Source organism: Staurois parvus, unplaced genomic scaffold (assembly GCF_062004578.1).
Source record: "Staurois parvus isolate SC_StPar_1 unplaced genomic scaffold, SC_StPar_1.0 ptg000853l, whole genome shotgun sequence".
In the NCBI taxonomy this organism is placed as follows: domain Eukaryota; kingdom Metazoa; phylum Chordata; class Amphibia; order Anura; family Ranidae; genus Staurois; species Staurois parvus.
The window spans coordinates 74,093-218,271 of record NW_028318649.1 but is presented as its reverse complement, the minus strand read 5'-3'; the positions used below and the strand labels follow the sequence as shown (position 1 = coordinate 218,271).

The 144,179-nt window shown below is 42.2% G+C and overlaps 1 protein-coding gene across 1 annotated transcript; it reads right to left on the bottom strand.

The window, feature by feature from the left end:
- Positions 1–24,978: 24,978 nt before the first annotated feature.
- On the bottom strand, positions 24,979–133,251 carry GCN1 (GCN1 activator of EIF2AK4). Its single transcript, XM_089655594.1, has 57 exons — positions 133,202–133,251; positions 110,271–110,373; positions 104,990–105,053; positions 104,784–104,915; positions 104,588–104,696; positions 102,903–103,001; positions 102,691–102,825; positions 102,449–102,517; positions 102,219–102,327; positions 97,490–97,564; positions 97,109–97,237; positions 96,980–97,030; positions 95,253–95,351; positions 91,763–91,936; positions 90,772–90,924; positions 90,091–90,183; positions 89,176–89,251; positions 88,934–89,093; positions 88,656–88,845; positions 88,450–88,574; positions 85,801–85,979; positions 83,972–84,065; positions 80,235–80,348; positions 78,879–79,077; positions 78,617–78,766; positions 77,972–78,150; positions 77,798–77,878; positions 76,624–76,767; positions 76,370–76,497; positions 64,842–65,031; positions 46,227–46,297; positions 43,580–43,745; positions 43,255–43,449; positions 42,923–43,169; positions 42,719–42,840; positions 42,517–42,631; positions 42,182–42,361; positions 41,771–41,991; positions 41,563–41,631; positions 41,326–41,464; positions 41,047–41,243; positions 40,586–40,846; positions 40,037–40,252; positions 39,790–39,954; positions 39,491–39,652; positions 38,783–38,875; positions 38,547–38,690; positions 36,102–36,371; positions 33,903–34,016; positions 33,583–33,813; positions 33,295–33,488; positions 33,033–33,147; positions 31,638–31,734; positions 31,222–31,370; positions 30,948–31,055; positions 27,789–28,007; positions 24,979–25,587 (listed from the first exon to the last, which is right to left on the bottom strand). Exons 1-57 carry the CDS (start codon positions 133,217–133,219, stop codon positions 25,462–25,464), a joined length of 8,007 nt encoding a protein of 2,668 aa, XP_089511720.1. The 5' UTR covers positions 133,220–133,251; the 3' UTR covers positions 24,979–25,461.
- Positions 133,252–144,179: the final 10,928 nt, after the last annotated feature.

Here is a 144,179-nt window from a genome sequence, read left to right as displayed (position 1 = left end):
ATTTAGGGGTACTGCATATATGGGTATGCTCATAGTTTCAGGGTGGAGCATGCTAAAAACCCAACAACTTTTAAACCCTGAGAATTTAGCATACTTATATTTAAATGTCAGTAATGACATATTTTCAGTTGTAGACCTCTTCTGTCTTTTTACAGGTACGGTACACCCAAAATTAGCAACCACTTTGCTTCCCTTCTGAACATGTAACAGAAAACCTTCATTCCATTTACAAGTTAGTGCCTGACTACACTCATCCATAATACAACATGTAAAGTTGTGTGTAGTATTAATGTCTATTTGACATTGACCTTTAAAAGGTATCAGATTGGTATATGTTTGGTTAGCTCCTTTTACCAGAAGTGATTCAGATGGGCTATTCCATGTTAATGTAGTACATGACTTATTCTCATCCGGTTGTGATGAGGTACAACCCCCCACCCATCCTGAACTCCCAGAGGGTTTCTGAACCACTGGCCCCTTTCTATCATATGAAATCTCCAATAGAAACCAGAGTGGGACAATGATAATAGTCACTATTGCTAAGATAATAATCAGGTTCATCCAGTCCTCATGGGGATCCAATAGGTTGGGTAGCAGAGTTCTTGGCTCCTTCTTCTGTAGGTTGATCAGCTTGATTGTGTCTCTCATCTTGGGAAATCCTTTTGACTCTTGATGCATGGATCCAGGTGCCTGATCCTTCAGTAAGAACAGCTGTACGTGTAATGGCCACGATCACTGTAGGTTCTCCAAACCGGGGTCTCACTCTTGGATCCAGTCTTCGGATCACCACTTGATCACCTACCTCGAAGGGGTGGGTTGGTTGATCTGCGGGTAAAGGAAAAGAGGCGGCAACATCACCATATTCCCAATTCAACTTTTCACACAATGCGTTTACATATTCTGCCTGTATCACCTCTAAATCTCCTTTCTGCCACAGAGGGGGTTGCTGTCTAGTCCAAGGGGTGGGGAATGGTCTGCCCATTAGTATCTCAAAGGGAGACAACTTACTCCGTTTATGAGGTGTCATCCTTATTTCAGCTAGTATAGCAGGTAACACAGCTGGCCAATTCTTCAGAGTCCCTCCCGTGGCTTTCACTAATTTATCCTTAATTGTCCTATTCATTCTTTCCACTACTCCAGAACTCTGAGGGTGGTAAGGAATATGGAGCTTCCATTGAATACTCAAAGCCTTTGAGACTCCCTGAGTCACTGCTGCAGTAAAAGCTGGTCCCTGATCACTTTCTATGAACAAAGGACAACCCCATCTAGGGATGATTTCCTTACACAAAACCTTGACCGCTGTCTCTGCTGTTTCATTCCTACATGGGAAAGCTTCCGGCCAACCTGAAAATCTGTCTTCTACCACCAACAGCTTATCTCCTTCTTTTGATTTAGGGAGATGTGTAAAATCTATCTGTAGATGTGTGAATGGTGCCTCAGGGGGTGTTAAATGTTCATGTTTCCCATGCTGGCCATGCCCAGGGTTGTTTTGTAAACAAGTAAGGCACCTTCCCAATGTTTCCTTCACTAGATCATGGAGAAACCATACACAAAATCGTTTGCGCATTTCTTTTTCCACTAACTGTTTTCCCTTATGCCCCACACCATGAAAATTTTGAATGAATAATACGGCAGCTGCCTGTGGAAGTCCTACAAACCCCTCTTTTGACATAAGACCATGTTTGTCTTGTGTCAAACCTCTGCTAGCCCAAAAATTTATTTCACTCAGAGGCTTGTGCCTGCAGTGTACCTAAAAGCTCATTTGACAGTAGGGATGGAGTAGACAACATTACCACAGATAGATCTGCTCGATTATGCAGTTGCCCTGCAGTTTTTGCAGCTGCATATACCATAGCATTGCCTTTTGTGACTGGGTCTTTGGCGTTAGTATGTGCCCGAACTTTAATGACCGCTATCCTTCTTGGAAGTTGGAGTGCAGCAAGCAAATCCTGGATCAAAGAATGATGGGATATTGACTTGCCATCGGCTGTAGTGAAACCACGGCATTGCCAAATACGGCCAAAATCATGCACAACCCCAAAGACATATTTAGAATCTGTGTATATGTTAACATCTCGATCTTGATAAAGAGTGCAAGCTCGTGTTAGGGCCACTAATGCAGCTGCTTGTGCACTGGGGTAGGGGATGGAACCTGTTTCAATAATAAGAGGTTGTTCTACTACTGCGTAGCCTGTGATGTGTGATGTATGTAGCATCACTAGGGCGTGTGTAGGATCCATCGACAAACACATCAGGGGCTCCAGGAATTGGAGTCTCCAACATATCTAGTCGCGGAGAAGTGTCAGCTTGGATAACATCCAGGCAATTGTGCTCCTCCTGCAATTCTGGTGACCTTGTGTTGTGAAGATTAAGCAGGGAGGACAATAAAAGAGATGGTCCCGATGTAGATGGGCTATATTTAACTGTGAGGTTAGTGGTGGATGTCAAAATTACTTCACATCCCGCCAGGTGTTGTGCTGACATGTGTTGAGTGTTAATGTTTTTCAGTACATGTAGGACATGATGAGATGTGTGTAATATCAATGGGTTCCCCAAAACTATGATAGATGCCATTTCCACAGCCAACGCACACACAGATAAAGCTTGGAGACACCCCGGCATGCCCTGGACCAGGATGGGCATTGTTTTGATAAATATGCTACCGGCCTCATGGCACCTCCGTGCTCTTGAGCTAGTACTGCAGCCATGGTTTTACATGCAGATTGACAATACAAATGAAAAGATTTAGTATAATCCGGTAACCCTAATTCGGGAGATGAGACCAGTACTGTCTTCAAATATTCAAATGCCTGCACCAATGGCGGCGTCCATTCAATACGGTCTGGCTGATCTTTCAGTGTCACTTGGCGTAATACATTGTCATAATAAGAACAGTCAGGAAGCCACTGTCTACAATAGTTTACCATACCTAGGAAGGATTGCATCTGAACCTTGATTTCTGGTTTTGGTTGTTGACATATTGCTGCCACTCTCCTTGGGCTCAGCCCCCTCTGGCCCTCAGACAATACAAATCCTAGGTACTCAACTTGTGGTTCCACAAACTGCATCTTTTTGCGAGAGACTTTCTGTCCCTGATCAGCCAGAAACCGTAACAATGACAATGAATCAGCCTGACACGCCTTCTCGCTCACAGAACTAAGCAGTAAGTCATCCACGTATTGGATAAGTACTGAACCATGGGTGGGTACCCAGTCATTGAGCATGGATCTACTGGCCATGGTATATGCTGCAGACAAGTCTACATAACCCTGAGGGAGATGGGTCCAGGTTAGCCTCTCCCCTTGAAAACAAAAAGCAAACAATACCTGTGTCCCCGGGTCAACTGGGACACTAAAAAATGCATTTGACAGATCAATTACTGTAAAATGTGTGGCGTTGGCAGGTATAGCATTTACCAAGGTTGGTATATCTGGGACTACAGGAATGACCAGATCGTTAATCGCCCTGAGATCTTGTTCTAATTTCCACTCACCATTGGGCTTTTTTACCGGATTAATGGGAGTATTATAGGGGGATACTACCGGCTTCAGTATTTCCCTCTTTTTAAAATCCTCCGCAATAGCTTTAAGTCCGTCTATTTTATCTTTGGACAGTGGATATTGTTTATGATAAACAGGGTTCCTGGTTTTAAGGGTGGCTTTATACAGTGTGCAGTCAATGAGGCCTGCATCCGTTGTGTTCTTAGTCCATAGGTTTTCAGGGAGCTTGTTTAAATCATGATCCATAGCTGGACAGATTAGGAAAGGTGTGTCCAATTGCATACCTTCCTCCGTGATAGACATCACGACTTTAAGGTCAGCTAACAAATCTCGGCCCAATAGGGACACAGGACAATGCGGGAGCACATGAAATTTATGATACCAGACCTGTCCATCTTTTGCTTGTAGCGGGAGGGGAGGTGTAATGCAAGTGGGGGTTTCCTTTCCCTCGATGCCTATTGATCGAGTGTTACTCGAGTAAATATCCAGGGGGATCCCATACTTACAATGCCATTGTTTTAAAAATTCCTTATTTAATGTTGAGGCAGTGGCCCCTGTATCTACTAAAAAAGTGCAGAAGACTTCCCCCACTGTAAGTGTAATCATGGGATTTTCCGAAAATGAATCAGAACAACTAAAAGATGGAAACAAAGGCACTGTTGAGGAAGCATGCTCAAGCGGACCCTGACCTCCCTATTTATTTTTATTAGTCCAGTCCACATTGTACCTGGGGCGTTGTCCCTCACTGTTGCTGACCTGTTGCTGACCTCATCAAACTGTCTCTCCTCATCCGTGGGCTCCCTCCTCTGAAACTGTACTCCTGGAGCAGTACACTCCTGACGGAAATGTCCCTCCTCCCCACAATTGTAACATCGTAGGACTCGTTTAAGGGCCGGCGCTGGTACTGACGCCGCTCCCTGGGTCTGTCCTCCCAGTCATCCCTATGTGCCAGTTCCTGTACTTGGGGCTTCTTTGTTCAATTCCTGCTGCATCTTTACTAAGAATCCATTTTTCAAAATCTAGTGCAGATTTATCTTCCCAACCATCATACAATTGTCTAATTGCTAAACTAACATATGGTAGTGCCCCATTCATCCAAGATTAGATAAAAAGTGATCCACACTCTCTACCAATCAGATCCATTCCCTCTTCCTCCAACCAGACTTTCTTAAACCTTTTAATAAAGTCAGTAGCAGTCTCTGTGACATTTTGCCGACATGCTACTATTGGAGCAAATGATTTCCTTTGTTTGTACAGCCTTAACAATTCACGTCACCTCCTCCCATGCAGCGTCCCATTGTGCTCTAGTATGTAAAGGATACTGATCTACTCCCTGTGATGGGTCCCACTTTTTGTAACCAGCTCCATCTTCATTATTAAAAATCTTACAATTTTCCCATTCAAATTCTCCTGTAATATCTCCCAATACTTTCTCAATTATCAACCTGCAATCTTCCATCGTATAGTTCCTTCCTACACATGTCCTCTTTAGCCAGGATACCGGTCCACTCGGAGAATTTCTTGGATTAGGGCATCCCTGTACTAAAACATCCAGCTCCTTGGGATCTATTGCCTTTAAAATCAGCTGCTCCCCAATCATCATGAATGGAAAGGCTGAATACATCATATCTAGCTCAGCTGTCTCATCTTTAACTTCCCCCTTGTTACTTTCTGCTGACCTAAGAATTCTATCACTCTTTTCTACATTCTTTATCTTCCCCTTTACTTTCCTTTTACCCCTCTCAGTATCCCTTTGACTAACACTCCCAGTTTCCCCATCTGCGCTAGATTCTTCTGACTCCCCTGTATTTATCTGGGAAGCAGCAATAGGAACCTCTTCATCTTCGTCTACTTGTTTTACCTGTGGGAGTGCTGGGTATAATGTGGCTGCATGTGGAGCTGTAGGGGCAGGACATGTCTCGCTGTGTTTGTATGGCGGTGAAGGTGTGAATTAATTTGCTACAATTAGAGTCTTATAGCCTGGTGCATACTTCAACCAATTCTTACCCCCTTCATACATATCATTCTTGTCCCAATCTGGATTTCCAGTCCCCCTGAGGCTGTTCATGCAAACACATTCCTCTAATCATATCCATACACATAGTGTCATTTCCCCCTTCACAAGGAAAACTAGCTCCACCCAGTCTTTTTGACCATCCCACTAAATTATCCACCCAGGGATTAACATAATAAATATCATAAGGGGATACCCTTGCTACATATTCTTTACAAGTTTCATGTGAGGTAGATGTGTTCTTTCCCCTCAGCTTTCTAGTTTTTCTTAATAGCTTAATCAACTTCTGTGGCGGCACGTGACGGGGTCCTTCCTCCTTACTTGAGGAATTACCCATAGCAGTAAATTAGTAAACTAACAAACAAGACAAAAAACAATAAACTTTTTACAAATTATACAAAGTGCTGTGCCAGGTGTGTCCTGGTATTATTCCCCGAGCAGAGAATCCCTAATGCAGGCCATAGACGGGTCGAAAATCAGCCGATTTTTCTTTTAAAAAAATGAAAAATCGGTCGTTGAAGTGGCCGACGTTACCAGCAACGGTAAAAAAAAATGGCCGATTTTCATCCCGTCTACTGCTGGCAAAAAGTGTCCCTGCAGAGAGCTCCGCTATTTCTTTGACAGTTCCTTAACATTTATAGCGGTTGCAACAATGTATTTGTATCCATTTAGGATACAGATGTTTTTATTCGAAAACAAATAGATACATTGTTTCAACCGCTATAAATGTCAAGGAACTGTCAAAGAAATAGCGGAGCTCTCTGCAGGGACATTTTTTGCCGGACTGGAATTCCTCTTCTTCTTCATCCTCTTCTTCTTCCTCTTCTTCTTCATCCTCTTCTTCATCTTCCTCTTCTTCTTCATCCTCTTCTTCTTCTTCATCCTCTTCTTCATCCTCCTCTTCTTCATCATCCTCTTCTTCTTCCTCTTCTTCATCTTCATCCTCTTCTTCTTCATCCTCTTATTCTTCCTCTTCTTCATCCTCTTCTTCTTCATCCTCTTCTTCCTCATCCTCTTCTTCATCATCCTCCTCTTCTTTCTCTTCTTCATCCTCTTCTTCTTCATTCTCTTCTTCTTCCTATTCTTCTTCTTCCTCCTCTTCTTCTTCTTCCTCCTCTTCTTCATCCTTTTCTTCTTCATCTTCTTCTTCCTCTTCTTCTTCATCCTCTTCTTCTCTTCCCCTTCTTCTTCATCCTCTTCTTCTTTTTGTCTTCTTCTTGCAGGTCACTGCTCATGCGCAGATTTTTTATCGGTAAAAGATCGGCCGATTTGCCCATTATTGCCGTGAAAATCGGCCGATCGGCAAAATCCGACGATTTTTTTCCAACTTTACCGATAAAAAAAATCTGCCAAAATACCGAAAAATGGCCAAATATGTAGCCCACTAACAATCAGAAAATCGGCCGATTTTATTTTCGGCCGAAAAAATCGGCCGATTTTCGACCTATCTATGGCCTGCATTAGTCTCGCTCCTAAAACTCCACCCACCAAATTTCCCTTAAGTTCAGAATAATTACCTCGGTAAAGAAAGCAATTAAAAAATAAAACTCACTTACCTTGGCAATTATCCCACTTCTGACACCACTGCTAGTAGTTAGGTGGTCTTTTTCCTGTTCCTTGGGGACCCCCTCAAGATACCAACGGTCACACCTGGACACAGCTACGAGATCTCGGAAAGTGAATGCACTCAGGTCACCTCAGTTTCGATTGCAAACACTTCAGTTTTATTGGCATAACATCAGGGTTATTATACTGTAGTCTTTGGGCAAACACACCCTCAGACCATCCAATCAAATACATGTACATTTTTTTACCTTAACTCCACAATTATTTGTATGAGGTTTGCATTTTCACTCTTCTGCTTTATCTGTCACGCCATATCTGGTCTAACGCCAAGACCATGGCTGTAATCTGACCCAATGCCCAAGTTGTGGTTACAACTTTTCAGAAATGAGAGTAAACATCTGCTTTTTTGTAAAGTTTGCAAAAACACTTATTTCTACATGAAGCTGGCATAGACAGTTTTGTTTAGTGTGTACAAATTTCATATATATGTTAAACTAGCATCTTGTATTAGTGTATACAAAATGGATTCAGTTATATTCCATTTAATCCTTTTAATATGCATGCTTATACTTTTCAGAGGTCCGATATTGTTCTATGTACAATCCTTGTTTTATTGATTGCATGTAATATTGTCATTTTCTGAGATTGTGGATTTGGGGTTTTCATGAGCTGTAAGCCATAATCATCACAATTATGACAAATCATGGCTTGAACTATCTTGCTTTGTATGTAACGAGTCTATCTCATATATTAGTTTCACCTTTTAAGTTGCATTACTGAAATAAATGAACTTCTGCACGATATTCTAGTTTTTCGAGTTTCACCTGTATATATACCATGTTTGTAGACGCCATAACTTTTACACAAACCTATTAATATACATGTATTGGGATTTTTTTTTTTACCAAAGACATAGCAGAATACATTTTGGCCTAAATTTATGACTAACTGAGTTTATTGGATATTTTTTATAACCAAAAGTGAAAAATAGTGGGTTTTTCTCAACATTTTTTTGTTTATAGCGCAAAAAATAAAAATCGTAGAGGTGATCAAATAACACCAAAAGAAAGCTCTATTTGTGTAAACAAAAAGCACATAATTTTTTTTGGGGTACAGCATTGCACAACTGTGCAATTAACAGTTGAAATAGCGCAGTGCTCAACAGCAAAAAATGGCCTGGTCATGAAGGGAGGTAAATCTTCTAGAGGGCAAGTGGTTAATGAAATGGACTAAAGTCCATGAACACTTAATGATGGATAAGGCTGTAGGGAATTCTGCCCATGTCATAAAGTCAGTACTATGCTGTCCAGGAATATATGTGCTAAGCCGGTAGTCCTACTTCCAGATGTGGGCATGTACATGGGTCTGATAAGGAAAAGTTCAAATAATCAGTTGATTATACAGGTAGACTAGCATATGTCATACACCTAGGCTCACCCATCCCGCTCCATCGCACCAGTGAAGGCCATTGGCCCGTTGGAGACATTAGGCATTTTCTCCTCTCCACGTGATGGCAGCTGCAAGAGCATCTTGCCCTTAGAGGGGCCTCTGGGATGCGTGCAGATGTGTAGCCCTCAGTGGCTATGAATAGTAGAAGCTGGTCACACTGCAGTGCAAGGTATGCTGGCTAACACCGCAGTCTCCGTGATCATGGAACAGAGGAGAAGACGCCTAATGTCTCGAACGGGCCGATGGCCTTCACGGATGCCCTGAATATGCCAGTATATAATCACACTGTAGGCTGTTAAAGACTTCCTGTGTCACTCAATTTTTAACAAAAATATGAAAACCAAGCAAAGAAGACTTAAGAAGTAGGCTTAAAAAAGTGAAGTGGCATTAGGTTGTTAGGACCGTGGCCCTTACAAAGCAGGGCATTGTCCACATATACAGCTTTCTCCTGTAGATGCAGACAAAGCCTCACCATGCACCTCCATGCCATCTGCCCATATCACGTCCATGTCACACGTTACTTTTCCATGTCAGACTTCCACCCAAAAAGGGCAGAAGTGAGCGACAGGATCAAAACTGCCAAGGATTCAGCTATACAAGATGAAACTGGAAGTAACAAAAGCCATCACTCCAGAGCTCCAGGAGGAAAGAACAGAACTGAAAAAGGTCTGAGACCTTTTGAGTAAGCATTGGTCATGTACAATGTGTCAAGGTTCCTTTCTGGTATTGTCTGTATATTGTGCTCCTTGCATTAATAAATGCTTACTCAAACTGTAAGTTTCAGAAAGGATGAATTGTGTTTGTTTGCATTGTGCGATCCTATAGGGTATATCCACAGTTCAGTAAAAGGACAGAAAAAAAATGTACCTGCTGAAGGTTAATCACTTTATTGGCTAGGTAAAGGGATGGGGCTGTGCTTATACAGTAAAGACAACAGGAAAAAAGCATTAGGATTGCACAAGCTCCACCCTACGGTGAACTTTTTCTCAGCAATGGCAGCTCATATATACTGCTCACAAAAATTAAAGGAACACTTTTTAATCAGAGTATAGCATCAAGTCAAGTAAACTCCTGGGATATTGATCTGGTCAATTAAGTTGCAGAGGGGGTTGTTATTCAGTTTCAGCTGCTTTGGTGTTAATGAATTTACCAACAGGTGCACTAGATAGGCAACAATGAGACGACCCCCAAAACAGGAATAGTTTTACAGGTGGAGGCCACTGACATTTTTTCCCTACTCCTCTTATCTGACTGTTTTTCACTAGTTTTGCATTTGGCTAGGGTCAGTGTCACTACTGGTAGTATGAGGCGACACCTGGACCCTACAGAGGTTGCACAGCCAATATTTTTCCCCATTGAGATATGATATGTTTTCAAAGTGTTCCTTTAATTTTTTTGAGCAGTGTATTTCCATCTTTACCACTTTCCCTGAACTCATTAGATCAGTAGTAAAGGCAGAAAAAGTTTCAGATGAAATCAGCAATGGTAGCCTCCATATTTTTGTAGAGGCCATTTCTCAAGCTGGTTTGGCTTAGGCATAAACCTTTCGATTCACCAAAAAGTATGCGTTGAGTACTGAACAAAATATAGAGTGTTCATGACAAAATAATATTTTTGTTGTATCAGCAACTCATGACACTTCCATCCAGGGGCGTATCCGCCATGAGGTAAACAAGGCATCTGCCTTGGGCAGCATGTTTCAGGCAGGCGGCGTCGCCCCCAGTTCTATCTACAAAGGGCTGTGCTCGGGTGGGGGGCGGCACTCCGCGCAGCTGCCGTGTTGTCACTGTCAGAGTGTCAAGGTCCTACCTTTTCCCTGAGGTTATGTTACTCCATGTGCTGGCGTCCATCTTGGATTCTGCTTTGCATGATGGGAACCCTTTTATGCCTTCAGGTTTCTGTGGTCCATCCCCAGAGGGGTGTGGCTGATGACATATAAGCCTGTGGCCCGCACATGCTCTTTGCACTTGTGTCTTTGTGTTGCTATTACGCTGTTCTGACTCTTGTGACTCTCCTGGTATTCTGATTCGGCTTGTGACTTGACTATTCTTTGTATTCTCCTTTGATCTGACCCTCTGTTGCTGAACCCGGCTTGTGACCTGTGATTCTCGTCTGCTGTCCTGTACCGTTTTGTCCTGTTGTTGTTGACCCCGGCTTGTCTGACTACTCTTTTGTCTCTTCCACCAGTTACACGCCATTGGCGGCGCCCATTACCGCAGCTGAGGTGTCTCGGGGGCCGCGACCTGGTTCCTGGCTGCGTCAAGTCCATCCCCACCATCAGGGGCCCTGGTGAAGGGCAGCCTGGGACTTAGACTCCGCGCCCTGAAGGACTTCGGTCTGTGGGTGGTGGTTGTCGTCAGCCAGTGCGTTACATTGTTAGGCCTGCCTGTCCGTTCCTCAGCTCCTGCCCTGACATTACACAAGTGCCATGAACCCTGACGGTGCAGGCACGCCTTCGCTCCCAACGCTAGTCGCCAGACTCGATCAACAGGATCATCTGTTGGATCAGTTCGCTCAGGCGTTGCGAAATCTGCTTGCACGCACTGCACACCTTGCTCCTGGTGCTATTAGGCCGGTAGTCGCTCCGGTGGTCTCTCCCACTGCTTCTCCGCCTATTGCGTCCACCACCTCGACGGCTGCATCAGCGGCGCCCAGAGGTATGACTGGTTCTGCCCCTCTTCCACAGCGCTTTGGGGGTGAGCCGAGTCAGTGTCGTGGGTTCCTCAACCAGGTGGGTATTTATTTTGAATTAATACCTCACGCCTTTCCGTCTGAGAGGTCAAAGGTTGGGTTCCTAATTTCACTACTCTCAGACAAGGCCTTGGCCTGGGCAAATCCCTTATGGGAGAGGAACGACCCGGTGATTCAAGATTTTTCCGGTTTTGTCGATGCCTTCCGTAGGGTATTCGACGTACCGGCTCGTTCCGCCTCGGCGGCCAAGCTGCTCATGACCATGCATCAGGGTTCACGGACCGTGGCCGAGTACGCTATAGAGTTTCGTACCCTGGCGGCAGAGGTCGGTTGGAACAATGAGGCTCTGGTGGCTGCGTTTTCCCATGGTCTTTCTGACACATTGAAGGACGAGATTGCAGCTATGGAACTGCCTGTGGTGCTGGAGGAGCTCATCTCTTTCCTGATCCTGATTGACACCAGGCTCAGGGAGAGGCCTTCACTCAAGGAACGCCTGCGGAGGCCTTCCAATCGACTGGCACCTGCGTTTTCGGTCCCACCCGTTCCTCCCTCTCCTCCCACGCCTCCTGGGGATAGCTTGTCTGGTGGGGAACCCATGCAGCTGGGGTTTGCTCGCCTTACCGAGGGGGAGCGGGCCGCTCGGCGTCGGGAGGGTCGCTGCCTGTACTGTGGCCTCGGTGGTCACTTTCGGCAGTCTTGTCCGGTCCGTCCGGGAAACGCTCGCACCTGAGATCATGTCGGGGACAGATCTTGGGTGGAGTTTCCTCGTCCCCGGCGTTCCGCAAGGATAAGCCACTGATCACCGTGGTCCTTTCTTGGACGGGGTGCTCGGTGACGGCCCAGGCGTTGGTAGACTCTGGGGCCGGTGGGTTGTTCTTGGACAGCTCGTTTGCTGCACAGCACTCCATTCCCCTGCAGGCTCGTGCTGCCCCATTGGTTCTCGAAGCAATAGATGGCAGGCCCCTGCAACCACCGCAGGTTACCCATGAGACTCTGCCAATAGAGGTAGCCATTGGGGCTGTTCACAGGGAGTTGGCCTGTTTTCAGGTGATTTCTTCCCCACACTATTCGGTGGTTTTGGGGTATCCCTGGCTCCAGAGGCACAATCCAACCTTCAATTGGCAAACAGCCGAGATTCTCTCATGGTCTCCACAGTGTGGGGCCGGGTGCATCCGGGGGCCGGTTAAGGTATTGTGTGCCTCCTCGGACTCTGCGTTGCCCACCGACTATGGGGAGTACCGGGACGTGTTTGATAAGGTACGCGCTGGTACCTTACCACCGCATCGTCCTTACGACTGCGCCATATCCTTGCAACCCGGGGCCACTCCTCCACGTGGCAGGGTGTACCCTCTCTCGGTTGCGGAGAATAAGGCCATGGAGGAGTACGTTGTGGATGCGCTTTCCCGGGGGCACATTCGTAAGTCTACTTCCCCAGCAGGAGCGGGTTTTTTTTTCGTAAAGAAGAAAGGTGGGGAATTGAGGCCCTGCATCGATTATAGGGGTCTCAATCGGATTACCATTAAAAATGCATATCCAATTCCTTTGATTTCTGAGTTGTTCGACCGCCTTAAGGGAGCAACAGTCTTTACCAAACTCGACCTTAGGGCGGCGTACAACCTCGTACGGATCAGACAGGGGGATGAGTGGAAGACCGCGTTTAACACCAGAACTGGGCACTACGAATACCTGGTGATGCCCTTCGGATTGTGTAACGCGCCCGCGGTTTTTCAGGAATTCATAAACGATGTCCTTCGTGATTTGTTGCAGCAGTGCGTTGTGGTTTACCTGGATGACATCTTGGTTTACTCTGCCTCCATGGAATCCCATGTCCAGGATGTCAAGCAGGTGCTGCAACGATTGCGTGAGAACGGACTCTTTTGTAAACTGGAGAAGTGCGAGTTCCATCGATCCCAGGTTGCCTTTTTGGGCTACATAATTTCCGCGGAGTGATTTTCCATGGACCCTCAGAAGGTTGCTGCAGTTCTGCAGTGGCCTCGTCCCAATGGTCTTCGGCCCATTCAGCGCTTTCTGGGTTTTGCCAACTACTATCGGAAGTTCATCAGGAACTTCTCCACATTGGCAAAGCCTCTCTCTGACCTAACCAAGAAGGGGAGTAACCCTCACGAGTGGCAATCCGAGGCCATCATAGCTTTCGAGGCTCTCAAAGCTGCCTTTGCTTCGGCTCCGATTCTTTCGCATCCCAATCCTAGGTTGCCCTTCGTCCTCAAAGTTGATGCTTCCGAGACGGGAGTAGGGGCTCTCCTGTCTCAGCGTCGGTCGCCCGATGGACCCCTACTTCCCTGCGGGTTCTACTCCAGGAAGCTTTCCTCGGCTGAGTGCAACTACCAGATTGGAGATAGGGAGTTGTTGGCAATCATTCTGGCTCTCAAGGAATGGAGGCACCTGCTCGAGGGTTCCGCGGTTCCGGTCCTCATTCTTACCGATCACAAGAACCTGACCTATCTTTCGGAGGCCAAGAGATTGACACCCCGCCAGGCCAGATGGGTTCTGTTCTTGTCACGATTCAACTATGTGGTTTCATATTTGCCTGGTTCCAAGAATGTCAGGGCTGATGCGTTATCACGCCAATACTCTGAGTTGTCCAGGGAGGACTCTGAGCCAATCTCACTTATACCTCCAGATCAGATCCTGGCTGCCATTCGCACCAGTCTGACCTCTCCCCTTGGGGAACAGATTTTGGCGGCTCAAACTGATGCTCCTCCCGGGAAGCCGGAGGGTAGATGTTTCGTACCCGAGGGATTGCGCACCCGCCTGCTGCGTACCTACCATAACGCCAAAACTGCCGGGCATCCGGGGAAGAACCAGCTGTGTTGGGTCGTCTCTCGCTTATTCTGGTGGCCAACCCTCCGTGCCGACATTGCCTCTTATGTAGCGGCATGTTCGATCTGTGCCCAGAATAAGTCTCCACGGCATCTCCCTTTGGGTCTTCTGCAACCCATTCCCAATGGGGAGCGTCCTTGGTCACATCTAGGGATGGACTTTATTGTAGACCTCCCGGTGTCTCGGGGTCATACGGTCATCCTCATGATCGTCGACCGGTTTTCCAAGATGTGCCATTGCATTTCACTCAAGAAATTACCCACAGCGCAAGAACTGGCCACGGTCTTTTCCAGGGAGGTTTTTCGCCTGCATGGGTTACCTAAGGTGATTGTCTCAGACCGCGGGAGTCAGTTCGTGTCCAGATTCTGGCGCGCCTTCTGCTCCCAGTTGGGTATTAGTCTCTCCGTTTCTTCAGCCTACCACCCGCAGTCCAATGGGGCTGCGGAGCTTTCCAATCAGGCCTTAGAACAATTCCTTCGGTGTTATATTTCAGACCATCAGGATGATTGGGCCGATCTCCTGCCGTGGGCAGAGTTTGCCAGGAACTCGGCGGTCAACTCCTCCTCCGGGATGTCTCCCTTCATGGCCAACTATGGGTTCCAACCCGCGGTATTACCTGAGAGGTTCTCACCACAGGACATTCCGGCTGTGGAGAACCATCTTGCTGCCCTGCGTTCTTCATGGGGGCAGATCCAGAGGGCCTTGAGGGACTCAGCTCAGCGCCAGAAGTTCCAGGCTGATCGCAGATGGTTGCCCGCTCCTTCTTACCAGGTCGGCGATCGGGTGTGGTTGTCTACTCGCAACCTCAATCTTCGGGTGCCCACACCCAAACTAGCTCCCCGTTTTGTCGGTCCTTTCCGCATTCTCCGCAAAGTGAATCCGGTGGCCTATGCCCTTGCCCTTCCGTCTGGGATGCGGATCTCCAATATCTTTCATGTTTCCCTGTTGAAACCTCTGATCTGCAATCGTTTCACTACCTCTCTGCCTCGGCCCCGTCCTGTCCGGGTTGACGGTCATGAGGAGTATGAGGTGAGCCGGATCCTGGACTCTCGATTGGTACGCGGTCGATTACAGTTCCTGGTTCATTGGCGCGGTTATGGTCCCGAGGAGCGTTCCTGGGTTCCTTCCGCGGATGTCCATGCTCCTGCCCTCCTCCGCGCTTTTCATACCCGCTTTCCTCAGAAACCTTTTGTTGAGCCGCGGAGGGGGAGGGGCCCTTGAGGAGGAGGTACTGTCAAGGTCCTACCTTTTCCCTGAGGTTATGTTACTCCATGTGCTGGCGTCCATCTTGGATTCTGCTGTGCATGATGGGAACCCTTTTATGCCTTCAGGTTTCTGTGGTCCATCCCCCAGAGGGGTGTGGCTGATGACATATAAGCCTGTGGCCCGCACATGCTCTTTGCACTTGTGTCTTGTGTCTTTGTGTTGCTATTACGCTGTTCTGACTCTTGTGACTCTCCTGGTATTCTGATTCGGCTTGTGACTTGACTATTCTTTGTATTCTCCTTTGATCTGACCCTCTGTTGCTGAACCCGGCTCGTGACCTGTGATTCTCGTCTGCTGTCCTGTACCGTTTTGTCCTGTTGTTGTTGACCCCGGCTTGTCTGACTACTCTTTTGTCTCTTCCACCAGTTACACGCCATTGGCGGCGGCCATTACCGCAGCTGAGGTGTCTCGGGGGCCGCGACCTGGTTCCTGGCTGCGTCAAGTCCATCCTCACCATCAGGGGCCCTGGTGAAGGGCAGCCTGGGACTTAGACTCCGCGCCCTGAAGGACTTCGGTCTGTGGGTGGTGGTTGTCGTCAGCCAGTGCGTTACATTGTTAGGCCTGCCTGTCCGTTCCTCAGCTCCTGCCCTGACACAGAGCTAGTGGGGGGCGAGGAAAGCATAAGATTGGTTCCCAGGACATCGACGGTCCTAACAACCAATCAGGTGCTTGCCCTGCCCCCAGGCCGCAACATTCAGAGAAGGAGTAGGGTGGCAAGGACAGGACTTCTTCCAGCTCGTGTAGCTGCCTGATGGAGTGAATAGAATGGACCCTGAGGTAAGGGGGGTTGGGGGGATCCTGATGTAAGGGCAGGGAGAACTTTGGGGACCAAATTAAAGAGAATGGGCTCTAGGAACCCTAATGTAAGGTGGGGGACTCTGAAGACCATGATGTATTAAAGGGGATCCTGATGTAAGGGAAGGGGGGAACTCTGGGGACCCTTATTTAAGGAGGGGGATCTGGGTCTCTGGGGGACCCTGATGTATGGGCAGATTCTGTAGACCATGATGTAAAGGTGGGCCCTGATGTATTGGGGGGGACTCTTGGGACCCTGATGTAAGTGGTAGGGCCTATGGGGACCCAGAATTAAGGAGGGGGGCTCTGGGGGACCATGATATAAAGGGAGGGCCTATGGTGATCCTGATGTAAGGTGGGAGGGACTCTGGAGACCATGATGTAAAGGACTGATCCTGATGTAAGGAGGGAGGACACTGGGAAACCTAATTTGAGGGGGCTCTGGGGAACCCTGATATAAGGGGATGGGCTATGGGGACCTTAATACACATATGGTGGGGGGACTCTGGAGACCATGATTTAAAGGGGATCCTGATTTATTGGGGGGGCTTTTTGAACCCTAATGTTGAGGGGAGACTCTGGGGACCCTGATTTAAAGGAGGGGTTGTGCAGACCCTCTCCTGTATCCTGTCTGCAGTCTCCCTGGGTGGAGCTCTAATGGGCAGAGGTGCCTTCTCCAGACTGTTGACAATTTCAACCCATTTCATAGTGCTTCATTAGGAAAACAATAGTTCCCTTTAGAAAAGTTGCCAGAACTGGTCTCTTCTCACTTCCTCTCAGATTTCTGCTTTTTTTGCAGTTGTTGCCTTACCTTATAAAGGTCCCCTTCACAGTGTGAATGAAATAACTGGAGTCAAACAGTTGGGTTCATCAAAAGTATAAAAATTACTGAGAATATAGTAAATGTATGTAAAGCCCATTTTTTTTCAATTTTAGAAAGACGGCTAGAACCTCTGTCAGGTTTTTACTCCTTTTTGTGGGGGAGAGGGGATATCCACCTTTATTGCTCCTGGAAACAATTATCTCCAGTATGAAAAAAAATTTGGGAAATCCCAAATTTTGTTGAGTTGTCATGGGAAAAGGTAGCAAAAAAATCAGCTCTGGTGGCAACAGAGGGGATATCCCCTTATTTTCCTGTTGGTTCTCTGGTATAGAAAGTGAAGAGAAATCTCCTGAATGAGACAGGGACAGCAAAAAAAAAACAAATCTGATTGTATAAAAAATGTTTTGGCTTTACGTACACTTTACATAGTAGACTATTATAGAGGCAACCAAGAGTGACTTTGAAAGTAGATCTAAAACTAGAAACCAAAATGCAGTTTAATACAGCCTACCCTCAATGCAAACGTACTTTTTTTTGGAGTCTTGCTTTTGCTGAAATTGCACCAGGTCACTTTAGGGGTTAGGTTATATGTTAGGGAACATGTTTTGGGTTAAGTGCTGGGAGGTTTAAGGGCTTGTTTTATGGATGGGGAAGTTTTGTAGCATACAGCAATTTTGCTACATTTTAGTTTTGGGTCTGTGAAGCTGAAGACAGATCATTTTCATAGCAGCAAAGCAACTGACAGTTTTAGTGTGAGATCACTTATTTGATCCCCTGCAGATTTTGTAAGTTTGCCCACTTACAAAGAAATGAAGGGCCTATCTTTTTTATCATAGGTGTATTTTAAATGATAGAGACAGAATATCAACCAGAAATCCATGTTATACATTGAGTTGCAGATCAGTGAGTAAAATAAGTTTTTGATCTCCTACCAACCAACAATAATTCTGGCTCCCACAGACTCGCTATGTGCTCATGTGGTACACAGATTAGTCCTGTCAATTTAATTTTAACAACTCGTTATGTGTATAAAAGACACCTGTCCACAGAATCTTTCATCTATTCAAACCTCACCACAATGAGAAAGACCAAAAAGCTGCCAAAGGACATCAGGGACAAAATTGTAAAGCTGGAATGGGCTAAAAGGCCATCAGGAAGAAGCTTGGTGAGAAGGAGACAACTGTTGGAGCGATTATTTGCAAATGGAAGAAATACAAAATAACCATCAATGGCCCTCAGTCTGGTGCTCCATGCAAGATTTCTCCTCACGGGGTAAGGATAATCATGAGAAAAAAGAGGGATCAGCCCAGAACTACATGGGAGGAGCTTGTGAATGATCTCAAGGCAGTGGGGACCACAGTCAACAAACCATTGGTAACACAATACGCTACTATTGAAATCCTGCAGTGCCCACAAGGTCCCCCTTCTCAAGAAGGCACATGTACAGACCTGTCTGAAGTTTGGCAATGAATATCTAAATTATTCAGAGGATTGGGAGAAAGTGCTGTGGTCACATGAGACCAAAATTGAGCTCTTTGGCATTAACTCGACTTGCCGTGTTTGGAGGAAAAAATGCTGACTATGACCCTAAGAACAACATCTCTACGTTCAAGCACGGAGGAGGAAACATTATGCTTTGGGGCTGCTTCTCTGCTAAAGGTACAGGCCAACTTTGCCACATTGAGGGGCCAATGGAAGGGACCATGTATTGTAAAATCTTAGATGAGAACCTTATTCACTCAATCAGAACACTGAAGATGGGTCATGGATGGGTCTTCCTGCATGACAATGACCTAAAACATACCACCAAGGCACCAAAGGAGTGGCTCAAGAAGCACATTAGGTTCATGGAGTGGCCTAGCCAGTCTCTAGCCCTTAATCCTATAGAAAATTTATGGAGGGAGCTGAAACTTAGAGTTTGCAAGCGTCAGCCAAGAAACCTTAAGGCTTTAGAGAAGATCTGTAAAGAAGAGTGGACCAATATCCCTCCTGAGATGTGTGAAAACCTGGTAACCAACAAGAAACATCTTACCTCTGTGCTTGCCAACAAGGTTTTCTCCATCAAGTACCAAGTCATGTTTTGTTTGGGGATCAAGTACTTATTTTACTAACTGAACTGCAACTCAATTTAAAACATTTGTATCATGTTTTTTTCTGGATTTTTGGTTGATATTCTGTCTCTATCATTTAACCACTTCAATACTGGGCACTTTTATTCCCTTCCTACCCAGGCCAATTTTCAGCTATCAGTGTTGTCACACTTTGAATAACAATTGCACGGTCATGCAACACTGTACCCATAAAAAATGTTTATAATTTTTTTTCCACACAAATAGAGCTTTCTTTTGGTGGTATTTAATCACCACTGAGTTTTTTCATATTTTGCTAAACAAAAAAAACCCTGAAACATTTGAAAAAAAAACCCTCACTTTTCTTTGTTTTTGTTATAAAATTTTGCAAATAAATAAAATTTCTTCATAAATTTAGATCAAAATGTATTCTGCTACATTTCTTTGGTGAAAATACCCCAAATTAGTGTATATTATTTAGTCTGTAGGAAAGCAATAGAGTCCACAAACCATGGTATATAGATCTCATTTCTTGAGACCCGAAAATGCCAGCATAGTACAAATCCCCCTCCCCAAATTACCCATTTTTGGAAAATAGACAGTCCAAGGTATTTAGTAAGGGGCATGGTGATTTTTTTGGAGGTTGTAATCTTTTGTTACAATTTTCTGGAGAATGTAGAAATTAAAAAAAAAACAAACAAAATCACTATTTTTTTTTCTTTACATATCGTCACCAGTCCAGTACAGCGTGATTATATAGCAGGTGTGGCGGTGATCAGGGACACTGACTGGTGACACAGCTGTGACCAAACCAATACAATGTTACCATAGTAACATTGAACTACTCTGAGCAAGTAATCAGGATTTTTTTAACACATTATGATTGCTAATACTAGTGTATTTAATTGATATTAGCAATCATTGTTCCTGAATGAAGCAGATTCATTCAGTCTTTTGTTGTGATTAGCTGTAATTGGGCAAATCTCATCACATGATACAGATGGGCTATGAACGGGCTTGTCTGTACCATGTGACTCCTTTAATCAATCACAGCTAACAACACAATTGTATACAATGAATGGCATGACAGGAAGCCATCCATTGTATACAATTGATATGTGATCTGCTGTGATTGGTCACAGCAGTCACATGACACTGGCAACGGGCCGGTGTAGTGATATGTCAGCGGCTGTGTCCAGTTGCTCTTGAAAGGACGTCATATGACGCCCTGTTACAATGGCGAGTGTCCCGCCTGCCTACAGCAGATTGAAGGTGTTAAAATACACCTATGATAAAAATGATAGACCCTTCATTTCTTTGTATATGTTATGGTGGTGGAAATTTGTGGCTGCCATCATCCCTCAAATTTGTGCATAAAAGAAACTCCTATTCCTCTGAAACAATGGGACTCTGGGGCAGCAGTGATCAATGACCCAAGATATCAGAGACAAAACATTTTTTAAAAACTGCAAGTAGTTTATTTTTACATCAGTCTTAAAAACAGTTCTGCATAGTGGTAATAGCTACATGGGATTACATTGGTAGTATTTTATATAATCAGTTAATAGTCAAGCATCAGACGCGTTTCGAGATTGAAGCTTTTCTTCTTCAGGGAGCAGCTGATGACTATAAATATATTCTGTATAATCAAACAGAATAATATGCCCAAATAGGTACTTTAAAATCAAATAAAGTGAAAATGCTGAAAGCTGCTGTTGTCTGGGCACTCTTGCATCCACCAATGCCACTGGGGTTACCCCATACAGCTGGGAACGAAGTCCACATCCAAAATAAAAGACCTAGAATTTTCTATGAATGTAACTATGACTGCCAACATGTTTTCAGAACTGTTTTTAAGATTCATGTAAATATAAACTATTCGCAATTTTTAAAATGTTTTGCCTCTAATATATTGGCTCATTGATCAGTGCTACCCATAATCCCATTGTTTCATGGGATATATAATTTTTTTTTTATGCATTAATTTTTTTGTAAGTTTGCAAACAAAATCAGCAGAGGATCAAACTTATTCTCCCCCCCCCCCCCCCCCCCGCAGATATGCTCTGTGTTAGCCTAAGGGTGTTTTTTTTGGGGGGGGGGGGATTTCCTACTTGGTGAAATCATACACCCCTGCTATTACCTCTCTTTTCCTATATCTTCCTTTCCATACATGTGGGTCTTCAAAATCCTAAATTGTATGGGCAAAGCAACTCAGACAGGATCTCTTGTCTGGGACTGTCATCAAGGTTCTGCTTGGTCCAGATGACAAACTAATATAGATTACAATTACCCTTGTGAAGCCTTTCCAGGAGCAGCCTAAACTGGATCAAGAACTGGTCATTTTATACTGAGTTTAAAGAATCGCTCATCAGCCTTTAGGTTGGTGCCTCTCTGGAGGCTACCTCAGTGACCCGAGCAAGCAAGCCAGTAAAAGAAAACCTTTTCTTCTTCCTAAAACCTGCTCCATACGCCTCACATGTATATCAGTTTTTCTTCATGTAAAAGTCCTCTTGCCAACAAGAGGACAATAAAAATGAAGAATGCTAAAATGTTAAAGTTTTGTAATGCTTAATTTAATGTAAACTAATCCCTTCTATTAGAACTCAAAATATGTGCTTACTAGCAATATACTAAATTTTCCCTTTGATACAAATTTTTGCTTAGGACACACATTCTTGTTTTTTTATTTTAAAGCCAAACTGCTAAATATACAGTTGAAATTCCTATATCAAAGCTCTCTTATCTGCCAAATGTTTTCATTTCTAGTCCCGAGGTGTACACATCCCTGCCAGACCTGATGACCTCCCTTTTTTCTGCTGCAATCAAACACAGCTCATTCATCTCTCTGCCTCCGTCCTGAGAGTGGAACGTGAAAGAGCTGCCTGGAGTTCAGCTTTAAAGCAGCCCATTACTTGACAATTGTCAAGATTGGTGTTACAAGGTGTGCCACACCATAAACATTGGTAGTAGAAACAAAAACATCTGGACTTGCTGTGTTTTACCACTCATTCAAATGCCTTCTGTAGACTATTGGACAGCAACAGTCTTCAGACATATGATTCCTAAGAGATGTGAAAGAGGCCATTTACATGCAATTGTAACATCCTCCTCCAAACAGATGAGTGTAGAAGCTTATCAGCAACGTACAATTCCACCCCAGTATCTCTAACTTTGCATTTTACACTATAACCAGTTGCTGCTCTATAGCAGTATATTTGTAATTTTGCACTTTCGGGCAGGGGACACGTACACAACGCCTCTGCTGTGATTTGTCAAAGCAGAAGCCGATCAGCGGGTGTCAAGCAATGGACGACCGCTGGCACCTGCTGATCGGCGAACAGACACACTAGAAGGAACTCTGCATATGTAAACAATGCAGAGCTCCGTCCTGTCAGCGGGGATGTACTGGATTTTGTTTCCCTGCAAAGCAGGGAATAAAATCCAGCACATCCCTTTGTAAATGCACCTTAAAGTAAACACAAACACACATGTTAGGCACACAGTTAACCCTTTGATCGCCTTAGATGTTTAACCCCTTCCCAGCCAGTGTCAGTGTATATTTTTAGTACCGATCATTGTATTAGTGCCACTGGTTCCCACAAAGTATCAGTTAGGTCAGCTTGTCCGCCGTAATATCGCAGTCCCGCTATAAGTTGCTACTTGCCACCACTACTAGTATAAAAAAAAAAAAATTACAGTATATCCCATAGTTTGTAGACACTAACTTTTGTGCAAACCAATCAATATATGCTTATTTGGATTTTTGGGATCAAATACCACCAAAAGAAAGCAATTTGTGGGAAAAAAAATGACAAATTTCATTTACGTACAGCAATTGTCAGTTAGTCATACAGTGCCGTATAGCAAAAAATGGTTTGGTCATGAATAGATGTAAATCTTCTGGAGGTTAAGTGGTTAACCACTTGCCGCCCTGCCACTGTAGAAATACGGCGGCAAGGCGGCACTGGCAGGCAAAACCACGTTTTAAAACGTGTGTTTTGTAAACAGATAGAGGGCGCGCGCGAGGCGCGCTGCCGCCCTAACTATCCCGCCGATCACCGCCGCGGATGTCAGTCGCCGGGTCACAGCCGATCCTTAGCGTCTGTTTCCCGGCGATCGGCGGTAAACAGTGACAGAGAGCACAGCTGCAGTAGCTGTGCTGTCTGTCACTTCCTTGTCAGCTCGAGGACGAGCTGGTCGAGACAGAAGAGTTTCTCTCTCTCTCGATCAGCGGTGTCCCGTGCAGCACACACCCCCGCCCCCTAGTAAAACACTCCCCTCTCTCAGATAACCCTTCCCTGCAAAATAAAGTTAACCCTTTCCTCCCCATTGCCATTAGTACAGTGTCAGTGTTTTTCTTTTTGCACTGATCACTGTATTAGTGTTTTTGGGGATGTCAGTGACCGCAAGTCAGTACCCCCCAATGTCAGAATGTCCGCCGCAGTCCCGCCATAAGTCGCTGCCATAAGTCCCTGATCGCCGCCATAATTCACTGATCGCCACCATTATTAGTGTAAAAAAAAACCTAAAAATCCCAGTATCTTTCCCGCCATTTGTAAACGCTATAACTTTCACGTAAACCAATTAATTTACACCTATTGGGTTTTTTTTTTTTTTAGCAAAGACATGTCGCAGAATGCATTTTGGCAGAAATTTATGACTAAATTTGATTTTTGCATTTTTTTTTTACTGGACATGTTTTATAGCAAAAAGTCCAAAATATTGTTTTTTTTTCCTCAAAATTGTCAGCCTTTTTTTTATAGCTCAAAAAATAAAAACCGCACAGGCGATCAAATACCACCAAAAGAAAGCTCAATTTGTGGGGAAAAAAAGGATGTAAATTTCATTTATGTACCGTATTGCATGACCGCGCAATTGTCCATTAAACTAGCGCAGCGCTGTATAGCAGAAAAATGGCGTAAGTTGCAGTATTTATACCATAGTATATAGTATATATATGCAGTATTTATACATAGTATAGACGCTATAACTTCCACACAAAGCAATCAATATACACTCATTGGGATTTTTTTTTACCAAAACCATGTAGCAGAATACATTTTGACCTAAATTTATAACTAACTTTGAGTTTACTATATATTTTTTATAGCTGAAAGTAAAAATTTTTGGCCTTTTTTTGTTTATAGCGTGAAAAATAAAAACAGATGATCAAATACCACAGAAAAAAAGCTCTATTTGTGTGAAAAAAAGGACGTAAATTTTGTTTGGGTGCAGCATTGCATGACCGCGCAATTATCAGTTGAATTAGTGCAGCGCCGAGTAGCAAAAAGAGGCCTGGCCATTAAGGGGGGTAAATCTTCTGGAGCTCAAGTGGTTAAACTATACATTCCTGGGAAAGTCTACCACATATGTATAAAATGACTTAAAAACAGTTTAAATCCCACAGAATTCGATGGACAGTTGGATGAATTGTGAAACTTTTTCAAGACTAAATTTGTACATTCTGATTTAACGCCAGTAGATATCCTATGATCTAGATCAGTGGTTCTAAAACTGCAGTCGCTGGGCTGGATGCACCCTTGGCTTGCCTTTTTCTAGCCCCTGGGGCACTGTTACCCCACTGACACCAACGATGAGGCACAATTCCTCGCATCAACAATTGGCCTTAATTCCACCCACTGATATTAACAATGAAGCCATATTCTTCCAACTTATACCAATGACAAGACACTATTCCTTCCTTATACTGACCACAGGTGTTATGTCATTTTTTTTTTTTTTTCTTACTCCAACTGACCACAAGGCTTGAGACATTGCCTGCTCCCACTGATACCAGGGCATTTCTACTCCCACTGGCCACAGTCCACCCCTTCTATAGTCTGCAGGACAGTAGCCTGACCCTTTTCTTTATAAAATTTGGAGACCCTGATCTAGATGACAAAAAACATTCAGAAATATGACCAACAGTTCCATTTTATCCAAAACCAATGGTAAGTGTGACAATTTCATTTCAACAAATTATTTTAATCCATATTTGTTGTACATGTATTTTTTAGCAACTCTTGGAAATGCTGCATGGATAAAGAAACTTAAGTTTTCATTAAACATTTAGAAAGCCAAAAGTTTTAATTGTCTCCATGCACTACACAATAAGTGCATATTCAGAAACAAAACATTTCAAGGAAACCTGTCTAAGAAGAAATATGTAGGCATTACTGGTCTTCTGAAAATGCCAGCTGCTTGGCTGTCATGCTGACCCAATGCCTTCATTACGGAGCTGGAACAAGTAGAGAGAGATAAACAAGTCAGAATTGTTGAAAAGTTGCTTAACTTGCAGCATGCTTATTCCAGATCTGTGACTCCAAAGTAGGCCTAAGCCAGCCAGGCAACTAGCATCCTCAGATAGCAGCCCTCAAATTTTTATTCTGACAGGCATATTTAATAGATATTGAGGAGAAATGTTGATACAACAGTTAAGATTCCTAATCACGTCAAAATAGTTTCATCAATCTGTTCATCGGAGTCGGGCTGAGCCGCAAGCTTCTTCAGGGACCTGCGTTGACATTCATTTAGCATATCTAGGCTGGCTGTGTCCAGTATCTTAGTCATATCCTGTTGAAAATGAAAAAATATAAATTGGATGATGGTGAATATTTTAAGGAATGTATCATTATAACAGTAAGGGAAAATTACTATATAGCAACACGATTACGTTGGTCAACAAACAAGTTCCTGAAATACACAAATTGCCACCAGAAAGCCATTTCTATACCTTATATTGGGACACCTGCCTTTATACCCACATGCACTTTAATGGCGTCCCAGTCTTGGTCCGTAGGGTTCAATATTGAGTTGGCCCACCCTTTGCAGCTATAACAGCTTCAACTCATCTGGGAAGGCTGTCCACAAGGTTTAAGAGTGTGTCTATGGGAATGTTTGACCATTCTTCCAGAAGCGCATTTGTGAGGTCAGGCACTGATGTCAGACAAAAAAGGTCTGGCTCACAGTCTCCTCTATAATTCATCCCAAAGGTGTTCTATTGGGTTGGGATCAAGACTCTGTGCAGGCCAGTCAAGTTCCTCCACCCCAAACTTGCTCATCCATGTCTTTATGGACCTTGCTTTGTACATTGGTGTGCAGTCATGTTGGAACAGGAAGGGGCCATTCTCAAACTGTTCCCACAAAGTTGGCAGCATGAAATTGTCCAAAATATCTTGGTATGCTGACGCCTTAGAAATTCCCATTACTGGAACTAAGGGGTCAAGCCCAACCCCTGAAAAACAACCCCACACCATAATCCCCCCTCCACCAAACTTTACACTTGGCACAATTCAGTCAGGCAAGTACTGTTCTCCTGGCAACTGCCAAACCAAGACATGTCCATCGGATTGTCAGACAGAGAAGCGTGATTCATCACTCCAGAGAACACGTCTCCACTGCTCCAGAGTCCAGTGGTGGCGTGCTTTACACCACTGCATCCAACGCTTTGCATTACACTTGGTGATGTAAGGCTTGGATGCAGCTGCTCGGCTATGGAAACTTATTCTATGATGCTCTCTACGCACTGTTGTGCTAATCTAAAGGTGACACAAAGTTTGGGGGTCTTTAGCTATTGACTCTGCAGACAGTTGGCTTCAGCATGCGCTGACCCCGCTCTGTCATTTTACGTGGCCTACCACTTCGTGGCTGTGTTGCTGTTGTTCCCAGTTGCTTCCACTTTGTTATAATAGCACTAACAGTTGACTGTGGAATATTTAATAGTAAGGAAATGTCAAGGATAGACTTGCACAGGTGGCAACCTATCACGGTACCACACTTGAATTCACTGAGCTCCTGAGAGCGGCCCATTCTTTCACAAATGTTTGTAGAAGCAGTCTGCATGCCTAGGTGCTTGATTTTATACACCTGTGGCTATGGAGGTGACTGGAACACACAAATCCAATGATATGGAGGGGTGTCCCAATACTTAGACCAATATAGTGTAGCTCCAGATGTCTACTACCAGAAATTACTGGAATAATTTAAGCCATATATGACTGGATATACTAGTTTAACATGTATGTTTCTGGACCAAGCCTTATTCCAGGACTATGCACCCAAATAATGTTACCGAAATGTGATAGCTTATGTAAAATTGCAAGCAGAGTTTTACATTAGGACTATTTTTATTGTCATATTTAAAGCAAACCTGCCTGGCCATTCAGAGCAAACTAACTGGTTTAGGGTACACTAGGCACGTTCCCTTAATTGCACTGACATAAAAAAAGTCTCACAAAAATCACTGTATACATTTTAGGTTATCTCTGCATCAAATACCGAAAACTAAAGCTCCCCTCTCTCATTCTGTTGTCGAAGCTCATAGAGACTCATTCAGACACCCAGTACTGCACTGTGAGGGGCAAAGGAGCAAGTCCCTTGCTCCTCCAAATTCAGAAATGCCAGGTTTTTTGTAAATCTCCCACAACCAAACTGAGCAATTGGGTACCAAGTGGAAATAAGTATAAGCAGTGTAAAATGCCTGCTATTCAGCAAACCTGTTTCTCAACTACGGTAAAGTAAAATATAGAATCACTCTAAGTAACTTGACATATTCAACACCTGAAAAGTAAGACTTTGTATGAAGTAGACAACCATTTAAACACGGATTATTTCCACATACACAACTAGATCTCTTTGACAGAGGATTTCCATAAACACCATGTTTTTAGGTATTCGGGCATTTTGCAGCCCATTGTTTTAATGGACCTAGGAATATCTGATGTTCATCCATCAGTATCATGTGCAAGCACCCTTGAACACTTCAATTGCCTTACCTGAAATAGGTTAGTGCCCAGTCTCAATTTTAAAAGGTTCACTATAGCCTGGTCACTGTGTGCTCGAACACTCGTGTTTTTGTCCTTAGTGTTGTCTAGCAGCACCTTGAGTATTGGCTTGCTGGTCTGAGGATCTAATGGAGGCATATGATCTTTATTGGACCACCAGATCATCTTTTCAGAAATGAGTTTAATATCACTGTAAGGGTTCTGAAGACACTGTAGGAAAACACAAAATATTGATATTAATATGCAATCAGGAGAAAATGTTAGTAAATGTACACAAATGTTTTCTAAGTGCACAAGATTACAGAGCATGAAGCAAATGATTAACATGGTGCTAATCTATAGTTAAGACTTAATTCCTGGTATGGATTTTATTGCATGGATAGATTGGTCTAATTTGGACAAATATAAGTATGCATAGGTCATACTTGTGGGAACCTTGTGGAAACTGGAAATCACTGTAGCAGTCACCACTACTACAGTGATCACTGCTGTCTTCCGAGGCCAGTGCCGAGTGGCTGCCGTGCTGCATAGTAATCACAAACACTTGCTGGCTTGCCACAGGTGCCATTCACTGAACACCTTGCATTTATCTCAATTAATTCAGGGCATTCTCTGACTGGATGAGGTGGAGAGGCGAGTGGTTACATCATAAGTGCACAGGGAGGAAGATGATGTGGCAGAGGAAGATGCATCTTGGTGACTGCTGGTAGGATTAGAGTTTGGACGGCACAAAGGGTAGATACGAAACAGCTGCTTTATATTGCATATATTTCTTAAGTGCAAGTACCTGAAGTGGTGCTATACAGAGATACACCAGCTTCCTAGCAATGATATAAAGATCATAAGAACCAAGGGATTCCTGTGTTTTTGAGCAATGTTACCCTGTGCTGTTTGCCCATTTCGTAACAAGTGGTCAACCAAATTTGGTGAGTTCTACCACTGGTGTGCCACATGAAGGGTGTGAAGCACAGGCAATTTATCACATTGAAGATTTGCTTTCTCACCTTGTGGAGATGATTTTTAACCAATTCAATACCGGGCAATTTTACACCTTCCTGCCCAGGCCATTTTTCCGGTTTCAGCGCTCTCACACTTTGAATGACAATTGCAGTCATACAACACTGTACCCAAACTAAAATGTTATCATTTTCTTCACACAACTAGAGCTTTCTTTTGGTGGTATTTAATCACCGCTGGGGTTTTTATTTTTTGCTAAATTAACAAAAAAAGACCAAAAAGTTTGAAAAAAAAAAAAAGTTTTTCTTTGTTTCTGTTATAAAAGTTTGCAAATAAATAATTGTTCTTCATAAAATTTAGGCCAAGATGTATTCTGCTACATGTCTTTGGTGAAAATAACCCAAATTAGGATGTATTTTTTAGTTTGTAGGAAAGTTATAGAGTTCACAAACTATGGTATAGATCTGAATATTGATCAATCCTGAAGTACTGACAGCCAATCTAATTTCTTGAGGTCCAAGAATGTCAGAACAGTACAGATATCCCCAAATGACCCCTTTTTGCAAAGTAGACAGTCCGACGTACTTCATAAGAGGCAAGGCGAGTTTTTTGAAGTTTTATTTTTTTTGTCATAATTTTTCGAAAAATGAAAAAATTAAAAAAATTTGTTTCACTATTTTTTTTTTTACATATTGTCACCATTGCAGTACAGCATCATCATATACCTGGCATGGCGGTTATCAGGGACACTGACTGGTGACAGTATGCAACAAAAAAATTATATATTTTTTTAATTATTTTTTATTAAATTTTTTTACTTTTTTTTAAGATTTTTTTTTCATATTTCACTATGACCAAAGTAGTACAATGTTACCATAGTAACATTGTACTACTTTGGGGAAGTGATCAGTATTTTTTTTACACAATTTGCTTATAGCAAAGAATTACTTTGCTATAAGCAAGCATTTGCCTGAATGACATCGATTTATTCAGGGTTTTTTTTTTTTTTTTTGTGCTTAGCTGTGATTTGGCCACAGCTAATCACATGACATGTGCATGTGATTAGCTGTGACCATTCACAGCTAGGCAGTAGTATACAATGGATGGCATGAATGAAGCCATCCATTGTATACAACTGTCATGTGACCTGCTGTGATTAGTCACAGCAGGTCACAGGGTACCAGCAACGGGCCGATACTCAGATCTGTCATCGGCCGTGTCCGAGGTACACTCCGTGAGGACGTCAGAGTGACGAAAAGTGTAGGACGGAGCCTATTGGATGACGTCGGGACGTTCCCTGTGGCTGTCGGCAAGGTGTCCGCGGTGAGCGGGGCTCGTCCATCTCTCTTGTCCTTCCTTGTTTTTACACCAGTGTTGGGTGGACACTTGACTTGTGAGTGGAATGAAATTTTAATAAATGTAAACGGTTTTAACTTGCTGCACCATCATGCCTTTCTTTTATTTCTGAATGGTATTGCCATACACTTGGAGGATGATCGATATATAAAGGGTCCTGGCCATACTACAGAGTATTGCTCCTGGTATCTGGATGATTTCAAACCACAGAGTTTTGCTTCATGATCTGGATTCATTCATCGCTCCCAGAGCAAATATGCTTGTGCTGATTTATAATTTGATCAGCATTGAGCTCTGGTGAGTTTATCCCATTTATCTGGTGGTGGATTAAGCATGGTGTTATAAACGATTAAGAAGATTACTTGGGGTTTTGAATTTTTCGCATTAATATTTACGGACTGTTTCACTGTGGAATTTTTGTATATGTTGGATTTATGGTGTTTGGACTTTTTCTGCACAGTATATGGACTTTCTTATATATATTTAGCGCATTCCGATTTTGATTTATGTTTTACACCAAATTTGGGTTAGAGGTTTGCTGCTTTATAATATTGGTATTATTGATTGGCGCTTTCTTTTTTTGGTGACAGTCTACAGTGAGCTGACGCCTGCCCACTACAAAGTGTGGGAGAGGGAGGAATCCTTGGGGTAATGGTTATATCACAGACTATCCTATTTGAAATTTGCACTCACTTCCTGCTCTGGTGACAATGCTATTGCTGGGGACAGGATTGTTTCACAATGCTCTGGGTATCATTTTTTAAATTATAGTTTTCTCCAACATGCTTTTTATCATAATTACTTCATGTAACAAAGAAGTGAATTTTGCAGACCCACCTTTACAAACAGGGACACAAGCTTGGGTGGAATATTTCCATTTTCAACTTCAATGTAATATTTCATGAGGTATCCCAATCCTCGGATGCCACTTACTGCAATAGGAATCTATAAAACATTGCATAATCAACTGTCATTCAGTCAGTATCATAAACACTACAAATGTTATGGGTTTCATACAACTGAGGTGTAATGGGGCTGGGATAATTTTATTCCCAAATAAAATATAACAATATATCCTAAAGGCAACATTTAAAACGCGGTTTGTCCTTACCCTATCTGCTGTGGCATTATTTAACACCATAGATTCAACGTTACTGGAGAATTTTGGTGTGCACAACTTGCTGGAAGCTACATTAATCGCCACAGAAAGAGCCATGCTTCGCCCATGCCTAACCATCCAGTCAATTCCAGTAGCATCAGCTGTATATAGGAAAAAGATCAAAAGATTACATTTTTCTTGATTCAAAAGGACCAGATTATCATGTTATGTTCCATGACATAATGATGGCACATAACTGTCTGAAACTTTATATTATGCAAAGACAAATAATGAAATTCTAAAACTGCCCAAATCTTATATTTGGTTATGGGGGAACTGGATTGCCACCTTTGTTGAATTGATTAGTCTAAAACCTAAAATGACAAACAAGTGAACTCTTAGGCAACTGTAAAACCTGGTCTACTAACCCAAGAGATGCTGTTGTAGAACTACAGAAAGTTCTTCGTCAGGAAGAAAGGCACAGAGCTCTCCAAGGCAGCCAGCAGATGCCATACGTGTAGCATCCTGAAATTGAAACAAACAGCAGTTAAATTTTAAAGCAGTGAATGTAAAAAATAAAACACAAAGTACAGCATTAAACATGTCCAAGGGCTGGTTCACACTGGGATCACACAAAAATGTGTGTCTCGTTCCCATGAGGCGAGATTTTGCAGCCTATTCATTTGAATAAGCTGAAAACACACCAGAACATGGAGAAAGTAGTGCAGGCACTACTTTTAAAAATGTTCTGCACCAATTCTCATGGTACAGCGGTACCATGTTAATTGCTGCTCGCAAGCGCACGGAGTGCCGTTAACAATGCACTGGCACCTCCTACAGATTACAACGGCACATGCCTTTCCAGCACCGCGTTCTGTTGTGAACCAGCCCTGCAGAAGTAACAGTTCTTATTGCCACAAAGGCATTAGGGGAAAATAAAAGGGATCCATCTGGTTGACTTCTATGGACTACAAGAACGTTTCTATTCTTTCAAAGACACCAAATTAATTTTTGCTATCAAAGAAGACACAGTACAGATTAAGAAGATTACAGCTGATAGAAGGGCTCATTTAAACTAGTCGTTGAGATGCGGTAAAACCAAATGGATGAGTCACATTTCTACCACCCTCAATATATCCCTCTTTAGCTGGAATGGCAGTGGCTGTACAGCAGGAATATTACCCCTGTTCATGTCTGGTGGGCAATACCGCCCGCAGAACACAATAAATTCAAGTGAATGTGGTTGTGCTACAACTGCCCAACAAAATGCATGCAGTGCATGTGGTTGTGGTTCGGTGGTCTGACATTAAGGGGGTAAAAACAGGCAGTGAGGAGGCGATACAAAGCCTCCGCACCTTCTGTCAAATGGTGATGCAAGTGTAAACAAGGTTTTACAAAAATAACCGCAGTGACATTTAAATATATATAGATGAAAGAGTAGTTGATGCTTGGAATAAACTTCCAGCCTAGGTAGTGAGCCAGTCAACAGTAAACAGCTTCAAACATGCTTGGGACAAACATAGATCTATACTCAGACCAAACCCCCCCCAAAAAAGAAAAAAGAAAATGGGCAGACTCGATGGACCACTCTATAATTCGATCATAATCATACAGTATGTCGGTACACATATTAAACACACTTTTAACCAACAACCAATATAATATTAACTGGTAAAGTAATGTTTCAGCTTGCTCCACATTATAAACATAATAGGAATCATAAAGGTAAGTTGCAAATTTGGCAATAACCTTTGAAGGCCTCTATGTATCGATCCTAAAGAATCCTTAAAGTAAAATCTAGTAGATTGTAAAGATAAAATTACCTCATCATGTCCCAAATTCCCAATCAACATGCTGACATAGTTCTTCCTTATTGTTGCATCTATTTTTCCTCCACCACCTTGAATAATGAATCGCACAGCTTGGAGCATCGTCTCCCTAAAAAATTTTCAGACATCGAATACTTAAAACATGACAGAGTATTACCTTTTTTTCTGTGCAGTGTGGTGGCAAGCGGTACACATACGCAAAATACACATCAATCACAAGCTATACTTTATATTTCGTCCTTAGACAGGGCATTACCTCACACCAGAATCCTCACTTTGGCGAATTATGTTCAAAAGTTCAGTAAAGAGTGGATCCACTTTTGTGTGGATAACAATCAGTTTCCCCAGGGCATCAGCTGCCTTCAGACGCACAGCACGATTGGAGTCTTGCAAAGCTTTAGTAAATGTGGTTTGAAGTTGTGGAAGAAAGGGTTTTAATGCAATGCCAACCTACAAAGATAAAAAAAATCCGTAATGCAGTTTTTTTTGTTAAATACCCATTTACTTCTCACAAACTAGCCTGCAATTATGTAGCAAGTTTTACCTTAGCAAGAAGAAGACTCAGTGTTTCTAGAAGGGCAACCTTCACACTCCAGCTGAACCTATCACCCAGAATGCGGATTAGTGGTCCAGTGATGCCAATCACAGAAGGCTGCAAGGCTTGTGCAGAAGTCAGCTTAATAACTAGGCCAAGTGCCTTGGTAGCCTCTTCTTTTTGTTCAGGATTCCCTGTAAGAACACCTTCCCTTAGCACTGGCAAAATTGAGGTCACCCCCTGAAAACCAATTTAAAAAGGTTACAATACAATCAACCAGCAATAAAACAGCTGAAGGTATCTGTATAATTGAATGGGCTTTGTAATACCTTCTTTGGAATACAAAATCCTGGTACATTTTCTCCTTTGGCATCATTTCCCACCATGCGAATATCTCTATGCAGGTCATCAATCAGTGTCAACTGGCTTGCAGCATCTAATTTCTGCAGATTGCATTATAGTTAAAAGTGTGCACATTTAAAGAAAATCCTTACTTTTGCTCATACATTCTTTTTATTTAACCCCTTTCCGCCAACCATATGTATATATGCGACCTTACAGCAGTGAGCCTTTACTCGTGGGGCATCATCTATGCTCACCTCTCTGTGTGCTGGGAGCACGCCGCACAGAGACCGAGCTCTCACAAAGAGCAATGGATCCCATACTATCGATCGGGACCCAGGACTCCGGGTTACCTGATCGCTCTGATAGCCTCTAAATAGCTATCACAGTGGTCTGTCGCTGTACAGCTCACCCATGTGTTTACATCCTTTTCTGAATGAAGAGAAAAATACATTGTATCTATCTTTCCTTGAAGGAGAGGAAGATACAAACAAAAGTGTGTAAAAAAAAAAAAAATTAAAGATAAGGAAAAAAAATAACTAGATCAAGTTTTGATCTAGGTCAGTGCCAGGGTTAGCATTAGGGACAAAGGTTAAGGTAGGGGTCAAAAGGTCAGGGTCAGTATATTTTGGGTATTTAAAAAAAAATAATTTTTTTCCCCAAATGGTAGTGTCAGTGTGTTTTAGGTAGGCTAAATAGAGAAAAAAAAAAGAAAAAGGCAAAATGTCCTATTACGGGTACAAATAACATACACAAATGTGGTAATGCCATGATCGTCAGGAGCAGGAGATTATATTTTGCATTGTTTTTTGGTGGTAAATTATGGTAATAGCAAGAAATATACAGCTAAATTTAAAAAAATATATATTGTTTTTTATTAACCAGTTGCCCATCAGAGGATTTACCCCCCTTCCTGACCAGGCCATTTTTTGCGATATGGCGCTGCGTTACTTTAACTGACAACTGCATGGTCATGAAACGCTGCCCCAAAATGAAATTTACGTCCTTTTTTCTCACAAATAGAGATTTCTTTCGTTCATATTTGATTGCCTGTGCATTTTTAAATTTTTTGCGCTATAAATAAAAAAAGACTGACAATTTTGAGAAAAAAAAAACACATTTATGAGTTTTTGCTATTAAACATATCCAGTTAAAAATATTTTTAAAAAAAATCAAATTTCATCATAAAATTTAGGCCAAAATGTATTATGCTATGTCTTTGCTAAAAAAAAAAAAATCCCAATACATGTAAATGAATTGGTATACGTGAAAGTTATAGCGTGTACAAATGGTGGTACATATACTGGAATTTTTTTTTTTTTTTTACTAGTAACGGTGGCGATCAGTGACTTATAGCAGGACTGCGGTGGTCATTCTGACACTGGGGGGAACTGACTTGGTGTCACTGACATCCCCAGTGACACCAATACAGTGATCAGTGCTAATAAAAAGCACTGACACTGTACTAATGGCACTGGGCATGAAGGGGTTAACATCTGGGGCAATCAAAGGGTTAACTGTATGCCGTTTCACTATAGGGGCTGTGTGTGCGCTTCACTGTAAGCACACTGCTTTGTATGGCTCTGCTATACAGAGCCATACAAAGCAGGGTGCAGGAGCTGACAGGAGAGAGATCTGTATTGTTTACATACAGGTCTCTTCCCCTTTGGAGATACACGGCGATCACCGGGTGCTGGCAAGTAATCACCAGCTGGGATCCGGTGATGAACAGCCGAGGCCACGAATGGCGGCACGGGTAGGGAGCACACGCCCCTACCCAGAACTGCAAAATCACACACACACACACACACACACACACACACACACACACATATATATATATATATATATATATATATATATATATATATATATATATATATGTGATTTTGCGCACCCGTGCCGCCCTGTAGCAGTATTTCTGCTTTAGGGCGGCTCAAAACTGATTAACTTGGGCCAGTTTTCCTTTAATAATAATAATAAAAAAAAAACAAATCAGGAGATATCTGTTTACATTCACCTCCAAAAGAAAGCCCAATTTGTCGTGAAAAAACAAGGCATAATCCACCTGAATACACAAAGTAGTTGTGATATGTACAGTTCTACTAACACACGTCAAAGTTGCAAAATTGAGTTCAGGGATTAACGTTTTACCCTCAGTCACTAAGGGGTTAAAATGCACTTACTTTAGTGATAGCATTAAGGGCATCCCAGCTTTCATTCAAAACCAAACTGTTTGTATCATTGAACAAGCGAAGCAGTCCCGACATCAAGCCGCGAAGATGTGCTGAGTAATCAGCTTTGGTCTTTGCACAGTACATGTTTAGGATAATGGCAGCTGCCTGCCGCATTCCAACATCAGAGCTGCGAGTTGCTTCCAACAAATCTTCAATTACAATTCTCTGTCCAACATCATCTTCCACAGACAAAATAACAGCTTGACAATTTGCAAGTTCCTGAAGGGTGAAAACAAAAGCTTAAAGTAACTTAAATGGAATATTCACTATATAAATTTTGGCACCCAAGCCAAGATGACCGATTAAAAAAAATGTTTTAGAATAGTGCAATTACCGGCAAGAACTGTTAGATACCACACACACCTATTCAAACACATCTAAACAATTCCACAATTTTGTTAATCATCAATTAAACAAATGTCTAAATTGACTATCCTACAGAAGTCAGCCCCGGTTCCCAGTGGTGCAACTTGTCATGCAATTTGACAGTTCCAAAACGCATGCCAAGTCGCACCCTTTTGTTTGCAACAGAACCATTCAAAATGGTGCGATTCCACCAGAGTCACGATGATTTTGAAATTAGTTCCTGCTACTATTTTCGTCGATATAAGGTGCGACTTGCAATGACATCTGTACATGAAGTTGCACATACACTATATTGCCAAAAGTATTGGGACACCCCTGTAAATCATTGGATTCAGGTGTTCCAATACCCTCAATGACCACAGATGTATAAAATCAAGGACCTAGGCATGCAGACTGCTTCTGCAAACATTTGTGAACAACTGGATCGCTCTCAGGAGCTCAGTGAATTCAAGCGTGGTACTGTGATAGGTTGCCACCTGTGCAATAAGTCCATCCATGAAGTCTCCTTGCTACTAAATATTCCACAGTCAACTGTTGGTGGTATTATAACAAAGTGGAAGCAACTGGGAACAACAGCAACTCAGTAAAATGACAGAGCGGGGTCAGCGCATGTTGAAGAGCACAGTGAGCAGAAGTCCCCAACTATCTGCAGAGTCAATAGCTAAAGACCTCCAAACTTTGTGTGGCCTTCAGATTAGCACAACACCAGTGCATAGAGAGCTTCATGGAATGGGTTTCCATGGCCGATCAGCTGGCAATTGCATTTAAAATGACATTTAGCGGCTGCAAGTGAGGGAGCCTGTCTGTATACATTGCTCCCTCACTGTATACACTGCTTGCCTCCTCTCCTGCCTTTCTCTGACCCCGCTCTTTTGTTTCCTTTAGTCCTTCGAGAATGACAACTCCTTCTCTGAGCTATAGTAAAGGAAAAAAAAAAGCCGGTAATCACATTTAAAAGACGGCATTGTTTTTAAATGCAATTGCCGGCTTTTTTTGCTCAGAGAAGGAACTGTCATTCTAGGAGGGCTAAAACAAAGGGGCAGGGTGACATTACCCAGTGACTCCCCCCCTTAGATTCCTTTAGCTCCGGGAAAAGTGACAGCTCATTCTCTGAGCTGTAGTGAAGAAAAAAAAAAGGCAGTAATTACATTTAAAAACCAGCACTGATATTTAGGCAGCCAGTCACTGCATACACTGCTCCTCTCCTACCTTTCTCCGCCGCTATTTTCAGCGGCCGGAATTTCGGTGCATCCTTAATATGCTGGCTCATTTACTTACGTTTATGAGTATTCAAATCAAATATTTATGTTTGACTTTTAATAAATGGTAAAATATACTTTACAAGGCCAGTGTGTTCTGTTTCTTCTATTTGGTTTACTATACATGATCTGTCCAAAATCTGCCAGCCACAGTGATATTTAGAATTCAAAGAATACTGACGAACTGAGAGACAGATACAGTTCTCTTGGACTTGCCTGACGTGCAAAGGCATTACTACTTAATAAGGACTAGTCATTTGCTTTAAGGGAATTATTATAGGGGCATATTAACAGTGTTTCCTTTAAGAAGCTCAAGGCCTCCTGTCTTTGCAAACATAGCAATACATAGCTGCATTTCTCAGATGCCAAGTTTCTTCCTGTATAACTTGATCCTAGGCTGGGAATGTCTAAATATGACTCTTGTAGATGATGTCCACAATAACAATCATGTAACTTTCAGAATCTAGTCAAATCAAGATCTCCAGGAAATGCTCCTCTAATGACATGAACCATATAAATCCATATGTTATGTGGACAGGACATAAACCTCTTCATGATAGGATTAATAGCACATAAATGCTGTCTGTATGGGTTCCTTAACCAAGCCACTTTTTTCAGTTCATCTGAAGAACGACATATAAATGCTATTTTACTTGGCTACATATATGTTTAGGAACTGCAATGCATTTACCATTCATCTCAAATGAAACCAATGTGGGTTAGTACTTAGAGGTATATCTAGTTTCATTTTTATTGACAGTTTTATTACCAGCTGTTCGTTCTCTGTTCCCAGCTGTGCCTTTAGTGCAGTCATTACAGCAGGTAGGATGACATTCAGATGTCTTGTTAATGCATCACCCGCCACTGAAGAAAGGAAGGCCAGGACACGAGTGTTCACAGGAGGACTTGTAAGCTACAGAAACAACAAAAGCTTAAATCTAATTATAAAAGTCAAAGGCAAACTGAGTTAGTTTCCTATTACAGCAATGGTATCAATTAACGCACCTTTGGAACAAGGTAAGGAAGCACAACACGACTCTTCACTGCCATAACCTGTTTAAGTCCGTCCAAGGCAAATTCTGAAAGCTCTTCATCATCCTATGGGAGGACATCATATAATAAGGAGACTGGGATAATATATGCAGACATTAGCAGATCGTAATAAGAAGCTTTTTTCCTCAAACATCCATTCATGGGTACAGGAAAATCTATCTACAGGAGTAAAATTCCTGAAGACCAAAAAAAAAAAAAAAAAGTCCTTCCTCCTGAGAAGGTAGGCAAACACTGATCTGTGTGATGCAGATCAGAGATTTGGCCACCAGCAGGGGGCTTCCCCTTGGGTGTACCTAGCATTCCTGCAGTGGCAACATAAAACTCATGTTATGAAGATCTGCGGTGTCCTCGAATTTCCAATTAACAGAAAATAAATATTTCCCTTAAAACCCAATACCAACATTTTTTCTTTGAAAAGTCACCCACAGCTTAAAAAAAACATAATCTTTTTCTGCACTATTTACCTCCACTTCAGTGCTATTTAACCTGGAAGAATGAGGATATACTGCAATGCAGGGCATCATGCGGCACTGACATTAACACATCAGTGCCGATGTTTACATCATCAATGACTGTTAGAAAAAGATCTAAAAATGAGGAAGGGTGAGCCTGGAGTTCAGATTTATAGTTTGATCTTTGTCTTGCTATAAATGTAATTACCAATTGTCCCAGTAAATAGGGCAGAATGTCTTCCAGTGCTTGATGACCAATGGTGGAGTGCAGCTGCTCAAAGGTTTTGGCGGCTGCCTCTCTAACCTCCTCAAGGGGATCACACAAAGCTTTCCTCACTGTAGGTACAAGGGATTCAGAAAAGAACAGTACCTGAAATGGAAAAACAATGCAAATAGTTGAGAATTAATGGGGGGGTAAAAATGCATGCTTCTGTCATATTTTAAACAATACCCACAGTTAGCAATAAAAATGTTTGATCAGATACGTTACTGTCTTTTATCACTTACAGCATCTTTACTTGTCGATTTCATGATCTCACTCAAACCAATACACACACCCTGTCTTTGGTCACTCTTGTCAGACCTCAAGCCATCCTCCAGAATTGGAATGATCTCAGGAAGAATTTTCTCCCCAAGTTTCCGGACTAGGTCCCCAAGTGTTCTGGCTGCAATCTAAAAAAAAACAAAGTCCCCATTTAGCTTGTTATAGGGATGTCATTTTACAGCTAAGAGGAATACATGCGGTTTTGCTCACCGTTCTCTTGTCAGCACAGGTGCTAGCAAGGAATCCCAGCAATAAGTTAAAAAGAGTAGGTAAAATTTCTCTAAGTGTGCGAGGAGTGTTTGAAACAACTATTTTCCACACATGAAGTGAAGCTTGGCGCACCACCAGCTGTGTATCAGAGCGTCCCATGTACAATCCAGCTAGCACACGGTTTCTCCTTTCAGCTCCAAGTGCAGAAATGATGGCCTAAAAAAAAATTACAAGGTAACTTTAAAAGGAGTTCAATGTTTCCAGAATATTATTTGTTAAATATTATGTTAATGCTTCACATTGCAGTATGCAGAAAAAATGCAAAAGGACTGACATTTTCAGGAGTTGAGTTGTGTCACAGCCCATGCATTTTAAATGGCCTGCCTAGCTTGATGCATACACCTCAATGCAAGAAAGCACACTGCTATTGTGCAGCCCTCTGGAGGTGTAGGGGGCCACATTGGTGGCCCTCTAATAATTTTAAGTTGACCATCACTGACTTAGAGTGCATGTCTACTATGCTATGTATAATAATGTCTGGTAGTTTACCTTGGTGGATTGTGCAGTCCCAAAGTTGTCATCTTCAGAGGCGGTCTCCGTGGTCATCTTTCCAGTCACTCCAGATATATGGAACAGCAAGTCTCCTAGAAGTTGAACAGAGCTGAACCTTATTCTCCAAAGGTCATCAAACAGACCCTGTTCCAGTTGTGGCAAGAGGAGTGCAATGGCTGTCTCTGCATACATGGTGATGACTCTTTGGCCTGCACGTAGTGCGGTATCACGTACAAACTCATTTTCATCTGCTAGGGCCTGCAATAAAATACAGCAATAGCAAACATCTTCAGCATGATTAACATACAAGGTTGGCAATACATAAACAAAGCTGAAAGCTAACGATGAAACTATCAAAAAGACAATGCAAGAGAAGAGTCCTATAAAATTTGTACAAAAGACAATGAAATGATAAAGTGATCCTATGTTATAATATAGTACTACAATAGGTAAGTTACCTTTAGAATGCAGGGTATAATAGGACCAACATAAGGTGTAAATTTGTCCCCGAAAGTGATTGGCAAATAAATGAACATCATAATGTAACCATCACGGACATGAGGCGCAATGTCTGGTTTGCTGGCAGTAGCTACAATTTCTGGCATTAGCTTTTCTAGTTTCTCAACTCCTAAACCAGCCATTACTTCTGCAAGACCTGTGGGAAGAGTAAAGGGGAATATGTTAATTTTTCTTACATAACACTCAATATAAAACTATTTCTATACCACAGCTGTTACCTTGTGCAGCACCAGAGCGATCCACCGAGCTGAAGTCGGATGCTAGAGTATCCATCAGCCATGGCAGCAAATCTTGGAAACAAGACTCCCCTGTCCCTTTCACCATAGCACCCAAGGCCTTAGCAGACACAGTACGAACCTAGAAAGAACAGTTGATAAAGAAAAGAACCAAAGATGTTATCAGCAAGTAATTTCCATGGAGGGCAGAAAATTTGGTCAATGCCCTAAGAAACGTACTTCAGGAACAGGGTCTATAAGGGATGCCTTGAGTCCTGGTATGATACTTGGGAGGTAAGGAGCCAGGTCCTGAAAACAAAGAATGAAATATATGAATTCTAATTTCTCTTCCATGGACTAACCAACAAAATAAACAAAAGTCACTCTCCATTGTTAATGCATAATACTACTTCAAAGCCACAATCCAGGACAACTAGAAAAATAATACCTTCTGGTCAGTTAGAGAGTACATGTTTCCAATAATCTGTGCTGCCATTTTCCTAGTGTCCGTAGATCTATCTTGGAATGCCCGCTGTACTATAGGCATAATTAAGGCAAGAGAAGGAGCATCAATGAAATGAACAAACTTGGTGTCCAATAATGTTTGTAGGCACTTCTGTGTCATTCTTGAGGGGTCCGTAAGTGCATCAAGTAACACAGGACAGATAGCTTTAAAACGAGAAACAAAAACCAACATTAGCCTTATAAAGAATTGCAGTAAATCCAACGTATAAAGAAATGTTCATAACACTTTTAAAGTAAAAATAACATACAGATATTAAACCTTTTAATATTAAGCAACTTTACAGTTACTACATCAAACAATATATTACTTTAGTGCAATACAACTTGAACTCACCCAAGATCTCTGGATTCCGAATTACAGAGCCAATCTGACGAAGGGCCTGCTGCCCAGCTTTTTGAACTTTTACGTGGGAGTCTGTAAGCACTTCAGTGAGCTTGGGCACAATACTAGGGAGACAAGAGGATAGCTGTTTTGGAGCACAGTAAGCCATAGCTCCTAAAAGCTCCACAGATCCTATAAAAAGACAGAATCATCAGGACATCTTTATTCAGTATCTCAGTGACTCATAGTCTGACATATATAAAATATTCTAATTAATGTTGGCAGATGGCTGATGAAATCCCACTACGTCTGACAAAGCCAACAATAAAATACATATAAAGAATTACCCGCTTTAGTTCTCCAGGATTCCTCCTCAAGAGCCACCAGAAGGGATGGCAATACAAGCTTTACACCGTGAGCACTGAGATTACTCATTACTGCCTTGGCACATTCATCTGCTGCCTGAATTAGAGAGAAATGGCATTCAAGGATTTCAACCACTATCTGCTTTTTTTTAAAGTATACAAATCCTGTAAGATCAAGACTTACCTCTCGCACATATTGGTTTCCATCACCAAAGCACAGCAAAAGATGAGGTAATACATGAACCACATATGGCTCAAATAACTTTCCTAACATATTACAAAGCATCTCGAACGCAAAGAGGGCCCCTGGGGAAAACAAGAGAGAAAGTCAGCATTGGATGCATACAATTATCTCATTTGGCAAGTGCCTATAAAATTACTTTCTTACCTTCCCTACGTCGGAAGTTTTTTTTATCTTGAATCGCTTCTGTCAGGGTTGTCATCATCTCCTGCTGTTTCAGGGAAAGGATTCCCAAACCCTTCACTAGCCCGGCCAAACCATAGGCAGCTCCTTTTCGTTCTGCATATTTATCGGATTCTAGAAGAAGGGCCATTAGCTTTTGGATCATACTACCGGCATCATCCTTAATTGCTGGCACCAGAGGAGGCAGACAGCTGGCAACTGATTCCTGAACCTTTAAAAGACAGTAATAGAAGATCATAAGCGTTTGTCTGAAGGAAATGCTAATCAGAATGCAAACGTTGAATGAGAAAAAATACCTGTTGTGATGGCGTTGAGAGCGCTGCTATAAGTTTGCCCACAATAGGTTTAACTTTAGGATCACTTTTGTCCAAGTGTTTGGCCAAGGAGCCCATGAGAATGACAACACTCTGACGAACAGCATCATAGCTAGCATCATTTGGTGCATTCTTCAGGAATTCTTCAAACACTGGTAGTAAAGAGCCAACACAGTCCTGAAAATTAAAAATATTTATCAACAGTAAGTTGAGAATTGTATATATAACCAGAAATTCTTACTAAATGCAGTAGAAGGCATTACAAATGCAGTTAGGTTGTCATATTTTTATGCAAGACTTCCATCACCTTTCCATGTGTATTCAGTGCAGACAAAGCAGCATCCAGCATACATTTTCTGACATCAGGGTGACGATCATTAAGGGCATCAGGGACAAAGAACTGGAAAAGTGGTTTAACTTGAGAGCTGTCAAGATACTGAGCAAGCTGGTTTAATGCCAAAGCTAGGCCACACCTATGAAAATGCAGAAACCGTAAGTCTGTATTTCCAATGTCACACATAAAGAAACTCACATTTGCAGACATAGCTAATAAAGGTCTATTTTAATCACCAATTGTGACATTCACCGAATGTTCACTGTATGTTCTTACTGGTGCAAGTGTTTTATATTTCAGTCACTGATTAATCTGCAGTGAATGTTTGGTAATGTCACATTTAAGATGTTATAACTATAACGCCTAGATTTAAAAGGATATTTAAGCTTTGTAAAAAACAAAAAAACAAAAAAACAAAAACAAAACAAACATGTCGGGCTTACCTGCTCTGTGCAATGGTTTTTTTTTTTTTTTTTTTTTACAGAGCTACCCCGATCCTCTTCTTCTCAGGTCCCCCTCCAGCGCTTCTGGCTTCTCCCCCTTGACCAGTGCCCCCAATAGTTAGCCGTTTGCTATGGGGGCAATGTTGCATGCTTGCTCCCAAGCCCCGCTCTATGTTTCCACAGGACACAGAGCCATGACTCGTCCCCGCCCCCCACTCCTCCTTGGCTCACTGGCTGTGACTAACAGCAATGGGAGGCAATGGCTCTTACTGCTGTGTCTCAGCCAATGAGGAGAGAGAGAGATCTGGGACAGCTGAGGCTCTAACGCACACCGCTGGATCGAGAGGGGGCTCAGGTGAGTATTAGGGGGCTGTGGAGGGAAGAGCACACAGAAGGTTTTTTACCTTCATGCATACAATGCATAAAGTTAAAAAAACCTTCAGCCTTTACTACCACTTTGAAGTGTAATGTCAGACAAAATTTTTGTTTACATTTTGGACTAAGACAGGTTTATGTTCTCCCACTGGGAAACAAAAAAAAAAAAAACGAAAAAAACAAAAAACTTTGGCTCAAGTTATATTATTTAATAGTTACTTTACATTTTGCATGCAACTTTCCTAAATGATCTAGAATTAGGGAGATTTTCCTAACAAGCCTGGGCAATTGGCAATAAACGGAATTACAGAAGCACTACAATTAGTACGTAGAAGGAGAACTAGTACAATTTGTCTGAATACACAGCTGTTAGGCGAAAGTATTGTATTCTCACAGAACTGCGTTTTATGCAATTAGCAAAAAATCTTCTGTATGGAGTCACTCTGAAAAGGCTAAGTTGTGGTGATCTGTGGGAGGGTGCTGATAAGCAGATGCCACTATAATGTTGAATAACAGGCAGGTATGAGAGGACACCAACACAACTCTAATCTTGGACACTATAAAGTAAACTATTGTCATTTGGTTTGTCTAGGATCCATACTACCATACTCACTCAAAAATAGTGGTGCACCAAAATGAAAATTCTGGTGCCGAAACTGAAAATTCAGGATGCACTTGGCTGAAAACCGAATATGTGCGGGTGGGGAGGCTCAAATTTGTTTTGTATTTTTTTTTCTTCAACTTTTAATATGTTTTTATTTTTTTTTTGTAACTTTTTATTTTATTGCTATCACATAGGGGACCAATAGCATATAAGTGACAGGTCCTCTTTGTAGGGGGGAAGGGGTGGGGGCAGTATGTGCAAGGAGGGGGCAGGATAGCAGAAGTGTATACAGGGAGGGAGCAGTGTATAAAGACAGGCTGCCTCTCTAACCACCGCTAAATGTCACTGCCGTTTTTTAAATACAATTACCGGCTTATTTTTTTTCTTCACTATTGCTCTGAGAAGGAGCGGTCATTTGCCCTGCCGCTAAGGTAAACAAAGGGGTGGGATAATAAAAAAAAGCCGGTAATTGCATTTAAATAATGGAAATATTATTTAGCAGCGACCAGTGAGGAAGCCTGTCTGCATACAACCCCTTGAAATTTTCCACATTTTGTCTTGTTACAACCAACAACGTAAATATATTTTATTGGGATTTTATGTGATAGACCAACACAAAGTTGCACATAATTGTGAAGTGGAAGGAAAATGATAAATTAGTTTTTTTTTTTTACAAATAATTATCTAAAAAATGTGGCGTGCATTTGTATTCAGGGCGGGGGACCTTTTGTTTATTGTAGCTGCAGGCGTATGACAGCCCCATCTCGGAGTTATAGTGAAGAAAAAAAAAAAAAAGCTAGCAATTACATTTAAAATAACATTTATCGGCTGCAAGTGAGGGAGCCTGTCTGTATACATTGCTCCCTCACTGTATGCACTGCTTGCCTCCTCTCCTGCCTTTCTCTGACCCCGCCCTCCCCCCCATCTGCAGTACACACAGCCCCCCCAAAACCCCTGGCCAAATAGACAATTCACCCCTCATTGGGGCTGGGTCTCATAATCGGCACCTGTATCAGCTCACTCTTTCCTTTCGGCAAAATACAGATAGGGCTATTTTCAGCCACCAAAATTTCGATGCATCTCTACTCAAACCGTTTCCTGCACGTCTTTAGACCTGCTCCCTTATGGCATATAGTATATTTACTGTGGAATTCATACATGCTACAGTACCCTTGATTGTATATGACATTTTCAATACCTTGCTTCAAATTGGTCAGGAGGAGATTCTGATATTACTCGTCCCAAAGCATCAAGAACAGGTGGTGGTCTCTAAAGAAAAATAAAAAATACTCAATTAAAAAGACACACTTATGTGATCCTAAACATCAGAAGCTGGTAAAAATCTGCACATACGATTAGGGGATCCTGGGACACAAAATAGCATGCTTAAACTGAAGTGGTGACTACTTCATATCTCAGTTATGTAAACCTAATCTGAGTAACGTGTGCTTTTGAGTCTCAACCAGGCCACACAGTGAGTTTAGGGGAGGTTGTCCTATGTCTCCAAAATATAGAATTTAAAGGTAAGTCAGAATTTCTCTTATCTTAATTGTACAATACAGAACACAGGCAACCTATTCATACACCGTGGTTCATCCCCAAGGAAGAATACAAAAAGTGGGAAACAACTAGGCAAACTAAACTGTGCCAAGAGGTCCAAAAAGCAGAGGTCAAAGACCCAAGTTCAGAGAGCTGATGGAAGAACCTTGTGGCCCAAAGCTGCATCTGCAAGATTTTGAGAAGTGTGAACAGAAGACCAAGTGGTGGCTTTACACAGTTGGGCAACAGAAGCTTGGTGCCTAAAGGCACAGGGAACTGGGAATCTGTTTGTCTAACAGAAGCATTAGCATCCTTCATCCTCCAGGAACTGCCTGAATGCTCTCGCCACATGAGGTCGGACATTGTCGTGCACCAGGAGGAACCTAGGACCCACTGCACCAGCGTAGGGTCTGACAAGGATTTCAATTCGATACCTAATGGCAGTCAGGGTGCCATTGTTGCCCATCTAGTGCTCCCATTGTTAACACAAAAGCAGCTCAAACTGATTAACAACCCCCTCTGCTACTTAACTGACCAGATCAATATGCCAGGAGCTTACTTGACTTGATACTATGCTCTGATTAAAAAGTGTTCCTTTAAATTTTTTTGATATATACAGTTGTGTTCAAAATAATAGCAGTAAGACATCCTGATCAATCACTGTTTTTGGTAGAAATTATATTTCTACATGGCAAATAATTTACTAGCAGGTGTAGTAGAGTAATAGAAATCCAACAGTCATGACATGCATGCTGCTGATTCTGTGTAATTGAATCACTAATTGAAAGGGGCATGTTCAAAATAATAGCAGTGTGGAGTTCTATTAGTGAGGTCATTCATTCTTTGAAAAACAGGTGGCAATTATTGCCCTTATTTAAGGAAGGAAGGCAGCAAATGTTGTACATGCCGGTTACAGTGCATTTCTCTCTGAAATTCTGAGGAAAATGGGTCGTTCCAGACATTGTTCAGAAGAACAGCGTACCTTGATTAAAAAGTTGATTGGAGAGGGGAAAACATATAAAGAAGTGCAGAAAATGATAGGCTGCTCAGCTAAAATGATCGCAAATGCTTTAAAATGGCAACCAAAACCTGAAAGACGTGGAAGAAAGTGAAAAACTACCATTCAAATGGATAGAAGAATAGCCAAAATGGCAAGGACTCAGCCAACAATTAGCTCCAGGTAGATCAAAGAAGGTCTAAAGTTACCAGTGAGTACTGTTCCAATTAGAAGACGCCTATGTGAAGCCAAGCTATCTGCAAGAAGCCCCCGCAAAGTCCCACTGTTGGAAAAAAGACGTGCTGAAGAGGTTACAATTTGCCAAAGAGCACATTGACTGGCCTAAAGAGAAATGGCGCAACATTTTGTGGACTGATGAAAGTAGGATTGTTCTTTTTGGGTCTAGTGGCCGGCGACAGTTTGTCAGATGACTCCCAAACACTGAATTCAAGCCACAGTACACTGTGAAGACAGTGAAGCATGGTTGTGCAAGCATCATGATATGGGGATGTTTCTCATACTACGGTATTGGGCCTATTTATCACATACCAGGGATCATGGATCAGTTTGAATACATCAGAATACTGGAAGAGGTCATGCTGCCTTATGCTGAAGAGGAAATGCCCTTGAAATGGGTGTTCCAACAAGACAACGACCCCAAACACACCAGTAAACGTGCAACATCTTGGTTCCAGACCAGCAAGATTGACGTTATGGAGTGGCCAGCCCAATCCCCAGATCTTAATCCAATAGAAAACTTGTGGGGTGACATCAAAAATGCAGTTTCTGAGGCAAAACCAAGAAATAGAGAAGAACTGTGGAATGTAGTCCAATCATCCTGGGCTGGAATACCTGTTCACAGGTGCCAGAAGTTGGTTGACTCCATGCAACACAGATGTACAGCAGTTCTCAGAAACAGTGCTTATACAACTAAATATTAATTAAGTGATTCAAAGGAAAGCAAAATATTCAAACATTTTTCAGTTTATATAGTGAATGTTTGAGTTTGTAAAGAGGAATACAAACACTGCTATTTTTTTGAACAGTCTAATATTCACTTTTCTTCAATTTTTTTTTTTAGAGGAGCAACACAAATTTGATATATTTTTCTTCATGTTTTGATTTGGAATAGAATGTGTAGTGTTCCCAATGCATTTGTGTGTATGGAAATAAAAGCTATTAGAAGGATTTTAAGCTTTATTCACTTTTTTCAACACACTGCTATTATTTTGAACACAACTGTATGTATATATATATATATATATATATATGCGCCACTGTGGAGACATTGTCTGTTGATACTGGAATTAGAAAGGGGGTCCAGTTGTGGAGGAATAACTGGACTGCTCTGAGCTCCAGGATATTGATGGGGAGTTTGGTTTCCGCTCTTGACCATGTTCGCTGAACTGGTAAGCATTGGAAAACTCCTCTCCACCCTGACAGTCTTGCGCCAGTTGTAAGAACTTTACAACTGTAAGGAAGGAAAGATTTTACCACTGTTAGAGCTGAAGTAGTGATCCACTGGGACAAGGAAGTTTTTGTCTGGCTGGATAGGAGCATGCATAAGTCCAGGGAAAGAGCATGATTTATGCTAACAGAATGCTTAGTCGGAGAGTCCTTGAGTGGAGTTGGGCAAAAGGTGCTGCCTTGTAGCAGGCAACCAATGGACCCAGATCTTAGTGTGGGATTTTGCTTGGACCTCAGTTGTCAAACATGAGTTCTTAGAGAGAACTTTCTTTTTTGGATGAAAGATTTTGTTTGGGATATATCAAGGATCTTACACAAGCATTCTAGGTGCAGGGAAGGCCGGACAGCAGATTTCTTGAAACTGATCACCCAGCCAAAAGCCTTCTGAAGCAGCTAAATTGTGTTTTGGACATTAGCTGAGAGTTGCAAGGGATAGAATTCTTCATCAGAAGGTCGCCAGCCCCTTGTATGCAGGGCCGTAGATCATTTTTTTTTTTTGGGGGAAGGAGGGGGGGGCTGAGGGGTGGCTGGCTCAGCCTTGGGCACCTAAGGAACAATAATTTAACAGCACGCCTGCCATGATGGGACAAATTGTGGTTGTTGCAAATTGCACTAAAAATGGGAGGGGCTTAAAACTTGACCCAATTCCCTGTGTACTCAGAGTTCAGTTTATCATCATCTTTATTCTTTGTATGATGATACATAAGCCCCTGTTGCCATGGTGTTAGTGATTTCCTGAGAGGGCTCTTGCGGCACTTATTTGGTGCATTCCTCTATATATATATATATATTTCTTACCTGGATTACTCCAGGTTGGGCCTTCCTAATGCTTCCCTTTGGGGTGGGCAGGTATCTGCTTCTATCCATATAATAATAGAGCACCTTAGTGTGAGGTCACTTGTTCGTTTTTCTCTAATGGGTTAATCTTCAGCAGCAGTTTTTTTCTTGCTGCCTATGATCCATGGCAATATGGCGGCGATTGGGTGGCGCATGCGCAGTTTGATACTGCACAGCCGCGATCCACGGCAAGATGGCCGCTGTTCGCGCATGCGCAGTACCGCTTTTCACGATAGAGCGGGATTTTCGCGCATGCGCGATCGGCGTTTAAATGGAAGTCTGGCTGTCACACTGCTAGTGGCGTCCATCCTCTGAAGAAGTGCTTTTTGCACGAAAGGCCTCAGGAGGAGCCAAGTAGCAAGTGTGACTTCCAGACCACTGGGACCAAGAGGAGGTCTGGTGGTCTTTGTTTTTATGCCATTGCCGGGTTAGTACTACTATTTCCTTTCATACCTACCTGTCCGTTATTGGCTTATCCATACACCATTGGCTTATGGTGTATGGATATATGTGTGCATATGACCCAGGCATTATTGCTCCAATAAAGTCTTTTGATAGTACCACACTATTGGCGTTCCCCTTTTTCTTTGACTCTCCTGTTGGAGAGTGCAGATACACATCTTCCATTCCTGGGGTGTCTGGAACCAAAAAAGGGGGATCTCTGTCTTTCTACCTTTGGATCTGGAGATATTGCTACACCCAAGGCAAACGAGAGTGTTGGAGAGGGAGGATCCGTGTGGTCTCTGGAGCTGTATACCTGGCTGGTCTTTTGGAATATATCATACACAGGCGCATTTTAAATGTGCGGTCGGTGAGTGCGCAATCTTGTTATTTTCCAGTCACCTATTGAGGAGAAGACCTGCACATATTTGACTATATTGTCATAAGAAAGACTTTTTATATATATATATATATATTTTACACATTTCATTTTTATACTTTTTCAGCGCTGCACTATATGTATATATTGTCTCTATTATGAGGTTTAGTGATTCCTTGAAGTGTTCCAGCAGCTGGTTTTTCTGAGCGCTCGCTTTATTCATTATTCATTCTCAGTTAACATCACATCTTTAGCTTGAAGCGGCTCTCTCTCTCTTTTTGATAAGGACAATATTGTATTTAAGTATTCATCACTAGAAATGGGGGATATCTTTGACTTTAGGTTATCCCGAATAGACATTTCAGAAGATGTATATACCTCAAATCAAGAGACGGAGGACCTGAGGGGTTTATTCGTCCAATTAAAGAATGTCACCACAGCAGAGATTAAAACCTTGTGGGATATTTCCTTTCTGGATAAATATTTGAAAGAACAAATGGTCCCGAGATCCTTAAGGTGGGATATACGTCCAGACACAGAGGATAAGACCAATTTATTGGAATGGTACCAATTCTTCAACAATGCAGGATTGGACCTTCTAAAGTTTTTGGTAACTAGGAAGAGGAAGAAATTAACACGTCTGGATAGGGAAATCAACCTTATTAGGGAAAAATTAGTATCCCTTAAAGATAATGACAGATATAAAATCGAATCTGATAAGCTGAAATTACATCTAGAAGGAGTGGAGAAGGAACAACAAAGTAAGAAAAAGAAGAAGTTCCTTAGGGACTTTAACGATTATTCCAATCAGGTGGTCTTTGATTGGCAGAAAATCAAAGATACACTTCCCCCTGAGCAGGATTCTGGGCCTCAGATCCAGGATCCAAATCACAATATAAAAGGAAATCAAAATAGGAATAAAAAGAGGAAGAAGAGTCCCAATTCAGGGAGACAGGGCCCTCATGACAACCGAGGTGGTCCCCTCCAGGATCCAAATATAGGATCCAGAGAGTATTATCCTAATATCCCCATACATCTGACTAGGGATGGGATATATAGGAATAATTATGCCCCAAGGGATAATAATTATTACCAACACTCACTCCCTCCCAGGACCCCACAGAGACCTAGGGGTGATCCACATTTCTATTATCCCTCACAGAGCCCTAGGGAATATTACCATAATGGGGGAGCTCACTCTTACCCTCCTCGGGAATATGGGTTCAATAATAATAATCAGAACCATCATCCAAATGATTATTATAATTATAATCAGAACCGGCCTTATTACCCTAAACGTCAGGACCATAACAGATCAGGTAATAACCAGGGCAGCACCAAACCTCCGATACATCAAAACCCCTCTCAACAACAAAATCAAACTAAACAGTCTTTTTTAGGGACAGGTCAACCACGAAAAAGGAGAGACATAGAAGGGGAAAGAGAGGAGGAAGGAGAACGAGAGGATACCCCAAAAAAGAGACGGGTATAAAAGGTCAGGGCATTTATAACCTGAGTGACGTTGAGCTGACTAAGGAGGAGCTTAACCTACTGGATAAAGGGTTAAAATATACCCCTGCTACACAGATGAATAAATTTAATACTTATGTGGATGTACATAAATTTATTAGACAAATATCCCTCAAAAAGTACTTTTTTAACAGACCAAGTTTAGGGAACCAGCCTGCTTTGGGCGTGGTCCATTCTAATTTAAAAAATGCATCCACTTTCAACCCCCCACCACAATCACATTCCTACTTGAACGTTTTCAAGGAGAAAGTCCTTAAAGATTTAGATAATATGCCTGTAAAACGGGCGTATGATAATTCCAGTGACAGACTGGCCATAAAAACTCTCTTGGAGAAGAATGATCTAGTGATCAGGCCAGCTGACAAGGGTGGTGGAGTGGTGGTTTGGAAGAAGGCTGACTATATGGGTGAGGTCAGCAAGTTGTTGTCGGATGACTCCACCTATAGACTACTCCCCAGCGATCCTCTCAGTGGCTATAAGAAGTCTCTTCTAGCCATCATCCAGAAAGGTTTTGTGGATGGAATCATAAATAAGAAGGAGAAGGCTTTTCTGTGCCCTGTGGCTCCAAAACTTCCCATATTGTATATCCTCCCAAAAGTACATAAAGACCCGGTACATCCTCCAGGTCGACCAATCATCAGTGGGATAGGATCATTACTTTCCAGGATTGGGGAGTACATTGATTTCCACCTGCAACCATTAGTTACTGAAACTCCCTCATACCTTAGAGACACCAAGCAGGTCCTTAATGAAGTTAACACAATACGTGTATCACCAGATATGTTTCTGGTTACAGCTGATGTCAGTTCCTTATATACCAGCATCAATCACGCAGATGGCATGGAAGCTACTGACTTTTATCTAACCAATTGCAGTCGTTTATCGGGAATGCAGAGGAGCTTCATTCTGGACCTGTTGCATTTTTCTATGTGTCATAATTATTTTTGGTATAACCAATCTTATTATCTACAGGTCAAGGGTGTTGCGATGGGGGCAAAGTTTGCCCCTAGCCTAGCCAACCTCTTCATGTCCAGATGGGAGGAGGATGTCATCTATGCCAGAGATTGGCCGGAGCTTGTATTATACAGGCGTTACATTGATGACATCCTCCTCCTCTGGAATGGAGAGGAAAGTGCCCTTAATAATTTCTTTACAACGCTGAATAATAACACCCTAAACATTCATCTGACATATGCTTATAGTCAACAACAAATAAATTTTTTGGACCTTACGCTTAAGAAGAATAACGAGAGGTTAGTTACTGAGTCCTTCTTTAAGGGATCCGACCGTAACAGCTATATTCCTGTAAGTAGCTGTCACCATCCAAATTGGCTGAGAAACATCCCGAAAGGCCAATTCACTCGGATAAGACGTAACTGCACAGATCTTGAGACCTATTGGTCCCAAGCGAACATCCTTAAGAATAGATTTCTCGAAAAAGGATATAAAGAACCCGAACTTGATGAGTCCTTGACAAAAGTTGCTGACATGGATAGGAGTGGGATGCTTTCACATAAACCTCATAAGAAAAATGAAAAGGTGTGTCCCTTTGTAACAACTTTCTCAATACAATATAAACAGGTGGGAAAACTTATAAGGAAGAATTGGGATATTTTGAGAATGGACCCTATCCTTTCACAAATATTACCCAACAAGCCTGAAATTATGTTTAGGAGGGCTCCGGCTATGAGAAACCGTATTGCTCCTAATGTTGTAAATCCCCCTTCAAAAATCTCTTTTTTTGGGGATTTAAAGGGATTCTATCCATGCAACAAATGCATCATATGCAGATGTGACAAATCTCGTAAGAGGAAAGTAGATATGTTTACTTCAACATCAACAGGGAAGTCCTACACTATCAGGCAGTGTATAACGTGTAACAGCAAGTATGTTGTCTACCTCCTCAGTTGTCCCTGCAATAAGCAGTATGTGGGGCGGACAACTAGACGCCTAAGGGACCGTCTGCGGGAGCATGTGGCCAACATAAGAAAAGGTTACAGGGATCATTCGTTATCTAATCATTTCAGACGGTTCCATAATAGTGATCCCACTTCTTTAAGGTTTGTGGGTATAGAAATGGTATCACCACATTGGAGGGGACTTCACAAGACCAGAACAGTCTCGCAGGCCGAGACCCGCTGGGTCTACGAATTACGCACCCTTTACCCTCAGGGACATAATGTGGAGGTAGACATAAACTGCTTTATTGCCAACAGCTAGGATATGATGATTCTGTTATTTAGGATAGCGCTGTGTGTTTTTTATCGTAATTTTATTTGATCAGGTTTTTAGTTCGTTTTAATAACCCCATTCTAGGTGTTTGAGTTATGGTTCCGAACTATATAGAAAGTCGGAATTATTGTGATTAGGTTTATATTGGATCGCTTGACCTTTACATATTAGTCTATAATATAAGACGTTGTGATCTAGAATTTGACTATTATCCTTTAAGCCTCTTCAGAATGTGACTGCTTACCGAATGATTTTGGGGCATTCAGAAGTTTTATATGTGCATAATTTTTAGAGTTCAGTTTATCATCATCTTTATTCTTTGTATGATGATACATAAGCCCCTGTTGCCATGGTGTTAGTGATTTCCTGAGAGGGCTCTTGCGGCACTTATTTGGTGCATTCCTCTATATATATATATATATTTCTTACCTGGATTACTCCAGGTTGGGCCTTCCTAATGCTTCCCTTTGGGGTGGGCAGGTATCTGCTTCTATCCATATAATAATAGAGCACCTTAGTGTGAGGTCACTTGTTCGTTTTTCTCTAATGGGTTAATCTTCAGCAGCAGTTTTTTTCTTGCTGCCTATGATCCATGGCAATATGGCGGCGATTGGGTGGCGCATGCGCAGTTTGATACTGCACAGCCGCGATCCACGGCAAGATGGCCGCTGTTCGCGCATGCGCAGTACCGCTTTTCACGATAGAGCGGGATTTTCGCGCATGCGCGATCGGCGTTTAAATGGAAGTCTGGCTGTCACACTGCTAGTGGCGTCCATCCTCTGAAGAAGTGCTTTTTGCACGAAAGGCCTCAGGAGGAGCCAAGTAGCAAGTGTGACTTCCAGACCACTGGGACCAAGAGGAGGTCTGGTGGTCTTTGTTTTTATGCCATTGCCGGGTTAGTACTACTATTTCCTTTCATACCTACCTGTCCGTTATTGGCTTATCCATACACCATTGGCTTATGGTGTATGGATATATGTGTGCATATGACCCAGGCATTATTGCTCCAATAAAGTCTTTTGATAGTACCACACTATTGGCGTTCCCCTTTTTCTTTGACTCTCCTGTTGGAGAGTGCAGATACACATCTTCCATTCCTGGGGTGTCTGGAACCAAAAAAGGGGGATCTCTGTCTTTCTACCTTTGGATCTGGAGATATTGCTACACCCAAGGCAAACGAGAGTGTTGGAGAGGGAGGATCCGTGTGGTCTCTGGAGCTGTATACCTGGCTGGTCTTTTGGAATATATCATACACAGGCGCATTTTAAATGTGCGGTCGGTGAGTGCGCAATCTTGTTATTTTCCAGTCACCTATTGAGGAGAAGACCTGCACATATTTGACTATATTGTCATAAGAAAGACTTTTTATATATATATATATATATTTTACACATTTCATTTTTATACTTTTTCAGCGCTGCACTATATGTATATATTGTCTCTATTATGAGGTTTAGTGATTCCTTGAAGTGTTCCAGCAGCTGGTTTTTCTGAGCGCTCGCTTTATTCATTATTCATACTCAGTAACATATAACAGTTCTTTTACTCAATAAATGTGCTTTAATTACTGTGCTACAAGCAAGAGTCTAACAGACATGTACAAACTTCAGCATGTTTATCTGTAAAATATGAAACTCTTCCATTACATATGCTTTTCTGCACACAGTCTACCATGAAGCACTTCATTAACAGTGACTGCTGAGCAACCAGCACCTGTTGTACAATATAGTATAAATAATGCTGGAGTCAGGAATATGTCATATATATGTCATGTGCCTAACATATGCAATCTCCTTTAGGTAGAGCTCTGCTGTCACAAGGATTTGCTGCCGCCAGTAAACAAAAATGAAACAAATAAGGGTGGTTGAAGGCCTTTCATCACAATGATTCACAGGAAGCTTTGTCTTTTATCAACACATACAAAGCTGAGGGGGAGATAGTGTTGTTATCTGCCCACCTCAATCAATTAGAGGAAGCCTTGTATTTGTTGATATATTACAAGGCTTCCTGTGAATGGCTGAGCAGCACCCAACCTGAATTTTGTACTGGGAACGGGGTGGAAAGTCCCCATCCTGCTGCCAGAACACAGCGCTGTATACTGTATGTAGGTGATCTGTTAGTGAGGCAAATAGTAAACAAGGAGTTAGGCTTCATTGTCTGATTTCTAAAGAGGTAAGTCTGTCAGGCTCTTTACAGAGGGGCTGAGCCTCAATTTTACTGCCCCTTGGCCACCCACCTAAAGTCTAAAATCCAGCTTAAGCAGGCCTTTCACATGCCACCTTCAGCTGCAGAAAATTGAACGTGGAACGTCGAGATGACTATCAAACTTGATTCCATTCAAGTCAATAGTGCTGTGCCACAACCATGAACCAAACCCCATTACAAAAGAATTTGTCAGTAAGGAAGACCTCCTCTCCTTCAGTACAAACCATCCTCCCAGCTCACCCCCTCAGTACATTAGCACCATTATAAACTGCCATTTGGCCTGCAGCCGCTTAGCGGCACACTGAAAAGCGATCATTTTTCAGAGCTTTGGCTAGTGTGAAACAAGCCTAACACTCACTGTAATGCAAACCAAATTCCTGTCCTTTTAACTAGGTGACCATAAGTTGACACCTATGCTGCACATGTGTCATGTTGCTTTCACTCGGTAAAAAGGCAGGAATATGGATGGCATTACCGTGAGTGTTATTAAAGCGAGGTACAGTCTATTTAGAAGTTCCCTGTTACTCCTTTATTCCTACTGGGGAAAAAATCACTTTCTTGCTCTCTCTCCACTCACCTTGAGGGAGCTTCAGTGCTTCCAGTTCAAGAGCCTGTCTACAGGCTTTTCCCCACATCACAACCGCCACTCCATCCCACACCGGTACTGACAGGAAACTCATGAGATTCACATTTACTTGCAGTGATGGACAGTGTACTTTGTGTACCCATTGACTAAGGAGACAGCAGGAGGTGATGCTGCACCACCGCTTGCTGCCTCCTCAGCCAATGGGTAGCTGAAGCTGACTACGTCCTTCCCTCCTGACATCACCCTACACCAGGGGTAGGCAACTTTTTGAGCACAGTGTGCAGAAAAATGTTTTCAAAGAAATTCAGCGTGCCAGATACATTAAAAAAAACTTCACACTCAATCATGAAAAGGCATCTTTATAAAGCAAATTCTGTAAACCACTTGAGTAATAGTAGGAAATCAATACTTTGCACCATCACAACTCAGATTACACCAATTACTGCACCTTCACACCTCAGATCACCCCAATTCCTGCACATACAAAACCCCAGATTACTCCAATTCCTGCACATTCACACCTCTGATCAGCCCAAATTCCTTCACCTTCACACCTCAGGGAAGAGTCGCCTTCAGATCTTAAAGATTTCTGCACCTTCAGAACTTAAATAAGCCCAATTCCTGCACCTTCACACCTCAAATCAGCCCCCATTCCTGCACCTTCACACCTCAAACCAGCCCCCATTCCTGCACCTTCACACCTCAGATCAGCCCCCATTCCTGCACCTTCACACCTCAGATCAGCCCCCATTCCTGCACCTTCACACCTCAGATCAGCCCCCATTCCTGCACCTTCACACCTCAGGGAAGAGTCACCTTCAGATCTTAAAGATTTCTGCACCTTCAGAACTTAAATAAGCCCAATTCCTGCACCTTCACACCTCAAATCAGCCCCCATTCCTGCACCTTCACACCTCAGATCAGCCCCCATTCCTGCAGCTTCACACCTCAGATCAGTCCCCATTCCTGCACCTTCACACCTCACATTACCCCAATTCCTGCACCTTCAGACCTCGGATTAGCCCCAATTCCCATACCTTTACACCTCAGATCCCCTCAATTCCTGCACCTTCACAACACTCAAAAGGCAAAACAGCTAGCCGCTCACAGGTGTCAAAAACAGCAGTAAGAATAAGCAGATTCCTGCTCCTGCCATTTGCATCATGCCTAAAAGCTCATGCGAATGTAGCCTTAGAACAGAGTTTGGAAACTAGTAACCAAGCCCTGTTATAAAGTGTAGTTCCCTTTAAAACATCTAAAGTAGTGGTTGCAAAGCCAGTTATAAAGCATTCCTCACAAAACCATATATGAAGGAGTACTGACAAAGCCAGTTATCAAGCAATACCCACAAAGCAATTATCAAGCAATACTCACAAAGCCAATTATCAAGCAATACTCCCAAAGCCAGATATAAAGGACTACTCAAAATGCCAGTGTAATGCTTAATAACCGACTTTGTGAGTAATGCTTTATAGCTGGCTCTGTGAGTACTGCAAAACCAGTTATAAAGTATTACACACAAAGCCAGTTATAAAGCATTAATCAAAAAAAACTATTCTAAAGAATTACTCACAAGCCAGTTACAAAGCATTACTCACAAGCCAGTTACAAAGCATTACTCACAAGCCAGTTACAAAGCATTACTCACAAGCCAGTTATTAAGCAAAACTCCTTCATAACTAGCTTTGTGAGTAACGCTTTAAAGTTGGCTTTGTGAGTAATGCCTAATAACTGGCTTTGTTACTGAAAAGGCTAAATATTAAGCAAAACTTCTTCATAATTGGCTTTGTGAGCAACGCTTTCAAACTGGCTTTGTGAGCAATGCTTTCAAACTGGCTTTGTGAGCAACGCTTTTAAACTGGCTTTGTGAGTAACACCTTAAAACTGGCTTTGTGAGTAATGCATAATAACTGGCTTTGTTACTGAAAAGCTAAATATTAAGAAAAACTTCTTCATAATTGGCTTTGTGAGCAACGCTTTCAAACTGGCTTTGTGAGCAACGCTTTCAAACTGGCTTTGTGAGCAACGCTTTCAAACTGGCTTTGTGAGCAACATTTTTAAACTGGCTTTGTGAGCAACGCTTTTAAACTGGCTTTGTGAGCAACGCTTTTAAACTGGCTTTGTGAGTAACACCTTAAAACTGGCTTTGTGAGTAATGCATAATAACTGGCTTTGTTACTGAAAAGCTAAATATTAAGAAAAACTTCTTCATAATTGGCTTTGTGAGCAACGCTTTCAAACTGGCTTTGTGAGCAACGCTTTCAAACTGGCTTTGTGAGCAACATTTTTAAACTGGCTTTGTGAGCAACGCTTTTAAACTGGCTTTGTGAGCAACGCTTTTAAACTGGCTTTGTGAGCAACGCTTTTAAACTGGCTTTGTGAGCAACGCTTTCAAAATGGGTGAACTACTTAGTAACTGGCTTTCTGTGTACTGCTTAGTAACTGGCTGTGTGTACTGCTTAGTAACTGGCTTTTTGAGTAATGCAAAGCCAGTTATAAACCATGACTTATAGAGCCAGTCATAAAAGAGTTTTTCTGAATAACTGGCTTTGTGAGTAATGCTTAATAACTGGCTTTTTGACTACTGAAAAGCTAAATATTAAATTTTACTCACAAAGCCAGATATTAAGTATTACTCACAAGCCAAGTTATAAAGGATTACTCACACAATCAGTTATAAAGGATTACTCACACAGCCAAATATTCAGCAAAAATCCTTAATAACTGGCTCTGTGAGTAATGTTTTATAACTGGCTCTGTAATGCTTTATAACTGGCTTTGTCAGTACTGCAAAGCCAGTTATAAACCATTACTCAAAGAGCCAGTTATTAAGAATTTTTGAGGACTACTTTTAGTAGTGCTTACAAAGCCTGCGAAATATCTCATGTACATATGGCTGGTGCACAATGATTAGAAAAGCCTGGACAAGAGCTGGCTGATTAGAAGACTGCTGTAGTCACAAAGGAGAAAGTAAAATGAATTACCATTAACAAAAATAGCACTCTCTGGTCCTGGAGCATCCGATCCGACCCCTCCACTGCGCAGATTAAGAAGAACTCAACCTACACCAGCGGGAAAAGAAGTGGGCGTGCCCAGCTGTAAAGTTTCCCCTATATGTGGCCACAGCACCTTGTCGGCTTTCATGTGTGGGAGGCGGGTCTCAGACCCTGCCTCCCACACATGAAAACCATCAAGGTACTGCAGTGCAGCCATATGTAGGGAAAGCAGTGCGGCTAGTGCAAGCCCACTTATGTGCTAAGTGCCAACAAGGGTGGCCGGAGGTTGCCGACCCCTGCCCTACACTCCCCCGAGTCCCGGCCTGTTGGCATAGTAAACTAACAGACTGAGACTGACATGTCACTGACATATGCTCTGGGGGGGTTGGAACCCCCCTTGACCACCCCCCCTTATTTACACCTCTGCTTGTATGTCCTGAGTTCTGAAGAGAAAAAGGAAGGGTGCCAAGACCTTTACGAACACCCTGTGAGAAGGAGAGGATAGGCCAAAGCGCAGTGTGACAAAACTATAATTGGCTGTCTGAAACAGCAAAGTGCAGAAGTTGTGAAAATTCAGAAAATAAACAAAACTAGTTATGGGATCAAGACCACACCATCACAGAACTGGGTCTCCATAAAAACTTATCCCAAGTTTTTATAGAGACCCAGTTCTGCGATTGTGTGGTATTGAACCCATAACTAGTTTTGTTTATATTTTAATTAAATTGTTTTTGTTAGGGGCTCCCAGCTGCTGTAATTGTTCCGTAACTGCACGGTGTAGAAATACAGGGTCATGTTGATTATTCACGGTCTTAATTCAGTTAGACATACAGAAATAGCAGCGACAGCTGGTTGCAGGACTGCACCTGCCGGCTGAGGCTCCATGCACACTAGCATTTTTTTAAGCTCCTATGGGCTGTTATTTTTCTTTCTGCTCCTAGAAGCTAAATACTGTTATCCTATATGTCCATGCACACGACTTTGGGCTATTGGCAGAAAAAAAAAATAGTTTCTGTAGAGTTTTTTGGAGTGTTTTTCTGCAGGAAAAAAAAGCGCTACTAAAACGCTCCTAAAAAATTTTTTCCCCCTCAACATGCACTGTAAAAATGCTAACGCTCCTAAATGCTACTAAAAAACGCTATTACCAGCATTTTTTATCCAGCGGTTTTTGAGCTTAAAGAAAAACACTAGTGTACATGGAGCCTTAAAAAGAATTTTTATGAGCATTTGAAAGATTCTGCTGATAGAAAATTTGAAAGAAGGAACATCCTCAGTAAGTACACTGAGATGTTTACTTAGGACAGAGGACAGCAAGCTCAACTACAGGAATAGCTCACTTCTTAAAACTCTGTTTTCACTGGATAGAGTTGAAGTGGTACTAAAGCCAAAATGTTTTTAACCTTTATGCATTCCTTGCATTAGAGGTAAAAAATGTTTTATAGCTTTCGGTTATCCCCCCTTCCCTGTGTGAAGAGGAAGAGAGGGGAGAAGAGATCTAGTGAAGTGCACGGCTGCATTTCTTCCCTCTCTTCCTCTTCACACAGGGACGTTGGCATCAGAAAGGAACCACTGGCTCTTGCTGCTGACAATCAAATGCAGTGAGGAGGAAGGAATGGTGGGGCAAAGCCCCAAGGTATGGTTCCGTAGACACACACAGCTTGAGAGCAAGCATGCGGTGTGTGCCCCCATAGTGAGCGGCCTGCTATGGGGGCACACAAAGAAGAGGAGGAGCCAAGATCACCAGCCAGGAAACCCCGGAACAGAACGTTCAGGGCCAATCTATACATTAACATTGCACAGAGTGGGTAAGTATAACATGTTTATTATTTTAATTAGAACTTTCAGCAAAGATTTTTGGAGGAATGAAAATCAGGAATTACTCAATCATTACTAATTGCACATTCTATCTGTTCATGAACAGGGAATGTTTTGCAAATTTTTGTAGATCTCTTTGTGCCCAAGGGGGCATGGTGAGACAGAGGTCAGTCAATTTGTACAATGCCAACATTTTTGAGAACAAAGCTAAAGAGCTTATCAACATTAATCATCATGTTGTGTGAAGCTCCCTCTTCAATAGAGAGGTAATGTGGGAGAGAGAAATTTTTTGCATCTTCTTCCAACACTGCCTCAACATCCTCTTCATTCCCTTCTGATTATTAGTCCTGTAGGATCAGAGTCTGACTCCAGTTGAGAAACAGGAGTAGAAGAGGCAGGGTGTTTCTGAGCTCTGGACAATGATGGCTGTATTAAGGCCATAATCTGTCCAAGGGATTATGACATAGATGCAAAAAATTATACTTTTTTAAAGTAGGCAGTTTGCTGTGGGCTTAAAAACAAACTAGAATCAGATGTCGACACCGGTGTTAAACTGGGTCCTGCTCCGATGCAAGGAATGCATCGCCATTGTTAGGCTGAGTGTTGCAAGAGCCTTCGGCAGTGCGAATATTCACTTGCTGTTTAGAATTGACTCTCTTTCAACTGGTCTCCGCCATTACTACAAGTGAGAGTATTTCCCTCGGAGTATTCATGGAGTACAGTGTGGGAGGTAGTGCAAGTGTGTCAGGAAGAAGTACATGATAACCCAGGTGTAGAGTGTCCTGAAAAAATCCTTGTGGTCAAAGGGAATGAGTACTTTACAAAGGCCCTTGGTGAAAGTCATATTAAAAAGTATACTACTAGCTATGCGATGTAACATTTGGTCATCCACTGTAGACTGGGCTAAAACTGGTTACATTTTAGAGCAGAGTTTGAAAAGTTTGCACTGTAAAGTGAATACATTCCAAACGTAGCTTCGATTTTACAGTAATGGTCAAAGATACAGGGTGACCCTGTCTTAACCTTTTCACAAGGCTGGACTACATATAAACCCCAAAGGGGTCTTCAGGGACTTGGTTCCATAGTGATGGACCGCGGCCCGAAACCTGTATAGCACCCTGTGGCTGACTCAAGGTGTTGAACCAAGTGCCAAGGTGAGTGCCCCATACAGGACCAGTGCTTGAAGCAACATTACACACAGTTCCCAATGTGTGGGGTCCAGGTGCCAAGGTTTTACTGTAGTTGCACTGATACTGCCAATATTTTGGCATCTTCTTGCCATATCAAACCAAAATGTAATTATTTACCCAAACTAGAGATGGGAAGGCCTGGAAAAAAAATGGAAACATTTGAAAAAAAAACCCTTTCAAAGCCATTTTTTTTAAATAAAATTTGGAAAAAAATTTAAAAAAGTGTGGAACACGTTCTTTTAAAATAACTAATATCCAATAACATGGTATTCAAACTAAACAAGAAGACCTTAATGAAAGATTCTGAGATTTTATGTAAATGTTCTCTCAGCTAAAGACCAGCAAATCCTGGAATTCAATTCAAGTAACTCTACTTCTCAATGCAGTTCTCTGACAAGGGAAATGTGCATTTCTGCCACTAGGAGGCACTGCAGGGAGAGGCACCAATTTAGCTTGCACTTCTGGCCCCACCATACTGTTTTCTCCTGGCCCCCCTATACTGTTCCCTCCTGGCTATAAAAATAATTGATGTTATATCTACAGCTTGCTGATCACATCAATGTTTTGTGAGCTGTACATACAAAAATAATTTCAGGGATTCCCTGAGAGCTCAGACTTTTTGCTAGGGGTTCCTCAAATGGTAAAAAAAAACCTGATCTAGAGTTTGGAAACATTCCTACAGTGCAATTTCTGTTGATAACAAAGCTGCAGTTTGCAGTGTAACAAAATGACTTTCAATTTTTATTACTACTCCACATTGAATTTTTAATTTCTCCAAAAATTTTTATTTTTTTCCACGAAAAAAAGGTTTTTGTTTTTTTTCCATGGCTTCAAAATTTCCGGATATTTTACATCTGTAACACCAACCGCAAAAAATTTAGAGAGCGAATGAAGAAGGGTCATCCTTCAGCAAACAGACAGTAGTATTTTGATGAAAGTGAACTATTCAGAAAAAAAACTGCTTGCAAAACAATAAAGATCTTCATCAGGTAGCTACATGGTAGACATTGTATGATTTGGTATGTAGACCTTATTTAAAAAAAACGCAAAAAAACATCTTTAACAGTAGCAGAGTACCATTAGGCTACTTTCACACTGATGAGCCGCAAAAACGCATAGGTGTTTTTACCACGCCTTCTGAAAGTTTTATAAAGGACATGTGATTTAAAAACTGCACCAAAAATGCTTCTCAGAGGCGTTTGTGAGGCACTTTTCAAGCGTTTTCCATTTATTTTCATGGGAAGAGGCATTTTTGGGGTGTTTTTTTTTTTAACTCACCAAACATGCCCCAAAGATGCTGCAAGCAGTTGTTACACCACAACGCCTCAGTGTGAAAACATACATAGATATACATTCACATACATAGGGAAGCATTTTTCTTGAGCTTTTCAGGCACATTTTTAAAACGCAAAAACGCTTCAAAAACTCCTCAGTGCGAAAGTGTCTTAAGGTACTTTTCTTCTAGTCAGATAAGTTTATTTGCTTTGTTTTAACTCTGTATATACTTTACATGAACTCAGGAGTACAAGTTTTTTTCCCCCCTGTAATTATTCCTTTATTTTGTAAACCGGTGCAATAAAGATTTACTTCACAACTTACGTAAAGCTTCTCATGGTACAATTCCACCAGTTTTTTCAGGACCTCTGTGGCTTGATTTCGATATTCTGCCACAGCATGAGAGAGTGCTGCAGCCCCTGCCTGCCTCACTGCTTCTTCATGATGAATAACATCTTTAATAAGCAAAGGACATAGGTCTGGTTGCAATTCCAAGTCAAGCGATTCCCAAAACCTGTGATGATACAGGGAATAAAAAAAAAAAAATAAAAAAAGCACAAAACATCAATAACAGGGTCATGTTGGATGAATCAGAACATTTCTCAGAAATATACACAACAGTGTTTTGCAAATCTGCCCTCTTTTTAACAATCATTTACACACACACACACCAAAAATTCAAGGGTGGAGAATTTACAGTATGAGCAATACTATTCGGCTGTGTCTCTTCACAAAGTTTTAATGGTGGGTACAGCCTTCAGACAGGTTAAAGAGAACTGCAGTTTTGTTTTTTTTTAATTAAAAATCCAGCCGTAAATACATGTGACATGTCTCAAGAGGTTGAGGGGGGGTTCAAGAATTGAGAAAGTGGGAGCATGTACCTGTCAATGGAAAGGTACCTGTTTCCCCCTAAAGAAAAAAAACTTCAAAATATGCTGGGGGGGAGCAAATAATAATCAAGTAGTGGTATTATTTTATGCTGTTGAACACTGCAGGTTGTTGATTGCAGAAGAGACATGTAAGGTTTCTCCTGCAAAAAAATATACTTACCTGCCGGTCCCCTGGCATGTAAACTTAGCTGTAAACTGGCCCTATCCCAACTATGCCGCAACAATGGAAAGGATTGACGTCATCCTGGTCCGGCCAATAAATATGGCCAAAAATAACACAAAGGAGAAAATGCCAGTGCCAGCAAGGGACGCAACCGTTGGGGGAAAGGTGAGTATATTAGCTGCCTATAGTTCTGTTTTAAAATTAGTTGAGAAGAAAGTAGAATGACTATAACTCTATCCTACTCTACAAGTTCTTACATTTTTAGCTAGCAATACAGAGTAACACAAGAACAAAGGGGAGGGTGGCCTGAGTCCCGCACTGTACTTCCAAATGTGGAATTTACAGATAAGTCAAAATTCACAGAAACCGAACTGTGACAACAGGCCCAACAAACATAAGGGTTCACATGACAAAGCTATGTAACAGAGGCTTGATGGCTAACAATGATAGATCTTAAGGCAGGATGCTTCAAAATCCCTATAAGTGTATATTAATTGGTGTGAAAGTTATAGCTTCTACAAACTATGGTATATATGCTGGAATTTACATAGCTTTTGAACAGCTCTGATTTTCTGACTGCCTATCACACCTCCTCAGGTGCTAAAATGCCAGGAAAGTACAAACACCCTAAAAAAGGACCCCTTTTTGGAAAATAGATACACAAAGGTATTTGCTGAGGCATGTTGAGTCCATGGAAGATTTTTTTTTACCATACGTTTTTGGAAAAATGACAAAAAAAAAATGTCCTTTTTTTTATTACACAAAGTTTTCCTTTTAATGAGAGACTTCTCCTACGTGTCATAGGCATATGTAAAATTACAACCCAAAAACGCATTCTGCTATTTGGGGATACAACACGTGAGAGACATTTTGGCAGCCTAGCCACGTGCAGGGGCCCAAAATTCAATGAGCACCTTCACAGGCTTTCAAGAGACGTTAACTATGCAATTTACCCTAAAATGCCAGGACAGTATAAAAAACCCCAAATAACCCCTTTTGGGAAAGTGAATACTCCAAGGTATTTGCTGAGAGGCATGTTAAGTTTTTTGGAAGATTGTAATTTTTGCCACAACTTTTTGGAATATGAAAAACTTTTTTTTTTTTTTTTACCCAAAGTGGTCGTTTTACTGAGATATTTCTCAACACACATAATGAGTATACATGGCATCTGAAAAATGTCTCTCATGCAGCCGGCTAACAGCATCTGGATTTGTGCTTTGGACTACAACGCCTTCTGGATACAAAACGGCTGATATGATCACTTCCTGAATTCACTGTGTGTGGGTACAGTAAATGACAGGATGAATACATCACATTTGTCCTTCCATTTTACTGCTCATAGATCTTTATTCCACAAACAGGCTTTTTCCCCCTTTCTAAGTGCGGTGTTAACGGCTGTCAGGGGAAGCCCTGCAATTAGGTCATATGGCACCACAGTGGCCAATTTTTTGAAGGAACAAACGTCTAAAAAAGTGGCACACTTAAAATTCAAAAACGTCCAAACGTTTTTGAATTTTAAGCTATTACTATGTAGTGTGATGACCATTAAAATCCCCTTCTATTGCTTTGATTTTCCAAGTACAAATGGTGTCTCACAGAGAACAAGGTTGACAAAAAGTCCCATACTATCTTACCATTGCTCCCCATGTAGTCTGGGCATCTGGGGGGCTCCACTTTTCCCTCAAATTCTAATGCGACATGTATAGCCTATGGCCCTCTCACAGAGCTTATACATTCCGACCCCATATCTCACAAACTTGCTGGGCAGATATTGCTTGATTGCAAGCCTGCCAGTAAAATGTACAAGGAATGGGTCTATACGTATGTTTTGTTGTAGTCAGGATCACACCAGAGACAACAGAGGTTATTGTCACTGAAATGCATAAAACCTATTATCTCATATCTTTTCATGGCCTGGCCATTCAGCAGAGAACATGGATATAGGATGAGTTGGGTTTCTGTGGACCAACACAGCTCAAAAATGTCAAGGGGCATTGTTAAATTGGATGTTTCCACCTGAACTCCGGGCTGTGCTGTGAATGGGGGGAATACCAAGTGCTGATGAAGAATCTGGGGGCATCCAATTAGGGTTTGCAAGCACCTCTGGAAGGCTACTATAAATAATGCAGTGCTGGTGTCTAAAAGGTCAGGAAGTACTATGTTGCTGGTGCTTTCCAGATCACCAAAAAGTAATGCAGCGCTAGTACTTGCACCCTGCTGCATCTAACCATAATCATATTTCTAGCACTTCAGCAACTTAGGGCTGGGTATGCCTGAATTTAGCAGGGACCTTTTCACCATCATCTGAGCTAGCTGTCAGGGTGCTGCTGCTTTCTACAGGTTCTATACTATTCTGAGCCTGATTCAGATAGTGAGGCCTCACCTTCACTCTAATCTATCATTGTCATAGTCCTGTACGCCTCCTCACTAGTGTACCTTTTTTTGGACATTTTGGGCACTGATGTTACAGGTACCTAGTGGCAATTATAGGAAAAAAAAAGAGTTCCTGACCAGCAATCAGGGACTGCTTGTGCGCTAGAAATACATTTTACGGACAGCAGAGATCAGGCCTAAACTAAAACGCATGTGCTGGCAGTGATCGGGGCTGATCCTGCTAACACTGCATTTTTGGAGACACTAGTATAGTATAGTAGATCATGACCAGGATACTGATCCGGACAAACACTATACCATACTAGTAATATACTAGTGTCTACTAGTATACACAATACTAGTAACGGCAGTGATGAGCAACTTATAGTGTGACTATGAGAGTGTGGTGGGCAATTAGGGACTGTACACTGTACTAATGACACTGGCTGGGTGGCAGGGGTGATCAGGAGGGCAATCCAGGAGTTAAAGGTGTGCCTGGCAAGTGTATGTGTGCCGATTTTTCTCACAGACTCTCTGGCTTTTCTCCCTGATCTCAGCTCTAAATGGTAAGTGAAATCAGGGACAAGAACTAGCGAGATCTGTGTGCTGTGGTTGGCCACAGCTATCAGCAGGTTCAAAGCTAAAATTATTGGCTGTGAGCCTGCTGCTAACAAACTCATGCTATGAGCAGCAGAGGGCATGCGCGTATAAACCCGAAGTTCCCCGCGATGTATGGGTACATTGTGGGGGAACAACATAGTAACTAGCCAAAAGTAAAAGTACTACTGCTGGTCAGTAAGTAGTTAAAAAGGGACTGCATGGAAATGCTGTTTTACGATTCAAATAATTTTTTTATATTTTTATCCTTTCACATATGATTATGTCTTGATTAATATAAGTTTACAGACACTCATATTTGTAGTTTTGAGAATGAACATAGAATTTGCTTCTGTGATTTTGTATAAATAAAATACTGTAAAGCACCTGCAGTTCCAGTTAGAAGACAAACTGATCCCAGGTACAGGTACCTAAAAGTCATGTAAGACAAAGTTGTGAACATGACCCCACAAACCTAATGTCAGATACATCCACAAGAGGTAAAGAAAGTAAAAATAAGCTCTCTTTGCAACTGATGACACCATTGGGATGCTAGGCACAAGAAAAAACAAAGTTACAGTCAGCCACAAAGTAAAGAACATTCACTAATCAACTCCTGCCCAAAATTTGTGTCAATCACAATCACACATTAGCTATTAGGACGTCACACGTCTATATGGATTCAATAACATACCAGCCTAGTAATGCAAGCATGGTGTGCAGTGAATAAATATAACATAAGGGCTCATGAGCAGGGTCTTCCTAACCCTTTTTTTTCCTGAATTGAATTTTAACTGCTGTCTCCCTTTATATTGTAAAGTGTTGCGCAAACTGTTGGCACTCTACAGATCCTGTATTATAATAATAATGATGATGATGCTGGCATTTACAAAAGACAGCAGCACAGACAATTCATGAACAATGGCACAAACATGAGGATGCTGTAAACTTACCAGAGAATTATTTTCTTCAGGCTATTAAGGGGCACAGGAAGTATAACTAAAGGCAAAACTTTGGTTTTGGACAGTGGTGGAAGGTTACAACACTTGTCAGGTTTTTATTACTATTGGTGTCCCCATTAAGGAGATTCACCCTCTCTATTTGTCATATATACAGCTATAACTGAAAGCAAAATAAAATATTTTTTGGGTTGTCACCAGAATAGTAACACAGGAGAAATTTTCCAAATAATTATTAGGTATTATATTGTGCTTGTGTGCACTAAAATTAAAGTGTACTTTTCCTGAAAATTTGTGTTTGATAAACCACTACGTAAATATCGTGTGACATGAAACATTACAATAAGCACCATTTTATTCTCCCGAGCCTTTGCTTTCAGGAAATACAGAATAAGTGGACGTTCTAAGTAATTTTCTAGTTAAGAAAATGCTGAATTTTATATGTATGTTAGAAGCGTCAGAATCGCTTGGACAGCAAGTGGTTAAGAGGGCACACAAAGTCTTAAAAAATAAAGTTCCTTTCTTAACATGTTACACATTACACCCATATTTAAGGTGTAATATGTTCAACATCAGACCCCTCTCCCCCATTCCCCTCCCCCCCTTTATGGCAGCAGTCCGGGGATTTTCTCCCCGTACTTGCTGCCATAATTCAAAGAGTGCGGCCGTGTGGTGCCCCACCAACACCGCCATGTCATTGATTCACAGATCCCTTTGAAGCAATGAACTGCAAGTACCGACAGCCAAAGTTCTCGCTGTGGTAGTTAAATGATTCTTCCTGCCAGTGCAAAACTGCCCGCCTGTACGATGTACAAGCAGACAGGTTACACTGACAGTCTGCAGGAGACCTGCATGGCAATGCTTTCCAGGCCCCTAAAACAAAAAATAGTAAATGCACATTTTTTACCTGCAAACAAAAAATGTGCATTTATTATTTTCTGTTAAAAGGTAAACTTATCCTTTAAATTTTTTGGGTTGTCCAAAATCAAGACAAATGGCTGTTGGGCAACAAAGTAATGTAAACAACAGGAAATCAGGACTGCCAGAGCTGCCTGAAGGACCTTACACCTTAAGCTGGCATCAGATGAGGTTGAAAACATCCACTTAGTAAAACTTAAACTTGTGAAGAGAAGACCAAGTGGTAGCTTTACAAATCAGGAAAAACAGCTGCCTCATACTGAAAAACCCAGTAGGTATCCCAGATCTAGTGAAGTAAGCCATAATAGGAAAGGCAGAAACCTGTTCTTCAAAGTGTATGTTAACCTACAGGTAAACCAAGTACAATGTAGTAACATTGCAAATTACATTGATACCATGAGTGCGTATCAATCCTATGTAATCGAATACTAGAACTAACAATGGATGCTCTGTATATTTTGCTATTTGACTACCGTATTTTTCGCTCCATAAGACGCACCTGACCATAAGACGCACCTAGGTTTTAGAGGCAGAAAACAGGAAAAAAAAATTCTGAACTAATGGACTGCAGACATAGTAGAGATGACCAGAGACTGCGGACAGTACAGGGATGACCAGAGACTGCGGACAGTACAGGGATGACCAGAGACTGCGGACAGTACAGGGATGACCAGTGACTGCGGACAGTACAGGGATGACCAGTGACTGCGGACAGTACAGGGATGACCAGTGACTGCGGACAGTACAGGGATGACCAGTGATTGTGGACAGTACAGGGATGACCAGAGACTGCGGACAGTACAGGGATGACCAGAGACTGCGGACATAGTTCAGGAGATGACCAGAGACTGCGGACAGTACAGGGATGACCAGAGACTGCGGACAGTACAGGGATGACCAGAGACTGCGGACAGTACAGGGATGACCAGTGATTGCGGACAGTACAGGGATGACCAGAGACTGCGGACAGTACAGGGATGACCAGAGACTGCGGACAGTACAGGGATGTCCAGAGACTGCGGACAGTACAGGGATGACCAGAGACTGCGGACAGTACAGGGATGACCAGAGACTGCGGACAGTACAGGGATGACCAGAGACTGCGGACAGTACAGGGATGACCAGAGACTGCGGACAGTACAGGAGATGACCAGAGACTGCGGACACAGTACAGGGATGACCAGAGACTGCGGACACAGTACAGGGATGACCAGAGACTGCGGACAGTACAGGGATGACCAGAGACTGCGGACAGTACAGGGATGACCAGAGACTGCGGACAGTACAGGGATGACCAGAGACTGCGGACAGTACAGGGATGACCAGAGACTGCGGACAGTACAGGGATGACCAGAGACTGCGGACAGTACAGGGATGACCAGAGACTGCGGACAGTACAGGAGATGACTGCTGACCTTTGGGGAGGGAGGGGGAGCGGGTACCTGAAATTGAGAGTTTTTCTTTGATCTTACCTGTTCCTCTATCCAGCCGCGCGCTGTCTACCCGGCTTCTGTAGTGTGGGCGCTCGGTGGACAGCCCGATGCCCAGTGCGCATGCGCGAGAAGCGCTGCGCTTTGTGATTGGTCCGGCGGCTTCTGGGATCTGTCATGTGTCCCAGGTACCGCCTTACCATTCACAAAGAGCACCGCTTCTTGTGCATGCGCACTTGGGACCCGGCTGTCACGCACACTACAGAAGCCGGGAAGACAGCGCGCCGCTGGATAGAGGAACAGGTAAGGTCCCACTGCAGAGCTGAGCGGCCGGCCCGGTATTCTGGCACGGCGGCGGTGAAAATACCGGACCGGCCGCTCTATATTTGCTCCATAAGACGCACTGACATTTTCCCTCCTTTTTTTGGGGGGAAAAAACTGCATCTTATGGAGCGAAAAATACGGTATTGCATATGTTGTATTACTGCATATTTTGTGCACACCAAAAATCAATAAAGATTTGATCAAAAAAGTGTATGTTACCCCAATATTTCATAATCCTGATATTGCTCTCTTGTACCAGATACTTGCATGAAAGTATCATGTTCTCTTGCATTGCTTCCTTTGTGACCTGTTGATCCTGCCCGTCCTCCTGGTTTCCTATTTCAAACTGAGCATGCTAGGCATGGAAGCCCTTCCATCCCAGCACAGTCAAATTTTCTCTTTGCATTCTAATTGGGAGTACAGCCTACCCGTATACCAAGGTTCAAACACCCCCCTTGAACAGCTATTCTCTGTGAAGATCAGTGTAGTGCTGTTTCTCTGCCTCTTGCTGATACACCCCCTGCAGTTTTCACCCTCAGCTCTCTAAGTCCCTTATGCAGCTGACAACAGAAGTCATGTGATCACATATAAAAATAAATACAAAAATAAATACACACACACACTATTGTGCAAGTTTTAGGCAGGTGTGAAGAAATGCTGTAAAGTAAAAAAGCTTTCAAAAATATATTTTTTTGTCATATTGTTTATTTTTATTAATCTAAAAAATACAAAGTGAGCGAACAGAAATCAAATCAATATTTTGTGTGAGTACTCCTTGGCTTCCAGCATCAATTCTTACACTTGCACAAAGTCAGGGATTTTTTTTTTGATTAGTCAGGCGTTTGACTAACCAATTATGCCAAGCAGGTGCTAGTGAGCATCAATTTCATTTGTAGGTTGAAACAGTCATTAACTGAAACAGCAAAAGCTGTTTAAGAGGCTTAGAACTGGGTGATGAACAGCCAAACTCTGATGTTAAGATGAGGTTGCGGAAGAGATTCATGTCACAGGTCATACACCAGGGCAAAACTGAGGACAGCAACAAGACTTGAGGTAGTTATATTGCATCAGTGCAGCCTCTCCCCAAGATTTTAAAGAAGACTGGGGTTTCAAGATGAGCTGATCAAGCTCTTTCGAAGAAGCACAAAGAAACAGACAACCGTGAGGACCATAGATGCAGTGGTTGGCCAAGGAAACATAAAACCAGCAGATGAAAGACACATCATGCTTACGTCCCTTTGACCTCGGAAGATCTTCAGTAGTGCCTTGTACTTGGTCTTAAGCAAAGAGTGAGAGTCCAACAGAACAACCCTTTCTAGTGCAGAATGCAAAACGCTGGTCCTGACCCAGCAGAAGGGAGAGGATATGTTCCACAAAAAGCTCCTAGAGTGAAAGCCACTAGAATTACACCAAGTGAAGTAAGCCTTAAATCTCCCATTATAGACCTTAGGGGAAATAGACTTCCTTGCTTTCAGCGTATCAGAATTACAGGCTCTGCTATGCCCTTGTTCTTTAGAATCTGGACTTCAACAGCCATGCCATTAAAGCTAGCAACCATGAAGCAGGATGGAAAACTGTCCCTTGTTACAGTAGACCCAGATAGCCTGTGACTGTGACTGATGGGTGTGCTGCCTGACTTACCTTGGGAAGAAACCAGCTGTTCATGCGCATTTTATATGCACTTAAGGTGAGTGCATATAAAGGAATACCTTTCACGGATTCACCAGCACTGGATGTCACCTGTTCACGGATTTATTTTTATGGACTTTTTTTTATAACTATTGTTTATCGCAATTGTGTCATTTGATATATGTTCACTATCAGTCACTATTCATTTTATATCACCCAACGTTGACCACTCAGTGTCACGTATACCATCACCACACTTATCAGTATATTAATTACTGCTATATTAATAATCCATGAACTCTCACACTTTAGACTGGTAGCGCTGATCAGAGTGCCTCACTGTCTGCTTTTTAATATGGCTGCTGTTTGTTATATTGCTGCTTCTATTCACCTTATCATCATTTATTATTTATTTATGTATATGCACATGTTTTAGAAGTATTTCATTTGATTCATTCATTACTTTAGCGCTGCACCTTTTATATTTCATTCACTAGTGAGGATACCAAGGGCGGTCCTTTAGTGCCAACAGCTTATACCTTTCTACACACCCATAGCACTCACTGACACTCCATATACAAGTCTCACAGGTTGCATGCTAGAGCTCTTATTGTGTTGAAGTACCACATCCACCTGGTTCAATCCAGAGCAATGTGGATCACCAAAATGACCTCCACCTCGATCCAACAGAGCAGAAGAGGAGGAAGATTAAGAGGAGGAAGATTCAGAGAAGGAAAGCCATAGATCACGGCATACTGATTCCACAGAGCAACTAGAGCATCCACTGTTTCCATTAGGGGATCTCTGCACCTATATACATACCAGTCAGTTTGATGATGATTCTGAAGGAAAGAAGGCCCACATCTGGTGTCCACTCACCTGTGACACCTCCAGGTGTCAGGATCATTCTTCTAGGTCCAGGTGCTGCCAGTCGAGGAAATCTGCCTTTCAATTGTCTACACCTGATATATATATATATATATATACAGCTGGCAAAGCTGGACAATGCAGTTCTGCTCAGGGCAGGATATGCTCAACTTCTCTGCTGAAGCAAAACTTCTGGCTCATCCCCTATGGTTGGTGTAGAAAACCACAGGACTGAATGTCCCTCCAACAGGTTGCTCCAGCGCTGAAAGGAAAGCCAAACTGCCTGAAGCTTCAAAATGTTTAACAGGAAATTAGATTTCTCCAATGACCAAGCCCCTTGCACTGACAGGTTGCCCAGGACTCCTTGCTAATCTGACAGGCTAACACTGATCATGATACAATTCCAAAAGATGGGAAGAAAGGACTTCCCTGATTCCAGAGCCAAATTCCTGAGCCGGCATCTTGAGGACAGTCTGGTCCTCATTGTCAACTGAGTTGGCCTGCCCAGAGAAAAGACTTATTTGTCACAGGATGAAAGACTGTTGTGTTGCAGACGTCTGGAGTGAAACTGGGCAGAGAGAGCTACAAGGAAGGTTACAATCAGCCCCAAGATCTAATGCAGAAGTAGAGAGAGTAAGACGACTTCCAAACTGAAGAGTTTGAACTTGAGACCAAAGAGCATGAAACTTCTCCTGGGGAAGGAACACGATGGCCTGAGAGAAGTCAATTAAAGCAACGATTTCTGAAGTTGCACAATTTATCCAAACCTCTGTAACGTATGGACAGTTAGAGATATGTTGTAGGATGGACCCCTCACCAGATGTTTCCTACACAGGAGGTTATCGAAGTATCCAACAATGAGGATGCAGCAGGTCTGTAATAGGGCTAAGACTGGAGAGGATTAAGGGTAGGGCCACAAACTAATGTAGAGATCCCATGCCGAAGCATAGAAATTCCAGATGCCCTTAAAAGATAAACAGATGAGCACATGCAAGTGAGAAATTTTAATGTCCACAGTAGCTAGAAAGTCTTCTGGTGGAGGAAGGAGATGACAGATCTGGTGGACTCCATCTGGAATTTTTGAACCCGAATGAAAAACATTGAAAGCTCTGAGATCCCCGCCCCCCGGTTTGACAACAATGAACAAGATGAAGTAACACCCCTGGAACCATGCCATTGTAGAGACTGGGACAGTGACAATTTGATCCAGAAGACTTAAGAGAGTTTCAGTAAAGATCTACTATAACGTGCACAGACAGGAAGATGGGAGCTCCTGCTACTACCAGCATCCTTGATATTATCAAGAGCCAGTTCAAAGAGACATTATCACTGGAAGGCCATGTGGATCAAACACGTCTTGCACAAACGTTCTGTAGTCCAGCACTTTAGCCAAAGTGCTCTATGCATATGGACTGACAGGAGGCACATGCGAAAAATAAGATTGGAGACTTCCAGCAAACCATCACAGTTGAAATGTAACGCTTTAGTCATCTGCTCCATGCATAAAAAAGGAATCATAAGTACAGAAGTAAACAGAGTTAGGTGGCAGGTTTGGATGTACGCTTATTCCTTACTGGCTATGCATATTTATTACTGTCCTACGAGTTACGTATCACACAGGATCTTGTGAGGTATTATCCTCTGTTCATTAAAAAAAAAAAAAAAAAAAAAAAAAATGATAAAAAAGGGAAAAACACTTTACCCTTCAGCTTGTCTTTTTATTTCAGCCTCCACATCAAATTTCACCACCCAAAGCCTGTGCAACAAGGCCAATCCGTTTTTATCATCAGTTTCTGGTGTTGGCAAAACCATCTTAAGTTCCATTAGTCCCTAACAGAAGAATGATTTAAATATGAATGGTTATTGTTAACCATGACTGTACAACTTGTTGGACATGAAAGACTATAGATCATGTTATTAACATTGAAAGTTATAAGCTTGTGTAGGATTACTTACCCTCAAGGCAGCATCTCGCACATTTGAGCAAGACGACTGCAAAGCTTGAAGTAAAACATCGACTTCTTCCTGCTCTGCATATGTGCAGCCTTCTCCTCCTCCGCTGCTTGTGCATAATGATGTAAGTGCATTGGAAGCCAAGATCTGCAAATAAAAAAAGACTACTAGAGACCGAAAAGCACTGACTCTGATTGTTCATTGAGATGCACCTGCGTCTCTCTGAAAAATGCTGCACCCATATGGCTATACTGCCTCACTGACAGTAGTCAAAAGGCTTTAGAGGGGACCTGTAACTTTTGAAATATTAAATATCAACTTTTAGGATATTAATTTCAAACACTTTGATGCAATGTTTGCATTTTTCTATTAAGTGTTTTAGCATAAATGGTTATCTTTAGAGATACTTCTACATATATATGGCCAGTTTGCTCCTGACAGAGTTTGGCCTATAGTGTTCAGTTTAGAACCACTCTCTTCAACAGTTTTCTTTGTAATCTGCCTTATCTTTTCTAATAGGGCTTAATGTACTCTTTGAAGGAAAAGGACCTGTTGTGTAGGAGGGATGCCCTACAATGGGCAATTAGGTCTTATCAGAAAAACAGTAATGAACATGCTGGCTTGGAAGAAACCGTTAAGTTCTTGTCTGACTCTAAATACAACTCAATAAAACTAAAAATAAATGGAGAGTATTAAAACAAAAGGTCTAAGCTAACAATGTAAGAACTGTGGGATAAAAGATCTTTGGCAACTATATTTACTAGGGTCTTCACACCAGCTGCATTAGCTAATGCAAGAAAAAGACAGTTTGCCCTATGGCTTAAATTCACACCAATGTGCTGCATTGGTGTGCACTGAAAACAACAGGACACCTTTGCATTTTTGTAACACTTTGCAACATGCTGCAGAGCATAAGAATCATACAGTTGGGGGGGGGGGGGGGCAGAGAAGAAAAGCAAGCTCTGCAATGCGTTAACACCACATTCCAGCACACAGCAGTGTATTTTTATAAGTTTACTGATATGCATTGTGTGGCGATTTTCTGCAGGCAGGGCCATACTGTATATTCCCATCAGTCAGGCTCACTTCCCAGTGACCAAAAAAAGAAATTTATTTTGGCCCAAATCTATTTCCATACCTATAAAACCACACTACTTTACAGATAACTTGCACTCACCTGCAATCTTGGACAGGCTGTTCCTATCACCTTAGTCAACAAGAGTAGCATATCTGCACGGGGCAGGAATTCTGGCCCATCCTAAAAAGAAAATACAATTTGGTAGGTAGTATTATGCTTTAGAATGTTCTGACCAAGAGATGCCAGGCTGCTTGATGCACAAACTCTACTAACCTCATCCATAAACTCAATATGTGCCTTGGAGGCTCTTAGCTGGGAATGAACAGTGATTATCTGCAAGGTCTGCACGAGCAGCTCTTCAGTTTCTTCACTGTTATTGCTTGTTTCCAATAATACCATTTTCAAAAAAGGGAAGACAAAGGAAAATGCTGGTGCTGATAAAGGAGATGCCCCTATATTAAAAAATATACACATAGTCTAAATAAAAATAATGCAAGTCTTGTGTATAAATTCAGACATTTGTAAAGGCATGATGCCTATCACCCCATAAAATAAATGTATTTATTTTGAACTTCTGGATTTAACAGATAGCCCTAAACTTTATTTGGATCCATAAAGAGTAAACAGTCTAAAATTTCAGGATAGCATTTTTATTAGTCAGCAACCTATATACACACACTATAATATCATTCCCATGTGTGTATGGCATTCTTTATACATTTGACAATTTTACACAGATAATACTCCACCAGATTGTATCTCCACTAAATGTTTTGTTTTGGCTTCCCAACCCAAAGACATTTCAATGCAACAGCAAACATCAGAGTAAGCATGGACAAATCCAATAACGTGAATAGGAATATTGTGTGAAAAGGTATACTCTTGCGCACTTGAAGTTCTAGCAATTATATTCGTTACCTGGGTCTTCCTTGCGTTTGGGCACTGTGTAAGAATGTAAGAGATTTATTGCTCTCTTCACAGCTATTGGCAGCTCTTCCTGACACCAAGCAGCATCCAAGTTACATTCTGGCTTCAACAAGCGAAGAGTTATGTAAGCAGCCAATTTTCCTATGGAATAAAAACATATATATTACTGCCAATTCTCATAGAGATGCTTTATCAAAACAACATCATTTTTTTACAACTGCTCTGTGAGTAATAAAAAAATAAGGATATTTACCAAATGATTTCAAATGGGCTGGCATGACACAAGCAGCAAACTGCACAAATGGACCATGGATTCGAGCAGCAGCTAATGGAGACTTCAACAACGGCATAAAGCAGCTAGTCAGAACAGGAATGTGCTGAGAAAGACCAGGAGGACTCTGTTGTACTATACAGTCCAGAAGTCGAATACTGTTTTCCAACTCTGTGTCCAACTAAGGGAAGAATAATGAGATTAAGTATAAAATAATAGAGGCACAAATCAGAAAATTACGATTTCAAAGCACAAAAAGAATAAAGTATATGCTTCTGGGGAAATCTGCAATAAAATGAACTAGTTGCTTTGCCCTACATGGGTAAAAGCACAGATTTACGTTAAGCTAATATATAATGCTGTCAAATCGTCTTACAGCACCTCCAGGCTCCCTTTAAGCACCAGAAATTGCACACAGCGGAGTCAGAAGGTGATATGGGTTCTGTCAAAGGGCAGGCTCTGTGCAGTGGCAGAGCCACTGAGCAACTGGCTTAATGTCACCCATCAACAGAGACAACCTATGCTTTGGTTGAACTGCTTTACACATTGCAGTATGGAAAAGAACAGAGAAGCGCAGAAGAAATTAGCTTAGTGTTATGTGATTTCAACTAGTTTTCGATTGCACAAATTTCCAAACAGGACAAGGCAACCAACCACCAACAGTTTTCATCCTTTTCAAGTTTAGAAACTGTTGGTAGTAGACTGCATTGATCTGTTCTGTAATTTAATAACAGAAAGTGTTCTGCTTTTATCCAGCATTACCATAGACCAGGGGTCTCCAAAGTTTCTAAAGAAAGGGCCAGTTTACTGTCCTTCGGACTCTAGGGGAGCCAGACTTTAGCTATTGGGACTAGAAAAGGTCCTGATGTCAGTTGGAATAGGCAATGCCCTATCTTTGGTGTCAGAGGAAGGAAGAGCACCCCATCGTTGGTGTCAGTGGGGGGAATTGTGCCCCATAATTGGTGTCATTGGGAGGAAATGTACCCCTTCATTGGTGTCAGTGGGGAGAATTTTGTTCCATTGTTGGCATCAGTAGATACCAAGGGCCGGATAAAAACAGGCAAAGGGCTGCATCCGGCCCCCCATTGCAGCAGTTTTGAGACCACTGTCATAGACTATAGTTAAGCTAGAAATATTTTCTGTACTTTAACCTTCCTGATTTACTATAGAATAATGGCTTTAGATGAGCTATACAGAACTCATAGAATAGCAAAAGGCTCAAGGTCTTTCACAGCATGAATATATACATTTATAAATACTACAGCACAACTTTCCAGTGGAGGTGGCTGTGGTGTAATCCAGTTTCTTCCCATATATTGTTTTCTGTTATCTGCTTACCTGCAGCATCTTCTTTCGGATCAGACTCTCTTTTTCCATCTGTGCCTGTAGCATTTCCTTCTGTTTACTTGTTAGCTGAACCTCTTCTTTTAACCCTTTCTTCTTCTTAATCTCCTACAGAAACATGAAACAAAAAAGCAATGTTGAACATCTGAAGATTCCTGAACCCTTAAGACTAAAGCCGGCCATAGACTGTTTGAATCTTGGCTGTTCCGCAGGGACCGGCTGAGATTTGAACCATGTATGGGCAGGCTGAATAAACCCATGCTGATCGATCAATCATCTTGGGTACAACCAGCCTGTTGGATTTTACATGCGATTATTTTTAGCGGCTATTATTCCGCAGGGACCGGCTGAGATTTGAACCATGTATGGGCAGGCTGAATAAACCCATGCTGATCGATCAATCATCTTGGGTACAACCAGCCTGTTGGATTTTACATGCGATTATTTTTAGCGGTTATTAGTCCCCACCGAGAGAACACAATGGCTCCGCAGGAGAGATTCAGGAAAGAAAACTGCTCAATTTTTCCCATCAACACAGTGTTGATGGGGGAAATCGAGCAATTTTCTTTCCTGAAACCCGTGGTTATAGGAAGAAAAATAAATTAAGTAAAAATCGCTCTGTTTATGGCCGGCTTAATTGTCTGTAAGTGGCTTTTTAAAATTGCTTCTTAATAACATTTGTTCTAGTGTTTAAAGAGGTAAAGGAATGATGACTTGTTCTATGACATCAGTGTTCACACAAGCATCTTCTACATTCTGACCTTTTTTGAAAGACACCTGTATGAACTGTTCAGGTGTAGGGCTGAAACAACTAATTGACATAATCGATTATAAAAATAGTTGCCAACTATTTTCATAATCTATTAATAGGTCAGCCTATTCGTTGGACTGCATACAGAATGAATTGTTTGTTTACATATCAGGAAATACAGTGCAGTACACATACAGCTAAGTCTACCGTCCATATATGTAAGTGCTTGAGAGCTTGTGAATGTGTGAGGAGCAGAGCCTCATGGGACACGCAGTCCTAGGCAGGACAAGGAAGTGATTTAGAGCAATTCTAAAGGCAGACTTTTTTTCTACCTTAATGCATTCTATGCTTCCCCCTAGCCCCTCCTTATACTTACCCGAGCCCCATCTTGATCTAACGCAGCACCTGAGAGCAGCAGCGTTGCTCTCTCTCCCTTCTCACAGGACTCAGATGCAGCAGCGGGAGCCACTGGCACCTGCTGCTGTCAATCACAGCCTGTGAGGAGGCAGCAGGGAGCAGAGCTGAGATGCACTATGCATCAACAGAAACACACAGTGCGGCTAGGGATAGAGCCTGCCCAAGTACCCCCATAGCAAGTGGCTAGCTATAGGGGCACTCTGAAGGCAAGAGGGGCCAGAAGCGCCAGTGGGGGACCCCAGAAGAAGAGGATTGGGGCTGCTCTTTGCAAAACTATTACACAGAGCAGGCAAGTATGAAATGTTTGTTGTTTAAAAGAAAACAACCCAACATTTACAATCACTTTAAGGGCTCTGTTGCTTTCACTGTTTCGCAGTATAAATTAACATCTTATACCAGCAGTAACTATCTGTGGTTTTTATACTAGAAAGGACTAATTTTTCTTTTTTAACCCCATCATGACAGGTGATACAAAAAGCATGCTGCTCCTACGAAATGTCTTAGTGACAGCAGGCACAGGTTGCATCAAGCTACCTGACTATGACAAGGGGTCTGTCATGCATAATATTACAATACAATTCTATCTGAAAATCTGCAAAACAGTGTTTAAAGGTGTTCTTTTTTCTGTAAATAAAAATTTTGCTTTCTAGGTCTGATGAGATCTACCAGATTTAACCTATAATAGTGTATATACACTCACCGGCCACTTTATTTAGGTACACCTTGCTAGTATCAGGTTGAACCCCCTTTTACCTTCAGAACTGCCTTAATTCTTCATGGCATGGATTCAACAAGGTGTTGCAAACATTCCTCAGAGATTTTGGTCCATATTGACATGATTACTGCAGATTTGTCAGCTGCACATCCATGATGCGAATCTCCTGTTCCACCACATCCCAAAGGTGCTCTATTGGATTGATCGGATGACTGTGGAGGCCACTGGAGTACAGTGAACTTATTGTCATGTTCAAGAAACCAGTTTGAGATGAGTTGAGCTTTGTGACCTGGTGCACGATCCTGCTGGAAGTAGCCATCAGAAGATGCATACACTGTAGTCAAAAAGGGATGGACATGTTCAGCAACAATACTCAGGTAGGCGTTTAAATGATGTTCAGTTGGTGTTGATGTTGATGTTCCACCAGCCTGAACCACCAATACAAGGCAGGATGGATCCATGCTTTCATGTTGATTACTCCAAATTCTGACCCTACCATCTGAATTTTGCAGCTGAAATCGAGACTCATCAGACTAGGCAATGTTTTTCCAATCTGCTATTGTCCAACTTTGGTAAGCCTGTGTGAATTTTAGCCTCCGATTCCGGTTCTTAGCTGACAGGAGTGGCACCCGGTGTGGTCTATTGCTGCTGTAGCCCATCTGCTTCAAGGTTTGACGTGTTGTGCATTCAGAGATGGTATTCTGCATACCTTGGTTGCAGTGAGTGGTTATTTGAGTTACTGTTGCCTTTCTATCATCTCGAACCAGTCTGCCGATTCTCCTCTGACATCAACAAGGCAGTTTTATACACTCAACTGCCACTCACTCTTTTTTCAGACCATGCTCTGAAAACCCTAGAAATGGTTGTGTATGAAAATCCCAGTAGATCAGCAGTTTTTTTAAATACTCAGACCAAACCACCTGGCACCAACAACCATGCCCCATTCAAAGTCACTTAAATCCTCTTTCTTCCCCATTCTGATGCTTGGTTTGAACTTCAGCAAATCGTCTTCACCACATCTAGATGCATAAATGCATGGAGTTGCTGCCATGTGATTGGCTGATTAGCCATTTGTGTTACCAAGCAATTGAACAGGTGGACCTTGCGAAAGTGGCCGGTGAATGTATCTCTTCTGCCTGTTATTTTCAGGGTGGATTAGATATTTTGTTCCCTGACCATATATAGCTGGTTAGTTATATTTACCACTGCATACAGCTATTCAAAAATAAATGGTCTTAAACTTTACATAATAACTAAATTATACACCACAATTTTTTTTTTGGTTTTTATCAAATTATTCGAAACAATAAATCGGCCAACTAATCAGTTATGAAAATAATCATTAGTTGCAGCCCTATTCAGGTGTCAATTATTAGTTCAGTTGGAGGAGAATCATAGAGGGTTTGTTCCCACCACATGTGGACTGCATTGGGCATCTTTTTCAGTGCAGTCCCACTGCATGGACAAGGCAAAATGCCTTGTCTCCTATGTGCCCTGTTCAAGAAAACAGTGCCATGCACCAAGAGCAGAACATCATCGCTGCACTGATCTCAGACCCACCAAACTGCACACCAGCTGCTGTGTTGCAATGCAGCAGCTGTTGTGAAAAAGCCCTATTAACTTTGCATTATGTGAAGAAAGAAAATGTAAATGCAAAGTAGCATTGAATGTAATAAATTTACAAAGTCGATGAAAGTACTGTTCAGATTACAAAAGGGAAACTTGCGGTACAATCAACTTAATAAAGAAACTGAATGCTATTTACATAATTTACCAATAATGTGCAAAGAAAGAGAAGCAAACGTTCACATTCTTGTGTATAAGACTAAGCAAATTAAAAAAAAACACCTCTTTGAGCTCCAATTCAATGATCTGCTCCTTGAAAGAATAGGCCTTATTCTCCCTCTTCATGTTGGCCTTTTTTAAACTATCTTGTTGGGCACTGGTAAGGAAAAACAACAGTCACCAAGATGGTAAACAGTAAGATCATTTACAGAAAGAGTTAATATATGCATTGTGTTTTCACCAGTTACGTCTTCTATCCATCACTGAACTCATTAACACATACTGGTGATTCATATGTTCATAATTAAAGTGTATGCAAACCTTAACAATTCAAGTTAAACTCCAGGGAAAAACATGTTTTTTTTTATATATTTTAGTTTGTTCTTGCTTAGATATCTTTAAAGTGGAAGTTCAGCCAATCCAACGCTAAACCTACTCCCGCCCCAGTCTAAGCCTAATCTATCTAACCCTGTAAAGAAAAGATCGCTATACTTACCTATTCTGAAGCTGCTTCGGTCCGCTCCCCAGTGGCAGCTTCTGTGTAGAGAGAGAACGCAGACAACGGCTAGGAAATGAATAGGAGATGACGTCACCAGGGATGTTCAATTTGTATCGTGACATGTAGTTCCAGGCACCAGGCAGGTGGTTTCTTTTAACCTTTGACCCTGCTGTGGGCAAGCAGCAGGGCTCACCTGTCAGGTGGAAGCATTCGGGCGGCAGCGCTGCTGCCGATTATTTCCACACAGCCCCCTACAGTTCCAGCCAACGTGCACCGCATTACATCCAGTGGAGCACAGGGGAGACATCCACAGTCTTTAGACCCTGGATGTCTCAATAAAGAGAATCTGTCACCAAAAATCATCACATAGGAAACTTTTGGTCTTTTATCTGAAGAAAAAAAAATTTAAAAACATTTTTTTACAATTGTAAAAAATTAAAGTTACACCCAAGCACATATACCCCCCACCCTCCCATTTACGCATGTACAAACGTAAAAGCACACGCCGGGGCGCCTACGCGTGAAAACTTTGGTTGCGATACACGTTACATATCACTGTGCAGGCCAGAATGAGAGCAAGAATTCTAGAACCAGACCTTCTCTGTAACATTAAACTGATGACCTATAAGGGGTTTTAAAAGCATCAACTATAAAAAATATACAGTACTAAAGTTTGACGCAAAAAGGGCCCTTACAGCGAAAGGGATAAAAGATAAGCCCGACACTCCCCTTTCCTGACAATCACCTAAACGGTGCTCATCACACTGCAAGGTCTCTCCCCTCCCTTATTACACGTTTAAGTCACCATAAAGCCCTTTTTGTTTTTAAAAGCCCTAGATATTCCTAAAATCACCTCTGATTTAAATACAATTTTGGTTACAATGTTTTTTTTTTTTTATCTGGACAAGTAGATTGTCATGATAGACAAGTTGATTGGGACCCCGATTTTAACCCTGGGCAAGTAGTTTTTTCAAAAATTTACACACCCCTGCATCACCCACAGAGATTATCTATGGGGCATTCATTGTCAGCTACCTCTGCTCTACACAGAAGCCACCGTACACAGCTCAGCCTGGGACTGAACTCTGGGACTGCGAGTAGGTTTAGTGTTAAGAGTTTAACTTTTGGCTTCATTTCCTCTTTTTTTCCATTTATAGAGCAAATATTAAAAAACCCAATGGTGATTAAATACCACAAAATGAAAACTCAATTTGTGTGAAGAAATAATAAAAATGTAATTTGAGTACAGTGTTGCATGACTGAGCAATTGCCAGTTAAAGTAGCACAGTGCTGAAAAGCAAAAAAAAAAATGCCCTTCTCATGAAGAGGGTTAAACCTTCTGGCGGTCAAGCGGTTAACAGAAAATCTTCTTTTATGTCCAAGAGGTATTTACCTTTGCAGAATAGATTTGTCATACAGCTCCCCATCAGGAGTTTGCATAATGGCATATTCCTCTCTGGTGACTTGAGACAAGGCTGAATTCTGCAGAGATTCAGTTATGACTCCAACTAACTGAGGAAGAACTTTGTGGGAAGATATGCGAGCCAAAGTACCAGCTGCATTCAGGACTGCCTAAAATAAACATAATATCATTTGTAAATGCATGATGTACATGGTGCGGGTATTGCATAAGCATTTTGCCTGTTTGATTTAAAATAAATACAATTAAGTTCATTTTATTTTCTGCTGCCTTGTAAATGTTCAGTTAACTGCACAACACACAGTCTACAATTATGTTCAACTCCTTCCCATGCTTACTCTATGTCAATCCAGAGCTGTGCATGAGAGCAGCATTGCTGCTCCCTCTTGCTCCTCACTGGTTTAGACGCCAGTAGCAGACATTGGCTCCTGCTGCTGTTGATCACAGTCAGTGAGGGACCAGGGGCGGGGCTGAGCCACACTGTGTGTCAATGGCCTCCAGCTGCTGGCCTTTTAAATGTCAGTGTTGCTTCTAACGGCTTATAGGGTTAAAGTACCTTCATTCAAGCACCAGTTGTAAGCTTTAGACACGGCTGATGACAGATCACTACACCAAACCCGTTGCCAGTGTCATGTGATCACTGTGACCAATCACAGCAGATCACACAACAGTTGTATACAATGAATAGCTTCCTTTCATGCCATTCATTACTTACAACTGTGCTGCTGGCTGTGACTGGTCACATGTACAGACTGGGCCAATGACAGCCCATTTGTAGCATGTGATCAGCTGTGGACAATCACAGCAAAAACTACTGAATGAATGTTTCATTCAGTAAAAATGCTTGCTTATACCAATAAAATTTGTTGTTATAAGCAATTATGTGGAAAAAAACAAAAATCATATCACTGTGAAAAAAAAAAAAATCCTGATCCCTTTCCAAGAGTATTACTCTGGTCACAGGAGTAGAAAAAAAATATAAAAATGTAAAAAATTTTCCACAAAATTTTTTTTAATTTTAACATACTGTCACCAGTCAGTGTCCCTGATCACCGCTGCACCAGTTATACGACACTGTACTGCATTGGTGGCAGTATGTAGAAAAAAAAAAAAAAATTGTGAAAATTTTTTTCACAAAATTACGGCAAAAATTGACAACTCCAAAAAGCTTGCCATGCCTCTTACTAAATAACTCAGACTGTCTACTTTCTTTAAAGTGGTCATTTGGGGGTATTTGTTCTGTCCTAGCGGTTTTGGGCCACAAGAAGTGAGATTCAGTACATCAGGATTTATTGATTTTTAGATATATACCATAGTTTGTGGACTCTATAACTTTCCTACCAACTAAATAATAACCAGTGATTTGGGTTATTTTCACCTAAGAAATGTAGCAGAATACATTTTGGCCTAAATTTGTGTAGAAAGATTTATTTGCAAAATTCTATAACAGAAACGAAGAAAACCGCACTTTTTTTTCTTCAAAATCTTGTTTGTTTTTTTTTATTTATAGCACGAAAAATAAAAAAACCCAGTGGTGATTAAATATCACCAAAAGAAATCTCGATTTGTGTGAAATACTGTCCTAAAGTACTGAAAATCAGTCCTCTCTTCTCCGACTGGAGAACCATGGAACCCCCTCACCCTGTAGAGATGAGAACCCCTGAGTCTCGACAGGGTCTTATAAACAGTCCCCCTTTAATTAAGGAAAAAAAAATTAAATTAAAATAACAAATATGTTATACCCACCTGCTCTGTGCAGTAGTATTACACAGAGTGGCCCCAATCCTCCTCTTCTCTGGTCCCTCCTCTTCTTTTTGTGTCCCCATAGCAAGTAATTTGCTATGGAAGCACACAGTGTCTGCGTGCTCTGGAGCCACGCTCCATAGACTTACACAGCAGGACTGCCCTCCCCCCCCCCCCCCACTTCTTCCTCACTGCATTTGATTGACAGCAGCAGAAGCTAATGGCTCCTGCTGGAGTGCTGTGTGAAGAAGAAAAGAGAAGCAGTCATGCACATCGCTGGATCTATTCTACCCTTTCTTTCACTTAAGACAGGGAAAAGGGGGGCAGAGAAATAAAACATGTTTTTTTACCTTAATGCAAGGAGTGCATTAAAAGTAAAGAATACTTTTAGCTTTAGTATTACTTTAAAGGGACCATAACCCCAATAGTGGGGAAATAGAACACACACACACACACACACACACACACACACACACACACACACACACACACACACACACACACACACACACACACACACACACACACACACACACACACACACACACACACACACACACACACACACACACACACACACACACACACACACACACACACACACACACACACACACACACACACACACACTAAGCTGTCTTGCTAAACAACATTTGACTAATTATAACTATTATACCTGGTACTATATCCTAGACATTTTGCTCATCTTATCTCTCAGTACTGTCTGTGATTTCTAAAGAAGTGATAGACACATTGTATACTTAATCCTATATATACTAATTTCTGTACACCAGGAATAGAAACTGCTTACATCATGGTGGCAGCAATGTCAGAGAGGGTATCTAATACTTATATTTTTGGATTCTAAGGTCCGCTTACTTGATCATTAGATGCGTTGGAAGTGATTACTGGTAAAAAATCATCAAAGTGCTTGTTAATAAACTCAGCAGGGTCGATCTTCATTTTGTGCAGAAGATCCACCCAAAGGTCTGGATAAGTAGATGCTGTCACAGAAGAGAAAAATTTCACTTAGAAAAGCCGAGTTTTCATGCTTACATTTCCCACAGATGCTCTACCCAACTTACCAACTAAGGGATGATTTGCTAAAACTAGAAGCTCCTGGGCCAGATTTAATGCTTCCACTGAGTCAGCTTCTAGCCCTGGCACACAAGTGAGGACACAGATTGCCTCTTGTACGATTCTTGGAGATATATGAGGCTTTCCTTGCTCTGCCACTTCTTCAAATTCAGTTAGTGCACTATCCATTAGTATCAGCTGTTTGAAAAGAAGGAAAAAGTCAGCCTAAGAGTCAAATGACACAGCCTATTATTGTAAAAGATTACCCTACTTTTACTATACCTACCTTGTTTGAATTTAGCACAGTTCTCATTTCTGTCAAAAGGCCATGCAACAGCTTACTGCCACCCAGAGATGCCAGCAACTTTCTGATGGTCTGCTGACACTGCCTACGTACTTTCCATGAGCGAGTGAGCAGAACAGTAATCAAAGCGTGGTAATATGGCCTGAAAGAAAATCCACATGGCCAATAAATCTCTCTGATACATTATACTATAGGACAGAGCTCTGTAAAAATCTGAGACTTACTGAGCCCGGTTATCTGGAAGCCTATGGATGTGGTCAAGTAAGAGTCTCTCACACAGTTGTAGCAAGGTTGTAAGGGCTAATTGAAAATAAAAATTATTAGTTGGGTAAAATATTTATACAATTCCACATATAATATATCATGTTAACAGAACATTTAGAATCATAGCGTAAATATAAGCAAAGTAAACAAATTTTGAAAAAGAATTATCACACACACACACACAACAAGCTATAGAGTACATCACATCAAGGCTTGCCTTTAAATCATCAGGAAAAGTATAAAATGTTGGGGAAAACTGAAAGTGACACTAAAGCTTTCTTGGCTTTTTATTTGTTTTTTTCTTTAAATAACAAAAATGTCTATACTCACCTGCTCTGTGCAGTGCTTTTGCACAGCACAGTCCCGATCCTCTTCTTTGCAGGTTCCTGCTGGCATTCCAGGCACCGCTGCGTGCTAATCCCCCAGAACTGCTGCTCTATGCTTCCCACCGCATTGGCTCACTGGTAAGGATTGAGGAGGGGCTGGAGGGCCCACTGCACACAGGTGAACCACTTTAATTTTTTCCACTTTTTAGAAATTGCACTATAGTTATGTTAATGACTGGGATTTGATAGAAATGAGGCATAGTGGAATTATCCTTTAAAGTGAACCTGTCAACATGTTAACTGTATTAGGCTGCTGCAACTATCCAATATCAAGTCCATGTAAAAGGCAGCATTTGGCTTGCTCCTGTGACAGCTCTCTAACGATGAAATTCTGTTCATATTTTTTAGAGATTTCCTCTCATTTGCTGTTCTGTCTGCAGGACAGGAAGTGAAGGAATATCCATGAAAGCAGCAGCAACCAAAAGCACGGCATAATAGCTTAATGACACCACATGTTCATTCATGAAGGCACAATTCTAGTTCACTTACAATCTTCACTTGCTGAGGAAAGAAATTTATCAGAGGTGAAAATCTGCTTCTTCTCATCTGACAGCAATTGCCAAAAGTTGATTAGCTTGCTTTCTGTTAACAAAAAAAGAAACAAAAATAAAGTCGGCTAGTAAATTAAAGAAGATGGATGGGAATCGAAAAAAAAAACAACATCTACTGTATACTTATCTCCCTACAGCAGCATCGGTCTGATACTGCAGCTGTCCCCCACCACCTCTAAGCCAGAAAACTAAGCAATCACATGACTGCTGGACACTCAATTCTCAGTTAGCTCTGAACAGACAGCAGCAACTTTCAGTCACCCCCCCCTGCACTGCCTCCTCCAGCATTCACTAGAGAACTGGGCTGGGGACGGGGCAGAAGCAGCTGGCTCCGGCTCTCAGCCTCGTTGTGAGAGTCTGAGCCAGCTGTTGATCAGGCATCTGGGTGAATCCCAACAACATGGTCAGAATCCCTTCAGAGCCTGGAGCGGCTCTGTGAAGTCAGCTGGCTTAAGCCTGCTGTCAGCTGGTTCTGGGTCACAGGATTGCAAAAATAAGAACAAAAGTATGATCATAAATGTTTTGTTTTTTAATTAACACATTTTAATAACTAACTACTTTCTAAACACAAAGCAAGCGGCAGTACAGAGGCATATGCAAGATATATGTGGAATCTTACCAATCTGTGTTTCAATGATAGACAATCTGCAAACAAGGACAGCAGCAGCAAGGGCTTCTGTTAAGAATAATATCTGTGCAGTCTGTGATGCAGCCTTTTCTACGGTCTGGATCAAAAGAGGCAAGAGCCCTAGAGCTTGGCCCAATGTATCACCTGAAGTATACAGAACAGGTATAATTTTCAAAATGTGCAATGGCTTTTAAAGTAATAAAAAAAAAATGTTGATAGCAGATATAAAACACAGGTACCTTATGATACATACATGTGGCAGCTTTTGTTGCCCCTTTACAACGTAAAGGCTTTTTCAGAAAAGACCAAGAACTTTTTGGAAGTGATATAGCTACCTCACCCCTTCCTACACATGCCTACTAGCTAGTGAGGTGAGGCAGTGGAGTTGGAAAAGCCACAGCATTTGGGTGTGGCAAGGGCAATGAAAGTTGCTTTAGGCAAGTACTATCACTTTAGAGTACACCCCCACAAGAAAAATAGATGGTTGCAATGGATCACCTCTAACTGCTAGTTGCCTGCCTGTGCCCGGCTTCACAGGCATTGCACAAGCATGACGCGAGTTAAGTCAAAATTTCACATCTTTGTACTTGTTTCAAATCAATGACTTAGCATAGGTCAAAGCACCAATGTGACAGTCAGAATTTTTAGAACAAGAGGTCTGGAAAGGATCCTACATATTTCTGTAATGTCAAGTGTATTTTAGAGGAGAAATTTGACACATTGGAGGTTATTACTAAAACTGCATGGTGCAAAATCTGGTACAGCTCTGCATAGAAACCAATCAGCTTCCAGGTTTTACTGCCAAAGCTTAGTTGAACAAGCTGAAGTTAGAAGCTGATTAACTACCATGCACAGCTGCACCAGATTCTGAGTGCACCAATTTTGGTAAATCTCCCCCATTATGTAGTTAATGATAAGGCCTCAACCCCAATGAAACGATAGTTCTAAAAATAATACAGTAAATGGAAAAAGAAAAACTCACCTCTAAATGACACCAACATACACTGGAAATATGAATGCCTAACACCTGAAGTGCTGGTCTTGAGAGCGGCAGCTTTCTGAAACCATTCTATTAGCTTCTTGGGGACCTCTGTAGTGAATTTTTGACACCACTGAGTAAGCACAGCCACAGCATGAATAAGAGTTCCTTCATGAACTAAATTAAAAAAAGGAAGGCAAATATATTAATATAATCCATAGTACACAACGTGAAAGCACTGTGAATCCATTCAGCCAAAATTCGGAAACAAATCTTAAGGGGAATGTAAGTTGGTTTTGTACATCATTTAATATGGTCAGAACTAAAAAAAAAAAAAAAACCCAACATTTTTAAAAATATTTCAAGCAGTTTAATAAGAAATACATCATTTTAATATTCTGCTTTCTGTTTGAGTCAGTGGATGAAGATTTAGCTCCTTTTCATATTTTTTCAGCTCTCGGTGTGTCTCTTTGATGAAGCCCCGACTCAATGACTCATCAGCAGCGTGTCAAAATACATTATAGTTTCCCTTTAGGGATAAAGCTCTGTTATGATTGTGAAGAATGCCCCCCTTTAACCCTTAGGTACTCCTTGGTACCAGTTACCAGTTTTTGCCCCTACAATTGCTGGGCACATATTAGCAACCTTGTTCTATGTTCTTTGGCAGTCAGGGGCACAGAAGGACTTTACAACAAAGCAGTGTTTACATGCAGGGCAAAAGTGACAGTGTCTCTGCAAAGGCCACTCCCCCCAAGTCATTTCTATTCACCTTTTAAACAAAAAAAAATCCTGCACCACCACCCCAGTCTTATCGCTGCTGTATATTATCCCAAAAAGTACAAACAAAGCAGCTCCCTGAAACAAACCCCTAGCTTCATATACAGTCATGGCCAAAAACATTGTCACCCCTGCATTTCTGTCACATAATGCACACTTCACCCAGAAAATTGTTGCAATTACAAATGTTTAGGAATTCTTATGTTTATTCTTCATTTTGTTTGTATTGGTATGACACAAAAAAGCGGAGATACAAAAAACTAACTCTGACACATTCCATGGAAAACTCCAAAAAATGGACTGGACAAAATTATTGGCACCCTCAATTTAATATTTGGTGGCACACCCCTATGGAAAAATAACTGAAATCAATCGCTTCCTGTAGCCATCAATGAGTTTCTTACACCTCTCTACTGGAATTTTGGACCACTCTTCTTTGCCAACTGCTCCAGGCCTCTCAAAGATTGGAAGGTATCATTTTCACTGCTGTGAGAAGGTGCCAATAATTTTGTCCATTTTTGGAGTTTTGTGTGGAATTTGTCAGATTTGGCTTTTTGTTTCTCCACTTTTTTGTGTCATACCAATACAAAAGAAATAAACATGAGAAAGCCTAAACATTTATAACTGCAACAATTTTCTGGGTGAAGTGGTGCATTATCTGACAGAAATGCAGGGGTGCCAATATTTTTAGCCATGACTGTATGTAATCACTCCTCATGCAAATGCATGTATATGGATAACATGAAAAAAATGTATATTGATAAATTAGTTTTATTTATTGTGCTTTTATTAGAAAATTATTTGTACAGTAATAGGCACTATAATATTTTGTATGCTTAGAAGTGGATTAATTTTTTTGCCTAATATATATGTACAAACATATTTGCACACGGGGTGATTACATATATGAAGTTAGGGGTTTGAGTGTTGTTTTGTTTGTTTAAAATTTTTATTCAGCTTGTCTGTACTTCCTTGCTATTCCTTCCTGTATAGCAGCTGGTGCCACTACCTGGTGCTTCTAGGTATGGAGGTACATGTGGCCACCTCCCCTCTCTCAGTGCTCAGGCATACACCACTCTCCCTAATCATTGACACTGGTAATTTGAATACCAGTGGCAACAAGTAAAGAGTGATCAGGGAGTACAAGAAAGGTGAGTATAAGGTGTTTGGGAGGCTCCTTTGCAGAGACACTATCACCTTACCCTGCAAAAGCAAGCAGACAGTGAGTTTTTAAAGCGGAACTATTTTCACAATGAGATGACGTCACTTCCGGTGCTTGCGCAGCCTCCTGTACAGGGGCGGACAGGCACATAAGTAGTTTTATTGCAGAAGAGACAAAGCATATTTCTTCTACATTAAAAATCCCGCCTGTCCGCCAATTGTCATTCCCAGCCTAGAGTTCTACTTTAAGCAACAAAGCTCGATCACATCCTTTCTCAAGTTTAACACAATTAAAAATACAGTTTTTTTTCCAGTGTGGTCAGTTTTTAATATGAAAGCAGAGGGACTGGCAAGAACACCAGGGATTTCACACAAAGGAAGCAATACAAAGATAGTAGGATACTTTCTCATACAAGTACATGGTATAGCAGGCACACATATCAAGAATATGAAATGCTGGGTTTACATATTTCTTAAGAAAAGCTGTGCTTTTCATGTGACCATTGATAAATGACAGTGATCAGTAGCTTGGAGTCAATGTGTGACCTTTGGCATCTTCACTGAAGCTATGATTGCTAACAACAAATTAGCCACAAGCGTCCAGGGCAATAGCTCAACATTCTGACAAATAAAGACAGGCTGCACTGGGAAGTATACATGTATCGTGCGGAACTTGTTAAATTCTGATGTGTGTGTAGCCCCAATCGGTTTCCGCTGAACGCTCCTGTTGGAAAACCAGCATTTAACCAGCTGCTGCAGTGCTGATCAATGTATTATGAGGGGAATCCCTACTGTCAAAAAAAAAAAAAAATAGCGCAGCAGTGGAGATTTCTGCATCTGTACCCCTTGGGTGGAAGTGGAAATTTAAGTTCTTTTTTTCCATTCAGCCCACTGGTTGACCGAAAAAAACAAAACAAAAAAGAAAAAAAACTTACAGTGTGTGCCCATCTTTACAATCTGAGGGTCTTAAGGCTAAACTTTATGTGATACATCCCAGCAATGAAAGTAAGATGACAAAATGTAAAGCAAACTGAAGCTATTGCCTAGAGCCAAAATAAACATAATAAAACAGGGGACGTGACGTCTGACATAATACGCCAAACCGGAAGTAGCGGCGCGGCCATTTAGAAAACTGGAAAATGTGGTTCTTAGCCATGTAGACTGCTGAGACTGGTCTGTAAAGGTATATACATTTAATTGAATTATTTTTGAAGGTAATACACTATTTTAGTTTCATTTTCTCGATGTATTACGTGATCTGGAATGGAGAAATAAGTTGGATACACTAAATATTTTGGAGGATTACCTATATTTGGAAATTTTGGACACTTTATTTTTGGACACTTTAGTTTTGGACTTGTGTATATTTAATTTAATTTATTTATTATATAAAATTTTATTTACTTTATTTATTCAAACTTATTGGGTGTTATTCATGAGTTAAGGGGTTTCGAGTTTTATCAAGAGAAAAGGTTTGAGTATAATACGAACATACAACTGATACAACATGAGTAATTATGCTTGAATACTGTTAAATGATAATGAGCGTTCTCACCTTCCTGCTGAAGAAAAGGGATAAACAACTCAGACACAGTCCTGCTTAATTCTTGGCTTGATGGTCCAGAAATTCCATGGTGACTTAGGCTGCCAATCCCTTAAAATATATTGGAGAAAATAATTCAATGTTTATAGACATGAAAGTCCACACAAATCTACAAAACAATCCATCTTGCTTTACTATCTTGATTTACAGGACTTTGTCATTTTGCAAAATGCCTGAGAAAAAGCTTACATAAAGCCACAAACTACTTCTGGAGGATTGATTAATAATATAATCATTGAACCATTACCGAGGAATAAATATGGGGTTTGTTATTCTTGGAATGGTTGCTTCAATCAAAGCCCTCTAGCTTGTGACCAAGCTCCTTTAATGTATACAGTATATATCTGTTATATCTATACACGGTTTTGTATTTCTCTAAACGTTTCCTGTCAGAGTCACTTTGTGCTGAGGCATCTCAACTAATTCAGCATAGCTGTATAAAAAAGTCCACACTGTAGAAAATTCATGTTAATAAAAAAGAAGAGAAACCATATTTTTCTTATTACAGCATAAGGTGAAGAGAAAATAAGGAGATTATTTTTCAATTGATGGTTGTGGTAATCAAGTAAAAACTGCAAACTGCAAGGTATAATCACTACCTTTAGGAGGCAAACCACAAAGCTGCCACCCAGTATCCATCTAGAGACAGCAATAGCAAAATCAGATGCCTGATCAGACTCAAAACGGAGACCAGTATTTCAATCCTTTTAGTATCTTGATTACCTTGTTAAGATAGTAAGCAGCATAGGGTACAGGCAGACCTTAAAGTGGTTCTAAAGCCTAAATATTTTTTACCTTTATGCATTCACTGTGCTAAAACTGTGTGTATTAGTACTCCTTGGACCTTGAAAAAGGAGGAACACCCCAAAAGTTTGTCCTGAAAATCTGGATGTTGGCGCAAATAAAAAAGTATCAAACAATACTCAATTACTTTTCTACACCTTGCGTGCATGCCTGGAATTAGTATAGCTACCAGTGTAGCCAGGTCTCATAGACCTCAGCACTGTGGCCTTGCCTCCAACTCGGTCTCCTTCAAGCCATTCACAAAACACACAGACCCATGCTTTGATTTGTGAAGGACCAGGAGTAAAGACAGACGGAGGCCTGACCTCAACACCTGGGTCTATGGGGCCTAAAGCGCTTAATAGGAATGCTGGGCCAACAATATCACTAGGCACCTATACCGTTCCCTAACAGAGTTATGATAGGAAATGGAACTGTAGCAAAGCCATTAGATGATGATAATCCAAAGCCTCAAGGAAAATAAAAAAGAAATGAAAATTATATCTTTAAGACAGTGGAGATACTGTTTCTGACCTATGAATAACATACTTGAGGCATTTAAATAATTCAAACCTGCGTAGCAGGCCCTCCTAAACTTCTGTATGACTTTGATGACTTTCCATGTCAAAACTATTTGGGTCTGTTCTGGTTCTCATTTCCCTATAAGCTCTGGGATTCTATCAAACTGAAATGGAACAGAGATCCCTTACAGAGGAAGGATGGTTTGGTCAAGCCTATGGGAGAAGGGTGCCCTTGTCTCCAATAGCTTCTATAAAGAATGTATTCAATGCGAGCACAGAAAAAATGCTAACCAGAATAGTTTGTCCCTAGTTCCTGCACAATGCAATTCTGTTATCTTATAATGGAGACATGGCAGACTATAAAGTTGTCATTACCTGAGAGAACACTCATTTTCTGTGCAACAGCTGTGAGTTTTCCTTCTGAACCTGAAATACAGAACTGGTTTATTTTCTAATTTTCTACAAATGCCAAATAAAAAAGGAAAAAAATTGTTCTTGCCTCACCTCCCAAGATAGCAAACAAGTGTTTCCCCAATGCCTCCACCGCAGCTGGGTCGCTACACTGATGTGCCAGGTTCTGCAATGCAACTACTGCTCCATCCATCAGCTGGGAGTTATTAGACTTCAATTGTCCTAAAGTATAAATTTATCATACATACACAGTGTGTATATATTTTATGCATAGATAAGTATGAAACTATAAAGGATGCTCCTAGAGTTAAAATTATGTTGGTCACATAAATTTACCAAAAATACAACAGTATAACTGTATGAAAATCTAATAGATGCTTCCGTAGAAGAATGTTGTCATATACATTTGCAAAAAGGACTGCAAAATCAATAATTATTTAATACATAACAGTATAAAAGAACAGTCATGCTTACCAGCCAAGCATTTCCCAAGCTCCAGGGCATACTGGCTCAGGTCTATGGTCACAAATGCAAACAGTGAAGAAATGGCTGAAAAGAAAAAAAAAAAAAAAAAAAAAAAAGCCTTAAGGCGACCATGTCATGATGATAAATTCCCACAATAAAAAGAGATACACATTGTAAAGCATATACTCATCTAACTGCATGGCTATGCCAATGTATAGAACCTGCTACAACAGAACTGACATTTTTTTTTTTTTAAATTACATGTTTATAGGAAAAAAAAAACCCAGCGTGGGGTCCCCCCCCCCCGAATCTATACCAGATTTGTTTTCTTAATGTATTTTTTGCTTATATTATTTTTTTGTAATTATTCTTTGTTTTGGGTTTTTTTCAGGGAGAGTATTCTCCTCTCTGTCTTATATAGTGTGGGGTGGATTCTGTGCACTGTGAGAGCACAGTGCATTGTGGAGTGTTTGGCGGGCGCACAGTTGGTGGTGCCTTCACACCGTAACCCTTCAGAGCTATTCTTGACGAGTACAGGATTGGGCCCTGCTCTAAAAATTCTAATTATATGCACCTAAAATTGTGCCTTGGGTGTTGGTGGTGCCTGAACACAAACTCCTCACAGTTCCTATTGCTGGGCGCAGGAATGGGCCCTTCAGTTAAAAATTGTTAACAATTAGAGAAAAATTGAAATTTGATGCACCTGTCAAACAGGTGCAGAAAAATTTGGCCTTGGGTGTTGGTGGTGCCCTAAACCAAAAACATTGTTGGAAGCTAGCAAAATCAGGATTCAAGAATAGGATAGGCAGTCTTCAAGGGATAACAGATCCCTAACAAATTTAATCAGTAACATCAGCATCAGGGGCAAGATAGTTGCTGTTGATCCAGGACTGATTCATTTTGATAAATGTCAGCTGGTCAACAGAGTCTGTGGACAGACGCACTCTTTTATCTGTCACAAAACCTCCAGCAGCACTGAATGTCTGTTTGGAAAGCACGCTGGATGCAGGACAGGCCAGTAGCTTGATGGCATATTGAGCAAGTTCTGGCCAGTGATCCACCCTCAAGACCCAGTAAACCAGTGGATGCTTAGTTGGAAAGGTCTCCAAGTCTATTCTTGCCCCTAATCATGCACCATATGATGCAGACGCTGCCAATGGGTGCTTAAACCTAACAGCCCTGGGCGCTGAAGACTAAAGAACTGTTTAAAGGCATTGGTCAGCCTGCCACCTTCTCCACCGCTCTTCCTTTGACAGAACGGAGCACACATTGTTCAGGAAATGGTAACCTCCCATTGTCTGGAAAGGTGTTACACAAATTTTTTTCAAGGCGTCCTCAAGATGTTTCATCCTCTGCTCCCTCTGTGGAAACTGGATGAGCTCTGCAACTTTCCCTTGTAAGGTGGATCAAGAAGGACTGCCAACCAGTACTGATCCCTCTCCTTGATAACACGAATCCTTGGGTCCATAAGCAGGCTTTGCAGAATCAGGGAGTCCATGCAGTTTGAGGTGCAGGAGATTCCGTGTTCTGAGTCACTGAGGATGACACTGTCAGAAACTACCTCTTCCCAGCCACGTACTTTTTCTGGCTGGGTTTCTGGGGACTGAAAACAACCCCTTGAAGACGGCTGTATGTGATCCTCTACTTCCCTGCTGCTGCAATCCTCCTCCTGCTGTGTGTTCTGCGGCCCCGCAGGAATGGTTTTTGCATAAAGCGGGCCTTGAGAGGACAGGAAATCCTCCTCTTCCTCCCACTGTTCTGCCTCAAATGCCCTGTCCATGATTCCACGCAGCTTATGCTCCAGCAGAAAGACTAGAGGGATAGTGTCACTGATGCATGCAGTGTCACAGCTCATCATCCTTGTGGCCTCCTCAAAAGCTCCCGAGCCTGTCCTTGTGCCATATTCACACAGGAACTCATTGATTGCCCTCTGCTGCGTGTGCAGCCTCTGCAGCATTGAGTTCCACCGAGTGGGCATGTTGAATTCCCGTTGAATTTCAGCCAGCCAAACACTGGCTGTGTATGACCACCGGAAATGGCCACACATTTTTTTGGCCTTCCTCAGAAGATCTTGTAAGTCTGGGTACCTGTTCATGAAACACTGCACCACCAAATTCAGGACCTGTGCCAAACATGGAACATATGTCAAGTGTCCCTGTTGGAGGGCAGAGAGAAAGTTGGTGCCATTGTCACATACAACCATTCCTGGCTCAAGCTGCCATGGCGTCAACCACCTCTGAGCCTGCCCCTGTAGAGCTAACAGAATCTCTGGCCCGTTGTGGCTCCTGTCCCCTAGACAGACCAGCTGAAGCACTGCATGGCATCTTTTAGCCTGACTGCTTGCGTAGCCCCTTGAACGCTTACGGAGCACTGCTGGTTAACATGACAATTCGGCAGAAGAGGAGGAAGAGGAGGGGGTGGAAATGTGGTAGAATCACCACTAGCTTTTTGGAGGCATGGTGGCAGAACAGGCTCCAGCACTGAACCCTGTCTTGCATCCTTCCCAGCTGCTAGCAGAGTTACCTAGTGCGCCGTGAAGGCTATGTAATGTCCCTGACATGCCTGCTGGACCATGTGTCAGCAATAATGTGGACTTTGCTGCTGACCACCCTGTCCAATGAGGCCAAAACACTGCCTTCCACAAGGTGGTACAGAGCTGGAATGGCCTTACTTGAAAATAATTTTATTTTCGGAACTTGCCACTGTGGTACAGCACATTCTGCAAATTCATAGAAGGGGGCAGAGTCCACCAGATGGAAAGGCAGCAGTTGTAACGCTAGCAATTTGGCCAGGCTAGCATTTAGATGCTGAGCATGTGGATGGGTGGGACATTTTTTTTTTTTTTTTTTTTTTTTTTTACAGTTCAGCGACTGGGGTAGCGAAATTTGCCTGCTGAAATGGTGTACTGCTATCAGATGGGGTGCCAAGACCTGTGGCATCCACTGCTGTACCATCACTCCTCTCAGTGGAGGCTGTTGAGAAGACCTGACATTTTAGAGTAGAGGTAGAGATCCCAGATGAGGAGCAAGACGTCTGCACTTTTTTCAGTTGTGGGTCTTTCAGGTGCTGTTGCCAACGGGCTGCATGACAGCTCATTATATGTCTTGTCAGTATGTGGTGCCCAAGCGGCTAGCGTTTTGGCCACGCTTGGCCTGCTTCAGACAGAGACTTCAAACAGCAATGCTTCGGTCTGCTGCACATGTATTGAAAAAAGCCCACACCAGAGAACTTTTGGAAGTCTGCCAGGAGTCAGCAGCGCCCTGGACCTGTGGAGCTCTGTCGTGTGATGCCATCGGTTGGCTGCCCTTACGCCTGTCCCTGGAGGACATCCTGCCTCGTTGGAGTTCTGCCTCCTCCTCACTTTCCTCCTCTGTTCTCTCAGGCACCTAAGTACGGTCAGTGACTTCATCATCCCCTTCCTCCTCGTCAATGGAGCCAACCTGGCAGTGTGCTGTGGCTGGGGGAACAAGACTGTCAATTTCTTTTCCCTCACTGGCACCCCCTCTCTCTAGGCTCACGTCACTCCTTTCCTCATCCTGGGAACCAAAATCCCAGCATTCAAATTGTTGCGCATCCTCCAGCAGCAAGTAACTTACACTGATCAAGTAATTCTAGTTACTCCTCCGTGCATGAAGGAGCTACGGAAGGAGGAGCTGTGGTGGACAAGGAGTCTGTGGAACAGGCCACTTTGGCAGCTGCGGTGCAAAGCAAAATAGTATGAGTCTGGATGACAGAAGATGAGGATGGCTGAGTTATCCACTCCACCGCCTCTTCTGAATGTTGTGGCTCAATAATATGGCCAGAACTAGAAAAAAAAGGACAACTGTACCCTGCCTGCAGAGGATACACCATGTCCACGACCACCACTTTTCACTGTGGACACAGAGGCCGCTTACCCTCTTTTAACTGCATGTGAGCATCTGCCTCTCCTTCTTGGCCTTTCGGACATGATGGGGATTTTTTTAGGGTATTTTTCTACTTTATTTTTCTGTGTGGGATGGGATTTTGGTACTTGGGTGCAATATGTTTGTGCTTGGTGTTTTTTTTTTGCTCCTATAATACTGCACAAGGCTACGGCTATTACACTGCACCAGGCTACGGCTATAACACTGCATCAGTCTACGGCTATTACACTGCACAAGACCGCTCCTATAAAAACACACAATGTAAAGAAGCGGTATCAGCAGCCTTAAATAGTGTGGGGCTTGGACTTAGCCCCTGAGCCATGATTGGCCAAAGTCACCAATACTTTGGCCAATCATGGATCTTCCTGAGAATTCAGCTGTGATTGGCCAAAGCATTGCACCTGACCGCAGGTCAGATGCAATGATTTGGCCAATCACAAAGCGTGTTTTACATTGTTTGGGCACACGGGCGAACTTCCTGCCGAACGCCGTTACCGGTTGAGTGCACAGCGAACACACAAACAGCCAATGTTCGCCTCGAACTGTCAGACCATCCCTACTTACTAGTCCTTCATGTCATTGCTAACCAGCATGTGCAGCTGGTGACAAAGAAGATTAACACTCCTGAAAGTGTTGTTTTCTAAGCAGATTTTAGGTGACGAATTCTAAGCAATAGAGCTGTGCTTGACAGAGCGGACAGTGGAAAGGTATATACTCAGTTCTTTTACAGGCATGTCTTTTTTGGGGCAATTTATATTTGAAACAAGGTTGCTATAAAACCTAGTACCTAAATAACCAGATGAGTATCTCTATATATAAACAGACATACTTACTTTCAATCACATTTTCAGGGCTACGAAGAAGTGATTTTTGCAACATGGGCAAAATTTGTTCTTTAAATTCATCATGAGTAACATGCTGAAGTAGAGGTGTGCAACTCTCCTGCAATCAGTCATAGCAAAATCATTATTTAATGGAAACCAAGTTTACTTGGCTAATAAACATTACTTAATCTCTTTCTCATATAATCTTAATAAAACATATAGTGAGCTACATGACTTACCAGTATATATTTAGAAGGTTTCACTTTACTCATGAGAACCGTCTTCACATAGAAATCAATAAGTTTACTCTAGAAAAACAAGCAGATTCACTGAGAGCAGAACATGTATACTGTAGTTGCATGCTATTATTATTATTATACAGTATTTATAAAGCGCCAACAGTTTGCTCAGCGCTGTATGATATGCATGCTATCTATATCTATAACAAAAAGCTTTAAAGCTTCTCACTTCTCATACCTACCCTGTACTTTTTGAGAATATCCATCTTGTTCTGCTTCACGCAGAACTGTACAGCAAGACCAAGAATGCCAGCAACATTCTGATTGGGCTCAAGGCTAAATATTGCATCAAGGTATTTTTCCACTAGACCAGCATTCTGGAGGAGAGAGATATATTTTTACAAAAGGTGTAATCTGAAAGTAAAATATAGTCAGTCATATCATCATCACACACCTCCTTCCACAATGTGCTTATCCTTTTTGAAGACCCCTGAACAGCATGTCGATGTGAGCCTCCAATAATTTCCATCAATAGAAATGACTGGCACTCCACCTAACAAAGAACATGGCACAACAATAAATTACATTTAAAAAGAACTACTCTACTATATATACTATTCACAGATTACAAAAATGTATTAATTTTTTTATCTCCTTTCCTAGATGGAAAAAAAAACAACAAAAACAAGGTTAGCAGTTTTACAGTGTAAAAAGAACAATTGCCTGTCTCAGAAAAGTTTACAATAAATATCCCTAACACAGCCCAGCCATAAACAAATATAGCTAGACACCAATTAATTTATCATCATGGTGATGGTAGAAGGGATACCGATGCATCTGGAGGGTTGAGATTTAGACTTATATTACAAGCCTTGGGGCAAAAGCTCTAACATGCGTTTTTAACGTGTGTGTATGTCTTTATGCAATGGGGTGAAATTTTTAAAGTTTTAATCTTTTTCCACCTAAATTTCAACATGCTACATTTTTCACTCAGAGCACATCCCCACAGCGGGTTGGTGTGACCTGCTTTCTCCATGGGACTGCGCTGACCAATGTAGTTGATGTGAATAAACCCAAAGTGACTGTACCAAGTAGCCAGTGTGCTGAAAGAACAAAGCTCAGTAACTAATATACCCCAAAGTCTTATTTGGTTAGACTATTTTACCTAGCTCAGTTAAGCATATGGCTTAATGATGTTTTTACATTTTAGAAGGACAAAAGGGTTTAACCAGAACAGAAGAAATATTAAAGCACCCTTTAAAATTATGCACAAATCTCAGGGCACCCCATTCTAAATTGTGAAACACTAAACTAACAGTTTTACATAATGCAGCAGCATCCACACAGATAGGACACCCAACATTACAGGTATAGATTAATTTTACAATGCACACTGATACAGATTAGTATTCAAGCTTTTCTATTCTCCCTTTGTATTCCAGGATTCTTCTTCTCCCTTAGTTTCTCTCCCTTGTGCTGCCAACATGATCCCAGAGGTGGCAGAGAGGGGCAGTGAAGGGACAAACAAGGATGCTGTGCAGTTGCCTGATGTACTCTTTATCAACCAGTGATGTAATTGTTAGAACATCAGCATCTGGCCTGCATTATGCCCAAGGTTGTTATGCTGCACACTAAAAACCTGTGGTTTTGTGCAACAAAAAAAGCAAGCTTGATAAACATGCAAGATTGTGAACAATTTTTGGCCAATCTTTAGGCATTTTACCTGTGGATCCCTTGTTGAATTACAGTAAATAAGTAGATGTATAGAGCCATGCACTTGCACCTTCACTGTTTTGGTTATATCCAAAGCATGCTGGCCACAAGGTGTAGCCATCTATCAATGTTTTAACCATACTACAACAAATCCAACAAGTAAACAACAGCAGAAAAATAATGTTTTCTCACTTTCTGAAACTTCAAGTACATAAAACTCTCGGTAATATTTTGTTTATTTAATAACAAAGTTCAAACGGCAGTGTAGTGCATCTTCCAACCACAAATCAGCTTTCTTCTAACCATAAGCCAGCAATTTTCTCACTTGATTGCTATAAGCTGATTTTGGTAACGGGGCTACTGATAACTACTTTTAATTAATTTTCTTACCTACTATATAACCTGGGATGCATGGAAATTACGTACCAGTTTATTCCACGTTTCCCCCTGTTGTTTCTCGGGGACAGAAAACACAACCCTGGAAACAACACAAGTCCATGCCAAGGCTAAGGTTGCTGCAGAACCACTGCTTTTGCTGAAAAATAAATGAATAGATGAATGAAAATTCTTGTGAAATCAATAGTCTAAAGTCAATGTAGTGGTATGATATGGTACAATTTACCTGGGTTCTACACTTTTGTTTCCCACCCCAAATGCCTGGAGTGACTGTAGCAGATTTTTAGCTGTTACATCTGGCTGGGACTCCACCAGCTGCTGGATGACAGATTGCAGAGCTCGACGGGATGCTGCATCTCTGTAAAGCACATTTAGATTTAAATAAAATCACCCTTTTAAGACAACCAAATGTAACACTTTCAGCAAACCTACCTGTATCGATGCAATGTTAGGCAGAATAATCTGCAGAGACCTTTCACAGCAGCTTCTGGCAGATCTGCAAAGATGAAGAAAAAATAGTAAGACTACAAAGAAAATGCTCTGTCTGCAGTAAATAGCAGTCCAGACATCCAACACTAACAGGGTGTGTTTTCAGGAGTTATATTTTTCAGTAAAAATAGTTCCAGTATTTACTGAGCCAAACAGCAGCAAAAAGTTACTCTCACATAAATGATTTCTTTCTATATTGTTTATTTGGTTATTTTGGCAAAGATTCTCATCATATACAACATGTCAAGACAGCAACAACCATGTATGTTTCCAAACTTCAAGTACAAAATGGGGAAAAATAAGTCATGAAGAGAGAGGTCATCTCGGTAAAGTATTCTGTACAGCTTAGCGTACACTGCAGAACCGGAACCAATGAGAGCTTAGTTAACATCAAACAGGAATAATATACATACAATAACAGGTTTGCTGAAATGATCAGTGCCAAATTTACACAAAAAGTAATAAACCCTATAATACAGAAGTCAACCATTTTATGTACTGTAGCAGATGAGAGAGAAGATACACAGAAGTAAGATGAGGTGAAAGAAAAGAAAAAAAAAGAAAAAGGAGGGGGAAAATAAAGTGAAGGTCACGCGCCAGGAGGGGCTCACCACAGAAAAGGATTGGGACAGATGGAGCATCTCAGCTCGACTCAGATCAGGCCACCTCCTGTAGGTAAGCTTCTGTGCAGGTAAACTACCTCCAGGGCCTCCAAATTTCCCTAAACTGTTCTTCCGAATTATGGTGGGTGGCTGTTAGTTCCTCCATATGATGGAGATCATTAACTTTGGAATACCACAGGACTCTGGTGGAGGAGAAGGACTGCTTCCACAGAGCGTGAATGCAAGCTTTCGCAGCATTGAGTAGGCAAATGCTAAGAGATTTCTTGTATTTCCAGATGGGTCTTTTCATCAGATGGAGTAAACATGCTGCCAGATCCTCTCTCAGGTCGACAGATGTCAAATGCTTTATGTGTTTACCGCTGCTCAAGGTAGAGAGACTCCCAATCTCCAAGCACAACTCCTCCTGTAGGTGCTAGCCCAGCTCGTGTGCTGTATAGATGAGAACAAAGGACGTCCAATCGGCTGTACTCCAAACAATCCACTTTATTAAACCAAGATAAAACCAATACAAACAGTGGAAATACAGTGGGGTACTGGCAGGTAAAAGCATTTCACGCTAAAGACAGGGCTTGTTCATGGGTAACGAATAAGAGCTGTCTTTAGCGTGAAACGCGTTTACCTCCAGCCCCCCACTGTATTTCCACTGTCTGTATTGGTTTTTTCTTGGTTCAATAACGTGGATTGTTTGGAATGCAGCCGATCAGATGTCTTTTGTTTTCATCAAATGTTTTATGGTCATCGTCACCTCCTCCCAAAAGGGTCTCGAGTAGGGACAGTACCAAAAAATGTGAGACGTTCCCACCACTCTGTTGCACCACCAGCACTTGTCAGAAACTGAGCTAATCATTTTATGAAGCACGTAGGGTACCCAGTACAATCTAGAGAGTATTTTATAACCAATTTCTTGATACTGGCTAGCAACTGATGATTTGCGGGCCAAAAGGAGAATTTTTTCGACTTGTTGAGGTGAAAACTGCCTATTTAAGTCTGATTCCCAATGACGTACAAATGCCGGGAGTACATAAATTAAATTTAACCCAGTTCTTTCAAGCATGACAGATACATTACAATATGATATCTATGCAATACTGTTAAAAGACCAAATTACCACTAAATATGAGGCTTGTGCAACAATAAATAGCTCAAAAGGAGTTATCTACAAATAAAGAGCTGAATATACTATCAATAGTAGCTCCAAGGTCATAAAAGAAGTTATTAAAATAAGTGTAAGTTTCAGATCAATGCTTGCCATAAAAATTGCATTTTTAGTTTACCTGTAAAATCCTTTTCTTGTAGTACATCAGAGAACACAGGGTATTTTGATCCCCATTACAACAGGGTTATGCTGTCACATTCAGGTGACTGGACAATGGCAAGAAGAGACAGGAAGACCCCTCCTAGGCATACCCCCTCGCAGTTAAGCAAGGTTTAAAAGCATTTATAATGTATTTTTTTTCTTTTAAAATAAAAAACAGGTTATATTTACCTGCTCTCTGTAATGGTATTGCACAAAGAGGCCCCAAACCTCCTCTTTTGAGGTTCCTTGCTGGCACTCCTAGCTCTTCCTCCTCTCGGTGTGCCACCAAAGGAAGCCGCTTCCTATTGTGGCACACCTGCAGTCTCAAGCCTAAACTGCACTTCCTTCATCTATAGACAGATAGTGAGGTTCAAGCCATGACAATGATCTTAAGCACACAACCAAGACAACACAGGAGTGGCTTAGGGACAACTATGTGAATGTCATAGAGTGACCGAGCCAGAGCTTTGACTTGAAACCTATTGAACATCTCTTAAGACACCTGAAAATGGCTATCCACCGACGGTCCACATCCAACCTGACTGAGCTTGAGAAGATTTGCAAAGAAGAATGGCAGAAATCCCCCAATCCAGGTGTGCAAAGCTTGTTGCGTCTTCGCCAAAAGACTCAAGGTTCAAACTGCCGCCAAAAGCGTTTCAACAAAAGTATTGAGCACAGGGTTTGAATACTTATGCCAATGTGATATTTCAGTTTTTCTTTTTAATAAATTCATAGACATTTCTAAAATTCTGTTTTCACTTTGTCATTATGGGGTACTGAGTGTAGATTAATGAGGGAAAACAATGAATTAAAACAACTATCAGGCTGCAACATAAAATTAAAAAAAGTGAAAGGGGTCTGAATACTTTACGAATCCACCGCATGTCAGCCTTCTCTAATCGTCTACACAGAAACACTCTGAATGGGAGAGGAAAGGTCAGCAGATGAAGCCCATCATCTTTTACTACACTGGACAATTTTGTTCATCTATCGCTGAGAATCTTCTAAAAGAAGGAGAGAGCAAAGTGACATACTTATCAGTGTGCCACTCTTCCTCTCCTGTCCAATCACAGGCTGGGGCTGGTTCTATACCAAGCTGCATTGATCAACAGCAATGTGTTTTGCAGGAAGATCCCATAGAGTGTACGACCTAGCTGTGTTGTTGGGCAGGGGAGCCTAGATCACAAAACTTGCTGGACAGCATTACAAATCTTTTGAGATATATATGGGTGCTTGGGTACATCCTCATGCTGTTATGTTCCATTTTTTAACTGGCTATTGACCAGCCATTGGACAGGATGGACTCTGCATTGGCTGCCTTTTTTATGTCAATTAGAACCCTACCTACTGAAGTATTGGTCTGCCAATCTCAGTGCTGCTTAGTATATTATGTTGCTTTTTCTACTTCAGAGATTGAAGAAATTAACATTCTGCGTCCTAATTTTGTTTCACATGTTACAGCCTGTCCTTGTAGCGGCATTAGAGCCCTGAAACTTTTACATGTATATTAGGCTGAGCCTTATTTTTGCATGTTCTGTACGCTGTTCACTTTAATCTATTTTTTCAATAAAAATATTGTGAAAGAAAGATATACCGTATAGGGGTAGATTTACTAAATGCAAATAAACTGTGCACTTTGCACTCATTTTTCCAAGAGCTTAGTGGTAAAGCTTCGGCAGAGCTTTACCACATTTACTAAGACTTGGAGAAAATTAGTGCAACTGCACAGTCTTTAGTGAGTCCATCCAACAGTATTTTAAGCAGTTTACAGTGTACAGCTATTGGCAGTTCAGCTTTAAGTTTACGGTTTACAAACCAGCTCCCCACAGCCCAGGGAAAGTTAAAACTGATGAGGGAGGTTTTTCTAAATGTAATAACAAGGTGTGCAGTGGTAAGTTGGTTAAAGCGGTAGTAAACTGCCCAAAACATTCTAAAAAAACTCTCCCTGCAAGTTAAGAGCATAATGTGCTAGTATGCATCGCATACTAGCAGATTTTAAAGACTTACCTGAAAACGAAGCCCTCCAGTGGAGCGCCGTCACAGCTCTTTTCAGGTTCACAAGCTGCGGCTACTTGACTGGCTGAGCTGCTATGTCATCACTCCCTCAAATGTGCGAAGGGAGTTTCGGGCATGGAACGGCTCTCTCAATGGACGGCACATCATCCTACAGTAAATATCTCCTGAACGGTGCACGTTTAGGAGATATTTACAGGACCTACAGGTAAGCCTTATTAAAGGATTACCTGTAGCTAAAAGTTTCCAAAGTGGGTTTACTTCCACTTTAAGACAACATTTATCTACGGATATAGACTCAAGAAAAGTATTCAACTTTATTTTTGAATAAATATAAAATATAATCTAAATAAAAAGCAGGACACAAGTGAACAGGTAATTGCTTGTTTATAACTGCATTATGTATTTTGCTTGAAGTTTCCTATAAACCAGCAGTTACTCCTGATACATGTTACTGGTCACATGGTGCCATGGGTATTCTCTTTAACCACTTCAATACTGGGCACTTTCATCCCCTTCCTACCCAGGCCAATTTTCAGCTTTCAGAACTGTCACACTTTGAAAGACAACTGCGCAGTCATGCAACACTGTACCCATATCAAGCATCTTTTGAGACAGCTAGAGCTTTCTTTTGATGGTATTTAATCATCACTGGGTTTTTTATTTTTTGCTTAAAAAACACAAAAAAACTTTTTCTTTGTTTCTGTTATAAAATTTTGCAAATAACTAATTTTTCTTCTTCACCGATGTGCGCTGATGAGCAGTAGTGAGGCTGCACTAATCAGCTGCTCTGATGGGCAGCACAGATGGGCACTGCTGTGGCTGCACTGATCATCAGGCCACTGATGACCAGTGCCCTGACTGTCCATGTAAACAAAGTGCTGTCAGGATTGCCAGTTATTGGCTTTACTTTCCTCACATAATGACAGTAGTGAGGAAAGGAAAAACTGATAACAGACAATCTGTTTACATGTGATCAGCTGTGACTGGACATAGCTGATCACATGGTAAAGGGCCACTGTGATAGGCCCTTTACTGTGATCAGATGTGTCCAAATGACATAGCAGTCACAGAGCGCGCGTGAGGTGCATTCTGGAGGTCCATAGATACCTTCCCAGAACGAGAGAACTGTGCTGTAGCCATCTTTCGGCTATGGAGCAGTAATGAGGAGGTTAAATAAAAGATTCTCTCGCTAAAATAATTTTTTTTTCTGTTTCTTTTTTTCATAGCTATTTTGTAAGTAATACTAAAGATGTCTGGTTGGAGTATTATTATGAATTATTGCACCCACCTCTTGTAGAAATGCATGCTTTTAATTCACTGAGAATTTGTCTGCGTTCTTTCACACTGGCTGTTGTCACATTTGCTGCAAACTTCTTCAGAGCATCCTGCGCCTAGAAACATTTAAAGATAAAAAAAAAAAAAATTATTTAGAATATCAAAACCACCAAAGGACAATAATAAAAGTCATGCCAAATATTATCATATGTTATTAACCACTTCAAGTCCGGACACTTTTACCCCCTTCCTGTCCAGGCCAATTTTATGCTTTCAGCGTTGTCACACTTTGAATGACAATTGTGTGGTCATGCAACACTGTACCCCTATGAATGTTTTATCATTTTTTTGAGACAGATAAAAATTTATTTTGGTGGTATTTATTCACCACTGGTATTTTTATTTTTTTTGCTATATAAATGAAAATGTCCAAAAATATTTTTAAAAAGTGTTCTTATAAAATTTTGCATATAAATAATATTTCTTCATAAATCTTGGCCAAAATGTATTCAGCTATCTTTTTAGTAAAAAAAAAAAACCCAAATTAGTTTCTAACCAAAAATTATAATTAAAAAAAATATATATTGTATTAAAAAAGTATTTTTTAACATACTGTCAGCCTAGTAGTACAGTGTCACCATAGTGACACTGTACTACTTGTGGGGGGGTGAAGATTTTTTTTTTTTTTTACACTGATTGCTTTTACAGCCTTTATGGGTGTAAAAGTAATCATTTCTCCTCCTCTCTGGCTGCATTCTTGCAGCCATTGAGAAATACTGTGAGAGCGGTGATTGGTCACAGCTTGTCACATGGTACAAGGCTGTTGTGAATAGCCTTGTACCATGTGACCTCTGTGATCATTCACAGATACATACATGGGCCGGACGGGAACTGGTTAAAGTGATTGCAATGCTTCAGCTTTACTTTTCCTAAAATAAAAAACATGTTATATTTATCCACTCTGTGCAATTGTAATGCTCAGAGCGGTCCCTGTCTTCCTCTTCTGGGGTACCCCGCCAGCAATCTCAGCGCCTCCTCCGTTCAGAGTGCCCACCATATCAGCATCCTGATCACCACCATACCAGTACCAGATTCAACAAAGCCAGTGTCCCCAATTGTTTGCACTTTCCTGGTTCTCCAGGGCCTCCAAAAATGTGATAGGTAGTCAGGAAATTAGATGCATAATTTATGTCCTTAGAAAGCCTTAAAAGCACAGGTGTCAAACACAAGGCCCCTGGGCCGAATTCGACCCTCCAGGCCATTTCATGTGACCCTTGCACCTCTCCTGCAGGTACCCCCTGTCTCCGCCCCCTCTATGAAGCTCCATGGTAGTTAATTCATTCTTTCTGTCAGAACATCTGCTTGCTCATACATCCCATATGGCAAGCAGACATTCTGACAGGTCTGCAGGAGACCTGCATGGCATCAGCGATCTACTGATTGCTGGTGCAATGCTTTCCAGGCTCCTGCAGACAAAAATACTAAACGCTAATTTTTTTACCTACAAACAAATGTGCATTTAATATTTTTTGTTTCTAAAAAGTGAACTTATCCTTTAAAGGTGCTTCTTGCATTTTGTGCCTCTCTGGCAAGGTGAAAAAGTCTCACACATGTAGTATCCCCATACTTGGGAGGAGTAGCAGATTGTGTTTTAAATTGTAATTCTAAGTACGCCTATGCTGTGTATTAGAAATATCTTATTAATTGACAGCTTTGAGTACAAAAAAAAAAAAATTTACATTTTTTTCCCACATTTTCCAAACATTTGCGCTAAAAAAAAAAACAAAAAAAAAACACAAAACGTGGTGTCAATATTTAAAAAGGGGTCAAAATCTTTACCAAGTAATTATAGACCTGTTAGTTTAACTTCAATAGTTGGGAAGATACTGGAGAGTTTAATAAAAGACCACATACATGAGTTCTTGCTGGAAAAAAATATTTTAAGCAACAGACAGCATGGATTCATGAAAGACAGAAGTTGTCAAACAAATCTGATTTCTTTTTATGAGGAGGTGAGCAAAACCTCGGACAGAAGGGTGGCAGTGGACGTGGTATACTTGGATTTTGCAAAAGCATTTGCCACAGTTCCCCACACACGGCTAATGTGTAAGGTAAAGTCTAAAGGCTTGGAAAAATCCGTATGTATATGGAAAGAAAACTGGCTAAAAGATCGTATTCAGAGAGTAGTGGTTAATGATTCATACTCTGAATGGTGTAGGGCTGCCAGTGGTGTACCCCAAGGTTCAGTGTTGGGACCCTTACTTTTTAATATATTTATAAATAATATAGGGTCTGGGATTATAAATCCCATTTCAGTCTTTGCAGATGACACCAATTTGTGCAGTGGAATAACATCCACTGTCCTGGGTTATGGGATTCAGGTGAGCCTTGGTAAGCCTACCCCTGGGGACTGCTTGCTTTACTGGTGTGGAATGTACTAAACTATTTTGGTCCTTGAGTGGAATATCGAGACTGATAAATGGACATCAATTAAAAGTGGACTTTTTTTCTTCATTTTTTACCTTTTTTTTAGTTAATATTTCACGATTTACTTTATATGTGCACAATAAGCACTTTGTTTTATTGAAGCGCAGCACATTATTTACAGAGTTTTGAGGCTAAGGCAAATATAGCCTAGCATGCTTGCAGCTGTTTTTCTTATTTTTTTATTGGTCGTACTAGCACGGCTCACAGGCCAGACCAATTTTCAGTCAAATCAAATATACAATGCTCAAAAAACTAAAAGGAACACTTTTTAATCAGAGTATAGCATCAAGTCATTTGAACTCCTGGGATATTGGGAGTGCACGTGTGCAGCCGGAGAGGATGGCAGCCTAATGCTCCAGCTTTGCGCTGCCAGAACCTAGCCCTCAGCATATCAGGCTCTTCTGTCCCTCCACCGCAGCTTCTGCTGCAGGCAGTACTCCCCAGACACCTTGGCAACGTAGGGAGAAGCATCCCACCCCGAAAAACAAGCCCAAACACCAGGCGCAAGAAAGTGCCTCTCCGCTCCTGCAAACAGGCAAGATGGCACCAACCCCAATGAGCCGGATGACACCACGCAGCTCTTGGCTGCAGATCCTGACTCGGGTGAGGATAGCCTGCAACAGTTTCCCTCTGTACTGACCAGCCCTCCTGAGCAAAGCCCTGAAGCCCTCCTTCACAAGTTTCGCTCTATAGTGCGGGAGGAGATCACAACTGCTTCCCATAAACTTTCCTCTGATCTGGTTAGAGGCCTTAAAGAGCTGGGACACCGGGCCCATCAATTAATACGCATGGACTTAGTGACTACTGTGCTGGAGGGCCATGAAGAGGAGGTGGAAGATTTGCATGTTGAATTAGACACCCTAAAAGGATAAACTGGAAGATGCAGAAAACTCGCAGGGATAATCTGCGTACACGCGGTGTTCCTGAGGTTATTACTGATTTGCAAGGTACCGTCACAGCCCTCTTTCAAGAACTTGCTCCTGAAATCCCTTTGTAGCATTTAGAATTTGATCGCATTCATAAAGCCTTTGCTCCTAAACCTACAGAGGGCCCTCCAAGGGACATTATTATTAAACTTCATTATTACCGCACTAAAGAACGTCTCTTACAGGCAGCCCAGGACCGACAGGCGCTTGACTTGCAGGGAAACTCCCTGCAGCTATTTTCTGATTTGTCTCCAGTAACAATAGCAAAGCACCACACCTTGAAGCCTATCTACAAATTTTACGATCTAATGGTATTAAATACCGTTGGGGATTCCCGTTCAAGCCTTCATTCTCCTATGAAGGCAACCAGTTCCAAGCATCCTCTCCTGCGGACCTGCACCGCCATTTTCAGAAATTAAAGCTTGAACTGCCACATTCGCAGGCTGAAGCAGCACCCATTCCGGCCCGCTTGAGTTCACAATCATCACGCAAATCGCCTCCTCCGTCCCAGAGCAGCTCCCAAACTCTTTGGCCTTTACAAGCTCAACGTTTCCAGGAAGTCTCTGTGGGATGACCTTACGAATTCTGATGGTTCCATCTATTACTCCCTTCTACAAAAGACATTGTCACTATGCTGCCTTTTGGCCATGCTCCTGGTTTGTAAGTACCAGGACGGCATGATACCCTAATTGTAGTAACTTCCATTCCAATGGCAGGACCATTTTGTTATTCTGACCTTATTTTATTGCTGACTTTTGGCTGTGATAGGCATAGGTCCTCTGTCAGGAGTCCGTCTCTACTTCATGAGACGGACCCATTACCAGATCACTGTCTGTGGGTCCTCTAGGTCACTATTTTTTATGCTACTTCATTACTGTGGAACCCACATCCTGATATACCAATTGAAAGCTATTTGTCGGTGGAATTATTTAGCCCTTATTATCTGTTTCATTATTTTACAATTTCAGTTAAGCCAAGTGGTTCTGGCAGACCATTGCACCCCCTAAGAGCTGGCATTTGGTCGGGACTGCTGCCCTGACCACTACCCAGCCCTCATGTGGGCCTAATCCCCCAATCCCCTTTGACAAATTTCACAGCCATTAAAGCCAGGAAAGAATGTATGTGATGCAGTGTGATCTGCACTGCATTTCTTTCAATGGAGAACAGGGGAGACATGCAGGGTTTTTAGACCCTGGATGTCGCAAAGAGAATCTGTCACCAAAAATCATCACATACGGCAGGGGTGGGCAACTGTGGCCCTCCAGCTGTTGTAGAACTACAAGTCCCATGAGGCATTGCAAAACTGACAGTTACAAGCATGACTCCCAAAGGCAGAGGCATGATGGGACTTGTAGTTTTCCAACAGCTGTAGGGCCACAGTTGCCCACCCCTGACATAGGGGACTTTTTTTTTGCCCCTATGTGATAAAAAAAAGGTAAAAAAAAATGTTTTTTTATTTGTAAAATGAATTACAAAGTTACACCCAAGCACATAACCCCCTCCTCCACATATACGCACAAATATAAACGCACGTCGGGGCGCCTATGCATACAAACATCAATTGAGATACACGTTACATATCGCCATGCACACCGGAAAGAGCAATAATTCTAGCACAAGACATCCTCCATATCGCTCAACTGGTGACCTATAGGGGGCTTTAAAACCTATAGAAAACATAGGGTACTAAAACTTAAATGAGCACATGCAATTTAAGGTTTGACATGTTGGGTATCTATTTACTCAATGCAACCTCATCTTTTTTTGCGTTTCCGAGAACTTTGCAGTAATATTGTGTGACAAAAATTGGAACTAGCACTATTTTATTCTCTATCTGAATTCAGAAAATATATAATGTTTTCTGGGGTTTATTGTAATCTTCAGGCCTAAAGTGATTTTTGAAATGTGTACAAAAAAAATATGCAAAAATGGCTCTGGCAGCGAAAGGGTTAAAGGATAAGGTCACCTTTGGGAACATGTAACTTGTTCCCGCTCCAGTAGCAGCTCGGCTATTCGCAATGGTAAAAACAATAAAAGTTTAAGTTGCCATAACAGGGGTGTGGAAAGTTTTGAAAAAACTATCATATTTTTCCCCAAAAAATGGGGGGAAAATGTCTGTGCGTCTTATGGAGCGGCCGGCCCGGTATTCCCCCCCCATCGCCGTCGTGTTAGAATACCATGCCGGCCGCTCAGCTCTTCTGTGGCAGTGCCAGGCAGGGCCCAAAGCAGCTGCCCCCTAAAGAGGAGTTCCAGCTGAAAAAAAAAAAAAAAGTCAGCAGCCAAAAAAATTGTAGCTGCTGACTTTTAAAATACAAGTTCCTCTGTCCAGCGGTGTCCTCACCACAGCTGGTTTCACCGGCCTTCTCCTCTCCCTGGCGCCGGCATCTTTAGTGTGGGTAGGCTGTGACAGATTAAGGCTTCACAGCCGGGTGCCCACTGCGCTTGCACGCGAAGTGCTGCACTTTGTTAATGGCCCCGTAGTCTTCTGGGACCTGTCACATTTCCCAGAAGACTACGGGGAGGGAGGACAACTTCCATTTCCAATTGCCTAGGTGATCGCAGCAGAAGTGCCCCCCTCCCCCCCCCCCCGCTCCCTAGAGGTCTGGTCTGCAGTCTCTGGTCATCTCCCGTACCGCGTCCGCAGTCTCTGGTCATCTCCCGTACCGCGTCCGCAGTCTCTGGTCATCTCCCGTACCGCGTCCGCAGTCTCTGGTCATCTCCCGTACCGCGTCCGCAGTCTCTGGTCATCTCCCGTACCGCGTCCGCAGTCTCTGGTCATCTCCCGTACCGCGCCCGCAGTCTCTGGTCATCTCTCGTACCGCGCCCGCAGTCTCTGGTCATCTCCCGTACCGCGCCCGCAGTCTCTGGTCATCTCCCGTACCGCGCCCGCAGTCTCTGGTCATCTCCCGTACCGCGCCCGCAGTCTCTGGTCATCTCCCGTACCGCGCCCGCAGTCTCTGGTCATCTCCCGTACCGCGTCCGCAGTCTCTGGTCATCTCCCGTACCGCGTCCGCAGTCTCTGGTCATCTCCCGTACCGCGTCCGCAGTCTCTGGTCATCTCCCGTACCGCGTCCGCAGTCTCTGGTCATCTCCCGTACCGCGCCCGCAGTCTCTGGTCATCTCCCGTACCGCGCCCGCAGTCTCTGGTCATCTCCCGTACCGCGTCCGCAGTCTCTGGTCATCTCCCGTACCGCGTCCGCAGTCTCTGGTCATCTCCCGTACCGCGTCCGAAGTCTCTGGTCATCTCCCGTACCGCGTCCGCAGTCTCTGGTCATCTCCCGTACCGCGTCCGCAGTCTCTGGTCATCTCCCGTACCGCGTCCGCAGTCTCTGGTCATCTCCCGTACCGCGTCCGCAGTCTCTGGTCATCTCCCGTACCGCGTCCGCAGTCTCTGGTCATCTCCCGTACCGCGTCCGCAGTCTCTGGTCATCTCCCGTACCGCGTCCGCAGTCTCTGGTCATCTCCCGTACCGCGTCCGCAGTCTCTGGTCATCTCCCGTACCGCGTCCGAAGTCTCTGGTCATCTCCCGTACCACGTCCGAAGTCTCTGGTCATCTCCCGTACTACGTCCGAAGTCTCTGGTCATCTCCCGTACTACGTCTGCAGTCTCTGGTCATCTCCCGTACTACGTCTGCAGTCTCTGGTCATCTCCCGTACTGCGTCTGCAGTCTCTGGTCATCTCCCGTGGTACATCCACAGTCTCTGGTCATCTCCCGTGGTACATCCGCAGTCTCTGGTCATCTCCCGTGGTACATCCGCAGTCTCTGGTCATCTCCCGTGGTACATCCGCAGTCTTTGGTCATCTCCCGTGGTACATCCGCAGTCTCTGGTCATCTCCCGTGGTACATCCGCAGTCTCTGGTCATCTCCCGTGGTACATCCGCAGTCTCTGGTCATCTCCCGTGGTACATCCGCAGTCTCTGGTCATCTCCCGTGGTACATCCGCAGTCTCTGGTCATCTCCCGTGGTACATCCGCAGTCTCTGGTCATCTCCCGTGGTACATCCGCAGTCTCTGGTCATTTCCTGTACTATGTCTGCAGTCCATTGGTTCAGAATATTTTTTTTCTTGTTTTCCGCCTCTAAAACCATCTTATGGTCAGGTGCGTCTTATGGAGAGAAAAATATGGTACTTGTCCAGGGAAAAATCGGTTTCCCAGTCTACTTGTCCCTCATGATAATCTACTTGTCCTGATAAAAAAAATAAATTTTAACCAAAACCATATTTAAATCTGCTTTAAGCAATGTCTGGGGCTTTTAAAAACAAAAAGGGGCTTTACGGTGACTTAAATATTTTTAACATTGCGTTGTTTATCTTTTCCTCCCCTCCCTGCCTGTCTCCAGCACTGCACCCAGAGACTTGCAGGGAGGAGAGAGACCTTGCAGTAATGAGCACTGATTGAGTGCTCCTCAAGAAAGGGGAATGTAGGGCTTATCCTTTATTTCTTTCACTGCCAGAGCTATTTCTGTGTTTTTTGCAAACATTTAAGGCCTGAAGATTACACAAAACCCCCAAACATTATATATTTTCTGAAATCAGAGACCCTAGAGAATAAAATAGTGGTAGTTCCAAATTTTTATGTCACATGATATCATCACAAAGGTATAGGAAATGCAAAATTTCAGTAAAAAATACACTTAAGTTAATTTTAGGGCACAAAAAGCAATAAATTAACCAACTTTTTTGTAAAATATAAAAGAGGAGTAAATAGATATCCAACATGTCTAACCTTAAATTTGCGCACGCTCGTGAAATGGCAACAAACTTTAGTACCCTATATTTTCTATAGGCGACACTATTAAAGCCCCTTATAGGTCATCAGTTTAGCATTAAGAGGAGGTCTGATGCTAGAATTATTCTGGTGTGCATGGCGATATGTAAAGTGTATCATAATCATGCGTAGGCGCCCCAGCGCTCTTACGTTTGTACGTGCATACATATGTGGGGGTTGGGGGCCTTGAAAAATTTGGGGAGAGGGTTATATGCTTTGCCGCCCAAATACTTCCACCTGACATATGAGCCCTGTTGCTTGCCCACAGCAGGGCTAAAAGTAAAAGGGCTAAAGCCCCTTTCATTTATAAAAGCCCAAGACATCCCTAAAAGGACTTCAGGTTTAAATACGGCTTTGATTACAATTAGTTATTTATTTTTAAATCGGGACAAGTAGATTGGGATCCCGATTTAGTCCCTTGGACAAGTAGTTTTTTCAAACATTTCCACATCCATGCTCTGAGTCATGATGAGGCATAAATGTGTCCAACCTCTGCACAAGTGACAGCGATATGAATGTTTATTCTGCCTGCTTTGCAGGCAGAATAAACAGCCAAACACTAAAAGAAAAGCAACACATATAGAACACATTACACAAGGTTAGGCACATAGTTAACCCCCTTGACTGCCCCTAGAAGGTAGCCCCTTCCCAGCCAGTGTCATTAGTACAATGACAGTGTACAGTATTAACACTGATCACTGAATTAATGTCACTAGCGATGTTGGTGTCAGTTAGTGTACCTCTCAGCCAGCGTCAGCTAGCACCAGATTGCCTTCCACACTATCAAAGTCCCACTATAAGTCCCTGATCATCGACATTTCTATTATAGTGTCACAGCTGCGTACAATTCCAGTATATATACACACCATAGTATGTAGATGCTATAACTTTCACACAAACCAATATACACTTATTACACTTATTTCTACCAAATGCATGCAACAGAATACATTTTGGCCTAAATTTATGAAGACAGATTTTTTTATTGAATAGGTTTTATAACAAAGTAGAAAATATTGGGTTTTTTTCCCAAAAGTTTTGGTCTTTTTTCGTTAATATCGCAAAAGGTGGTCCATGAAACCTTCAAGATTTGAAGACTGTATGGAAAAATTGGCCAAAATCACACCTAAGCAATACATGCAATTAGTTTCTCCATACAGAAGGCTTTTTGAAGCGGTCATTATTAAAGAATATTGTGCAAAGTATTAAATACATTTCAATTAGCATGTTCAATGCTTTTTCCCTGTGTAATTCCATTATATTACACACACCTTAATTTCTGAACTTATTTTTCTGGTTTCTTTGTATGTATGGATTGCATGGGTTGTTGCCGATATGTGGTGAAAATTTCATGTCAATAGCACCTTTAGATTTATATTTACTGTGAAAAATGGTGACGTGTTCAATACTTATTTTGCCCGCTGTATACTGTGTGTTCGCGTGTATTTTATTTTTATATATATATATATTATATAAATAATGTAGACACACACCTCTTAAAAAGTTAAATGAACACTTTGAAACCACATCAGATGTCAATGGGGAAAAATTTCATGATAGATATCTATACTGATATGGAATGGGGAATGGGTAATGTGTTAGGAACGTAAGGATGCCCCATCGTTTGAAGGAACTTAAAATGATCAACCTACAGATGACTGGATTCAAAGACACCTCGAAAATCAAAGTGAAAAAATGATGCAGCAAGCTAGTCCACTTTGCTGAAATTTCATTACAGCAACTCAAAATGGTGCTCAGTAGTTTGTATGGCCCCCACATGCTTGTATGCATTCCTGACAATGTCAGGGCATGCTCTTAATGAGACGACGGATGGTGTCCTGGGGTATTTCCTCCCAGATCTGTACCAGGGCATCACTGAGCTGCTGGACAGTCTGAGGTGCAACCTAGCAGCGCCGGATAGACCGAAACATGATATCCCAGGAGGTGTTCTATTGGATTTAGGTCAGGCGAGCGTGTGGGCCATTCAATGGTATCAATTCCTTCATCCTCCAGGAACTGCCTGGGCATTTTTGTGCACCAGGAGGAACCCAGGACCCACTGCACCAGAGTAGGGTCTGACAAAGGGTCCAAGGATTTCATCTCGATGCCTAATGGCAGTCAGAGTGCCATTGTCTAGCTTGTAGAGGTCTGTGCGTCCCTCCATGGATATGTATCCCCAGACCATCACTGACTCACCACCAAAATGATAATGCTGAATGATGTTACAGGCAGCATAACGTTCTCCACGGCTTCTCCAGACCCTTTCACATCTGTCATATGTGCTCAGGGTGAACCCGCTCTCATCTGTGAAAAGCACAGGGCGCCAGTGGTGGACCTGTCAATTCTGGTGTTCAATGGCAAAATGCTATTCGAGGTCTATGGTGCTGGGCAGTGAGCACAGGGCCCACTAGAGGACATCAGACCCTCAGGTCACCCTCATGAAGTCTGTTTCTGTTTTCTGTCTCATTCTGTTCCTCCTTGCACAAAGGAACAGATACCAGTCCTGCTGATGAGTTAAGGACCTTCTACGGCCCTGTCCAACTCTCCAAAAGTAACTGCCTGTCTCCTGGAATCTCCTGTATGCTCTTGAGACTGTGCTGGGAGACACAGCAAACCATCTGGCAAAGGCACATATTGATGTGCCATCCTGGAGGAGTTGGACTGCCTATGCAACCTCTGTAGGGTCCAGGTATCACCTCATGCTACCAGTAGTGATACTGACCCTAGCCAAATGCAAAACTAGTGAAAAAAAGTCATAAAAAAGGTGAGTAGGGAAAAAATTGGCCTCCACCTGTAAAACCACTCCTGTTTTGGGGGGTTGTCTCATTGTTGCCCATCTAGTGCACCTGGTAATTTCAAGAACACCAAAGCAGCTGAAACTGATTAACAACCCTCTCTGCTACTTAACTGACCAAATCAATATCCCAAGAGTTTAAATTAACTTGATGCTATACTCTGATTAAAAAGTGTTCCTTTAATTTTTTTTTTGAGCAGTGTATATTATATACACACACACTATAATTCCGAAAGTATTAGGACACCTGCCTTTACACACACATGAACTTTAATGGCATCCCAATCTTAGTTTGTAGGCTTCTGGGAAGGCTGTCCACAAGGTTTAGGAGTGTGTCTATGGGAATGTTTGACCATTCTTCCAGAAGCGCATTTGTGAGGTCAGGCGCTGATGAGAAGGCCTAGCTCACAGTATCTGCTCTAATTCATGCCAAAGGTGGTCTATCGGGTTGAGGTCAGGACTCTGTGTAGGTCAGTGAAGGTCCTCCATCCCAAACTCGCTCATCCATGTCTTTATGAGCCTTGCTTTGTGCACTGGTGCGCAGTCATGTTAGAACAGGAAGGGGCCATCCCCAAACTTCCCACAAAGCTGGGAGCAGGAAATTGTCCAAAATGTCTTGGTATGTTGACACCTTAAGAGTTCCCTTCACTGGAACTAAGGGGCCAATCCCAACCCCTGAAAAACAGCTCCACACCATAATCTCCCCTCCACCAAAGTATACACAATGCAGTCAGACAAGTACCGTTCTCCTGACAACCGTCAAACCCAGACACGTCCATCCAGACAAAGAAGCACGATCCGTCACTCCAGAGAACACGTCTCCACTGCTCTAGAGTCCAGTGGTGGCGTGCTTTACAACACTGCATCCGACGCTTTGCATTGCACTTGGTGATGTAAGGCTTGGATGCAGCTGCTCGGCCATGGAAACCCATTCTATGAAACTCTCTATGCACTGTTGTGCTAATCTGAAGGCCACATGAAGTTTGGAGGTCTTTAGCTATTGACTCTGCAGACAGTTGACCACTTCTGCGCACTGCGCCCTTCAGCATGCACTGACCCCGCCCTGTCATTTTACGTGGCCTACCACTTTGTGGCTGAGTTGCTGCTGTTCTCATTTGCTTCCACTTTGTTATAATACCACTAACAGTTGACCGTGAAATATTTAATAGCAAGGAAATTTCGCAGATGGATTTATTGCACAGGTGGCAACCTATCACGGTACCACTCTTGAATTCACTGAGCTCCTGAGAGGGAACCATTCTTTCACAAATGTTTGTAGCAGGGTGGATAAAAATCAATGATTTTTAAAAAGAAAAAAATCAAAAATAAATAATCGGATTTTTTTTTATATAAATCAGATTTTTTTTATTTAAATCGGATTTTTGTAAATAAAATGCTTTTTGAGGAAAATATATTACCATCCAAAGGTTATTCCATCATGAAATAAAGATTAGTTTTTTAATTATGTAGAATAAGGATGTATATGTTTCATTTTTTTGGTAAATAAATTCCATTAATCCATTCACAATGTCATGCTCTTCCAGAGGTTTTTGTAAGATTATTGGGCAGTTTCTCTGCCTACAAGATATTATCACAGTTTGGTTTACTTTTGCAGTTCTCAAAACTGAACTTGACTCAGCGGAGATCACATGCCTCTTCTTCACAGCAAAAATGTTATAACATGAACAGAGTTAAGAAAAAGACCTTAATCCTAACTTCTACAAACCTATGAATACAGAATCAACCCCTTCAGTGCTAAATTTCAAGAAGTTCAGTGAATAGAAACAATATTTTTCTGATTGTTTGGAGTGGAATAGATCTGCACAAGAAGAAAGTGAAACTAAGTGTGAGGAGGAAGGGGCTGACAGTCGAAGTTTCTTAAAAAATATATATTTTGTTTAGCCAAATTAGTTAACAAACATGGATATTTGTTTAAGCAAATAACATATGCTGTAATGTCATTGTTTCAGTTGAATCTATTTAAATTGTTAATATTCTAGATTGTAAGCTCGAAAGAGCAGGGCCCTCAATCCCCTCATGTTTTGCATTGTATTGGTATTGTTCTGTCACATGTTCTGTCCCCCTTTGTAATGTACAGCGCTGAGTGAACTATTGGCGCTTTATAAATACTGTATAATAATAATAATATTAACCACTTCCTGTCCGGACACTTTTACCCCCTTCCTGTCCAGGGCAATTTTCAGCTTTCAGCGCTATCACACTTTGAATGACAATTGCGCGGTCATGCAATACTGTACCCATATGAATTTTTTACCATTTTTTTGAGACAGATAAAGCTTTATTTTGGTGGTATTTATTCACCGCTGGGATTTTTATTTTTTTTACTATGTAAATGAAAAAGTCCAAAAATTTTGAAAAAAAGTGTTTTTTTTAATAAAATTTTGCAAATAAATAATATTTCATCCTAAATCTTGGCCAAAATTTATTCCGTTATTTTTTTAGTAAAAAAAAAAAAATCAAAATTAGTTTATAACCAAACATTATAATTTTTAAACATTTTTTTTTACATTTTTATTTTATTTTTTATTTTTATTTTTTATTTTTACATACTGTCACCCTAGCAGTACAGTGTCACCATGGTGACACTGTACTACTTGTGGGGGGTGATGAAGATTTTTTTTTTTTTTTTACACTGATTGCTTTTACACCCATATAGGATGTAAAAGCAATCATTTCTCTTTCTCTCTGTCTGCATTCTTGCAGTCATTGAGAAATACTGAGTGAGCTGTGATTGGTCACAGCTTGTCACATGGTACAAGGCTGTTGTGAATAGCCTTGTACCATGTGACCTCTGTGATCATTCACAGATTTCACACATAGTAAACAATGATGTCACAAGTGACATCTTGCTTACTACTTTGCATGTGATCACTGATTCGCCAATCAGTGATCACATGACCGGGACCTCGTACAGAGGTCCCGTCCGACGATCGGTGTTTCACTGTGTCCGGAGGACACAGCGGACACCGGATCGCGGTGGTGCGCGCTCCTAGGGAGCGCGCACAGCTAGAAAAGGAGGGTGCCGTTTAGGAACGGCAACCCGACCTTGGACTGCCACCGCCCTGCCGTTTATAAACAGCAGGCGGACGGCAAGAGGTTAAGGGAATGATTATTTTTCTCCTTCCTAAGTACAACAGAAAAGTTGTCCAAATATGAATGATTAACCTATTAAACTAGGGACAAAAAAACTAATATGAAAAGTTGTTATTCTAAAAATCTTCATCTACTTGCATATTAAAGTTATACCAGCAAGAATTAGTCTATGTAGAAAACTAGGATTTAAATCAGCCTTACTGACTAGTGATTTAAATCAAATCCACCCTGGTTTGTAGAAGCAGTCTGCATACCTAGGTGCTTGATTTTATACACCTGTGGCCGTGGAGGTGATTGGAACACCTGAATCCAATGATTTGGAGGGCTGGCCCAATACTTTTGGCAATATAGTGTGTGTGTGTGTAAGGCACCAGCCATCTGACAATTCTTAAATAGCTAAGGGGCGGGGGCACCCAATGACATCACTGGGTGGCCCCTGCCCCTCAGCTATTTAAAACTGGCAGACCGGAGGTATCCGTCAATGTACAGCCTTGTATGCTGATGACTTTTTTTGCAGTACCCAGGGCCGTCCCTATGTGCTGTTTTTCAAATTTTGGTGGACTGTGCAAAGTTTTCGGGCCTTAAAGTTAATTGGGCTAAGTCTAGTATAATGCCAATTGATGCTGGGGCTCAGGTGCATGCTGACCTGGACATCCCAATCCTTTGGGTATCTAAATTTACTTATCTTGGGGTCCAAATTTCATCTAGGAGTTGGTGATTACTTATCACTCAGTTTATTACCTCTGCTCCTTATGGTTAAACTCAAGTTGAAGGCATCACTACATTTGCCTTTATCCGTGATAGGCAGAGTCAATCTCTTCAAAATGAAGATACTTCTGTTATTCTTATATTTTCTTAGGAACTCACCAGTGGACAGTCTTTTTAGTTCCTTTTTGTGGCCCTCTTTGCACCCTGGGATAGGTATACAGTCATGGCCGAAATTGTTGGCACCCTTGATATTTCTCCAGGAAATCATGTATTTCTCACGAAACGTATTGCATTAACACATGTTTTGCTATACACATGTTTATTCCCTTTGTGTGTATTGGGACAAAACAAAAAAAGGGAGGAAAGAAAGCAAATTCGACATAATGTCACACAAACCTCCAAAAATGGGCTGGACAAAAGTATTGGCACCCTTTCACAACTGCGGATAAATAAGAATGTTACAAGCATGTGATGCTCCTGTAAACTCACCTGGGGCAAGTAACAGGTGTGGGCAATATAGAAATCACACCTGAAAGCAGATAAAAAGGAGAGACGTTCACTTAACCTTTGCATTGTGTGTCTGTCTGTGCCACACTAAGCATGGACAACAGAAAGAGGAGACGAGAACTGTCTGAGGACCTGAGAACCAAAATTGTGGCAAAATATCAACAATCTCAAGGTTACAAGTCCATCTCCAGAGAACTAGATTTGCCTTTGTCCACAGTGCGCAACATTATCAAGAAGTTTGCAACCCATGGCACTGTAGCTAATCTCCCTGGTCGTGGACGGATGAGGAAAATTGATGAAAGATTGCAACGCAGAATAGTCCGGATGGTGGATAAGCAGCCCCAAACATGTTCCAAAGACATTCAAGCTGTCCTGCAGGCTCAGGGAGCATCAGTGTCAGCGCGAACTATCCGTCGACATTTAAATGAAATGAAACGCTATGGCAGGAGACCCAGGAGGACCCCACTGCTGACACAGAGACATAAAAAAGCAAGACTACAGTTTGCCAAAATGTACTTGAGTAAGCCAAAAGCCTTCTGGGAAAACGTCTTGTGGACAGATGAGACCAAGATAGAGCTTTTCGGTAAAGCACATCATTCTACTGTTTACCGAAAACGGAATGAGGCCTACAAAGAACAAAACACAGTACCTACGGTAAAATATGGTGGAGGTTCAATGATGTTTTGGGGTTGTTTTGCTGCCTCTGGCACTGGGTGCCTTGACTGTGTGCAAGGCATCATGAAATCTGAGGATTACCAAAGGATTTTGGGTCGCACTGTAGGGCCCAGTGTCAGAAAGCTGGGTTTGCGTCCAAGATCCTGGGTCTTCCAGCAGGACAATGACCCCAAACATACGTCAAAAAGCACTCAGAAATGGATGGCAAAGAAGCGCTGGAGAGTTCTGAAGTGGCCAGCAATGAGCCCAGATCTAAATCCCATTGAACACCTGTGGAGAGATCTTAAAATTGCTGTTGGGAAAAGGTGTCCTTCCAATAAGAGAGACCTGGAGCTGTTTGCAAAGGAAGAGTGGTCCAAAATTCCGGGTGAGAGGTGTCAGAAGCTTATTGATGGTTATAGGAAGCGACTGATTTCAGTTATGTTTTCCAAAGGGTGTGCAACCAAATATTAAGTTAAGGGTGCCAATACTTTTGTCCAGCCCATTTTTGGGGTTTTGTGTGACATTATGTCATATTTGCTTTTCTGCCTCTGTTTTATATTTGTTCCAATACATACAAAGGGAATAAACATGTGTATAGCAAAACATGTGTTAATGCAATACCTTTTTTGTGTGAAATACTTGATTTTCAGGAAAAATATCAAGGGTGCCAACAATTTCGGCCATGACTGTATGTACTTTACAAGAACCTTCAGGTCAACGTGGGTTGGCATTGCCTGATCTGTATAAATATTTTTTAGTGGGCCAAATGGTTTTTGCCAGATGCTGGTTACTTATAAATGATGAGGATGCAGCCAAAATTTTAGAAGCAGCTATCCTGGGGTATTATGAGAGTCTTTCCAACTTGGTACGCAAAGACCCCCCAGGTAGCGCTGCCCCTGACAGGTTCTATGCGGGTGACTCTCCAGGCTTGGGATAGTGCACAAGCAATCATGCAACCTGAGGGAATATGGAGCTCTCCCTCTTCCCCATTGTGGTTCAATCCCCCGACTTCCCCACTTCAGTAATATACCAGATCCAGTAATTTGGGCTAGAATTCAGATTAAATGTTTGGGGGACATAGTGAAAGGGAGGAAACTGTGCACTTTTGACCGCTATAATTCTAAATTTAACCTACCAAACTGGTGTTTGTTTAGGTACCTTCAACTGCAGCATGCTCATTTGGGTCAGTTAACCAGGTCATTCGATATTCAAGTTTGGAACTACTTTTGGTAGATCACTCCATGATCAAGCCAGTTTCTGAAGTATATAAAGGATGGTTTGTGACTTGACCTGAACCTATTCGGTAAATGCAAAGAGACCTGGATGGACCATAGTCCCAGTTATCAAGGTGATGATTAGGATAACATGTGGGAGGTGCCATTCAAAACTCTAGTTTCAGCTAGGGATCGTCTCCTCCTATTTAAATTTTGGCACAGAATTTATTATACTCCAGCTAGGTTGGCCAAACTTCATGGGACCTCCTCAGCGGAGTGTCGGAGGTGTATGGCATCATCTGCAGACTTTGATCACATTTTCTGGCACTGTTCAATAATTCTGAATTTTTAGTTGGCAGTCACCCATATTCTACAGGAGCTCCCGCTTCTACAGGTCCCATTGACAATATCAGTATGCCTCCTGGGGTTGGTTAAGGAAATAGCACCACTTAGAGCTCAGAGGATGTTCTTGCCTGTTACCTTATTCTATGCCCGTAAATCTATATTACTATATTGGAAGAAATCTGACCCCCCATCCTTATTTTGGAAAGTTATTATTAATAAATATGCAATCGTCCCCCCCCCTCTTCCTTTCCTGTATGCCCAGATAAGGGTTGGGACTGAATTTTGGTGGGGAACCAAACAGCTTTTTTTAATTCTGGCATGGGGTACCCCTCTAAATCCATGCCAGCTCTGAAGGACCTGGTATGGTTTGGGGGGGTTGATTTTAACTCCAGCACTAAGCTGAGGGAATACCGCTGACAGCTGATAAGTCATCGATTAAAAACACATGTTAAACGTACTGCAAAACACAATGGGAAACCACATCAACCGCAAAGATTAGAACCTAGCCTAATTCTTGGTTCTCTCTAAACTAATCAACTGTAGGGGATTTTAAATCAATCACTGCCTATGGAAAATATAAGGTACTGAAAATTGTCCTCATTTCATGTGTGCACGCAATTTTAAGGTCTGGTATGTTGGGTATCCATCTTCTCGGTGCAACCTCACCTTTAATATTTTACAAAAAACTGAGTTTGTGCTCACAAAAAATAACTTTAGTGTATTTTTTACTGAAATTGTGTTTCCTAAACCATTGCCCTAATGGAGCAGGTAAATCAAATATTGAACACATCACCATTTTTCTTATTAAATAGATTTCTAAAGGTGCTATTGACATGAAATGTTTACCACATGTTGGTAACAACCCAATCCATACATACAAAGAAGCCAAAACAAATAAGTTCAGAAATTACGTTATGTGTAATAAAATGGAATGACACAGGGACAAAAAGTATTGAACACACTAACTGAAATTCAATACTTCATACAAAATCCTTCCTTGGTAAGGACAGCTTAAAGATGCCTCCTGTATGGAGAAGCTAGTCGCATGCATTGCTCAGGTGTGATTTTGGCCCATTCTTCCACACAGTTTTCAAATCTTGAAGGTTTCTTTGGGGCCCTCTTCTACGTACCCTGATCTTTAGTTTTCTCCATCGATTTTCTATGGATTCAAGTCAGGTGATTGGCTGGGCCAATCTAGAAGCTTTATTTTCTTTTTTGAAACCAATTGAGAGTTTCCTTGGCTTTGTGTTTGGGATCATTGGCTTGCTGAAATGTGCACCCTCGTTTCATCTCCATTATCTTGGCATCAGATTTTTTTTTTTTTTAATTGTCTTTATTGAAATTTTTGCAAAAAGGAAACAGTACAAAACAGAGCCTCTGGGCATTCCCCAACTCAGGTAGAAAAACAAACAATACAACAAAAAAAACAAAAACATAACAGCTCACTCTCACCAGCTAACAACCTAAGATTAGATAACTTGTAAGGAACTAGGAGTCTTGGCGTACATAGGATAAAAGAAGGGGAATAGATAGGGGGAACTGAGGGAGCTTGGACCTTCTTCCATAGTAACACAACGGCCTATCTGGCATAGAAGAATAATAGACGAAGAAGAGTCCTAACTGCTCTAGCATGTGCCCCAGTGGATTGGCTAGGCCCAACAGACACATCCACCGTCTGGGGAATAGAAATGGTAGCCAGAGAGAGAATGAACTCTGATGTCCCTCCAGAAGGTGGAGATATGAGAACAGTGCAAAAAAATTTGATAAAAATCTGCTGTGGCTGCACATCACCAGCAGTCAGATGTTGTCCCAAATAAAATTCTATGAAGCCTAGCCAGTGTTAAATATGACATATGCAAGATTTTAAACTTTATTAATTTGTTTTCTGGTAGCCACTAGTTGTGTGAAAGGGTAATCCTAGACATCCTTCCAACACTCCCCATGAAACTCGCCAATTTCTGTCTGCCACTTCATCTGCAGGGAGTGTAGACTTACATGAATAGTAGGTAGCATTGCCTTGTAGATAGATGACAATGGCTTCTTAAGGGATGGATTCCAAAGGAGGGACTCCAGATCATCCGTCAACAGATATATTGGTTCTGGTCCAAAATTGTGAGCGGAAGGCATGGCAGAGTTGGAGAAACCAGCAGGAGAACTGGGAGAATCACTTTTGATTTGATTTTCTCTCACATATGTTCTCTAAATATTTAATATCTTTTGAGGCCCACACCTTAGGATCTGGGTAGGTCTCAAATTCAGGCAAGTTAGGGTTGTACCACAAGGGCGTATGTGGGGACCAGAAGGCAGAGGCCGAAGTGGCCCAGGGCAGGACCGTAAACCAGGCCCTGACAATTGCTTGCATTGAGGGGAGAAGAGGTGTAAATACAGCTTGCACTCCCCGATATGGCATCAGATTTTTATCGAGAATGTCTCGATACATTTTTCCATTCATCCTTCCTTCAATCAGGGATGTTCAATTTATATCGTCGCTTAACCATCTGCGGCCCATGTCAGCGGGTGCCAGCAGGTATCGGGAAGGGAGGATAGCGGACATGTCCACTCCCCTCCCCTTCCTGTCCTGACCCAGAAGTGATGTTATATCACTTCCGGGGCCCCGTTGACAGATTTCCCGCCCATCAGGACCAGGAAAGAATGTAATGCACTGCAATGTGAACTGCATTACATCCAGTGGAGTACAGGGGAGACACGCAGGGTCTTTTAGATCCTGCATGTCTAAATGAAGAGAACCTGTTACCCAAAAAAATTATAGGGTACTAAATTTTGTTGCCATTTCACAAGCACACGCAAATTTAAGGTTTGACATGTTGGATATCGATTTACTGTGTAACCTCATCTTTTATATTTTACCAAAAATTAGGTAATTTATTGCTTTTTTGTGCTCTAAAATAACCTTAAGTAGTTTTTACTGCAATTTTGCATTTCATAGACCTTTGTGGTAATATTGTGTGCAAAAATGGCCCTGGCAGCAAAGGGGATAAAGGATAAGCCCAACACTCCCCTTTTCTGACAAGCACCCAATCGATGCTTGTACAAGCACTGCAAGGTCACTCTCCTCCTTGCTAGTCCCCAGGTGCAGTGCTGGAGGCAGGCAGGGAGATGAGAAGATAAACAGCGCAATGTTAAAAACATGAAAAGTTTAGGTCGCCATTAATCAGCTTTCATTTTTAAAAGCCCCTCAGATTTAAAAACGGTTTTGTCTAAAATTTTTTTTTTTTTATCTGGACAAGTAGATTGGAACACTGATTTAGTCCCCGGACAAGTATTTTTTTCAAAAATGTCCACACCCCTGTTCAATTATATGAAGTTTGCCAGTACCATATCCTGAGAAACATGCCACACCATGATGTTCCCACCTCCAAACTTTACTGTAGGTATGGTGTTTTTGGGGTGATGTGCAGTGCCATTTGACCTTCAAACATGGTGTGTGTTATGGCTTCCAAAGAGTTCAATTTTGGCCTCATCTGACCAGACTATATTCTCCCAGTATTTCACAGGTTTGTCTAAATGTTGTGCAGCAAACTTTAAACGAGCTTCAACATGTTTTTTCTTCAGCAAGAGTCTTGCATGGTGAGCATGCATACAGGCCATGGCGGTTGAGCACATTACTTATCTTTGAAACAATTGTACTTGATAATCCCAGGTCTTTCTGAACCTCTACACAAGTGGTCCTTGGCTCGTCCAAGCCTTCTGATAATTCTTTTCACTCCTCTGTCAGAAATCTTGCGAGGAGCACCTGGTCATGGCCAGGTGAAATTTATAGCAAAGTTATGTTCTTTCCACTTCCAGATTATGGCCCCAGCAGTGCCCACTGGAACATTCAGAAATATTTCTGTAACCAATGCCATCAGTATGTTTTGCAACAATAAGGTTGCGGAGGTCTTGAGAGCTCTTTCTGTTTAACCATCATGAGATGTTTCTTGTGTGAAACCTTGGTAATGGGACACCTTCTTATAGGCCATCAGTTGAGACTGAACCAGCTGATAAAAATTTGCACTGACAAGGGGCAGGGGCTAATTACTGACACATTTCAGCTGGTTTCTTGGCTTTTCATACCTTTTTGCACCTCCCTTTCATGCGTGCGATACTTTTTCCCTGTCATTCCATTTTATTACACATAACTTAATTTCTGAACTTGTTTGGTTTCTTTGTATGTATAGATTGCATGTGTTATCGACATGTGGTGATAATTTCAGGTCAATAGCACCTTGAAATATATTTACTTAGAAAAATGGTGACGTGTTCAATACTTCTTTTACCCGATGTATGTGACAAAAACTTGGAACAATGTGCTTTTTTTTTTTTTTCGGCATGCTTCCACTGAAGTCATTGGGGCCTCCTCATTCTGCTTCAAAAGTAACTTACGTACCATTACAGGTGCCTGAATACTCATATGTGAACAAAGACGACATGAAAGCATGGGATTTGGTTTAATCAAAGAACAAAACTGAACTCCACAGAAACCCTATCTGTAAGTTAATGTGTATAGATGGTTGTAATCAGTCCTCGCACCCCTGACAGGTTTCATCCCTCCTAAGGCTTATTCATAGAGATCAAGTCGTAGGTACCTCTATGATTAAAGCTGAACTAAAGGGAGAATATTGCCCTCCCAAAAAGGACCGGGGCGCCAGCCCAGGACAGACCCGACCACGGGGGGCGCTAGCCCCGGACACGCCCCGACCACAGGGGGCACCAGCCCCGGACACGCCCCGACCACAGGGGGCACCTCGCCGACCACGGGGCGCCCCGGACAGCCTCGGACCCCCGGGGCGACTCGCCAGCCCAGGACAGCCTCAGACCACCGGGGTGCCTCAGACCGCCGGGTCGCCTCGCCAGCCCCGGACCGCCGGGTAGCCTTGCCAGCCTGGGACAGCCTCAGACCACCAGGGCGACTCGCCAGCCCCGGACAGACTCAGACCACCCGGGGCGCCTCGCCGGCCCCGGACCGCCAGGTCACCTCGCCAGCCCAGGACCGCCGGGGCGCCTCGCCAGCCCCGGACAGACTTAGACCCCTGTAGCGCCTCGTCAGCCCCAGGCCAGATGACCTCACAAGTAAACTCTTGTATCTAACAATTGCTATAGGCTGCAGTTCTCTCCTTTCACTACAAATGTCTGGCTGACCTAAGGCGTGCACACACAATGGAATCAGACGCACACCATGTCGGAGGGACGCTGTATACAATACGTGTCCGGTCTGCCGACAACGGCCTCCCATATCTGTCAGAGAGTCTCAGCTCCGCCTGACACCGTATGGAGAATGGGAATCATCACTGCAGAGAGGCGTTATCACACAGCTGCTGCGCCTCATTTCCGTCGCCGCACATTACACCCCGCCAACATCACCACAACACACGGGCTAGAGGTATATATACACACATCAATCACCTCAATCACTGCCACACTAACCTGCGTGTCCGCCGCCATCTTACCGGCTCTGACCCAGGAAAAACTAACGATGTACTTCCGCCAAATACTTCCACATGGCTTTCACCAGGAGTACGTCACTTCCGCCAGTCGCCCAGTTTGCATTGGAGTTGTAGGCTTGTGTCTGTGCAGTGCTTTTAAAGCTAAAGTATGGCCAAAAAAATGGTTTTGGCAGTTTCCTAAACAAAAACAAGTTGGCTCTAACGATGTACACCCTATCTGCAGTGTTTGTTACATAGCTTACTTTTAGGGCTCTCTCAGACAGGCATTAAAAATAAGCAGCTGAGCTGCAGATTTACCGCCCACCCAGACTGTAAGGATGTAACTGGACACGTGCTGTGGCTGTAATGTTTAGGTTTGCATCCCTGTCATTTTTAACTAGGTGTAGAGTGGTACCACATGTCACAGCCACCCATTGAGTTTAAACACTTGCCTACTGGACACTTTCACCACATTCCTGGCCAGACCAATTTTCAGCGCTGTCACACTTTGACTGTTGTGCAGTCATGCAACACTACCCAAATCACATTTTTATAATTTATTTTAGACAACGCTCTCTTTTGGCGGTATTTAATCACTGCTGGGTTTTTAATTTTTTGCTAAAAAAAAAAAAAGACAAAATCTTGACGAAAAATAGTTTTTCATAGTTTCTGTTATAAAATTTGCAAACAGGTCATTTTTCTCCTTCACTGATGAGGCTGCAGTGAAGGGTGCTGATAGGCGGCACCGAAGGTCACTGACCGCCAGTGATGGGCACTGCTGGGGCTGCTCTGATTATCAGTGTAAATGTCTCCTTCCACAGTTACCGGCTCTCCTTGTGCTGACAGCATGAGGAGAGTGCTGCTGATAACCGCCAACTATATTAACAGCTGTGATTGGACACGTTGATCATGTGGTAAAGGGCCACTGTGATTGGCCCTTTACCGTGATCAGCGATCATCTGTGTCTGATGGACAAAGCGATCACAGAGCGGACATGCAGGGGGCGTGGTTCTGGGAGGACGTCATAAGACACCCTCCCAGAACTGGACAACCGCACTGTAGCCATCATTCGGCTATAGCGTGTTCAGCAAGTGGCTAAAAAATTTACTATGAAGAAAAAGAAGTAAAAAAATAAATAGATTTTGCAGGAGAAGAAGAAATAGAATATCAAGAAGAATAATAGAAGAAAAGAGAAGATGAAATAGATTTTGCAGAAGACGGAGAAGAAAAAGAGTTGCAACATTGTATCTATTTGTATGCATTTCGGATACAGATGTTTCTATTCAAGTACAAATAGATACAATGTTGTTTCTCTTCATCTGCATAATCTATTTCTTCTGTCCAATATAATAGCGGGTCTCTATGCAGGGACACCGCTATTATATTAATTGACGGCCGTAGACGGGACTAAAACCCGCCAACCTTTTTTTCTAATTAGTGGCAACGTCGGCCGTCTGAACGACCGATTTACAATTTAAAAAAAAAAAAAAACGGCCGATTTTCTCCACATCTATGGCCTGCATAAGGCTGGCCATACATTATACAATTTTCTTGAGAATTTTGCTTTAGATTTACCAAAAACCATGTAACATGAGGTCAAACCTAAACAACACTTTCAATTGTATCCAATTAGGCAGGCCCTTGCACTACATAGTTGAAGGTAAATCTAAAGGAAATTGGGCAGAAATTGGACAGAAAATTGTAAGAAAATTGTAGTGTATGGCCAGCCTTAAGCTTTGACAAAAAAAAACAAAAAACTGGAAGCTGATTGGTTTCTGTGCAGAGCTGCACTAGATTTTGCACTTTCCAGTTTTAGTAAGGCTCCATGTACACGAGCCTACCCTGACCGCCGGCCACAGGAAAACGCAAGTCGCGGTAACGCAATTTTGCAGTGGTTTTGTGTTTTCCCGTGGCCGGTGGTCAAAACGTTCCTATCCTGAACGCGATTCTTCCACATTCAGGAGAGGGAGGTTTAACCTCACCTAAACGCGGCAGCTCCTAAACTCTGCTAAAAGCCTATGTGTTCATGGACACATAGGCTTTTATGGAGTTGAATTTAGGAGCTTTGGCAAAAAAATGCCAAAAGCTCCTAAACTCGAGTTTAGGAGCTGCTCGTGTACATGAAGCCTAAATCAACCATCTCTATGTCTCTACTGTCATAAATGCTTCTCCCTGCCTGTCACGTTTTTTTTTTCTCTTGAGTGTAGACTGAGCCACGCATGCACAGCTCAGTACAATTCTGTCCTGGGATTAAAGATTCTTCTGCATGCAAGCATGGAAGTTAGATCATCTTGCTCAATCAAGACCACAGAGGACTCTGAGCCTGGAAAAAGACCAGTTGAAGATAGTAGTACTGGCAATGCAGGGTAAATGTGCCATAATGTGCAAATATGCTGTGACATGACCAGGGGCGGACAGACCATTTGGAAACTTGGGCAGTGCCTGAGGGCCCAGGGTCAGTAGGGGGCCCCATGAGATGCCCCTGGTACCTTTTTCATAGGTTTGTTTGAGTTTGGGCAAGGACACAGGGGCCCCATGATCCCCTATTGCCCGGGGGCCCCATGAGTTGTCAGTCCGCCCCTGGACATGACATAGGAGCCAGTAGAAAGAACCACCAGGCACAGTTGGGGGAACAAGCAACAGGACAGATGAGTTCAAGTGGAAGAAAGGCTTACTCCAAGTCTTCTTCAAAATGTTCCCTCCCCCCTCTTCCTAATTAACCTGTATTAAAAAAGCTGTGTGTACTTCACCTAATTTTAATATAGTCTGGTCCAGTCATGTGATACCAAAGCTGCGGCCCTGTGTCAGTGAGTGGCTGCTGCAGGGGAGAGGAGAAAGAACCAACCACAGCTGGGCTATGGCAGCCTATGAACAATGGCTCCCGAAATTCACTGCCATTGTCGAACTCCCTCTTACACAGGATAACGTGACCAGACCAGTGAAGACTGAAAATAGGCAGGGCTTTTTTTCAACAGGAACGTGGGGGAATGTAGTTCTGGCATCTGAAGCACTGAATGTATGTAATGGCAAGGGGAACTGGGGTGTGCTGGAGGCTCTGTTGTCACCAAGGAAGTCTCTTGTCGCTGGAGGGTTCACTTGTTGCTGGGAGGGTATCTATTGTTGCTGCCTCCTAAAGTGTCTATTGCTGCTGGCTGCCAGGAGATCTATTGTTGCTGGGGGGGGGGTGGAGTCTATTGCTGCTTGATGGGCATCTTTTACTGCTGGCCGGGATTGTTTCTCGAGAGGGACCTATTTTTGCTATTTTGTTGCAGGAAGGTCTGTTGTTGCTGAAGGGGGGAGGGGTGGTTTATGGTTGCTAGGGGAATATTTTGTTGCAGTAGGGTCTATTGTTGCTGGAGGAGGGAATTTATTGTTGTTGAGAGTGTAGCAATTGTACGTACAGAAATGGACGTGGTCATCCATCTTGCTACAGATCCTCCATCTTGTATCATTCTCTCTCCCTCCAATCCCCCTCCCTCAGGAATGTGGTCTGTATGTATGCTGAGCTCACAGGCATCAGGCACAGCCGGATAGCTTCATGGTTATAAACCCCAATTAGCCTGGGTCCAGTATGTATGTGATACTCTTGCTTGGAGAGGATCGTAAAGCTATAAACCAGTCCTTCACTGAACATGAAAGACATTCCAAGATAACAGTAAAACAGACATCCTATTTAAAACCCCTTTTCCATATAATTTCATATCTTAAGATAGGAAATAATTACAATGAAACAAAGCATATATTCGGATAGCTCAGTTTAATGCGAGTCGCTTGATATCTTACACCCCTAGTTAAAGTCTACAGGAGAGCAGAAAGCCATATAGTTCTAGCTGAAATAGTAAGATATGGCAGGTTTGATGTCTGGACGTTCAGGATATCATTCTGCATATTATTCTACTAGTGGCTAGGCTGCTACAAGTACCTAGGGAAGGTTATTGACCATGGTATAACTTGTGAGGGATTTGGTCATAGCCTGAGTTCCCCAGCTAAAACACCACTTCCCAAATGAGGCGATTGGTTCTCTGCTTTAAGGAGACACCCTGCTGAGTTCCTAGAAAAGAGGCTGTTATGCATGGAGCAGTAAGATGAAGAGAGCTCCATTTTAACACCAGGAACCAACTTTGGGAGAAAAGGCACCCTTTTGCTCAGGACCCTTGAAGCTGCTTAAACCAAGGCTGACGGCAAGTATTCTACCTCTCTAAATTTCTTTCTGTTATCTCCCTGTTGTGGTATTGATCTCTGTATTTATGTATATACTGTATACTGGCTACATCTTTTTCTGTAAATACTTTTATTGCACCATTTTGACCTTTTTAGTAATAAATCTTATTTTCTGAAAAGTGTTGAACTGTTTCTAAAGCTCTTTAATGCAAACTAAGAATCCCTGTCTCTGAATAGTGCTACTGTGTGTTTTAAACCTCTATATACATCTGCCTGCGGTGACAGTGTGTATATAGATGATTATTCAAACATCATAGTGTTATTGCTAATATTGGCGAGTTTCCTCTTTCTCTGTACAAAAAGGCGGTGGTGGCAGTGTGAAGGATTAATTGCGTAATTAACCTGACCCAGTAACAATTGCTCTCAGGCTGCAGGTACATAGATTGTGGTCCATTAGCTGGAAAATCTTTGTGCAGGGTGCAGCTGAGCATGGCATTGTTACGCACGTGACAGCGAGGTTTTAGATTGGCTAGTCCTTCGGTCACAAGTTGGTGAGAAGGGCTGGGGATCTGACGCCGCGATCGTCACAGAGAGGGTCTTTTTTTTTCTGGCTGAAGGGGATCTATTTCACTGCTTTTGTTTGTTATGTGCCAAGAATGGAACCAGGCGTTCTATTTACACACTCACAAGTGTGTTGAATCTTGAAGATGTTTAAGGCAGTAGAACTCCTGCAGACAATGAGTATGAGCGATGGGGTTCCAGTAGGGGTAAGTACTAAAGAGACATTGTCACATTCCAGGTTTTGGAACAATGTTACATGTTACATCCATATTTCAGTGGTGTATTTAGGTTTTGTGCTGCCCTAGGCAACACAAAATTCACCCCTCACCCTGGAGAGAGCCTGAGATTGACCAACAACACCCCTGCCCCCCCCCCCCCCCACTCAAGAGAACCTTCCACTACCATCGCCCCCATACACTGGCCACAAGAGAGAGAAAGACACTCACCTTTACACCTGGTTCACACTGATGCGGTACGGAATTTGCAGCGTTTTCTGTGCGAATTCCTCACAGCATCAGAATCGCACCCCATTCATGCAAACTGCCGCAGGTGTGTGTTTTAAGATAATAACCCCCCCGAAAGTGGTCCGCAAAATATGGTGCAATGTGCAGAATCGGATCGCATAGGTGTGAATACCCATGTGATCCGATTCTAGTGAGCACCCAAAAAAGGGTCCTGCACCTTTTTGGTGCGGGTGTGGTGCAATTAGAGCCATACAAAAGGTAGGCTCCAATTGCACCGCACACAAATCGCATGTGATTTGCACAGGAATGCGGTGCGGTTCCTGTGCGAATTATATACGATATGCTGCACCGCTTACATGTGCACCCAGGCTCACAGCTCTAGACATCCCCAGGAACGAGAGTCAAGCAGCCCACAGCCTCTCTCAGATCCCATCTGGTCCCCAAGCCACATGTGTCCCTTCTTCCAAGGGGGTGGTGCTGCCCCCCTGAAAAATGCTGCCCTAGGCAAATGCCTTGTTTGCCTTGTGGTAAATATGCCCCTGCCATATTTAGGATGTAACATGTCACATGCACCCAAGCTACATCCCCCTTCCCTGCTGCTACAGTGACTGTTGTTAGCCTCTGGATCCTGTGCCAAGCAGCTGCCCTGCTGCATAGTGAATACAGGGGTCGCTCACTTTGCACAGAAGCCATTCAGAGAACACTTTGCATTTTTTTAATGAGTGCAAAGTGCTCTTGGAATGAACAAGGTGGAATTGCAGGGTGGCGACATCACAATCTCAACCTTGTTCAAGCATAGAATGCTTTACATTGAGAAAATGCTAATAGTTCTCTGAATTGCTCCTTTGCTAAGCGAGTGACCTCCTGTGTTCAGTAAACAGCAGAGCAGCCAACTCAGTACAGGACCCAGATGCTTGCAGTGATCACTGTAGTAGCATAGAATCGGCCAGGTAAAGAACCTGTATACTTTGGTCCAAGCTGGACAAATGCAACTATTCAAAAATATCCATACTTGAAATTCAGCTTTAAAGCTGAACCACGGACAAAAAAAAAGCCCCACTGCAAGGGTAATTGCTCATTTGTCTGGGGGAGAAATTAAAGGAGATACACTTACCTGATCCTCCAATCCTCCCCACGAAAGACTGGTTCCTGCAGCTCCTGCACCCTCATAGCGGTTTTGAGTCCTGATGTTATCAATCCCAGAGCAGGCTCCATAGACCTCCTCTGGATGTGAGAACGCCAGGAACAGTCTACCGCTTGAACGTAGGGGAGCACTGTTTGCCAATGGAACCTGATGATCAGGTGAGTATACAGCTTTCTCCTTTTCCCTGGACAAAACAAGCACATAACCCTTGTGGTGTGGGTACCAGACCCAAAGGGCTTGGTATGGATGGGAGGGGAGACCCCACACCGTTTAAAAACAAAAAATTATTAATTGTCGGGCAATGCCGACAATTCTTTTGACTTTCAGCTGTCAGCAGGGAACAACTTTCACTACTAAAATACCACATGACTTAATATTCTAACTCTTGCCATAATTTAGTAGCTGAGCGGTATCTTACTGCATACTCAGAAGCGGTAAGATACTGCATAGTAAATTGTCCCTGTTCAAAGTCTTCGGCCCATCACTACTCTGGAACAAGACCTGCAAAATTGGAGAGGGGGCTGAAATAGAGCAGGAAAAAATGGGAGAGAGATGACTAAGAGGAGGGTCCCCCAATGCTCCTGCAGGGGGGAAAATGGAGTAACTTACTGTCTAATAACAAGGGGCCTGAAGGAAATTACATGCTGTGGACCTTCGCAGCATGCAACTAGGCTGGTTAAACTAAATCACAGGTGACGGTTTCCAGTGCGGAAACCTGACTAAGACAGATTCAAACGGATCTTCTTAGGAGATTATCTGAGCACCCCACAATGGGAATGCCAGGGAAAGGCACTAGACCTAACACGAGAGTCATCATTGTTTTAAGAAGTATGTATGGGTGATACGAAGGATTCTTATTCTTGTTTGGGTGTGTAATAGATCTGGTTCCAGTTAACCTTGAAGGTTAAGAGTTCCCTCTGCAGGGTTGCTGAGCAGCAGGGTCGCCAATAGGGAGGTAGGATCCCCCTTCTGTTCAACGAGGGGGCCTGGGAAGCTTTATGGTACAGGCGGTTTTAAATCAATGGTGGCGGCTCCTAGCATTTTCAATAAGTCAAACTTCCCTGGGTTCCATCATTTCAGTAGAGGGGCCTAGGCAGCAGGTGCTGAAAGAAGACTTTTTTCTGGGTGCAGGCTGTCCCTGGTTGAGTGATATGCTATTAAAGTGTTACTAAATCCACAACAGTAAAAACAGTCAAATCTGTATAAGCAGTAAAGCATGCTTGTTATACTGACTGTGGAAGCTAAGGGGTTAATCCTCGGCATTGTGTAAAAAGCCTGTTTAATCCTCTCTTCTTGGATCTTCCCCTTCTTCTACTGTCCCCCATCTACCTGCTGAAAGTACAATGCTCTAGGAGTCACTCTGCGCATGCTCCGTTTAGCATGTATTGCTAGAGAGTTTTTTTTTTCTTTGGGAGGGTACATGTGATCAGCACAGGGCCAATCAGCACTGTGCAGACGGGGTCAAGGGTTTTGCACAGTCAGAGCAGAATGAAAACTCCTCCTACAAGCTTTAACCAGTGCTCAGCTGGACAGTGATAGAAGTCACAAGACTGCTATATACTGCTGATGAGAAAAGATATTTATCAGTTTATATTTACTAAATTAATTGCATTTTTATGTTATATGTACTGTGGGAGACCAGATATAGTTAATGCAGGGTCTTGGGTTTAGTAACACTTTAAGTATTTAGACAGAGTAAAGCTGGCCATAAATTATACAATTTTCTGATTCAATTTCCTTTAGATTTACCTTCAACTATGTAGTACATGGGCCTGCCTGATTGCATACAATGTTTAGGTTTGACACCATATTATATGGTTTTGGTAAATAAAAAGAAAATGTGTGTAAGAAAATTGTATAATGTATGGCCAGCCTTAGTCCTTTGACTGTGGGATCAAGGTGGCTGCAGCACAGGGTTCCTGGCCGCTGCACAGCAGTTCTGGAAAACATAGCAGTAGTACTGTAAATTGCAAACAACCATACAGCATAAACCTGTACTGTGATCATGGTAATGATCATGAGAGTGAGATGCTTCCTTCTAGAGCTTTTCTAATAATTACTAGATTGTAAGATCGAAAGAGTAGGGCCCTCTAACCCCTCGTGTACTGTTGTTGTTGCTGTTCTGTTTCTTGTATTGTCCCCCCCTCTATTGTACAGCGCTGAGTAAACCCTTTGGCGCTATATAAACTCAATATAATAATAATAATAATTACTGGAGTGCATGCTGCAGCTCATTTTAAGGCATATTAGATGTTATTACAGGCCTCAAAATTTCCACATGGCTGCGAGTGCAAATAATGTGGGGGTGCGTGTGTCTGCATCGGAGGGGGAGGTGGGAGGGCACCGCAGACAGCACCAAGAAAGAATACAGGGGGGGGGGGGGGGGTCGGGCGGGAGCGGAGGAGGTTTGAGAGAGCAATGGAATCAGTGGTTACCTGGAAGAGCAGAGGAGAAAATGATGAGAGGATGTTGAGATGTTCCCTTGTTGCCACTTAGCTAATTTTTTTCCGCTTGGGAATGATAAGATTTCAGGGAAATGGATTATTGATAGAAACGCATGTTTAAAAGACATTGTCGACAAAGGGGTTTTATGTTCTTTAACTGAGTTGAAGGATAAGAAGGAAATATTTTCTACACTTGATGAGTGGAGGTATGGTCAGATAAGACATTTTGGACCGAGGAGGAATTGTATCCCTTAGAACAATTGTTGTGTACAAATAGAACGCAAAAGCACACCACTTCTAGGATTGATAGAACCCTCACTGAAATAGAGGGATCGGTACCCAAAAACGTCTTGGAAAAGTGGGAAATGGAGCTTGGATCAAAATTGAGTGAGCAACAAAAAAGTAAAATGTTTAGTTTAATTCATGGGGTGATGAATATGAATATAGTGGAAATAAATTATAAATGTCTGGTAAGATGGTATATTACACCTAATGTGATGCATACACTAAGGCCAGAGTTCTCATCCCAGTGCTGGAGGGGAAGCGGGAGTAAGGGTACGATAGCACATATCTGGTGGGGATGTCCCAAAATTCAGGAGTTTTGGAGTGCAATATCTACAAGAGATCCACAGAATTAGTGTACCGATGGACCCGTGGGTTTGCCTTTTTCATAAATCAGAGCTTTTGGTGAAGCAATATAGAAATATGATATTGTTCCACCTTTTAAATGCGGCCAAAAGCCTTATGCCTAAATATTGGCAAACAGCAGAATCCTCAAAAATAAAAGATTCAATGGGAAAAGTTGAGTATATATATAAGATGGAAGAATTGTGCCATATACCGTATTTTTCGCTCCATAAGACGCACTTTTTTCCCCCCAAAAAAGGGGGGAAAATGTCAGTGCGTCTTATGGAGCAAATGTAAAGCGGCTGGTCCGGTATTTCTGCCGCCGCTGTGTCAGAATATCGGGCCGGCTGCTCAGCTCTTCTCTCCTGCAGGACCTTACTTGTTCCTCGCTCCAGCGCTGCAGTCTTCCCACGGCGGCTTCTGTGACAGCCGGGTGCCCACTGCGCATGCGCGAGAAGCGCTGAGCTTTGTCAATGGTCCAGTGTCTTCTGGGACACATGACAGGTCCCAGAAGGCTCCGGGCCATTCACAAAGCGCAGCGCTTCTCGTGCATGCGCAGTGGGCACCCGGCTGTCACAGAAGCCGCCACGGGAGGAAGAAGGAACGACAACTCCGCGGAAGTGGGAGCGGGTACCTGTCAAATTCAGGTACCCGTTCCCCCTCCCTCCCCAAAGGTCTGCAGTCTCTGGTAATCTCTTTTACTGTCTGCAGTCTCTGGTCATCCCCTGCACTGTCTGCAGTCTCTGGTCATCTGTACTATGTCCACAGTCTCTGGTCATTCCCTGTACTGTGTCCGCAGTCTCTGGTCATTCCCTGTACTGTGTCCGCAGTCTCTGGTCAATCCCTGTACTATGTCCGCAGTCTCTGGTCATCTGTACTATGTCCACAGTCCCTGGTCATCTCCTGTACTGTGTCCGCAGTCTCTGGTCATCTCCTGTACTGTGTCCGCAGTCTCTGGTCATCTCCTGTACTGTGTCCGCAGTCTCTGGTCATCTCCTGTACTATGTCCGCAGTCTCTTGTCATTCCCTGTACTATGTCCGCAGTCTCTGGTCATCTCCTGTACTGTGTCCGCAGTCTCTGGTCATCTCCTGTACTGTGTCCGCAGTCTCTGGTCATCTCCTGTACTGTGTCCGCAGTCTCTGGTCATCTCCTGTACTGTGTCCGCAGTCTCTGGTCATTCCCTGTACTGTGTCCGCAGTCTCTGGTCATCTCCTGTACTATGTCTGCAGTCCATTGGTTCAGAATATTTTTTTTCTTGTTTTTCTCCTCTAAAACCTAGGCGCGTCTTATAGTCAGGTGTGTCTTATGGAGCGAAAAATACGGTAGATAAGGATAAAATGGGGAAATTTAAGAAGGTTTGGGAAGGATGGTGTATTTTCAGAAAATCAAGGAGATATTTAGAAGTGGTTGGAGGGCAGGGGAATAAAGTAAATAAGAAGCTGGAAAAACAGAATAGAAAGGGGGGAAAGAAAGGATGAAATGGTAAGATGGATGAAGATCAAGAAGTAAATTGAAAGATGAAGAGGACAAAGGGAAGGGGGTAGGTGGGGAAGGGGGAGGGGGGATAAATACTGGGG

Bases quoted from the DNA above. Each gene is read 5' to 3' on its own strand.
- GCN1 (XM_089655594.1), bottom strand. The intron at 90,184-90,771 runs GTAAGATTCCAC...TTTTGTTAACAG, and splicing joins TATCATTGAAACACAGATTG to AAAGCAAGCTAATCAACTTT. The intron at 42,362-42,516 runs GTAATTCTTTAT...GTCTTTTTATAG, and splicing joins ATCCTGGAGAACTAAAGCGG to GATCTGTGGAGCTTTTAGGA.